The sequence below is a fragment of the Spodoptera frugiperda genome, chromosome 4 (genome assembly GCF_023101765.2).
Source record: "Spodoptera frugiperda isolate SF20-4 chromosome 4, AGI-APGP_CSIRO_Sfru_2.0, whole genome shotgun sequence".
Lineage (NCBI taxonomy): Eukaryota > Metazoa > Arthropoda > Insecta > Lepidoptera > Noctuidae > Spodoptera > Spodoptera frugiperda.
In genome coordinates this window covers 2,387,376-2,531,554 of record NC_064215.1, presented here as the reverse complement: position 1 = coordinate 2,531,554, position 144,179 = coordinate 2,387,376, and the positions used below count along the sequence as shown (strand labels likewise).

The 144,179-nt window shown below is 34.7% G+C and overlaps 1 protein-coding gene, 1 long non-coding RNA gene and 2 other non-coding genes across 7 annotated transcripts; 2 read left to right on the top strand and 2 right to left on the bottom strand.

Annotated features, from left to right (window-relative positions):
* Nucleotides 1-65,126: 65,126 nt before the first annotated feature.
* LOC118272597 (uncharacterized) lies at nucleotides 65,127-131,827 on the bottom strand. The gene is made up of 4 exons (XR_007705292.1): nucleotides 131,669-131,827; nucleotides 127,792-127,829; nucleotides 65,816-65,896; nucleotides 65,127-65,224 (listed from the first exon to the last, which is right to left on the bottom strand). It is a non-coding gene; the product is annotated as an uncharacterized LOC118272597 (long non-coding RNA).
* On the top strand, nucleotides 94,099-94,171 carry Trnav-cac (transfer RNA valine (anticodon CAC)). Its single transcript has one exon. It is a non-coding gene; the product is annotated as a tRNA-Val (tRNA).
* Nucleotides 110,180-113,559, top strand: LOC118272596 (uncharacterized). 4 transcript variants are annotated; one of them, XM_050693451.1, is made up of 2 exons: nucleotides 110,180-112,657; nucleotides 113,386-113,559. In XM_050693451.1, the coding sequence occupies exons 1-2, from the start codon at nucleotides 110,373-110,375 to the stop codon at nucleotides 113,474-113,476; spliced, it is 2,376 nt and encodes a 791-aa protein (XP_050549408.1). In that variant the 5' UTR covers nucleotides 110,180-110,372; the 3' UTR covers nucleotides 113,477-113,559. The 4 variants fall into 4 exon arrangements, with proteins under 4 accessions (XP_050549408.1, XP_035445088.2, XP_035445090.2 ...); XM_035589195.2 differs by having other exon boundaries at nucleotides 110,180-112,901; XM_035589197.2 differs by having other exon boundaries at nucleotides 110,181-112,949.
* An 8,669-nt stretch (nucleotides 131,828-140,496) lies between the features above and the next one.
* Nucleotides 140,497-140,631, bottom strand: LOC118272954 (small nucleolar RNA SNORA16B/SNORA16A family). The gene has a single exon (XR_004783396.1). It is a non-coding gene; the product is annotated as a small nucleolar RNA SNORA16B/SNORA16A family (small nucleolar RNA).
* Nucleotides 140,632-144,179: the final 3,548 nt, after the last annotated feature.

Here is a 144,179-nt window from a genome sequence, read left to right as displayed (position 1 = left end):
GTCGATGTAATTAGCGAGATAATTAGTAACAGATGTGTTCTTTGTTAGTATTTTTGTGTTCTTACGTTAATACTAGTTTGTAAACGCGACTTTGACTGCAAATTGGTTTATTTTAATTATGTTTTACATCGAGATGAATTAAGGGCTCCGGTTGGGCTCGAAATTGGTCAGGTATCCCTTTATTACCCAGGCTGATGTCGTAAGTTGAACGTCGTGAGTTTTGTAATTTAGTAATACTTATTTTGCATTTAATTTCACTCAGTTATTGTCGTAACAAACATACATACATCAACACTTTACCATTTATATAATTATCATTATCTTAAAGATTAATACTAACTAGTAAGTACTTATGTAAAGAGCATTTTAATGTAGTTAATTTATTTTAAAGAGGTTTTATTGTTTTTATTGAACATTTTTATACGTTTCGTTCTTTGATTGTTGGTTTTTAATTAATGAATAAAGTTGACGAATTATGTATTGTTTCTTTTAGAGTTTATGCAAGTTGAGATCGGCTTTTTGTGGCCGTAAAATGGAGTTACTTTTTAACGAATTACTTTTAGACAAGGACAACACTAGAGTTATACTTAATGAGTATTATAATGAGCAGTTATGATTAGAGCGAGAGACTTGATAACTATTTAATATTTAAGTATATTCTTGTGTATTATTCTAGAGCTGCGGACTGTATAGCGGGTTTACCGGGGCTCCGGCTCGAAAGGCACGAGTTGCAACGGGGTGGTTTTTAGTCATAAAGAGCCTGACACTCCCTTTGACTCGTCGAAGACGGAAAAAAAGTATATATTATTAGGTTAATTTTAATCTTTTCAGAATTTAATTTATTAACAATCAGCAATATTTCATTAATAATATCAAAATTACTTGAGTCTTATACCGGTTATAGACTAGATGTAATAAGATTATATTGTAACGCAATTTGATACACATAGTCACGCACATAATAACATAAATCCATTGACAAAAAAATACCAATTTACAACAAAACAAAGACTCAAAAATAGACTCTAAAAACAATATTTTTCCTCTCTCATTTCCTAAAATTTGACTTCATAACAAAGATTTTCGACGAAATCATAGTCATACAGTCATGGCAATCAACAAGATAGGAGTAGGTTCCCAGAAATACACTCATTTTGACTTTGACGTTCCATATCTGTGGAGAATATGACTTCCGAGATTCAAAATAACGGTACATTATGGGTTGTAGTGACATGTTTTGTAAAAATAGTGGTTAAGTAGTTTGTCTGAGTTGCGTGTGAATGAGGTAATGTTGCTAATAACTGTAACATAACAGGTACAGTACATTGTGCTTGTTATTCAGATGATAGGTAGGCAGAGAAAGAATATGATAGAACTATATTTAACTTTGCAACTTTATGGTACCAGCGAGGGCTTAATGTCATAGGCATTCTTGCTAGCCAACCTTTGATAAATACTATCTTAAAAGATAATATCAATATCACCATCATCAGCCGAGAGACGTCCATTGTTGAACAAAGGCCTCCTCCTTAGTCCTCCACATAGAATGACCAGCCGCCACCTGCATCAACTGGCTCTCCGCAATTCTGTAGACTTTGTATAAAGGAAAAAGATCGTATAAACGATAATATGCAGAAAACAAATCTATTCAAGGGATAGGTTTTATAAAGATCTCCATGCTTCGTAAGCGGGTTGCAGATTTCACTTCATAACATTCTGGTAAATCAAAGAGCTTTGCTACCTGGTATTTGTTAAATGTGCAGTTCCTTACCCATCCTTTACGACATCCACAAGAAGAGAAGGTGGACAAAAGTCTGCGGTCACCCAATGCTAAAGATTAAACGATGATAGACGGAATACCCACTTTGAAAGACGACAAACAAAAAGTAAAAGAGTTTAAACAGTAGCAACGTCGTGTGGAACAAATATTTTTATGACCAGAAGATATTTCTTCCGGCTCAGATGATGGCCAATGTGATTTGTGAGCTATGACGGCCATGACACGAGTATGCTTGTGAGGCGCCGTGTGCTATTGTCTTGTCTTTTTGCTTTCTCTGTGTATAATGATTGTCATTTGTTTTAGCGTACCTACTATAACATTGCTAACAGGCTGATAATTTAGGTCTAGATCGGCCTGTTTTCATTCTCTGCTGGAAATAGGCCTCTCGAATAGCACGTCACTGTGTGTTTTTTTTTTTGAGGTGGGAAATCTGCTGCGATCCAATGGCTTCTCCCGCCTTGGGCGAGGTGAGAGGAATAGTCAGATTCTTACTGACTAAAAACCAACCTGTTCCTACCTTTGCTTTTCGACCCGGAGCCCCGGTAAACCCGATATGTAGTCCGCAGTTCTGGATCAGGCATCAGCCCTGATGGCACGGACGGAAGGACGCTCTACATATGTAAGTAATAATGTAGGTAATAGCTTCATATTTATGACAATAGATAGGTAAATGGGACTCGCCGTTAAACAATAAATTGCACCGAAACCAGTAAAAAATTGTTTTAACAACACAAACTAACAAACACACATGACAGTCAACAGACAATATAAAACACAAAGCAATTTTACGACGAACAAAAATAATTCTAAATTTAATTATAATTAGTATAACAGTGACGTTGGAAGGTCGAGCCAATTGCGCAGGCGCCGGGCGGTTGATGTCACTTGGTAATTATGCCACCGAGTTCGACGGATTAATTGTAAGGGCTGGCGCACACTTGCGGCGAAGACTGACAGGTTAATGGAGAAATTACGGAGTCAGCGAGACCTGGTGACATCTAAATTAGTTCTTGAAGTTGAGTCAGCTGATGATTGCAATTAATAATTATGTAGTTATTTGCTGCTAATTTTTGTTAGGTTAGTACGTAACTAATTTAAGTAATTTGAAAATTTTAAAGGATAGTTACAGGTTTCAAATAATTTTTACTTTACAATTAGGCTATTAGGATTAGGCCGCCGAAATGAAAAAGGCGTGTGATCTATGTACCTACACATGAATGCAATAAATGATTTGAATTTGAGTTTGAATAAAAAAATGGTACGGTATGTTTTAATAAACCAAAGTAAATTTTCATTCATTCATTTGGCGATATGCTTATTTATTTAATTTTTCTTGTTATTTTTTGCGTACTTATGCTATTTGACGCAAAAAATTATGACGTCATAATTTGCACATACAATTCATAGAAAAGTAACGTTTTTGACATTTGGATCAAAGTATTGAATTTGACTAGTATTAAATCGTTGTCTAGACTAAATAAATGATCATAGACATGTAAGCTATCTTCAACAATGATGGATTATTTATTCCCTACTGCATTGTCAGTTCACTGAACGTCAGCCCTCAGTTTCTCTGAAGTGAATTGTACTAATCCATTACAGTGTTGATGACCTCGTACAAATTGCACCGAGCCAAATGAGCAGTTGTTACTCAAATACAAACTTATATGTACCATTCTTCAACTCCTATCACACACCAAAATCACCCTTACCACTCAAAATTTAGAGCACACCTCTTCAAATTTTAACCTTACCTAGCTGCATATGCATCCTGGTCTTGTTTTACGCGGGGCATGGTGTCAGTACCACCAAATAGGTTTATGTTGATGTGATGTCAAATGACAGAAGCTGATACACAAATGGAAGACTTGGTAATGAGGATGGAAATTATGGTACCATCCTGTTTAGATTAAGAGAAAGAGTTCTTTATGTTGTAATGTAGTGTAGTGTCCCTTTGATTATATTATTGCTGTGTAAATAAAGTGTGTACAAACTTTAATGGTGGTTAAAGGATAATGAAGTGTATTTGGAGATTCAGTGGCCATAAAATCTTTCACTGGTTCGACGAAGAGGTCTTGTTTATTAACAATATGAATGACTTATAGTCAAACATTAAAATGTCACTCAATTTAAAGACGTCTTAGAAATAGTTCTGTGACTAGATTATTTTATAAAGACAGAGATAGAATCATATTTCAGCACAACTTAAAATTGAGTAGCGTTTCAGTATTCGGCGTTAGAATTGCTATATTTGTTGGCACCTGATTTGTGGAGTGAATTTACCAAACTAAATTACTACTTCTATTACCATATGTGTTTCACTAAACGCAAACTCAACATCGAGAAGTCAAGATTATCACCAAACTTTATCATAAACAGTTCATCATGTTCTATCGTTCAAATCGTCGCATGATTCACATATTATACTACATTTGTTACTCCATCTTCCAGTCCTCGTGGCTTACTAGTTTCAACAGCAATTATCAGGGTCACATCCACTTTATTGCCCATTGCCAGTTCCAAATATAGCCATATAAACCGAGAAGATGGTCTTAGTGATTTTTTTAATGATACGGGCTCTCTTGGTGAACAGTTAGGGCCAATTTCTGGCCCCTATAATAAAGTTTGACCCGTCGTCGCTGTTCCTAATCGCCGTAATGGCGTACGTCCACTTGACCCCGACTTAAATCCATTTAGGGCGTAGATAAGTGGCATAGAAAGGTACTAAGTGCCGGGCGGTCAAAAGAGGCAAAGTTTGTTTGTGACCTGTAGGGAGATAAGTTTGCGGAGATGGATTTGGTTATGGTGTGGAGAAAGTGTGGCTTGGTTGGCTGGTTGGGTGGTCATTTTACCTGGAGGAATAGTTTAAGTGTACCTTTTAAAGTAGTTTATAGGACAGCTATCATTTACCGAATACAACATACATGGTTTTGTCATTCATGTTCCCGAGACGCGCCACACTTCAATGTTCCGGTGTTTTCATGGTTATATCTACTGTAGATCCTGGCTTACAGGAGTTGCAGCGGCATGGGAGGTTGTGGCGGGCTTGTAACATAAAAAAAAATTGGTTTGGGTTTTATAATATAACTCAGATTCGGTTGAAAATCTAACCGGGATCAAAATTCAAATCAATTTTGGCTTTAAACAAACGTAATTCTAGTTCTTCAATTCCAATTTACGTACAAAATCGTAATTGTTTTGTAACAAACAAACCTTATAATGCCCTTGTACCGTTTTTAGATTAAAACAATTGTAGGAAGTACGTACAGTTGTGTTGATAAGCTGTCTCAATTGAGATTGATTAGCACTATTTTTGATGGCAACGAATTTATTCTGCTGTTTTCTGTTACGTCAATTGAACTAATTGTCCGTTGGGAAATGGTACTGTTATGTGGAGTTTGTTTTGTAATAGTTGGGAATAGCGGATCGGCTTGTTCTACAATATTAAAGAATATATATGGTTAATGTGGTATTTAAAAACTGTATCGATTTTAATAAAACTTTGAACAGCCTCACGCACAACTACGGAAATATCGGTTTTAGTGAAATCCCTAGGTATTATTATACTTTCATGGAACGTGACTTTAGACTATCTCATTAGTGAAGTACTGGTTAGTATGACTAAACTTCTAGATTTTAGTCTCAATCCCTCATCTTACAATTTCAAAATTGACAGAAAGCAAAGATGTAAAATTGTTCCCAGTGCTTATCTCATTGATATCTCATTTCTGAACAAAAATAACTAACTATTAACTATCGAATACTGGGTATCGCATATCATTTATGTTTCAGCCCCCTTCAAGGAATTAATGCCCTAATGCTATGTTACATGTGAAGTCTTAAGTTTTATTTTCCTATTTACAAGTCTACTGCGCAGTGCAGCCACAGATTATAGCTTATTATTTGTCTCTGCTCCGGGCTATTTTCGTCGGCAACACAGGATTGACAATGTTGCTAGATTAAATAATTATGTTTGAAATGAACGTTCTAAGTGGGTAGTTGACTAGAATTATGATCGTGATAATAAGTTGGTTTATTTCGTCTGTTTGTTTTGGCAATGGTTGGGTTTCTTTTGTCATCGAGTGCTGTTTTGGTGGTGATAAATTTAGTGTGGGCTAGAGATGCAGTTGGGAAATTGAAAGTTGTGCGTAGCTAGTGGCTTCAGATTTCAATTTGCTTTATAAGATTTTGGTGAAAATTATTTTTTGTGCGAAAATGTGTTCTTCACACCACCACACATTGTAATATCGGTACAAAAAAAATATCTATCGCGGAAAAAGTCTGCATTTTAGAAGTGAAAAAATACCTTTGAACACTCTTCTAAGTAGTTTTAACGTTAAGGCACGTTAAGGTGTTTCTTATTTTCATCAGTCTAAACGAACTTAAACTGCGATCTCTAAGCCAGGCAAGCGTTGACATTATAGCGAACTCTCTTATAGGAGGAGGATCCTGATTTCTCTAGTGGACTGTCATGGCCTATAGATAAAGTCAAACAGTGGATGAATATAGACGATGGTGAATATGGTGATACATTTACAATAATATATCTTATCACACTTCCAATCACACCCACTTCTGGCATAGATCACAAAGAAATCAAGCATGCCAAAATATTGTAATATGATGCATCGGGATCTTCAAAACCAGTATACCTTGACCTATCAAACATACACCTAAACGACCTAATCACATCAGATTTAGAGGTGATTTTCCCTTGTTTCATGGTGTATAATTAATATGGTTGTTTAAGTAACAAAGTGCTGTTCAATTTAGCAGGAGAAGTAAGGATACATTTGTCTTGTCTTTCAAATAAATCGAGTGTCAGATTGGGTACAAGCAGTGTTGATGGTTGTTGTTCGTTTGTTTCTTACTATACTGGTCCCGTTAGCTGTTCTGTTAATCTTGGATTAAGTGGATGTAAATAGATTTAGTTGACGGGGCTTAGATTAGTGTAGATTGCGAGGTCCTGTTCCATTGCAATACTAAAAAACTTTGAATTGAGAGCCTCTTCCAATTTGTGAAGTCGGTTAAAATAGTAAGAAATCCCAAAATTTTAAGGAACTACATTTAAAAAAACATCCAAACTCAATAGTTCAACCGTTTATAAAAAGTAATGTGCTCAAAAAGCTGACGGATAACAGTAAAGTGGCACCAAAAGAAGAAGACACCAAGTAAATGCGAATACCAAAGACCGGTCACAAAATCAAAGTCAAAGCATTTATTTCAATAATCCTAAATTAGGCGCTTTTGAAACGTCAAATTGAATTGTCCATCAGTCTAAGTCAAAGTGTAGCTTCGAATGGAGAAGAACGAGCTAGAAACTTCATAATACGACTAATACTAATCTATATGACTTCATAATCAAAATTTTCAGGATCACTTAAAGTTCAAAGTCCCTTTTAATCATTTTAATTTAGTTTGTATACGGAACTAATAATAAAGCAGTTTAAAAACAGTGCCAAGCTATTTTAAACTCTTTCACCTATGAAAGTTCACGTAGCGTTTATTAATCTCATATCATAATAAGGCGTAAAACAACGTTTGATGATGATAAACACTTCTCGATACTTTTTATCCCTTTATAATTAACTTAATCACATACCCATTGAAACTGCTATTTGCAACAATGTTGCAGGATACGCCCGGCAAATCAAACGAACAAACCAGAATCACTTGAGATTAAACCCTGTTCCTTAAACCATAAAGTTGCATTTTCATTTTTAATTAGTTAGAGTGATTCATTACCATTATCCGTAACACAGTCCGAGCTACCAAACCGAAAATAAACTCAATGTTTTTGAAAATAAAACACATTATTCTTAGTTCTATATTTGACGGATGAAAAAAATTAAAATAAAACAGTGTTGCCAATCAAAAAATATTGTCACGGTAGTTGAGATTCTTCTGTTCAGCCAGTAATTACTTATCGCGTTCTTTTTTCAAATCATATCAGTTGTCGTGTAGGAATTTTTATCATATGGTTCAATCAATCGAGTGTGTCAAAACATTAAGAGAAGCTTTTTTTATGGTATAAGTCGGTAAACGAACAGACATATCGCCTGATGGTACGCAGTCGTCGCCGCCCATGGACACCCGGAATATTAGAGGCGTTATAATTACGTGCGTTGCCGGCCTTTTGGGGGTTAGGAATTCAAGGGTTGTTGTGTAATCAGGGATTGGTACGATCACTACTACACGAAACACGACGCAAGCGTTGTTTCACGTCCATTTTTTGTGAAGCCGTGGTATCACTCCGGTCGATCCGACCCATTCGTGTCGAAGCATGGCTCTCCCACACTAATACTCTCCTTTGCTTTGGGCAAAGGGCTGAACTGACCTGATTGGAACTCAGGATCTTTAGTTCAGTAAGATCTAACAAGGGATAGATAAAAATTTCACACAATTTTGTCCCTTACTCATCAGTTAATAAGAAACAAATAAACATATTGCCTAACAGTTCAGACTCAGTAGTGATCTTTCATAACTGTGTCTGTATGTATGTATATAAATATTTATGTATGTGTGTATGTAATAACTTCTAGTGCTTTGAGGTATTTGTGCGAATAATTATTCGTTTAGGCTTTCGATTCCATAAATCTTTAGTCTATTTTGAGGTACGGTTGGCAAAAAAATCGCTATGAAAATTACTGCATTCATGAAGACTATAGCAAATCTCCTTATGTAGTGGAGACCCATAGTCTAGTAGAGGATAATAACGGACCGTTAATGAGTGAAGAAAAAAAGTTGGCAATAGAAAGCTTTTCACAAAGGAGTCGAACAAAGATACAAAAGTCCCTAGTTTACAGTATACAATCAAGGTTTTTCTATGGAATAAGCCGGTAAACGAGGATCATCTGATGGTAAGCAATCACTGCCACCCATGGCCACTTAAAACACTAAAGGCGTTAAAAGTGCATTGCCGGCCTTTTTAGGAATTTAAGGGTTGCTGGGGAATAAAAACCACACTATAATCCAATTTTTTCAGAATAAATCTAATTCTATAACCATTTTTACTCTAAAATAACGTATCAAAAATCTCATAATATATCGTATATAAGTCAGGAAGTGAAAATTAACATTATTTGAGTACCTATAAATGTACATATGTGGTTGTTGTCTTAATATATAAGCAAGTCTATGAGAGAGGTGTGTGCAAACAAGGATCGAAAGATGTCACCTGATCATCAAATTGGTTGAGCAAACAGATGGGCACCTGTGGTATTTAGAATGCTACTGTAATTGCCAATTAAAGAGTTAGTATGCAGTTAGTGGGATTAGTATTGATATGGGATAAGCCATATCAATAAATAATCACCACTAACAAACAGTAAAGGAAAACATCGTGAGTAAACCTGGGCTTGTAATTTCTAATTAAAAGTTTGAAATCACAATGAGTAATAGCATGGTGAATAATGCTCAAAGCTTCTCCGTAGGAATTTGGACAGCAGTGGCCAATTTATATTTGATAAGCCGTGCGATGATGTAAGAGGACATTTGGCACTACTCTTCCCGCGGGTGTTCTAGGTGCTGACTGAGGAACTACACATTTTGACAGAGACCAGACAGTAAAGCTCTCTGTATTCTGTAACCCTGATTTTTAAACAGCAGTCTTCTGCCTACGATGAGTGGAAATTATGGCAAACTCTCTTCTGTAGAGATGGCCCATAGTCCAACATTACTCTCCGGTTTTTTTATCACTTGCATTACTAAAAAACTCCCGACATATGTATGTATGAATTAAAAACGCCCTCAACCCATTTCAACAAAGTCATCAAAAGAACTATAATAACTTATTTATTGGCAACACCAGAGAAAGGTGGTAATTTCCTTACAATAGGGAGCAATTTTAAAGCAAAAACAATCAGCTTTATATCTCACACTTTCATATCAGGGCTTGTATTATTTATTAGCAATTATATGCCAGGTATAGATAGCGATATATACCCGAAAGGATCGGATAAACTGTTGAGTAGACACGGCTGATCAAGGTATACAAAACCAGTTTATCTTGGTCTCGCTTTTGTATGATCTTTCCTCATGTTCACCGGTCAATTAATACTAGTTTCTATAGCTTCACATGTGTGTCTAAAATGTAATGTGTTGGTAAAAAAGCCGCCATTTTTGGTCCGACATTGCTGACGTTACATTCTCGTAATTTAGCTGTCTTAGGCCGGAGTGATGAATGGCCATCGAGTTAACTTTGTCTATTGTGCCTAACTGATTATTCGCAATAGACATTGGCTATTAAATGAATTATCTAGTTTTTACTATGACTTATTGCAGCATACTTATAGATTGATTGCTGACTTTTCTTCTGTGTAGTGGTAGAAGGAATTGATTGAGAAATAAATTATTTACTTTAAACGTTCGCTTGATTTATATTGCCAATTTTGTGTTTAGGTTTTTGATGGAGTACTTACGAGTATGTCGTGGTGGCCCGGAGGTTTAAGCCTTCTTATGCATGAAAGTGTGGGTTCAAAACCTACCAACATCTGGCTGTAGATTGATGCAGATTTCTACTAGTACCTAGTTCTTTACAAAGATCGTGAAAACTCTCTTCTTTGGGTTAAGCTTTATACACATCTGTTGTTTCATGTAAGTTATTTATGTATTTCATCTCTTCTTTGTTGGCGATAATAATACTCATTCCTTTATCTATTTCATTTTTATCACTATTCTGATCTCAACCGTTCTATAGACCTAAATATTTCGTACTAAAGTCGCAACTTCATTATAGCAACGTCACGCCTCTTATTCCCGAAGGGGCAGGCAGAGGGGAGTTGCGAACAACGTAAAAGGTTACTGGGGCTCCAGCTCAAAGCAGAAGAAGGAACGCAGTGATTTTTAGTCAGTAAGAGTCTGACACTCCCTCTCGCCTCACCCAAGGCGGGAGAAGTAATTGGACGATTTTCCCCCCTAAAAAAATAGAAGTTGCACATTACGACAACATTCCTTCATTACATAATTGGACAAATTAGTTGCTTAACGTACAATAGATCACTGCATACGAAGATAATAAAATGTTTGCACCATGTGAATACTTTTATGTTTTTTTTTATCATATTAATTTTTATTTTTATTGTTTTTTTTTTGTAATTGGTGCAAATAAACTGTTTTTCTTTCTTCTTTCTTTCACTAGTGGCACTGTACTGCCAAGTTTGATAACCAAACTTTTTAAAGAATTTAAAGCGACGTGAACAGCCCATACGTAACCACTAGACCTAAGTTATAGTTAAACGAATTGATTATCATCTCGGTTACTTGGTTATTAAGTGAAGATTCAGTGACCAGCTGTCATACGCCGTAATAAACGCTTGCGCAATGAATGGATTCTGCGCACACGCACCGTTGATGTATGATAGACCCATGACTAGTGGATACGGTATTTGTGTTCGTGGATAGGTAGATATTATGTTCATATAATGTATTGTTCTTATTAGAGCTTGGGTTTGGACAGAACCTAGACTTTTAACAACAATTTTTTGAGCTATTTTATTATTTGTACCGACGAGTATGTATGAAGAGACGAAGAAGAAAGAAGTATGTAAGATTCGTTAAAATTGGCGTTCTATAGTCTCTGCCTACCCCCGAATGTATATATGTATTTTATCTCTATTTCCTTCTTTTTGATTTATCAGATCTTTAATTGTACTATTATCTGGTGAAATTACATACTATTTGCCGTACTATTTTTCAATTGTCATCAGTGTAGAGTTTTACGCGAAATTCTTCTTTGAGAAATAACGAACTTACATCTATTATCTACGTTTAACGGTTCAGACAACTAATTATAAAACCCCTCCCCATCAACATTAAAGTGTAACTCATGGTTTAACCCTTCACACACAAAACAGGCATGACACAACGAAACCCGTGTAATTCCAATACCACATCCAAATTGTAACAGCTGGACGTCGAACCTGGGAGCGCCGTGCATCTATTCATTACACCACTGTAACCGTACAATCACCAATTCTATGGGCCAGTAATGATGGACCACCGTCGTCAATTATCTACACATTACCAAGACCCGAATCGAACCCGCGATCCATTATGAAATCGAAGCCTGAGGGCTTATATGAAACTTTAAAAAAAAATGCTAACAACAAATTGAAATGATAATTAGATTGTGAAATAAGTTTTTGATCGAGGTGGAGTGGAGTGAAATTATTTTGCCTTAAGCTAAAGTTTTGTTTTATCACCGACATACAATCTTAATGAGTATGTATTAGTATTAATATGTTTGTAAGGGTTTCACTTAAAATCACTTAAGGCTTTTATGATGCATCGATTGGGATCTTGGTTTTGAATAATGCCTTTTAGGGAGAAAATCGATTTTTGAAAAGGTTCGAAGATATCACGGTATGTTTTGTATTTTGTTTAAAGAGGTTGACGATCAGATTGTAAAAGTGGTCTTTGACCAGGGAAGGGTTGGGAACCTCTGGATTACATCAACTTTATATGTTATGGATTACTTTAGAAAAGTTTAATGTGGATAAAAAGTGTGTGTAAAAAGTTAAAAACGTAATATGGAGGTGAAACCGGGTAGCAATTAGCAAAACGAATTTATTAATTAAAAACAAAAGATTTTCATTAATTCATATAATAGTCCATATATTATAATCATTTATTGTGTAGGTAAAACATCTAGTTGATTTATTTACAGTTAAAAAACATAGAAATTGATTCTTTAATTGGTAGAAATCTTAGATTGATATCTCATAGCTCGAAGATATGAGTATGTTTATTTTGTAATACCACGCACGGCCTCACTGAGAACTGAATTCTTTTAAGGGAAAAATAATTATATGACTTTTCCTGCTTTGGGCAAGGGGAGAGGGAGTGTCAGACTCTTACTGAGTAAAAACCACCCCGTTGTTACTCCTGCTTTAAGCCGGAGTCCAGGTCAACCTGCTAGGTACTCCGCAGCTCCGGGTGAAGCAAGGCTAGCATTGTGTTTTGCAGTGTGAGTGAGGCTACCGTTGGCTTGTTCCCCAAAAAGTCAGCTACGCATTCGTAAATTTTACGGTATTGCGAATGTTTATGGTGTGCGTCAATTGCTTACCATCAGGTGATCCATCTCGTTTGCAGATTTTTTTGCAATTAACATTTTCCAAAGTAGCAGAATCACTACCAACCACAATTTTTATCTATGGTTGTTTCAATAACACATCAATTTTATCTATTGTTATTAAACAATCTTATTTTACATGAAACTTTTTAAGTTTGTATGTTTGTTACTCAATCACGTCAAAATGGCTGAAGAGATTGGAATGATATATTGAGACAGTGTTACATATAGTCTGAAATAACACATAGGCTACTCTTTATCCTACGGGAACGCTAGTCTTTTTATGCGCAATTCAACTGACATTAACTTCAATAACACATCAATTTAAAACAATACCGACTAACGAGTTGGTGTAGGATAGTGTTAGTAGCATTCACTGTGACCTTTGTATCATATAACTCATCGCGGTCTTTGTAATGAGCTTTCATGCGATCGCGATTAGATAACCGAGGAAGGCTTGGCTTGGGGTCGGAATACAGTAGAAGATATGCTTTAATATTTGTGGAAATTGACTGCATGGTTGACGCAGTGACAGGCCAACATATTGCCGTACAATGGGTAGCGGGTCGATTGCCGCACGGAGCAACTGTGCTGAGTGTAGTCTACAAATTGTTGTTTTTGGTCTGCGTGTCATGTACATGTGAACTTGTATGTTTGTAAATGTACCCACGATACAAGAAAAAATCCTAGTGTGGGTCAAAGATTATTTTAAACGTAAAAGAAGGTACAAACTAGGTGTGGAAAGATTGAATACGTTGAACTACACTCCTGTCTCTTCTTGTGGGTCTCCAAGAGTCGATTTAAATGTCTACACATTTTGGAAGGCACAGGGTACACAAGGGTCTTTTGTAAACCAAACCCTTTTGAATGGTGATCTTAAACTCTCAAACAATCGATATTTTTTATCCTATTCGAAGGTTGATATGTTGAAAAAATGTTGAATATTTCAGCTTTTTCACCAAATTTTCCTATCCTATAGTACAACACACACCTAAAACGAGGTACTCTTGTGCAATTAATCATAAAGCCCCGCCCAGACGTGACGACAGCGTCGCGTGACCACACCGAGCCCACTACGCAATCACCCGGACACTTAGATATCAGACACTTTAGCTTCACCATCTGCTGTCACACCACCAAACTATAATCACACTTACAACCACCCCTTACGACTCACTTTCCCTTGAAACAACTAATTAATGCTGTGTCAAGTGTATTTAATAAATAATTGTTTAGCAAATCTCCTAGGAATGTAGCTTCCGTGAATATCTAGGCATTGGGAAGGCATAAATCAGGTGTATTTCTAGATTCTAGACAGGTTGTTAGACCAATGGTTGCCTGCGGTGATGAAGTAACAAATAGGTGTAATTTTGTGTTTGAGGAAGCTACTGCTAATTGCTTAGTTTTAACGCAACTTGAAGAAGTTAGTCTGAAGTGGGTTTTATGTAATTGCTGTACTTGTGAATAAGAGAGCTACGTATGTGCTAATACTAGCATAGGATTGTATATGGCAATTACTTTTTACTTATAATTGAGTTGAAACGCATCCTTAGTACCGTTATTATACTTAGGGAATGGTTATTAGTTTCTATTTTACTTCAAATTTTTTAGCCATGAAAGTCTTTCTTGTAGGTTTATATTTGGGTCAAAACTATTAGGGTGCTTTCCCATTAGAGATGTGCACTCGATTATGCGATGTATCGATAGTAGTGAAGCCAGCCAGGATCCATAGCATCTTTAGCACGCAACCATAGCTCGCATCTTTCCATATAAAAATATAGATTAGTAGAGTCCGTTTCCACTAGTGCTAAGCAAAGCAGTGGAAGCCAAACGCATCCACAGTAATGTAGCATAGCACATCTCTGGTGGAAAAACACCCTCATTGACTTTATTTAATTTGAAATTATTTTTAGAACTGCTAACTGGACTAGGTAAAACTGAACTATTGATTAGTTGGTCATTGGTTACTAGTACTAAGCTGTTAAACAATGGTTTTCGGGTTTGATTCCTGGGTCAGGTAAAGCGTAGCTGGAGTTTTTTTTCAGTTTTTAAAATATTTCTGATATTCCTAACATAAACTGATGACAATGGGTGTCACATTGTACACAAATACCATGGGTTCTTTGGGCTTTAAAAATATCACAGTAGTGATTTTACCCCATAAAAGAAAGCAAGAGTAATGTTAACGTGTTAGGGTGGCGACAAAAAGCCAAGACATTTATGTCGCGTCGTTAATGCGCATCTGCTCTAATTGTATTTGAATTTAGACCTTATTAAATTTAATGAGGCAGGTGTGATTTTTGATGTATTTTTATTATCCATTAAGGTTTATTTTCTTTTGTCTTTGTTTCATTGATTGATATATTTTCATAATTTTATTGATTTTTGGTAAAATAAATTCAATGCAGCTGCCTTTTTCTTTGTTTTGGTTCATACTTAAATATTATTAGATAACTTACGTACAATATTATGTACCTACCTACATTTCATTTTCCAAATTGAATATGAATAAGTAAAACATTGTTTATTTTAACCGAGTTAAAGAAAGAGGTTTTCAGTTTTACCTGTATGTATGTATGTATGTATGTGTTTGTGTGCGATGATCTCGCGTTTTGCTGAACTGATTTTGATGCGGATTGCGGCGTAGTATTTTTCAGACTTGGAGATGGTTTAAGGTATATTACCCGACTTAAAAAATTGAGGTTCGCACTTTAACGCGTGTGTTGAAATCGGTTTTCTCAAACGTAGTTTTACATATATCTAAGATTAACATTTAATTTTCGAGATTGAGCTACATCACAGTCCCTGTAGTAAGCTCGAAATAAGTTGAGTAAACTCGTCAAAAAGTTACGCTAATAAACCTAATTGAAATAAAACACTTAAAAAATAATCGCATCACAATTATTGTGGCAACTCTAAACTAATTCATCTAAGTACCGGTAAACTATGGCAACTTTACCGGACCCTTGGCAACTTTACCATACTATAGGTATTCAGTATAAACTCATTTATCTAAAAATCTACCCACTAGAATTCTGTTTTGTAATAGTAGTATTTTTTAGACATTAAAAGGAAATATTTACTATATTTTGCGTAGACGCAAGACTGCTATTATGCCAGTAATGGCCGTCACAATGTATGTGTTACAGCCAAAGTAATAAATCTTGATATTATATATACTGTCTAGCAATTATATATATAGTCTACTCAATTTAGATAAAGTGATAAATGACACAAAATTAATCACATTAACTAGCAATTTTATATACTATCTTCGAAGACTTGGATAATGTAATAAAACGAGCAGCATGTAAACAAATATGCAGCATGCAGCAGGCAGGGTTTCTGTCATGGCTCCGGCGCTGCGGGCCTCCGGCGGCCCCACGCGTACTAATCGTCGCAGACGGCTTTCGCTCACCACCGCAGCTTCGGCTTGTTGGCCGGCTTCGCCGGCCAGCCTCAGCCGCGGTGGCTCGCTAGCAGCCTCCTGCTCCTCAGCCCACGGGCCGCTTCGCTCCTACGCGCCTACCCGATTTTAAATTACACTCTAGGGGTAGGACAAACAAGACTATGTGGAGTCGGTTTTGTAGCAGGTTCTGCACTAACTTTGTTGCATAGCATATACAATTTTTAACCAACATTATTATTTAATTGTTACAGAAACTGTAGCAAATTAGTTTGATCGGAATTATGTATAGGGCACTACAAGTTCTCTACCACCATTTCCTACATAAGTTATTAGGTCTACTAACGTTATGCGAATCAAATTTATGCCAAAACAAATTAGACTTTGATCTTAAAGTTTGTTTTTTATTCTTAGAAGTTATTATTACAAGTAAAAGTCTTGTGACATTTTGAGTTACACATGTATTATTACTTTAACTAACTTGGACTCCCTATTATGAATAATATCCAGATAAAGTGATTAATTTATTACATTGTCTAGTGAATTTGGCATTTTTATACGATTATTCATAATAACCAGTCATTATGAATAATTGCTATTTAATCACTCTGACTGTAACATATACGTGAAAATGTGCTAAAAGTTAGTAGTTCCTAAATTGTGCTCACAGAGCCTTAATTATATGTCACAGGTGAGTGAAATTTTGATCTTGAATGTATAATATAGTTGGGATTACTGTTGTAATGTCAGCAATTGCTTTTTCTTTAATTTATTGATAAATAATCGCTTCGGTAATGTTGACACAGGTTAGGTAAAGTTGCCACGGCCTGCTTTGTGGCAACTTTACCTACAGTTAGGGTTGGCAATAAATGTTTTTTTCTTGTTTGTGTGTATGTAACCATTTTCGAATACCTAAATTTCCCAGCATAATAGTGAATATCCTGGATGATAAGTTATAATGTATTTAATAATACCTTTTGTTTTAGAGCCAAAATGGCTCACATGAAACAAAACCGCAGATAACTCGGAGTTAGACAATATAAAAAGTATACGAAAGTAATGTTAAAATTAGCTATGGAGATAGTGAAGTCATAAAATTAAAAAGTCAAAAGATTAAACATTATTTTGTAGCCTTTTTTCATTTCTTCTTTAATTTTAAACATAAATACTTAAAATTTTAGAACTTAATTTAGTTTAAAAGGGAACAATATTTATGTCAGAAATTTATGCTTTTTTTTACTTTAGGTTTAAGGTTTATAATTTTTTTTTTAAATATACATGTCATAAAAATAATTCTCATTTTTTGACAACCCCGAGCGTAACAAATTATTTGTATGTAAATTACGATGGAACCCGTGGCAACTTTCCCGACTGTCTGTGTAGCCGTTATCTTTATAGATTTCCTCATATTGTTTGCATTATAATACGAAGAGGTCCTAGATGAAGCCCTCTGTACCTCAACAACTCTTTAATATGCAATACACGATGAATACGGCGCGTAGGTAAAGTTGCCAAAAATTTGGTATCTTTACCCATGTTGTTTTTTCTTTACTACGGCTAAAATAAGCGTTTGTATATAATGACGATTACGGTAAAGTGAGCCAGATAGACTACAATTCTAAATATATAGTTTTGGTTTCTATGCGTCTTATGGTTAAAAATATATTTCGATTTTTGTTCCAAAATATGGTAAAGTTGCCATGTTTTACGGTACCCTTTTACTTAAACACACACAAACAAAAACAATTCCATAAACAATACATTTAGACATTTGGATACGTCACGTGATACAACTCTACAAATTAGAAAACAAAATTAACTCGAAATGTACCACTATATTTTGCACCCCAAAACTGGCAATAACACTCTTATTACTAAACTTATAGGGTCTAAAATACCACTGTTTAGACGCAAAGTTAAGGTTGTAAATTGAATGCATTAAAGTAATTGCAAATGGCCACCGGTGGTTATTAAAAAAACATTAGATGCTACTATGGAACCGTGTCATATTAATTACTTTATAAGAAACGGTTAAATTCGAAATTCGAATTTTGAAGTGGGTTTTGGAAAATAATTGTTTTGTTTTACATATGAAATGTAATTACGCGGTAAAAGTATTGTTTGTGTGTTAATATTGTTTTAATTGTTTGTTTTGTTTCTTCTGTGATATTATGATTGTTGTAATAGAGCAAGGTTTGAAAAAGTAATACGTATAGGGTGTGGTAATTGAGTGCACGGTTGGCGCGATGGCTGTGCAATTGGCTGATGTGTAATGTGTAGCGGGTTCGATTACCATACGGAGCAATTCTTTGTGTGATCTGTTGTTGTTTCGGATCTGGGTGTCATGTGCATATAAAATTGTATGTTTGTTAATGCACCCACGACACAGCGGAAAATCTTAGTATGGGGACAAGGAAAATCTTAGTACAATAACATTAATATCTTTAAGTACCTCATTGGTTGAGTGATTGCCACAACGATTACTGATCAAGGGATATTAGGGTCGACTCCCTAGTCGAGCAAAGCATGACGGAGATTAATATAGTTTTTCTCAAATATCTCATTAATAGGCTATTACATAACATACAATTAAATAGCAATAAGTCCAATACATCTATAACTCATTTGCTGAAAAGTAGGTGTAACATAATAATCCCCTTATAATTAACCAACTTGGAAAGACAAACCCTTGAAATACTAAATGGTTAAATATAACACTTAGAAGTAAATAAATGAGTCAAGTGTGGGTATTCTTGACACTTATGTTCAGTATGAGAATAGAAGAGTTCAAATGATTAATCAAACAGATGCGACATAAAGTATTAGTTAAGTATTGTGCCTATTTAAATCTACATAAAAGGTAATTTAAAGAATAAATGCTAAAAGAAACAATTTATGCTGATTATTGGAGTGTCTGTTTGTTATTTGAACTAAACACTCATCACTTACATGCACCAAATTAATATATTTTTAAAATTTTTGTCTGTCTGTCTGTTTGTTCTCGCTAATCTCTGAAATGACTGGACGGGACTTTTATTGGCAAGTAGCTGATCTACCAAAGTTTAGCATAGTTGATATACTATAAAGTAACTTAGGCTTACTTTTATTTGTCACAAAGTTCGCAATCCACGCAACCGAAGCCGCAAATACATTCAACTCTAGATAGGCAAAAACTTACCATCCCAAACATAGTATCCCATCTACACTAACATACTCTATGCACCCACCACTAATTGTTGTTTGATTAATGACTATGAAATTCAGCTTTTTAATTAAAACGGACGCGTGTCAGACGAACACGAAACAAACACGTCGTTTTGTGTGAACATACCTTTATTTTTGATACATTTATTTCGAGATCAATGTAATATGAGTAGGATGTTCTTCTTGTGTACCTTTACAGTTTATGTTTTTAGTGGTTTTGGATACAAGTTGAGTATTGTAGTTGCGACAGTGAGTTTTGAGTTTGTAGCGTGGAGTTTGATGTTGTAAAATTTGTGTTTTAGGGTGCTCTTACACCAGAACCGCCACTAGCATGTAATAGCTAAAGCGTGTGTGACCTTTTCGATAGTATATCAATAGCACGCTTCTTTCACAGAAAAAAAACGTAGCTCAGCTAAGTCCGTTTCCATCTAAAACGTGCTGATCTATGTGTACCAATTGTGTGTGTCACGGAATGCTGCTCACGAATATGAGCCTCTAGCATGGCTTGAAACTAGTCAAGTTACTCGTGAAATAATGATGTAAACTGAAAAACATAATAATTAAATGATTTATAATTATATTCCTACTCAGCAGCTATGAAAGGCCTATCCTTTATATAAGATAAAATTCGATTGAAGACGAACCAATGGAAGTCAGCCTCAACAAACACTTTGCCTTTTATATCCCAAGCTAGAAGCACAACAGGAAACACAACTTTCGTCCCAACAATAAAATATGAAAATCTCATAAGCAAATGACCACAAATACGTGGTGGTCGCGAAATGGCACTTTTCCTACCATAAACACATTTATTGTCAAAACTACCACTGTAACTTGAACTCTCTCATAGTTTCAGAGTGAAGTTTAGGAAGTCAAAATTAGGTAGTCGTAATAAAACTATCGTGGTCGTGATATTTGGGTGGTTGTATGGTAATGATGGAAGAGTAGAATAAATTGGTTTCCACTACTCCTACCCTTTTTGTGGGTGTGGTAGATTTACCAAGGGGCTATACGTTACAGAACAGAAGCACTTTGCTATTTGAACCTTTTAAAAACACGATTTCCAACCCACCTTTCAAGAGTGAAGAGTATGGCATGCTGTTCTATGTAGAGGAGACCCGTAACCCAGCAATGAAATGTTTTTGGATGATGCTGATAAAGTTTTAAAGAAGTTATACTATACTAGAGGCCCATATCCCATAATAGGAGTGCACTGAATTGCAGGCGGCTGGTGATGAAATTAAAAAGAAGATGGAAATTGCAATTTATTGACGTGTCACGCCCCCGAAGGGTAAGGCAGAGGTGCAAAATGTACAACCACTATTAACAATTTGCGTTATAAATCCCATGTAATAGGGGGTGAGTCTATATATACTCGGCACAATTCCAGACTCCGTGCTAATACTGGGCTTTTTTCGGTATTTTCGGTAATTTCTCAAATTCTCAAACCGAAAAAAGCCCAGTAATACTTTGCCAGATCCGGGAATCGAACCCAAGACTCCTTGTCCGGCAGTAGCACTTGCGACCACTTGACCAACGCAGCAATCATTACTATTGACTTATTCAAGTGTGATAAATATATTTTCTCCACACCAAAACATCCCTAAACCATTTACAAACACGAAAAAAAAAAATGAACAACGGTTCTTCAAAGCTGTAAACTTGTGTAGTAAATTGTTAATAGTGGTGTAAACGCCTCGGCTACGGTGGCCACCATTGTGCCACCATTGCGGTTCGCAGCCGAGTACAGTTAATGACGTATTCAAAGAGTGCCAGTATATTTATGTAAGTGACTGTACCACTAGCGTAATGTAAGGGGAACCTGGTGTTGTTAGGCAAGAGTGAAAATGGGATTCTGTTAGTAAATACTGATTCAAAATTTGAAATGCTCCTGAGTTTTTTTTTGAGAGGGATATCATCCAATGACCTTTCCCGCCATAGGTGTGGTGAGAGGAGGTGTCAGGTTCTTACTGACTAAAAACCACTCTGTTCCTACTCCTGCTCTTCGAGCCGGAGTCCCGGTAACCAGCTAGGTTCACAGCTCCTGGAAAATCCCTGGGCTGAACTGTAAAGAAAACTAACTGCAGAAAGAACTGACTTTAAACGGTAGAGAAGAATACACGCGTCACTTTGTCTAAAGGGTGCCTGAAGAGGAGACTAAGCAACTAAATGTTCTATAGAAACCGGGTAGTACTGCTCTCTTATAAAGCTGAACATTTTAAAGTACGATCTTCAACCCATCTGTCAAGCGTATTAATAGCTGCTGACCAGCTCAGTACAATAGCAATTATAGTAACGTATGTCAGCTCCTTGGGGAAATAACCGTACAACATAATAATGTCATATGGGGCTACACATGGCCACGTCTCCCATAACAATGAATTTTCAAAACCAGTATGCAAGGCACCTCCTACGATGACTTTCACATGGTGCAAACGATCCAATTTGCCAGCGACTTGATAATCAACGAGCCGTCACGATAAAGACATTTTGGTCAATGAACAATTGAATTCAAAGCCGGTAGGCGTTAGATTGACAGCACACCGGTAGCTGCAGGGTTGGCTGCTGGGAGATATGTGGATGGAAGCTTTTTTTATAAAGCATATTGGGTAGTTTAGATTTTGTCTTATCCATTGGTTATGCTCATACAACCTTTTTACTTCTTACTTTAATATGATAAATGCAAAAGATTGTGTGTTTGTGTTTATCTTTGTTACTCAATCACGTCTAATCAGCTGAAAGGGTCAGGATGAAATCTATAACAGGGGTAGATTAAGGTCTAGAATAACACATAGGCTACGGATTATACCATGGGAACGCAGGTGAAGTCTTGGGTAGAAGCTAGTGTTTTCTATAATGAGCTAGATAATAAACCCTTTACCTGTTTTTGAGCCTGCACAATCCCGAAATTCACAGTTACTTGAAGCACTACTGCGACTAACCACTATCGTCATGACTTCGACCTCGTCGAACATTTAACTATAAAACCTAATTAATCTGGTAGAGATAATTACAGCACCCACTACCTCAAAATGCAGTTGAAGCTAGAACGTCGTAACAGTAGCAAGCGAGACCACACAGCATCTCAATCCACAAGAAATACTAGTAAAACATTGTCAAAAGATTCCCATAGCATAGATTTTTTTCCCCACTTCCACTAAACGAGTGGAGAGTGGCAACCATGGTGCCGCGGGCCGACACGACTTACCATTGTATGGTAATACGACTGTGATACGAATGCACACGCATGCGCACACGCATCTAGGATTTTTTAAGACGTACCTTCTTGGAATTTTGGGACGTGCACATTCGTGATGTTTATAGGCAATCCCGCGTGAGATGATTAGTTTCTAGAAGTGTAGAGTTGAGGAGTTCTGTTCATTAAATTGTTTTTTCACTATAACCGCCATACTCAGAGTCATGTAATGGTTACTTAGCCCAGTCCTTAGTAATTGCTTTTGGAACAAAATTGTTGCTAAACAGTAGTTTAAGTAACCATTAAATATCTCTGAATACGGCAGTAAGAGTGTTTTTCCACCAGAGATTTTCATTTTTTAATAGTTAAACTGTGAAACTATCCAACCGTTTCCACTGACACTAAGTAGTTGTACGAGCAAGATGTGTTTTGAAAATGTGCTGTTGCAAAGTAGCTGCTGTAGGTACATTGCTCTGCAGTCTATAGCACGCATCTTTCCATGTAATAACACATCTTTGTTGAATTGATAGAAATTGAAAATGTTATTGCGACAATACCGCTCTGCGCATGCTGTTCATGATGAAAAGTCCCTCTATGACTCGAAACTAATAGACCTTTTCTCCATACTTTCTGTACGTGTGTAAACCGTGATTATTTAGTTAATTTAGAAGTGTAATCTTATTTGTTACAATCTCCACGTCTTGGCAGATGCTGTACCTCATCCTTATATGCCTGCGCTCGATCTGAGGAACTACATGTGACAGAGATCGGAAAGCGATGCTCTTTGGTAGACCCGAACCTTTTAAACTGTACCTTACACTTTTCTGTGGAGGAGGCTCATAGTCCAGTAGTGGACTGTCACGGGCTTTTAATAATATTTTATGGTGTAAGTACATACACAAGAAGAGAAAGAGAGTTTATATTATGAGCTAGTACTTATTTGTGTAGTGTTTTTGTGAAATAGGATAAGATTAATTTTGGATAAGGAGACTTAGTTATAATTAGAGCAGTAATCTGAAAATTTAGTATTTGACTTCACATAACTCAAATGTTGAGTTTGTATCCACTAAATGACCAAACCAACAGCACTTGTCTTAAATCTTAATCTTCTTTCCACTCAAATTAATGCACATCCTTCAAACAAAAACCATCTCTAATCCTCTATTTTAAAATACAAATTTGCTCACAAACTATAAAATAGAAATTATTACTTAAAACGAAATCTCATACATTTATTTAGTGTCCCTTGCCATAATAATCTTTGACATAGATAAGATATTTCATCCACCATAGAAAAGTAGACAGCAAGTCAACATACACCATTTATCCTTCAGGCAATTCCCGACTTTATCACAAAGACTTAAACTACAAAATTCTTTGAAGAAACTTAAAAAATTGCAGCAACTTGATTTGCTAGTTCATGTACTATAATGACAACTAAGTGATAACAACTTAACTGCAAAACTATAGCCAAACGTTCATTGCAAAATCATATTTAGTTTTTTGGTTTTAAGAGTGCTTTTTAAATAGTATGGTGGTTATGTATTTGCGGTTGGTTTTGTTTCATATTCAATTAGTAAGAATGTACTTAGGATAGTAACAAATTGTAAATGGGGTTGACATTGTAGAGATTATGAAGGAATGTTAGGAACACAAGTCTTGGTTCAGTGGATATAGGATCGGCTGTAGCACAAGGGGAATACAGCTTTGGTTTTCAGCTGTATTTGATATTACTATATGGGTATTGGGTAGTATGTGAGAAGTTTATATTTATAAGAAACCACAAAACAAAAAAACGCATGGATCATGGTTAGACCATGTGCGATTATACCGAAATTCTTTGCTGGACAGCGTCAGACAATTAATAGAAATTACCTTAAACGTACCCTGTTCTTTAAATAGGGTATCATTTAATATCATAGCACTAATGGAAACGGATTGATCTAAGATATGTTTTTTATATGGCTTCCCTATTATCGATACATCACATACTCGAGCTGCGCATCTTCCTCGCACAGCTACTTTGCGGTGGCGCATCTTCATAGCAAATCTTACTCCCATTACTACATAGTCTAGTATAAGTGAAAACGGTCACATAATTTCACAGCTTAGCTATTATATCCTCGCAGCAAAGTTACATAGCACATCTCTGGTAGAAAAGCATTCTAAGACAGGTTTTTAAATTTACACCACATTAGACATTTAAATTTTTGTCTTGTTATCATATTTTAGTACCTTTTTAACTATGATCACTTATTGAAGGCACGCTTACTTAGCCATTCATTTTAAAAAGTTTTGAAACCCCATACTCAAGTAGAGTTGAAATCCAATCATCATAACAAAATACTATCAATAGAATTACTTGTAACTAGTTTCACATAAGTAAGGCAAGAAATACAAGAAGCTAAAACACTACTAAAACGGCACTCATTCAAATCTATTAACTTAAATGTAAGGAACGTTTTCTTCGATACAAATATCTTTCAACCAAGTTACAGAGTATACGGAAAAGGTTCACTTTAAACAATTTTGATTAGGATTATCGACACAGTAAGGATGATAGACCGGGGCTCCGGCTCGAAAAGCAGGAGTGGTTTTTTAGTCAGTAAGATTCTGACACTCCAGCGATGAGAATATCGCTGGAGGAGAGAGGGAGTGTGTTGCATAGAAATGCAGCTATACTACAAAGATGCAATAGCTAAGCTGTGATACTATGTGACCGTTGCCACTGATACTAGGCTTTGTAGTTGAGCGGATAAGATGCTCAGCTCAAGAATGCAATGTATCGATATTAAGGAAGCCATCATTAGCACAAATCCATAGCACGCATTTATATAAAAAAAATAGCTGAGCTGAGAGGCCATTTCCACCAGTGCTAAGTTATGTATACCAATGAATATGATTGATGGAAGCCAAACGCATCCAGCAACGTAGTATAGCATATCTCTAGTAAAAAAGCACCCTTTTTCATCCAATGACTTCTCCCGCCCTACTTGAGGCGAGAGGGAGTGTCAGACTCTTACTGACTAAAAACCACCCCGTTCCTATTCCTGCTTTTCAAGCCGGTAAACCCGCTAGGTAGTCCGCAGCTCCGGGGAAAAGTACCCTAACATATATCATGTTTTCGTACATTCACAAAATCTGTTTTGATATACCTATTACCTAAGCACTTTCGTGCGCATGAGTTTCCATCTAAGCTTGCAACAGTAGTCCTTCTGATTAATCTTCCTTACGAGTTACGTGTAAGTGCGCGTCGGCCGCTAGTCGGCAACGTTTTAAATTCACTCATTATCATAATATGACGATCAATATTCGATGTTTGCTCCGGCGAGTGAGAGCCACATCTACATGCTGATTGCATCCCGTCCGTCCGATGTGTTACACTCTTCATTAGGGTAACCATCGGTTTTTGTGTCAGTTTGTAACTGAGTAGGTGGGGCGTGGGTTCTGTTACTTGGATTAAAGACGTAGTATAGGTGAAAGATTGACTTGTTTGTTAGAATTGACTGCGCCCCTGCTTGGTTAGTGCAGTTGCTGAGCGATCGGCTACTGCGTTTCGTATGCAATGGAATAGTTAGCGTCCAGTAGTTGATCTAAGTTTATGTAAATGATGTGTTTGTAAACGCACTCACTATTTTAGGGCATCACGATATCATTAAAACATGTAAAATAATCAAAATCAAGTTTGGGATCTCTGTTGTTGGGCAATTTTCAAGAAATACTCGTATCTACAGAATTCTCCAGTTTCTCGTAATAGCCGTGAATCTGAAAAAAGAAGAAACAGATTTATATTATAACACAAATGCTGAAAATAAATTAAAATGATTATAAAAATGTGCTTTATAAATATAGATACATTTTAACACGTAATTCCAATTATTTTCGATACAAACTTGATGCTTCATACAGAACTCTAAAACTGTGATCAACAGCACCTCCATAGCTAAACTATTTTTAATAAGCAACTCCTCTTTAGCATAATATAATTGAAAGCGACAATGTATGTGGGTAAGTTACCTACGAAAGGAGCGTAAAATCCTTTATATAATGGATAACACAGAGTAAGATAATTCATTAGTCAATAATTTAAGAAAATGCTAATGGTATGAGAATAACTTTTCCTTGAAACAATTAAATATTGATAGTTTAATGTGAAAGATAAACTTGTGAAGCTATGTTTAATAATTTATATTTTAGTTGCGAGTTTGTTGCTCAAGTTGCAAGTGAATTTGTGGTTCGAGTTGCAAGAGAGTTTTTTGTTGCTCAATTTTCAATCGGTTTCGAGCAATTCGAGGTGCATGCGTGTTCGTTGCTCGAGTATCAAACAAGTTTGTGGCTCGAGTTGTAAGACAATTTGTTGCTTTAGTTTCAAGCAAGTTTGTTGCTCGAGTTGCAATCGAGTTTGCTGCTTGAGTTTCAAGTGAGTTCATTGCTCGAGTTACAAGTGAGTTTGATTATTGTAAACGTTTAGGTTCTTCTGGCAGTTCAAGTAAAGTATCAGTAACTGTAGTCAACTAGATTGTGTTATTTTTTTGCCAATAGATTCTCTTGTGAGACAAGAGTTTACCATAATTTCGTCACTTGGCTGGCAGATTGAACATCACAATGTTTGCACGTACATTTAACTGTACAGTTTGACTTTGATTTGAAGGTGTGCAGCTTGCATTTACTATTACATCATGGTTACCCTAACATCATGGTTACTTTGTGATCATGGTTTACCAAGTTACGTTGTATTTTATTCTACTTTGAATATAATTTGATATTATTCTACTTATTCATACATAATGTATACAGTAATTTAACTTGATCGTCTAGTGTTCATAAAGATCATAAATTATGAAGTAACAGATTAAGACTTAGATTTTTTTTTAAATATATGTTAATCTCCCAATATATATTAAAATAGTCACATAAGGTTTAGGATTTTACCTAGAGCTAAAGTGTTGGGATTCTACAGGTATTTTGAGGATTCTAAAAATGTTTGATACTATGTCAGGGAATTGAATTGAAGCCTCTACATTTGGCTGCATTATACATAATAAATTGTAAATACTACTCCTCAAAGCAGGAGTAAGAACGGGGTGGTTTTTAGTCGGCATGAGACTGACGCTACCTCTCACCTAACCCAAGGTGGGAGAAGTCATTGAATAATTTCCCCCCCTCAACAAAAAACAAAAAGTTTGATAGTACATTTCCTAGTCTCCAGCCCAGAAAAAATTATGGTAACTCTAGTCTTACTAAAAATAACTATGTATATGACCTATGTCTATGACGTCATCGCCTACTTTTGAGCTCTAGCCCCCTAATTATCAAACTAGCCCTGATTAACGAGGCTAGTTTATAAACACACTTTGTTATTTGTGATTATTTATTAAAATAAGTAGCCATTACCATGTTAGGCAAGCTAAATTAAGACATAACACGCATCGAAGAGTTTTTTGAAAAATTCGAGGCTTTTATTACCAGTATAAACTGACCGTGGATTGTGAGGAAAGATTGTAGGAAGTGAGACCATAGTAATCTGGTTTTGTGTAGGTTGATGTGTATTCGTGAGGCTACATTAACCAATATAATTTGATCTTCGAATGTGCTATAAGGTCATACGAAGCGAGTCCATGGTAATCTGGTTTTGTGTAGGTTGATGTGTATTCGTGAGGCTACATTAACCAATATAATTTGATCTTCGAATGTGCTATAAGGTCATACGAAGCGAGTCCATGGTAATCTGGTTTTATGTATGCATGCTAATTTGGTCATGTAAGCAATTTATCATTGAGACGAATTAGGTGATGTTTTTAAATTAGGTTTCGTGTAATTATGGTGTCTAAATATTGTTTTATTATACTTTTTTTGGTAGTTCTATTAATCTTTGTGTTAATGTTATGGACAATTTGTTGTGTTTTCACATCCGCTGATTTTGATGGAACTTTGATAAAAATAAATATTATAAAAAGTATAAAACCAAATTAAGTAAACTATTTTAACAATATTTTAAGAGCTTTTTCAGTTTCAAAATTTTGGCTTTTTTTCTTATATTCAAAGTCACAGCATTAATTTCGATGAATCCTTACAGTCTGCCTGTAAGTGAAACTAGCTGCTCCTTGAATGGAGAAGAACAAGCAAGAAATTCCATACTTACTTTTTTATGTTTTTTTTACATTGTTACTAACAAGAGAGTGTACTTTCAATGCCTCTGTCAGTCATATACCTATATATATACCAAACAAAATATTGACCAACCGCATACAAAGATACGCATGAAATATCGATATTCTAACAATAATACTTATCTATGTAATTAAATATGGCGTCCCTGCGTAGGAGTTGACGGCGTTACCGTAAAACCATACTTTATTATTAATTTAGAGGTCTCAATGTGATTTTAAATGATCATTTTATTATATTCTAAGAGTATTACCTAGAGCTCTTATTTATATCTTGGCTATTTATATCTTATTTATATATTATCTTAGCTTTGTTTGTCTTTGAGTATATTAGTTTTGAAGTAAATAATTGAATATGTTGTATTTCATAGTGTATTGTATTCTTTGGATTTGGATGGTGACCAAACTTACCGAGATTACTGTTGTTGAGATATTGCTTATAATTATGGGGTCTAGCCATGGCTTGAAATCAGTCGAGAATCCAATTTAGTAACTACGTAGCTTCAAAGATAATTTCCAGTTTGGAAATTATCTTTGATGTGATATCTCAAATTAGTAGAAGGTCTTACAAGACAATTGATAAAAAATTTAACAGTTCCTAGGTACTTAAATTAGATCCTACCTCTTTAACAACAATCACGCACAATATTCAATTAGATCTCACATTAATTGAAAAAACTAAGCAATAAAAATGAATTGATGACTGAACTTCATAAAAACATGATAAAAATCATACATGATACTATCTACAAAATACTGTTTTATATTTAAAATGAAATTAAAGTAATAATAGATAACGGAGAGTGGTCCAATGCACCAATTTACATTATTATTATAGCAAAAGTGTCACATAAAATACACATAATATGACAGTTTTGTAAGTAGCTGTTTAAAATTACATACAATAAATAAAATTTATGTTTCCGGAACTTTCCTCATTTAAATGCTATTATACAATCTTAGGTGTGTAAGTAGGTAGTAAATAGGTTCATATAATGTTCATATTTTATATGTGATAATTATAATTAATTCTAATAAAAAACGAATAAAGCACTGCAGTACAAAGATAATGTTTCCAAAATAAATAAAAGGTCAGTCATTAATGAATAATGTCTAACACTATTAATAGATAATGAATCTAATAGTAGGCCTTGAACAATTAAATTTATTACTCAGACTTAATGGCCTACAATTAGGTAGGTATATTTGTTATTCTTTTCAATGTCGCCTCGCTCCCTGCACGCGAGTATTTTTTTCTAATTTGGGACAAGCCCGCCATAACCTCCCAAAACCACTGCAACTCCTTTTATCCGGGACATACAGAAGATACAACCATGAAAACACCGGAACACTGACCTCCGGCGCGTCCTAGGTACATGAAAGCCTGTCTTGGATCCCACAACGAAATAAATCAGAAGATATTAATAGAGAAGAAGAAAAAGAAAACGATAGTTTTCACACGAGTAAATATATACACACACACACACAACGTCACGCCTTTTATCCCTGAAGGGGTAGGCAGAGAGATGCACGTGCACATTACGGCACGTAATGTTGCTATCCAATATACACCCAGTTTTGACCATTTGTGTCATAAGACTCCACAAACTAACCGTTATGGACAAGCTAATTATATTTCAGTCTAGTTTAGTTCTACCTATACATAATATACCTAGTTCTGATCTAATTGTACTACATAATTTTGTAAGACTTTCATACACCAGAGATTGACTCCAGAACTAAATTCAAAGCAACACAAGTCAAGCTCACTTTACTTTGAAGGCCAAGGGATGTACTCATTGTAGACATGATGTATTGAATTGTCCAGTTTCATAATGTTTGCCGAGAATATTTGCAGACGGAGCCGGAAGGGGCGACGACCTAGTGTGTCAACAGGCAAACCGTCAACGCTCCGGACAAACAGACAAAGTGTGTGGTACAGGTAATAAGCGGTTGGCGTTAAGTAGCTACATTCATTATTGTATGATTGAACTTGAGCATAATGAGCATGTTACTTCTGGGTTTTGAGGTTTGTATTAAGTTATAACTGGGTTCTGTTGAATGGAACACTTGAAACTGAGTAACTGGAATAACGATTGTCATAAATGGTCTTATGATAACCTGGACTCGGACTCATTCCTTAACCAAAGCGAATGAAATATTCTTTTATAATTTCTAATTAGATAAACTTTTATCAATAATTGGCTATGAAAGTTATTTTCTAATAGCGCAGTTTCTCATTAGAAATATCTTATTAGACAGAAAAAGGAGTTAGAAAAAAGTTGTTCATAAAATTCTAACATTCTCATTTGTTCTTATTGGAAATGTAAAAAGACATAGTAAGTACAGACAGGTATGTTCCACCTACTTAAATATAAACAATTAATGTCCTAGACATTCTCATAAATTAAATATCTTTTCCTAAAATTGTTACAAACATGATTAAAACATTTCCTCATTCAAAAAGAATATTAATTATAATTCCTACCTTTTTTGTATTCTACTCTAAATCGCTTCAGCTCATCCCTCACACCAGCACAGACAGCGTCTTGTGGACAGTGCCAACACAGTGTGTACATGGCTCTGAGACAACACTAGCTGTTCTCACGATGTTCCGGCCCGGGACCTTACAAATTAGGGACCGTCCTAAACGTGCTCGCACGTGGAAAACAAGTGAAATCTTGACTTTTTGGTGTAACGTGAGCTGTGAGTTTTGTGCTGTGTTCCAGGTAATATTTAATAGAGCACTCTCTGATAAACCTGACCATTTTAAACATCGATCTTCAACCTGGACAAATATGAAAATAATGGAGGAAGAGGCCCATAGTCCAGGAACGGAGTGAATTTTAGACAGTAAAAGTCTGACACTACCTCTCACCCAAGGGGGGAAAAGTCATTGGCGAATTTACCCTCCTAGAAAAAGCAGTGAATTCTTACAGGCTGCTAATGTTATTGATAATGAAGATCTACACTGCACCATCTATGGCAGTGAATGAACCACCCAATCAGAACGTCGATTACGTTAACGTAAAGAAAATTCGTACTAAGGGTAAAGTAAGGCTATTCTGTAATGTAACTTTTAATTCGAAGGATCGAAAGGCGATCGGCGGTCTGCCATATCATTGGTTGTGAGAATAATCTCGACCAATCACGGGCGAGAATGCAATCTAGCTCACTTGGTTCGATTTGCCATTTACATGGCCTAGTTGATGGGCTATGTATGTATAAACATAAATCTTTTCCACACCCTTTTTATTTGTTATTAATACCCTTAAAAGGCTAAGAGCAATCAACATGAGATAGATGAAGACAGACTGACAGGTGAATTACTTTTCTTAAGATACATTTTAAAAACCTGGTTTTAGGGTTCTCAAAGGTACAAGAATTTTCTTTCTTTAAATCTAGCTAAACACTTTTGAACACCAGATTTAGATCGTGTGTGGTTGTAAGTTTAGCAATTGAATTCGAACAATTTTCTTTCAAAAATGAATCAAATGGTGAATGCTAACCATTCTAAATTCTTAAGCAACTCATTCAGAATCACTAATCAAATTTCATATAGGTAACACTGCAAGTTTCTTGTAAGAGTTTGTGTAATTATTCGTTCGTGTTATTATTTGACTGTATGGTTGACGCCGTGGCTAGGCAACTGACTGCCGTGCACCTTGTAGCGGGTTTGAATCCCGTACGGAGCAACTCTTTGTGTGATCCACAAATTGTTGTTTCGGGTCTGGGTGGCATGTTCATGTGAACTTGTATGTTTGTAAAAGCACCCACGTTACAGAAAATCCTAGAGCAGGGCAACGTTTTTTAAAGGAAAAGAAATATAAATGGAAACTAAATCTAACCTATTGTCAATCATAAACATAGCAGACTTCTAGTAAATAGATACGCGCTATAAAATTAAAACCCTTATGAACCCAGCGTCATCCATAACACCAGAACCATTAAACTATCGAACAAATAGTCCACATCGACCAAAGACCTATAAATCTTAGATAGGAATCCTATAAAGAACCATTCTCACACACATCATCGGCAGCCATCTTTTTTCTAGATCTCGAGATGAAGCGACTTAAAGTGAAACTATGCTAAGAGGTCCAATCAAAATAGCTATATCTGAGGCGATAATTGCACCCAGCAGGATGAGTATAAGTGCCGATCGTTGCCTGCTAAAATGGTATGAGAGAGTATCTTTTTTTTTAGGTTTAATCTTCGATCTTGGTCTAGAAAAATACGAGTAAAAATAAATGTTGAGTCAGATGATAAAAGTTGTTGTTGTCTTTTTTTTGAGTTGATTGAAATGTACTTCTGTTGAGTTATTTATTTAATGTAATGCCTTACTTACTATTTCAATTCAATTGTTATTCTAATTCGACAATAATATTGAAAAAATTGAGTGTGGGTTCGAAACCTACCATCGGCATGTAGCAATGTGACTTTTCCGTGTCATATGTATTTTTTTAGATTATTCAGATACCACTGACAAACGGTGAAGGAAAACATCGTGAGGAAACCTGAACTTATAATAATTATAAGTTTGAAATCGCTAACCTGCATTGAGCAAGCGTGGTGATTAATACTCAAACCTTGTCCGTGCGAGAAGAGGCTTTTGGCCATTAGTGGCCACTTATAGGTTGTTGATGATTGAACTACAATAAGTAAATAATCAAAGTCCTGGGGCCTGCACTCATCAGATTCAAGATCACATCAAAAATCGGTTCGCAGAGTTCACTGTTATACTATATTAGGTTTCCTTACATAAGAGGCACTTGCCATAATCGCTTGGGCGGTTTGAAGATTACAGTTAAAGATTGAACGGCTTCAAAATTAGAGAAGTGATTCGATAAAATCAAGCATAATTCCCAATTAGACTCATTTACGAACTAGATAAGAATCCACTTACTTGCAACTAAATCAAATAGGAATGTTAAAAGTCAATAATTTCTAATAAGATTCTAGTTTACAATTAATTTCATTCGCTAATAATGATCATGAAAGTTAAACGTTCGACAGATACTTAGGTACTTTGAACATGAGTAATGAATAGATGGAGTGATAATGAGAAAGATTTTTTAGTCGAACGTATTAAGGTATCAAAATAGGTTGGCGGGAATGGGATGCCGTCTCCTCCTTCTGCGAAGCAGTCATGCTAGCTAAGGAGGTGGCGGGGCGCGTGAGAGAACAATCCTCCTAACGCCCCAGCCGTCGCGAGAGACACTCCGGGCGTCGCGTCGGGGATCGCGGGACGATCTCCGGCCACCGTAAGTGCGGGCCTGCGGACGGCGAGCAAGGGTAGCTCACCGCCCGAACAGAACCAGACCCGTGCGTGCGGCGCGTCGCGTTCCGCGCGCGCCTCAAAGAGCCATCAGACCACCACAGATGGGGCCCAGTAGGGCTGATGCCTGATCCGGAGCTGCGGACTACCTAGCGGGTTTACCGGGGCTCCGGTTCGAAAAGCAGGAGTAGGAACGGGGTGGTTTTTAGTCAGTAAGAGTCTGACACTCCCTCTCGCCTCGCCCAAGGCGAGAAAAGTCATTGGATGATTTTCCCCCTTAAAAAAAAAAAAAGTCACATTTTTTTTAATTTGATAGTGGAGTCACTGTATTATTGAGATTTTTTTTTTCAAAGTTTGATGACGTCGAAGTCTAGAAATAAAATCACCTCCTATTATACCGTGTGTACTATTATTTTTATTTTATCAATTATTTATGTTTATTATTTTTGTAATCGGTGTAAATAAACTGTTTTTCTTTCTTTCTTTTTTTCTATTGCTTATATGGTTACTCAAAAAAGTAATTTGTCACTGTCAAAAAAATTAGTATTTTCCTAAAACATTATTAATTATCGTGCGTAACATCATGTGTGTATGTATTGTATAAAAGAAAGAAAATATAGTAGAAATATTTGCACAAAATCATAGTCGTGACAGTTGTTGTATGTATGACGGAAATGTATGAGACGGCGACGTCTACGCCGGCGATTGTTCATGGATATGTTATGTGTTTCCTTCCTCAAATGATAATGATATGTGACTAATAAAGTTTGTTGCCAAGTCATTTTGTAAGGGATTTTTTAATATACGGTGTACCTACTGTGGATTTTAGCGTTCAGTTGTGATTTATAGAAGTCAGTGCCTTGCATTGCTACATTCAAAATAATCAACTTTACAATAGGGATGATGACGGGTCATGAAGATTAAATATCTATTCAGTTCGTCAGTTAGGTAATAAAAAAATATTAGATACGTATTTTTTTAATTTGTCATATTTATAAGATGACAATACTTAGATGAAACAACTCAAAGTTTAGGAGTTAACTAGAAGCGACGTCACGCCGTATTTAAAATCAATAATATATCTACGAAAATATTTGTTTCCGAAAGAAAACATAAAATACGTGTCTAATATTTTAAGATTATCTACAGGACGGACATTAAAATAAAAAAATGTCATCTACCCTATTGGCTACGTTGCTGTTTAGTTATAAATATTTTTGTAGCTATAATGCTTAAAGCACTGAACCTAATTAAAATTTAGAGTTATTCACGTGACAAAAAGATTAAGTACGATCTTTCGCTCACGCCTCAAAAGTAAAGAGAACTGCGTGTTAATAAACGTAGTGCATCTGAATTAGGAACGCGATGGTTTTAAGTCAGTTAAAGTCTTACACTCCCTCTCGTCTCGCCCAAGGCGGGAGAAGTCATTGGTCGATTTTCCTCACTCGAAAAAATCCAACTAAATTCTTATCTTACTTTTATCTACCCTTATTTTGCACAATCTTAAAATAAGTACTCCATTCCAAAATTATCCGTGCAAAAATAAGATGGGTTATTAAAGTGTACGTTATCTAGCGTATAAATACAAAGTGAATCAGATAAGATCAGAGCTTTGGACTAAACTGTCCTAAACTACACTCAATATGAGTGCAACATTGTTGTCTAACTAGTATCTTCTGTGTTTATTACACAGTTATCTATTAACAGTAATAAAGTTAAAGATACTGAGATTTAGAAGATGGTTTTGAAAGCTATTTATTGCACTGTAACTACTAAAACAAGAATCAATTCAGACTAATATTATCAATGCAATTTTAAGTAATGGGCCGGCTTGACCGGTCTCACAGAAAACCGACGTAAAACAACGCTTGCGTTGTGTAAGTGAGCTTACCCGAGGCCTAATTACCCCCCTTCCCAATCCCCGATTCCCCAAAAACCCTTGAAATCGAACCCCAAAATGTCGGCAACACACTTGTAACACCTCTGGTGTTTCGGGTGTCCAACCCGTGTGCTCGTTTACCCGCTTATATCATAAAAAAAAAAAATACAAAAGTGTGTTTATTTGATTTATTTCTCCGTCTTCCACGGCAAAACAGTTTAATTAAACTCAATGGTTTCGCAACCACGAGCTTATTCAAAAATATGTGTCTTTTTCTGAAATTACCTATATGTAGCATACAATACAATTAAATGTATGTGTTAAATGGATGAAGGAATACTTTCTACGTGGCCTAACCAAAAGCGGGTAACGAAACCATAGCGCGATTCAGCCAGACTACAGAATTGTTCAACGCCATCTATCGAGCATGGATACAACTTGCGGACCTTTTGAGCGACCAGTTGACGTGATTTTTTAAGTGGTAAGTAAGTTTAGTAAGTGGCTAAATGGATAAAGAATGGCATAGGCTATAAAACGTCACGCCTTTTATCCCAGAAGGGGTAGGCAGAGGTGCTCATTACGATACGTAATGCCGCTATACAATACACCCACTTTTCACCATTTGTGTTATAAGTTCCATGTAATAGGAGGTGAAATTGCAATATACTGGACACAATATTCCAGACTCCGTGCTACCACTGAGAAATTTTCGAAAAAACAGCGCGGAAGTAGCTAGTGGATTTATTTATAAACAGGATTGGTAATTTTATGCTTTTGAAAATGAATCTGCCTCTATCTTGAAGATTTATAGAAATATCGGGTTTAACAGACAATAATTGAATGCTAATGCTATCACTGAATATTACAATATTCTTTGGAGTGTGATGTGTTTGTGAAATAAGTTTTTATCGAGTTTGACCTATGGCATGGAGTTTTTTGCTCGTTCTTCTCCATTCGAAGTTACACTTTGAAACGAACACCTAGCTTCACTGACAGACAGATTGACGGACAATTCAATTTGACGTTTTTAAAACGCCTAATTAAGGATTAATTGAAATAAATGCTTTGGTTTTAACTTTCACACGTACTAAGAAAAGAAAATATAGAACAATTCACAGACTATAAATAGAAGTTGACTTGACAAAGAGACATTTTTATAGTTTTTCATAAAAAAATCTTTTGTTAACATTGTTAAACATAGAACTTTAAATACTTGTATATGGTTGATATTCCACCAATCCGCACGAAGCGTTTTCTCCGAGTTTTCTTGTGCGAACCGCCAAGGATCGGAACTCCTTACCGAAGTCTGTGTTTCCTACAAAATACAATTTGGGTGTCTTCAAGTCCTGAGTGAACAGGTTGCTCATAGGTAGGCGTGCTCTATCGTCGGCCACATCATCGCTTACCACCAGGCGAGATGGTGGCCAAACGCCATCCTATTAAGAATATAAAAAAAGTATATTATTATCATACCTATTAACAACCATTAATCAAAATCGAAAACACCTCGTATTTGTACCAATTTGGTATAAATTATTTGCCAAATGACTTTGATACGTAATACGTAATGCTTTGTGATTGTAATCGGCCGATCTTTTCGCCCACTATATCTCAGCAACATTTGAGATTAATGAGCTGGTAGGGTAAAATACCCTGTTACTGGCATCAGAATTGATTTTTTTTTATTTATAAAAAAATATATATATATGACTGTATAGTTGCATTTGCAACCGGCTGAGTCGCAACGTGGAACGGGTTTGATTCCCGCACGAAGCAATTCTTTGTTTGATCCTCAAATTGTTGTTTCGGGTCTGGGTGTCATGTATATGTGAACTTATATATTTGTTAATGCACCGACAACTCAGAAGGTAAGTCTAGTGCGGTGTGTATATAATGTCTTATTAAAAAATATTTAATGTTTAGTTACAGTATTTTTAATGCCAACATTTTATGAATTTAATTACACAATTATAATAAATTACAATTGGAAATATTTTACAACGATGGTCACATTTGTTTTTATTCCTGAGGTGTTTACTTGTTTAGATATAATCTCACCGTCTGATAAACGAGTATGGAACTTATAACGTAAGAACACAGAACTTCTATTTCCCTGTTCCTATATTATGTCGAAGTATACTTTGATATCACTCTTCGACATTTCTTTTTGTTTTACCAATCTTAACTATTTTTAGTATAAAAATATGTATGATAATAATCATTATTGTAAATGTATGCAATTTTTATAGTATATTACACTAACTTATAATGGCATTTACTTCTTCTCACTTTTTATGGTGTTATTAAACTCAGTGGTTTCGCAACCACGAGTTTATTCAAAAAATGTAATAAGTAGGTAATATACAATAATTTAAAAGCTTTCTACGTTACCCTAACCAAAAGCGGATAACGAAACCATAGCGCGATTCAGCCAGACTACAGAATTGTACAACGCCATCTATCGAGCGCGCGAACATCTTGCGAATTTTATTTCTAATGTTTTTTTTTTATATTAATGTAATTAATGGAATGTTTGTCTATTAATAATGATTACTAGTCAGAATTTGGACATTTATTGCATGTTTTTGGAGAATGTCAATACATAAAGAACGGATACAAGTCCATTACAGTTACCTTACTATATTTTGTGGCTGCCGACTGTTTGCTACTTAAATATTGCATACGAATTCATGTCTTTGAATGATATCACATCAATAATCCATATCAGTCCACTGTAGGACTAACCTAAGAAATGTTGCTAATCTCCACGTTTGATAGGACCGAATAAATTAATGATAGATACCTAATAAAGTACATAAATTAGAGATTAGAGAAATTTATAAAATATGTTTTTTGACAGTGGAGTAACATATTTTTTTGCCTTTTTGAAAAAGAACACGAAAAATGCAATTAATTTTTAAATAAATTTAATAATAATAAAATAACTTTATTTCAATAAAAATAATCAAACTGTTACTAAAATAAAGCATTAAAATGTACATAATTACATATAACTAAAATCAAATTAAAACCTATGTTCACTACAGTAGTATTTACCCTACTAGCCATACCAAATACGGACACATACCTGAGTGATATCTTGTGGGTGTCAGCAGTTTACTACTTGAATGTTGTGTATACATTTATGTCTGACACTAAGACATACCGACACTGAACTCATTAGCGGACACTTAATATAACAGTGTTTCAATTGTGTCATTTTAGATATTGCAATCACATATCAAATCAACAGCCTATAAGTGGCCACTACTGACCGAAGGCCTCTGTACGAGAGAGGGTTTGGTTCCCGCGTTACACATTGTGTAGTGTTAAATAGTATGTCTCGAGTATTATTATTTAGTTTATATACCCATATCTGGTAAATTTACTCACACAATGAAACACAACGCAAGCGTTGTTTCACGTCGGTTTTCGGTGAGGCCAAGATATTACTCTGGTCGAGCCGGCAAACCTAAATTACATAATTTTGGTTTATTTTCTTATTTATTATGTTTATAAATTTAATTTATATTATGTAATGCTCAAATGAACGTAGATCAACATATTTGTTGGTGCCTATTACAAAGAAAAACTGTTTACCACATAAGTTAAAGCTATCATTACGAAAATGCTATTTTTGGTAACAAAACCATATATCATTTTCCAAAATGGCTCGTATTCTACACGACACAACGTAGGCGTGAAGAAAATTGATAAATTAGTGTTGTACCTCGTTAATTTTAAATTATTATTAATGTAATTTATTTAAATTATGATTTATTTAAATTGGTGCGTGATTAACTCTGTTACTTATGTTTAAAATTTTAAAACGGTCGGTCTCATCTCTGCCTATATAGGGTTGCGTAGGTAGAGCGACAGATATGTAAAATATTTTAATTTTATGCAAAACTTCGAAATAAAATAACTTTGCCAGTTTGAACTATCAACCAGTTAAGATAATCTTAGGAATGTGATTGGATTATCAGTGGAGTTTTTTTATGGTTTCCGGTCGAATAAAATATGTAAGTATGGATCCGTATAATGCTGCACCATTCATCTAATTTATTACTGGTTTGAATTTTATTGTTATGACGCAATAAAATATATTGCATCTGGTGGATGTCGAAACTGCGACTGCCTAGTTGACATGTTGATTTTAAAATACTCCTTCCTTCAGTGAATAATCTTTCAATGTTTATCAATCCTAATAATTTAATTTTGTGACTATATATATATTTAGGACTTCGAGTAGTTGCTTACTTTGTGCTTTCTATCCTTGGGTTTGGAGATCACAGTTTAAAAAAATCAGTTTATTCAGACAGTGCTACCGACTACTTCGTTGGTCGAGTGGGCAAAGGGTCTGGGGTTCATTCGCGGGCCAGGTAAAGTATTACTGTCCCGGTTTTTCGAATTCTCAGTAGTAGCACGGAGTCTGGAATAGTGCCCTATATGGCAATAGGTTCCCTATTACATGAGACGTTATCCGGCATTTTGGGTGCCGTAATGTGTAATTACAATGATGATACGATGCTATCACCTGGTCTCTATCATGTGTAGTTCTTTAGTCAGCTCTTTCAATACCCACGGGAGGAGAGGGGTTGACAAACATTGACCTTTGTCCTCCAGTAACTCCACTCACACAATGAAACACCATTCAAGCGTTGTTTCACGTCGGTTTTCTGTGAAACCGTGGTATCACTCCGGTCGTGCCGGCCCATTCGTGCCGAAGCATGACTCTCCCATTTATTCATACAACCAAACCTATGTAACTTTGTGCAAAACGATACAATGAAATCTTGATTTCGTTTTGATAGACAATTCAATGTAGTCTGCCTGTCCTACGATCTAAAGTCACTAACATCACGCATATGAACGAATGGTCTGTCTGTTTGTTTGTTTATGGTAATGTTAGCTTCAAGTACTGTTTCAACATAAATTACTTAGCTTAGCTAAAGGATTGACGTACTGAATGCGAGTTTGGAAGTTTAAGATTCGTTGATGATAAAGCGGTTTTGGTTTTTGAATGCTATGGTTATTTGCGTAGGTTTGATTATTTAAAGAAGAAAATCATTTGATAACTTCTCTCGCCTTGGGCGATTGGAAACCACCCTGTTCCTACTCCTGAACCCGAGTTCTGGTAAACCCGCTCGTTAGTCCTAGCTCCGAGTCGGGCATCAGCCTTACTTGGCCCCATCTGTGGTGATCTGATGAGTCTTTGAAGCGCGCCTGGTATGCGACATGTGGATTCATTTGCGGACCCACAACAACGTTGCATAGCACATTTGTAAAGAAACCTAAAGTGGCGATTAAGATAACAATTTTAAAATTCTTCAGAAATGATAAAACATGACAATCATACGCCAAAACTCTCTCCCGTCGTATTCTATTGTTATACTATAGACCTATGTGTGTCTACTGTCTATGTACCTTAGGTAAATTATTTAGCTGAAGCTGACCACTGTCTTCAATCCAAATCAATCTAAAAAAACTAGTCCATTTACAATCTCAAAGACTCTGTAAAAAAACTCTTTGCAAAGACCACATTCGTCCATCTACATCCACAATTTATTTCGTAATCAGCAATCGAGGAAACGTTCCTACAAATAAGACTGTTATCTTACGTCTGTGGGCCGGTCACATTACACTCGGCTTGTCTAAAATCTCAGTGAATGCCACCGGTGCCATAAATTCCTCTATCTAAATGGCCATACAACCATTGTGGTTCAGCCACATTATTGTCGATGGCATTTTTTTTGTATGATTGTGAAACTCTTGCGTGGTTTGTTTACAAGAATTGTGTAGTTCCTATGTTTGTACTTTTACTTATATTATAAAAGAGGGAAGTCCTTAGAAGGCTGGTAATGCTCTGGTGATTCCTCTGGTATAGTGGGTGCTCATGTGCTTTACGAATCGTTTACAATCCGTATAGTATTTTGTTATCAAATCTATAAACAAAATCTTAATGCTTAGGGCTCCGGCTCGAAGAACAGGAGTAGGAACGGGGTGGTATTTTAGTCAGTAACAGTCTGACACTCCTTCTTGACTCACTCAAGGCGAGAGAAGTCATTGGATGATTTTTCGGCTTTAAAAAAGATAAATATCTCAAATTAAAAAACGATGGTTTTACTTGATTATCTAGTGATGAGATCGTGGTTTTAATACTAGATTTGGACAAAAAAAAATTTGAAAATATAGTAATTTTTTCGAACATATCGCAAGTAATCTTGAGAGGGTATTATTAAAGAATTTATTTAATCAACCTTTACATGCATACCTCTATCTTGTAAGCCCATACATTAGAATAATGTGCAATTATATTACAAAATATGGATGTTAGAAATATCAGTATATGTTAATATTAGATAATAAATAAGAAAACACACATACTAAGATAAACCAAAAGCCGTATATCGGTTATATATTGCTGTTAAATATCTAGGTTAATACGACAGCTTTATTATCGTAACTAATACAGCAATATATAACCTTATAAGTTAAATTTAACTATAAATATAATATACTGAATATGTGCAGGCATAAATTATTACAATGCGCTTTGTAGATGTCGATTTTAAATTATGGTGTGTATCAATTCTGATCGGTAATCCAAAATTGTGCAATGGAAGAGTTAACTCTTATGCTCATTGGTCCCAAGAGAGTGTAAAGCGTCTAATTTGTAGTAAAGTAAAGCCAAGTAAAGAAAGATCTAGGGTGCTTTTCCACCAAAGATGTGCTATGTAGCTAAGCTAAGCTGTGAAACTATGTGATAATTGCCACTGATACTAAGCTATGTAACTGTCCGACGAAGATGCGCAGCTCGAGTATATGGTGAATTGATAGTAGGGAAGTCATCCATAGCACGCATCTTTCCCTATAAAAACAGAGCTTAGCTGAGTTTATTTCAACTAGTGCTAAGCTATGTGTAACAAGGAATATGATTGGTGATAACCAAACGCTTCCACAGCAACGTAGCATTGCACATCTTTGGTGAAAAAGCACCTTTAGGGTTTGTTTCATAATAATCTGATTATTTTGTTTCTGCTTGTATCTAATCAGTGATTTTGAAAATCAGTCCGTTATTCCAGATGTTCTTGAGTTATAAATTATGCAACTAACACGACATTGTATTCTATATAAAAATTTATTATCATGTAAACAAGCATTAATATGGTTGTACCTCTTTTTCAAAGTATACCTACGCATAAATGTTAAGCTTTTATTTATTGAACAAATTCAAATGATGTTCGTGTATTAGGCAACCAATGGGGAAATGGTGAATGGGTCATAGTATGCCTACGCGCATGTAAGTACAATCGACGAATTTGAATCATGACTGAGTTTTGACGATGAATCGTTGATTTGTCAAAATAACAGATATCAAAATTGTTAACAAGGTTATTTGTGGAGGTCAACGTAATTATTATGTTAACGGCCTACTCACGTAACCGTTTGACGAGGAACTCGACTAGTTTCAAGCCATGCTAACGGCTCATATTCATAAGCATCATTCCGCGACACACGACGCGGCGCCTATCGTGCTCCTGCTTTAGAGTATTTAGAATATATAGTATGTGTCAAGAAAGTTATAATAAAATTAAATTGTACAAAAAAATAAGTTTAAGTTGGGTCACAATGTAATTTTGTCGACTGTACATCAGTATTGTGCGTCTATTTATGAGATTACTTTTCTCTGCAACTTGTACTATTTAGAATTTGTTTTCTTTTGTATGTGAACACCTACTTGCGTCATTTAAAATATTTCTTTTATTGTCATCTATACATATAATAAAATCGTAGAAAAGTGCTGTCTGTACATTGAAAATAAAAATAAAAAAAATAGCAGGGGTTATTGTTATGTCGATGTCGAACCCAAAAATGTAATTAACTTTTTTTTTGTCTGTTTGTCTGTTTGTCTGTTTGTCTGTTTGTCTGTTTGTCTGTTTGTCTGTTCGTCTGTGCGCGCTAATCTCAGAAACGGCTGATCCGAGTTGGATGCGGTTTTCACGAATATATTGTGGGATGCTTAAATTAACATTTAGTGTTTGTTTCATTTCAATCGGTTCATAAATAAAAAAGTTATGTCAAATTAAAGAATCACGTCGAACATTCTATGCTTATACCATTAATCTCCGCAACTATTTGACGGATTTGGTTGAAATTTGGTACAGATATAGTTTAGAACCTTAGAAAGGACATAGATATATTTTTATTTCAAAAATCAAAAAATAAAATAAAAATAAAATAAAAATAAAATAAAATAAAATAAAATAAAATAAAATAAAATAAAATAAAATAAAATAAAATAAAATAAAATAAAATAAAATAAAATAAAATAAAATAAAATAAAATAAAATAAAATAAAATAAAATAAAATAAAATAAAATAAAATAAAATAAAATAAAATAAAATAAAATAAAATAAAATAAAATAAAATAAAATAAAATAAAATAAAATAAAATAAAATAAAATAAAATAAAATAAAATAAAATAAAATAAAATAAAATAAAATAAAATAAAATAAAAGAAAATAAAATAAAATAAAATAAAATAAAATAAAATAAAATAAAATAAAATAAAATAAAATAAAATAAAATAAAATAAAATAAAATAAAATAAAATAAAATAAAATAAAATAAAATAAAATAAAATAAAATAAAATAAAATAAAATAAAATAAAATAAAATAAAATAAAATAAAATAAAATAAAATAAAATAAAATAAAATAAAATAAAATAAAATAAAATAAAATAAAATAAAATAAAATAAAATAAAATAAAATAAAATAAAATAAAATAAAATAAAAATAAAATAAAAATAAAAATAAAATAAAAATAAAATAAAAATAAAATAAAAATAAAATAAAAATAAAATAAAAATAAAATGAAAATAAAATAAAAATAAAATAAAAATAAAATAAAAATAAAATAAAAATAAAATAAAAATAAAATAAAAATAAAAATAAAAAAAATAAAATAAAAAATAAATTTATTCCGGACATACAGCGCCATCTATTGTAATGTCGGGCTGTTCCTATACTCCGTAGATAGATGGCGTTGATCGCGCAATGGTGTAATTACAATTGTTCAGTTCATGTTATTGTTTTAATTTATTGGAAATTTGTTTTTACAAAATAGTAAAAAGCAATGAAAAATATAACATAATACAACTTTTAGTACAAAGAAAACGCTCTAACGGAGTATAGATAATTCTATGTCGATCGTTACACGACTTCGGTTCATGTTATTGTTTTAATTCATCGAAAAAAGTTAACAAATAGTAAAAAGGTATGAAAAAAATTATATCAATATAATTAAACTTTTAGTACAAAGAAAATGCCCGAACGGAGTATAAATAAATAATCCAAGTTGTCTTTATCCTCGATAGATGGCGTTGGGATCGAAATAGATTGCGCTATGGTTTTGTTACAATTATTTGGTTGGGTATCGGCCGAGCGCTTCGGTACTATTGTAGAAAATGTGTATTATCAGTCGTATGATTATTTGTCTGTAGTGGTCCTGCTGTTTCGTATATTCTAAATTGGTTTCGTTGTATTTGTCAATTAATAAGTTTATTTGTTGGGTTTTCCTGGTTTTCTGGTTTAACTTTTAACGTAGGTTTAGTTTGATATCGATTATTAGTAGTTACTGTAGTTAGTTTTTTTAATAAAATTGTAAGTCTAATTTATAAATTAATTAGATTAGATTTAAGTCGTTTCTTTTAAATTATTTAGTTTAAGCTTGGTTATTATAGCATAAAGGATAGGTTCTAATATAATTTCTTTTTTAATTGTTATAAATTCGTAATTCGTAGCTTTCTTTAGTTTTAAGTTAGTTTAAGTCCGTTTTTAAACTATTTTTTCAATGCCCTAAGTGAGTATACATCTATTAAAATCAAACGCAGAGCTCATTATGTTGATTTTTGAAGAGTTCCTGGAATATCTTCCACATCTCATTTTTGAAGAGATCCCGCGAGATCGGGAACTCATCATCATCATCATCATCATCAGCCTATAGCTATGGGAACTATGTGGTTAAAACCAAAAATTTGCCGGAAGTCACTATTCCACGCGAACGAAGTCGCGGGCAAAAGCTAGTGTAAAATATGTATTGTTAAAAAAACACCTTTTTTTCCATAGTAGATTCATTGCAACATACACAAAACTTAAAAAAATACAAATTAATGTATTCACTTCTCAATAAAACCGTTCACCACTATCTGCGCAAACGCTTAAGTCAAAGAAACGTCATCTGTCAATCAAATGGTGATTGGTGATACCACGATAATACGAGACCACCCTAATTGCAACTAAACTACCACTGTTTGACAGTTAAGTAATTGATTGACGACAGTTTTTACGTCACCACTAGCGATTGATCAATCAAAAAAAAAGTTAATCGCAAGATTTATTGATTGATAAATTTTATTTTATAATAAAATATTTCTCCTTTAAATTTCAACGTCGGATATAATTTAGTGTAAATTATAAGTTGTAAAGTATAAATAAAATAAATATTTTGTAATTTTTGTCTGTTTGTGTGTTCAACGGTCTGCAATGGTTGACAGATACAAATTGTAGTATTATGATAATTTTAGAATTGTTAGAGATTTGCCGTTAGTTTAAGCTTCTGATTTAATATCTAGTGGTTATATCTGTGATTTAAGATTTAGTTCTGTTATACGATTTGTGAAGTGGGATTTAGGTAATGTTATAAACCGTTGGTTGCTTTCTTAGTTGAATATGACTCTGAGTTCAACCTCAAGTTTTGTTTGGCGAAAGTTTTAGTGAGGAACCAAAATATATGGTTTCTCACCGTTTAATTTTTTTATTTATTTATATGTAACATATTAATACAGTTTTACATATTTTTGTACCATTAAACCAGATCTTGTTTGTATTGGCACTCCAAGTGATATGAAACCCAGAATTGAGCTCTGTGCCTCGCACAGCAAAACTGTGGGATAAGCTATCGTCGGTGGTATTTCCAAAAACTGATACGACCTTTAAACCTTCAAGAAAATAGCGTATTCCTTTTTAGAAGGCCGGCAATGCACCAGTGTCTGTTCTGGTGTTGCGGGTATCCATAGACGGCGCTGATCACTTACCATCAGGTGACCCGCCTGCTTGTTTGCCCCTTAAAAATGATATTGAAGTGGCCTATGTTCAACAGTAAACGTAAGTATTGATGTTACTCTTATAAGCAATTAAAACTGAAAAACATCAATGAATTCTATCCAATTAAAAACTTAGTGTTTATTTTTCTTTATCAAAAGCGACGGTGTACCAGAAACCTTTTAATATTCAAAATACAATTTTAAATAATAGTATAGTCGGGAGATTTTTAAGTAATCTCTTGTGGGTCGGGCCCACAGGTGTAGGGGTCACATAAATCGCGCAGGTAGAAATACCAACCCTTCCTATGCAGGCAGGGGTGCTCAATCTTTGGGTACCTTTTTGGGATCTTAGTATCGATAGAAAAGTTTTATCTACTAAATAGAACCACGAAATAAATAAATTACTTACGTAAGTTAAGCTTAATCCGCGTTTAAGTTACGTATGTCATGGCATACCTGTTGTGGTGGCCCAGGTTCGAATTCTACCAACAGCAAAGTATCAATGTGACATTTTCCGAAATATGTATACTTTCTTAGCATATTTAGACACCACTGACTAACGGTGAAGGAAAACATCATTAGGAAACCTGGACTTATAAATGTAATTTCTAATTATGTATGTAAAATTAATCACATAGACATATATCATTCTACTTACTACTCTACCTTCTATCTTATACCAAACCAAAAATATCACCACCACAACTAAAAAGGTTTAAAACCTCTGGATTTTAACTAAACAACCGTTTTTTTTTCTAGCCTTAAATAACAAAAACGGTTTAAAGATGGAGTCGTTGGCCACGTCACACATATTTTGTAAACATGTTACATCATGTGTGTGCCCGGTGTTAGGGAGTAGGCTCGCCCCCCTATTACATGGGATTAAAAGCCTAATGTTACTGGCAAAACGCCTTATTTCACGGGATTTATAATATAGATGGTGTAACATAAGTTTAGTATTTATTATGGTTGTATTGAGCAGTGGTAGTCCAAAAGTTTTATATGTTACACAGAAATATCGACAACGTCATGCCTTTATTCCCAAAAAGGTAGAAAGAGGTACAATGAACACTCACTGTTCACCATTTGTGTTTTAAATTCCATGTACTAGGGGTAAATCTATTGCCATATTTTTTTATTTTTTTTAATAAATCGTTTATTTGCCAAACAAGTTATGGTGGTAACAAAATGCGATTGGATATACTGGGCACAATTCCAGACTCCGAGCTTCTACTGAGAAATTTTATATAAACGCCCATAATGCTTTGCCCGACCGGGGAATAAAACCCAAGACGGTAGTCGCACTTGCGAACACTTGACCAATTTATATACTTTGCGCAGGTTACTTTCAACCGGCCTAGAATCCGGTCTGGAAGTCATTGGTGTGTGATCAGCAGTACACATTTTGTAGTTGAAATGATTATTAGGTACTGTTTTTATATTTTAAGACCTTATTTCCACTCCTTCGCTCCAAAGTGAGTTCTATTTCTCCAAAAATCTTGCTGTCACCAAAACCTACACAAGATTACGTAACCAAATTCCCACTTGTGTAACAGGTCAAGTAACTTTTAACCGGATAACGGTTACAGGTTAAAGTAACATTATCGAGTATCCATTTAACCGTGGTTTTAACGTTTATACAGCATTGTCTATAAACATTTTGTTGGATAGTCTCAAATGCCATTAAAGTACACCATTAGAATGCATCGATGTTTCGATTTATAACGTTTGTTGGTGTAGGGCTCTTAAGTCAGTGGGTTTCGGATTGGAGGCTTCATAGTTCTTCATTTGATATTTCTGATGCTTTCTTTTGCTTCTTCTGCTTCTAGGCCCAAACTAAGTTTTGGTCCTGTGTCGTTGGCGCATTTATAAACCATTTTTTAAATGGTGTATCATCCAAGCAATTTAAGATATTTACACGACTGCTGATTTATTGCCGATTTCAATATTTAATGTTAAGGGTGCTTTTCCACAAGAGATGTCCCTTAGCTATATTACGCAAATGTAATAGCTATGCTGTACAACTATGTAACCGTTTCCACTGATACTAAGTTGCGTAGCTGTGCGAGGAAGATGCGCAGTAGTCGATAGTAAAGAAGAATCAATAGCACGCATCCATAGCATGCATCTTTCCAAATAAAAACAGCTTAGCTGAGTCAGTTTGCACTAGCGCTAAGCTCTGTGTACCAATTAATACGATTGGTGGAAGCTAAACGTATCCCCAGTAACGTAGTATAGCACATCTGATGATGTCTGATCTCACATCTAAGTCTTACACGTGGAAAGCAAAAAGGAATTGAGTATTGAGTACACAAAAGGCCTAGTACTCGTTTTGCTTCGAATAAAACTAAGTTCTAAATCTCCAATCTTGCAGCCACACTCACAGACTAATGTCGTAACAATGAAATTTCACATTTTCTATAGATTGGAAAATTTATAACATCATTAGCACCATGTTACAAGACTGTTATGTTAATATTAAAATGTTTGTGGGCATTTTAATATCCCTGTTTTACAATCTCATGTGTTCGAGAGAAATTCCTGTCTATTGTATAGTTTTGTCTTAGATGAAGAATGGGAAGTCTTACCACATTTCTGTCGTGTCATAGAATTAAACTAACTGATTAGGGTTTTATTTTTTTTCTGTTTTTTTTTTTTTTAACTTGGCCCCACACTAGGGTTTTCTCCCGTGCCTGTGTTTACAAACATAAGTTCTTAAACTCCCAAAAAAATTTTTCACTTAAGAATTTTATGTAAGACCACACCACACTTATCAAGGACATAGACTAAAATCTCAATACATATTAATCTTTAACCTCGTTAACTTTAAGTCCATAATACAATTTACCTTTCACGGTCCCGTAACGGTTGGACATTAAACCAAATCAGTCAACGCTTCATTTCCTACAAATCCCATCATAAATTAAAAAAAAAACTCTTTAAGAACAAAGTGTACGATGGGAACACTAATTAATTAGAACAATTTTAACTGAACACTACATCTTGAGGCGCCATTAGTAAAAACAAAAGGTGAATGACCGCATTACGTCATCCACACTGAATCTAGTTGTTGTTGCTAAGCCGTCGTTTTTTTAACAACCTTGGAGTCAACGCATGTGTTAGGGATGTGCTTACTTAGAAGATTACTTTACTACTAGTAACTTTAATATGTTTTAGAGTTAAGACTCTCGAAACTATTCCCAAAAGATTAAGTACTGCACTGTTGACGCGGTGGCTGGACAACTAGCGCGCTTGGAGCAAGTCTTTGTGTGATCCATATATTGTTGTTTCGAGTCTGAGTGTTATGACGAAGGTCATCTGGTCTGACCTTCGTCACCATGATTCGTTATGAGTTTCAAGCAATAGGAAGTGAGTCATTGCCATTCATCACATATTTCCAAACTCTGTCCTATTACAGAAAAAATAATGGAATCATAATTGTATCAATTTTCCAATATTTCGAACTTCATGAACTTATCATCATTATCATCAGCCGAGAGACGTCCACTGCTGAACAAAGGCCTCCCCCTTAGTCCTCCACGTAGAACGACAAGTCGCCACTCATAAACTTAATCAAATAAACTCATAAAATATCTCCATATAAGGCACACAGAGTCAACCCTGTTATTTTGGTCACACTTCTAGTATGTGCCTACTCCGTGGCTTTTTGTGAACATTTGATATGTATATGTTACATTTTTTCTAGTAAAACGTGGAGCCAAATGTCCGTTGTAACAAATATTGAGTCACTACGGCTATACGTTTAAAAATACTATGTTTTAATGTTATGCCTCGTTGGCGTTTAACTTAAATAATTTTAAACTTATTTTTTTTAAAGAGTTAAGTTTGAAGTTTTTAGGAGTGGCTTTAAATATAACTTTAGCATTGTCTGTGTTTGGATTGGTTGAGTCCTTTAAGGGGTTAAAATCATCCAATGACTTCTTCCGCCTTGGGCGAGGCGAGAGGGAGTGTCAGACTCTTACTGACTAAAAACCACCCTGTTCCTAATCCTGCTTTTCGAGCCAGAGCCCCGGTAAACCGGCTAAGTAATCCGCAGCTTGGATTAGTGTTAATTGCTAAGTATTTCGGTAGGAAAATGAGAAGGCTAAAATTCATTCTTAGATCTGCTACGTTATTCTGTATTTAACAATTAGAAACATGGGCGAGAATACGATCGTACTCACTTCGAATTCTTTCGAATTGACAATTACAGCTAAGATAAATAGTCAGGCTGATTTCTACCTCTGCTACTTTTTCACTATTCTTCAAAATACGAAAAAAAACCTTAGTATAGTGACTGACACGAGCCGTTCAAAATTACCTCCATTTTTAAAGTCGATAAAATATCTGAAGACAGTGATTGTCAAAAGAAGATTTTTTTTTTTACATTTAATGGGTCGATTTTTTTTTATTTTTGTACATATATCATCATCATCATCTTCATATCAGCCATAAGACGTCCACTGCTGAACATAGGCCTCCCCCAATAACTTCCAAATAGGCCGGTTGGAAGCGACCTGCATCCAGCGGCTCCCTGCGACTTTAATCAGGTCGTTTGTTCATCTTGATTGTGGACGTCCTACGCAATATATTGCTATATAAATATTATACTACTATTTTCCTGTATAGCAAAAAAAAAAAACTGACAAATCATTATGTCTGCGATGAATGACAGTATCTACCTCTATAGGTATTCAACAATGCTGATTATGATGACAGCTCACGAGATTACAACGAAGATATTCTTCTCAAAATGGATATGAGAAATCCTACAATGTAACGTCACGCCTTTTATCCTTGATGGGGTAGGCAGAGGTGCATATTACGGCACTTACAATGTATAGGTACCCATTTTTCACCATTTGTGTTATAAGTCCCATGTAATAGGGGGTGAGCCTATTGCCATATACCGGGCACAATTCCAGATTCCGTGCTACTACTGAAAATTTTTCGAAAAACCGAAAAAAGCCCAGTAATACTTTGCCTGACCCGGGAATCGAACCCGAGACCCCTTGTCCGGCACTCGACCAACGAGTAATCCTACGACAGCAGAAAACAACATATACAAAACTATACATAGGTACATTATTTCATCAATAAAGGTCGTTGAACCCCACATAGAAATTGACATACTAATAAATAAATTCACACTTATTCGCGTCAAAGCTATGAATATACGAAATATATTATTTGTGAATATATTTTTTATGTATTTATTGTGGTGTCGGGCTGTCTGTTAGTACTATTGACACATTTGATTTGTGATCAGGTGTTTGTGTAGCAACATAATGGTATTCTAATGGACTGTTGGGTTCAATAAAATTAATACCGTTAGTGTATAAATAATGCATTTTTTGCTACATTGTCAATTTTTAGAAAAAAAATAGACGTTGTTTATAATGTCTGGTCATTGTATCTAAAATAGAAACTAATAATATACTATTTTGGATGGTAATAATTTAATTTCTAAACAAGAACTACTTGCATGTTGTGCTACTAATAAATTTGTTTCGTCTTGAGTTAAACTACAACACTTACTACTTCTAATTTTTTTTGAGAGGGAAAATATTCCATTTTTTCTCCCACCTTGGGTGAGGCGAGAGGGAGTGTCAAACCATCCCGTTTCTACTTCTCCTCTTCGAGCCGGCGCACCAGTAACCCGCCAGGCAATCTACATATTATTGGATCTTAGTATATAGAAAATTGACAGACAAGAAAACGAATACAATGATTCCTGAAATAACAAGGGTTATAACCTTGTTTCCTTATGGTAATTCTTTGGACACAAATCCTAGTTAACACAAAAACGATTTTAAATTCATAGTCCGTAAGTTTAAAATTCCATCTACATTATATTTTCATCGATAGGTAAGTACTACTAAAATTATTATAAAACTATTTCTTCGTCCCATAACTAGGCATCTAATAATAAATACCGTTACTCTGACCAGTATAAGAAAACATTTGTCAATAGTACATTATCGAAATCGTAAAGAAATCATGAGTTGTCTTGTCTAACATTTTAGCGCGGCTATAAAATTTTCTATAGGCTAATAATTAACATTAAAACTATCGATAATTCGAAATACCTACTTAGATTTTGTTTTGACCAATCATGATCATGAGTTTGCAAATACGAATACGATGATCAAAACAAACGGATACACGTGCCATTACCAAGCAGGTTTAACTGGTCAAAGTTTACTGCGTACTTTTTTTTTAAGGGGGAAATTCATCCAATGTCTTCTCCCGCCTCGTGTGAGGCGAGAGGAAGTGTCTTACTCTTACTAACTAAAGACACCCCGTTCCTACTCCCGCTTTTCGAGCCGGAGCCCCGGCAAATCCGCTAGTGCGCAGGATCTGATCCGGAGCAGAAGCGGGAAAAGTCATTGGATGATTATCCCCCTCAAAAAAAAAGGTAGTGCGCAGGATAAGACGATAACTAAAAGATTTTGTTCATAATCAAACCCAGGAACTCGTCCTGTGTGTTACCGTTAACTACCTATAGGACAAGAGAAAAAGTCTACAACAAGTTTAACTCATAGAAACTTTGGACTTGTAGATTATGTAGATGTAAGAATCATAAGCAACCATTTAGGGTCACCACAGCCATTTCTCAAACGCACAGAACTTGCTATCAAACATGTTTTGCCATCAATCACTTCCAAGATAAGATGCCTACTTTGCAAGCAAGGCAGCACTCAGCTGCATCTAATATGGCCCAGCCCTAAAAGTTTTATTGCTATTCCAGCTAAACTATAAACACTAAGAAGGTGGGTTAGTTAGCATTATTTCAACATAAACTAGCCATATCGGCTAATGGCCTATTAGTATCTAGGAAAGACCACACCACGATGCTTTGCCTCGAAAAAACATACAGAATCATTCAATGAATTTCGTATGTCCCACGTAATTGGCGATTGTTGACAAAAAGTGGTTGCATCTATAAGGAGATGTGCACAGCCGCCAAACCGGGTCATAAACACGCGACAAAAAAGTCTTGGGCGACAGACATGTGTTCGCGTCGCACGACAAAAACATGTACTGCAAGTAAACCACCGCGTCCGTTGTTCTCGACTTGCGACTGGAGTTTGCGACTTTATGCTGTTTATTGTGGCTTATTGTAATGGCTGTTTTAGGTGGTCATGTTACGTGTAGCAAAGCCTTTAAGGATTATTATCAATTGTTTTTACGCTTAATAAGGTTAGGAAATAAATTCTCTTGATTGATTAACACGTTAATTGCCACGTAGGTAACTGTTGACTGGAGTTAGTTGAGAATTTGCTTCCAACAGTTTTCTGATGGTAGTCAAGGGCTTAATAGAGAGGCGAAACTCCTTAGTGATCAAACTGATTCTAGTTGTTACAAGATCTATCTGATTTTCTCACATAAAAGGTCAAAATCTTGAACAGAGCAACAACTAAAGTTAGCCAGTAACTTAACCATGGCTACAAACTTTACCTTCCAACATTAATTTCTATGCAAAACCCTAATCAATTCACTCCAAGACACACAGCCACCCATAAACAAAATCCCACATTAAAATTCTGCCTTCAATACCCCATATATCATTTCTACAAGTTGAAAACTAAAGTTAGATTTTCCATAAGGTGCATAAATACCACGATCTTTGCCCTCCCTATAAAACTTAACGTGACAACTCACAGTGCTGCTAGTCCCATGAATTATGTGTTAACCGTTATGTTATATGGAAAGTCCTGGAGTACTTGAATTGATTTATCATTGGCTAGTCAATGCTAATTGAAGGTGTTATAATATAACTTCTTTTGAAAGGGGTTTTGTAAGAGGGAAGAGTAAATTTGAGTTCTAATTGGTTTATTAAAATAATGTTTTATAGTATGATGTTATAATATTGTTACCATCTAAAGTCCACAGCTGGTCTATGAGTTTTCTTACATAATAACGAAGGTTTATAATACTCTTAAGAAAGAGGTAAGAAAGAATCGTAGCTTTTGGCGTTCCATTGTCTCTGCCTTCTCCCATGGGAGACAGGCGTTAGGTTATGTGTATAAAATAATATTCTCCTTTAACAGACTAGCTGGTGATCGTAGTTCAAAAGATGGTTCATCAGGGCGCGAGAGCGCTGTTGCTCGGTCTTTTCAATAAATGTTTAGTTCTTTAGTCGATTCCCGACTCCCGCGCTAAGAGTAAAGATGGTAATATTTTTATTATTTAATGCATATGAATCTGCTATCAATTTGCTTAATAGGACTGCCATCACACCACAGTGAGGCAACTGGGAGACAACGTTTCCCTAGGGATGTGCCGTAACAGGCGTTGCACCATAGGGACTCCGGAGCAGGTCTAATTAGGGTACTCGGTTGCCCTAATCGCTACTGATGGTGGCCACCGGGGTTGTTTTAGTGAGCTAAAATCCCACACTCCCTAGTCTTTCTCCTAATAAAACTAAGCGCCTTTTGAAGATATCACCCAGTCATCATAAAAAAAAACAGGACTGCTTTCACACATGTATTTTAATATGGAGCTTCATGTCCAAATTCCCTCGAATAACTAATTTTAAATTCTAACACAACAAAGCAACACAAAGCGAACGATTAAACAATGATAAACGCAGTAACTTTATACATACCGTACCTATGTAAGGCTCATTAATTGTAATTAATCTTACGTAAGAATCTATTACTAATACGGATTACACGTTTAACCTGTAGTCTATTGCTGACTACACGAATATGGGGTTACATTGGAACCAAATACTATGTTTCTATGTCCAGGAAATTCTCATTGTCTTATAAGTTTACATGGTTTTACACGACATTAGTTATCCCATATGACTCGTTGATTAGGCGCAAGCACGACTGTGGAGAGGTTTTGATTCGCGCATCATAAATGGATATTGGGACACATTAAATTTAGTGATTTCAAGAATGGTAGCTTATGAGAACATCAATATTTAAGTGTGGGAGAGCCATGCCTTGGCACGAATGGGCCAGTTGAACCAGATTTATACCAGCCTCACAGAAAACCGACGTGAAACAACGCTTGCGTAGTGCTCCGTTATGTGAGCGAGGTTACCGGAGGTCCAATTACCCTCCTTCCTAATCTTCCCAATCCTCTATTCCCCAACAACCCGTAAATACCTAACCCCCAAAAGGTCTGCAACGAACTTGTAACACCTCTGGTGTTTCGGGTGTCCATGGGCGGCGGCGGTTGCTTACCATCAGGTGATTCGTTAGCTCACACAATCACAATGATATTCAGTAGTTGCGTCTACTACTTGGCTTCAACCGAAGTGCAGGTACAATGTCCTAGTCTTGTTCCATGTAGGCAGCAGCTTAGTTAAAAACCCTACTTACCTTAACCACCTTAATTTGTCAAAATCCTCATGAATTCAACATGAACCTGCAATATGGATTACTATTATATAAGATTGCTCTCAATCGTACGCCTACAGCCTTTATTTATCTACAATGCACTAAACTTCACGCTTTAATATAGTTATTGTGTAGGCAGAAAAGCAGCTTATAGGCATTGATCTCCATTGTCCAACTAAGCTGTGAAATTATTAGGTAAAAGGTTTATATCCTACACTAACTTCTGCCAGTGCTTTGCTTGCGTTTCCGTGGGATAAAAAGAATTTTATCATCTAAGTCAGCTGATTTTTAATAGGTTTTTAATTTGCATACCCCGTCACCATTCATATTAAAAATCAGGGGGCCTACTCCGGTTCTCGAATCCGAAGTTTCGTTTAATTTTCGGCCGTAGGTTTTATTGATTTACTAAATTCGTTCATTTTAGTTCACGAAAATTCGCAATAAATAGAATTGTAGTATGCAATCTGCGAAGTTTCGGGCAAAACTTAGTTTTTCGTTGAATTAAAGTAGGCCCCCATGTTATTTTACACTATCTTAGATGTAATCGAACATTTTAGTATACCAGTCACACTTTCGATCTCCTTTAATATCATAACAAAATAGGTGAATTACGTTTTTTTATCCCTTCTCTCCCGAACCGTTGATAATCGATTTCATAATAGTAAATTAATCAGCGCATCTCACATCGAGAGCCCTCACAATCACAATCGATTATAATAAAATCGATTTCTCAAATCGATTACGACTGCCAACAAGAAACGGCTCGGCTCGCCGTCCAAACGAATTAATAAATACGTCATCTAGTCGGCCATCTTCACGGTTCCAAATTTAAATTACGAAAATCGAACCGAAAAAACGTCGTTTTAACGGACTTTTTTGTGAAAAAACAGTCAAGGTGCATACATGGCTTACACCTGCTTGTACCATTGTATAGTTACTCACAAATTTATCGAAACAGGTGTATTTAAAAATTGAATTTATTCTATGCTATACCTATTGACCCTAATTAAATAGAAGATAAAGTTCAGTTTTTTATCAATTAACGCGCGAACGAAGTCTGAGTTATGATTTTTCGAAAGTCATAAATAGTTTTCAACGAATTTCTTCAATGGATATTTTAAGGTTTTTTTTTAACATCGTATTTTGTTAACATAACTGTTATTAATGGTCGCTAGTTAATGTCAAATGTCGTGGTTAAAACCCTTACGGTTGACATTCATATTTTTTTACAATGTTTTTTTTTTATCGTTTGAAGCTAATTTCTTTGCGGTTATTACATACTTAAACACATACATAAACTCGCAGCTTTTTGTGTGTAAAGTGGGATAGGTTAGAAAGTATAAAATGTCATGTATTAATAGTTTTTAAAGTTATTCATATTCTTTTCTATTAGCTATAAAAAGTTAAGCTTTAAACCAAGTGCTTTGTTATGTTTTTTATGGAGGTCTAGTTTATAATTAAATTGTTAATTCTTTATATTTTTTAATATCGTATGGAAAAAACGCATATGACTTAATTTAAGCCACATCTTTTCAATATCTTGGCTGACAATATAAGAAAAATGAGCGAAATAGGCCCAGTACTTAAGCCAAAAGTGCATTGTTCTCTTTAAGCAAATTTGAGCACCCTTTACAAATGGCGCATTGCAATAGGTGCCGCATGTCCATAACATTTCTAGACAACCTACAACATTACAGCTCTTTTGTGGTCAAGGTACATGGAGCTGTTCACATAGAATTTATTATTTCGAAGATTTTTCAATTTTCAACTTTCTATTTACGTTTTAATATTTAATTGTATTGTGTCAGACACCTATAATAACAACTACAAATACATAAGAACTACAAATTACGCTCACATCATTGAATTGTAAGTGATAAAATTTGAATTGTGTAAACTATTATACGGTTTTGTTCATAGTTAAATGATAAACTAGACAAATTGATGACGTCCCAGCACTTAGGCAACGAATAAAAGGGTTTTTATTGGTTGCACACAAATTAATGCCTAAGTAATAAAATTTTAAGGCTTACAACGGTGTATGAAGCGGCTATAAAAGTTTAACACCACTTTAACATGATGTGAGAAAATGCCATTTTCAGGTAACTAAGTAAATTAGTATTTTAATTAACTATCTGTCTGTCTGTGTAGGGTTTGGTAGATGTCAGCGGTTTACATTACACATTTTCTTTTTTTTTTGTTTGAAAATGACGTGTGTGTGTATCTCGAAAACTGCTGGACTGTTTTTCATAATTCTTAATTTGTTTGCGTTTGTAGGTGTTTTGCCATACCTATTATTGGAAGTAAGTATAACAGTTCACACATAAGACCCACCCCATAAAAACGGTTATGGCGGGCTTGTTCCATAAAAAACTCTTTGACTTTTTCTATTACCTAGTTTCGTAATATTTTATTCGAATGAAATTAACGGAAGCACTTCAAGAATTAAGAGTAATATATATATTTTTAAGTGTAATTAATAACAAAAAAAAAAACAAATTACGAACTGTCAATAGCCAAAATAATATAATTAATTAAATTTTTATACTATGAGAAACTAAAAAAAAACAGTAGGTAACTAACCAATTTGATAGACGGAGGAAGAGCGTAGGTATAATACTTCATACTTGTTATTTTTTGTTTTTTTTTATCTGTCAGTAGCCGAAAGTTTCTAATAAGTAGAGATGCAATTACATAGTAATTTTAATTAATATACGAAGTGACAGTGATACATCTACACCTCAACAGACATAGTTATTGATTGATTAATACTTTAGTTTTATTTAATTTTGAGCGTAGATTCAATTATTTTAATGGACGATTGATTGGTTGATGCTTTTGGTATAGTTTGATTCTGGTTAAGATGTCTCGGATGGAAAAGTTAGTATTTATTACCTGACTTTGGGGGTGTTACAATTTAGTGTATTTTAAACTGGCTTCAAAAAAGGAGATTTTCGCGTTTGGCTGAACTGATTTTGATGCAGATTTCAGCATAGTATTATTCAGACTTGGGTAAGGATTTAGGGATATAACCTGGCTTAAAAAAATTGAGGGGTTTACTTTTTTTCCGCACTCACAGTGTCACATATTATGTGATATTATGTGCATAATTATGTACTACACTGGCAACATTTTAAATGCGTCATACATAACAAATATGGCGTCTTCATCGTAAATGAGGCGTATATGTAAACAGTTTATTACTTGGCATAATAAGCCTTTTAACACAACCATTTTAAGACAGAATCAATAAAACGATTAGCTTGATTTCGTAGTAGGCATTTTATTATGTAACTTAACGATGGTGAGGTTTTAGGGTTAACCTTTAGAGTTTAACCCTGGTTTGATGAAGATGCAAGATTTAGTGTTAAAAGTTATATATTGATTTGTGAGAGTGAGATATTTAATTGATTTAGTTAGGTACTTGTGCGAACTGGTAAGGAGTGGAATTCTTTGCCGGAGTCTGTGTTTCCTTAAGGGGTATAACCTGGGTGTCTGCAAGGCCCGAGTGAATAGGTTGCTCATGGGTAGACGCACTCTATCGTAGGCCGCATCATCACTGAAAGCGAGATATTAAAATTAGATGGCGGCTAAACGTCGACAATAAAAAGGTATATCTCACGCGCGTTGATGTTCGGCAAAAATACTCAACCAGTTTCAGCCACGCCAGGGCCCTTGAGCATGAACAAATGGCGATAACTAATGCGGCGACCATTGCGCACTCAATTCATTTTAAGTTTAGTTTCTGTCTTCATGGCATTGGAACAGATATATGGCATACAGCTTACTCTATTAATTGGATCTCATAACATGCCTAACTAGCGAAAAGTACCAAACTATTACACAAAAGGACTTTAACCAACCCAATGTCCGAACTTAAGGGTCCAAAAAGAAAAAAACAAAAACCAAAAAAATTTAACACATGCTTATTTCAAACTACACAGTAGACACACACACACACGTCAACAAGTATGTCCATCAAAACAGGTGCTTTCAAAGCCTCAGGCGAATTTAACACTACCCATCGTGCGCATGGGCATATTTAGCCAGATGCAATAGATTACACTTGACAATTAGACAGACAATAGATAAAATTGAGTTTGAAAGGTAATTAAGCGTTCGAGCCATCCCTAAATGCATCATTGACGAGACTTTTGAAAGAAGAATGGCTTTTGAAAGAAGAATGCCTTTTATATTGTTTGTTTTAAGTTTTTTTTTTTTTTTGGGGAATAAATTAATCTTATTACATTAAACTTACAAAGTTACTAATGAGTAAACTAGTTCTTATTTGAAATACTCTTTCATAACATAGTTTAACAGCTTAGCTATTACATCTTTGTAACATAGCTACATAGCACATCTCTGGTTGAAAAACACCATAACACATTCTGCAGCAGTTGGTCGAAGTTATCAAAACACCAAAGGCCCTCAACATGATTAACCCTTCAAGAAATTACCTATTGTCACATTCATGTATGTTACACACGCCAAATTCTTTGCCTAAGGCAAAATATAAATTAAGTTCCCTTCAAACCAAACTGAAAATATCATTAAGTAAGACAAACGATACTTAAGAATGTTTTCATAATAATTAATGGTGTGTTACTTACATAAATTAACTACAAGCCATAAAGAATTTATGGCTATTGGCAAATATAATTTGGTGGTTATAAATGAATAAGGTATGGTGTTTGGTACAAGCGTTAAGCGATAAAATACTTTAACAAAATTGTTTGGCAGAAAACCGCTCTAGACTGTTTACAGTGCTCCACCATGTGAGAAAACAAAGAAAAGAGTAAAGAGAAAAGAGAAAAAAGTAAAGAGAAAGAGAAAGAGAAAGAGAAAGAGAAAGAGAAAGAGAAAGAGAAAGAGAAAGAGAAAGAGAAAGAGAAAGAGAAAGAGAAAGAGAAAGAGAAAGAGAAAGAGAAAGAGAAAGAGAAAGAGAAAGAGAAAGAGAAAGAGAAAGAGAAAGAGAAAGAGAAAGAGAAAATATGAACAATAGATGCATAATAAATATTTAGGTATACTACTACCTGTAGTTTGTAACTTGGACCTCAAAAAGGATTAAGAAAAGCCAAGATACAATATATTCGCCAAGCAAGCAACTCTGTCTTGTATTTGGGAGTCAAGTATTAATGTGCTTTCTTAATTACTTTACATTATGTACAGTCAGCAAAGCTATGTACTATGGTGCTAAGAAAATAAAGATTGACTTAGTATAGTGACAGCGCCCAACCCAGAACTGCGGACTACCTAGCGGGTTTACCGCGGCTCCATCTCGAAAAGCACAAGTAGGCATGTAGTGGTTCTTAGTCAGTAAGACCCTGACACTCCCTCAAACCTATTTTTATGGGACAAGTCCGACACAACCTCTCATACCGCTGCAACTCCTGTAAGCCAGGATCTATAGTAGATACAACCATGAAAACACCGGAACACTGAAGTCCGGCGCGTCTGAGACATGAATGACTGTCTTAGATCCCACAACGAAATTAATTAGAAGATATTATTAGAGGAGAAGAAAAAGAATACGATAGTTTCAACACCACTCAAACCTAGATTATAATAATATAGTTTTTAACCAAGCAACATCTTCTGTTAACCATTCACTCATTCAGGTCGGTTCAGTAGCCAACCAATGGTTACTATTTCTGTACTGAATCAATTTTTGCCTAATTGAACCGCATAGTAACCCCTACAGTTAAATTCATTACTTAACTTCTAAAAATAATCAAAACAAGACCGTTTATAAATACTTTTTTCCATCCTAATTTGCGGAGATGAAGCCCTAGAAACAATATTTACAACTTTTTTTATTATTTCACTTCGTACGCGGTTCTTAGAAACATACAAAAATAGATTTGACAAGACCATTTCATTTTGATCACAATATGGCAGCTACAAGCCCAAATAGTTTCGGACTTCGATTAAGACCAATGTAGTAGATTTCTACTATATTTAATCTAATTTATCTACTGACTTTTTAAGTTCGAAAGTATTTTCAAAAAGAACATTTTTTTGTAATAAACACACATTACCTGTCTTTAGACATTAAATACCCTTCCCCACAACACCACTTAAGAATGCAGGCCTAACCTAATGAAACATCAGTTTATTTGCAAAAATTCATTCAGTAAACTTGCGTAATGACATGAAAATGATGATATTCTCCCAAAATATGGACAAACCACTTGGAATTAGTAGCACATAGCTTTGGGCCGCTCCCTCCATCTTTACATACGCCCACGGTGCAGCATAACCGTAAACTAAGTGTAAAATTTCATGTGAGCATGTTAAACTCAGGTACAGTCAGACACACAAACATTCATGCTTAAGGTGTGTAATAATATTTTTCTAAAAAAATAGTGCATTTTATCTAATGTTTGGTTAAAGAAATGAAGGACTTTTTTTCACATAGTTAACCATTTCTAGAAAAAGTTTAGGAACCGCATTTACTGGCGAGATGGTGGCCAAACGCCATCCTATTAATTACAAAAATCGAGGTCTATGGAACCTTCGAAATCATTGCACTTTCTTTATTAACTAAATTGGTTATAGATTGTTTCTTTTACTAATTCTTTTAGTATAAGAACATATGTATATAGTTTAGCATTTCAAAATTCGTACAACATTTTCGATACCTATCACAAAATTTTAACCAATATTTTTAGCATCAGCCCTGCTTCATATTTTTGACGGTTACTGTACTCTCCACAATAGTCACTTGATGATTTCAAACACGAGTGTTTAGAGAGCAAACAGTTGAATAAAACGTCTTGATCAAATAGCCCAGCTATCGTGACTTGGAAGATATACATGTAATTACATACTTAATATGGTAAACTTTATTTATTCGGAACGAAATTACCTTCTAGTTTTAGTCAATTACATTTTTGGGAATTTCTAAAAAACTGTGTTTGAAAAAGGTATGAATGAGTTCTGGGGTTGTGAAGAAGATCCACGTATATGATAATATTATGTATGATATGATAATGTTTATTTTTCGTGTGTAAATGCTATGTCAGTGTATGATAATATCAACGAATGTAACTATCGTAAAGTCATTGTCATCAAGACATCAGAATATAATGGATTGTATGTTTAAAAGCCTAAAAAGTAGCTCAATTATTTACAGTCTCCTAGCACAAGCAATAGGTATGATGACAGTGTATGTAAAAATGTAAAATTAAAAATCTATTTAGTCTGTCAGTTAGGTAATGAAAAAATATTGGACACATATTTTTTCAATCGTTACCCTATTCCTTGCATCAAAGGTTTGCTCGAATAATTTGTAAGAAATGCCTATTATACCTAATTGAAATAAAGTTTTTTATAGTATAGTATTTTGTTACCATCGCAGTACATTTTCTGGAAAAGTTGAGAAATACATTTTCGCTATCCGGACCCTGCTGTTGCTGGACAAAGGCCTCTCCCTCACTACGTCAGAAACAATACCTCTAAACAAAAGTTTGCATAATACATACCTACTTAAAATTTTAATGCATTTGCAAGTCTTTGAAACATTAAATTTAAACGATCACTTATGTTTTGTTCAATACTGTTTACCTTTAACTTTTCACCCACGTTTCTATTTGAAACCAAGGTTTATTAGGTATTTTATGTAGGAAGAGTCCACGTTGAAGATATATTGGTATTCCCACTATCTTGGTACCAGCTGTCATAAAACATTACGTGTATGTGTTGCGGGTCGTGTGTTAAAATTGGTAAAATGTTGGTCTTTCTAGGAGAATAATAAGACGTTTCTATTTTATGTCTGTCTAAAAGGATCTACAGTTGAGTGCACTCGGTTGTATTTTTGATTTTGAAATGTAATGAAACTTATGCATATTTTTTAACTTTCTAGATGTGGTTGAGACACTATCAAAGCTTGTTCTTATATCTGTCAAAGTTGCAGAAATCAAAATAATATTATCCAAGCCATTTCTTCTGTTAGGTGATGACCTAATTAAAATAATTCATAGTCCTGATTATTTGTAGACTAACCTATTACATACATAAACTTACATTAGGTACATTTAAAAAAAAACTTAGAAAGACCGTCACATACCATAATTCGCAGTTTAACTGCAACACATACACCATGGTGCATGGCGTCGTGTGAAAACAATTTCCCTTGCTCCATTGAACGGTGTTTTCTATGGCTGCCGTGACGTCGACTGCAGTATTCAATAACCTATATTGTCGAGCTAAAGTAACTGCGTATGCGCCGCAAGGCGAAACGTGCACTGCGTAAATAAAAAAATATATATAATTGAATATTGTATGGCAATAGTATCGTTTCTAATTGACATGGGACTTTTAACACAACTAGTTAATAACTGCCGTACTCAGAGACATTTTATGATTACATAAACTATTCCTTAGCAACGATTTTGTTCTGAAAAATTGCTAATAACTGGGCTAAGTAACCATTTAATGACTCTGTGTACGGCGGTAAGTATGGTACTTCGATTACATAAGAAAATCTTAGCTAAAAAACATGTTTTTTAATCATTAGGCTACTTAACTCTATCAGTCACTGGAACCATGTTAATGAAGGTTTGACTATAATTATAACCCTATAACTTGGTTAAATGTTCACCTTAGTATAAATAGATTAAAAAAAACATACCCAATATTATTTCGTACAACAGCCATCAATATAATAACTAAAATCATTTCTTTTTTTCCAGATTCCAGATTGAACATCGCACCACTGTACGTCGCGGCCATAAAGGAAGCTGCGCTTGCGTCGATTAATACACGTAGCTGTCGCTGCAACAAATTGTGAACGAAATGAATACCGATTGAAACTGCCGACTAATGGATTACTCACATTTTACTAAGCAAAGGATGTAACGTTAATGTCTTGTAATTTACTTGTATAAAGAATAAAATGAACTAAAGGTAATTTTAGCTTTAATGTAAGTGAGTAAGTGGGGCTTTAGGAATAAACGCATAATTATTTTTCGCATTTAATTTCAAATTAGCTTCTCTAGATAGTTCTTTAGAAATGAATAGATATATAGATAGATTTAACTGTGGGAGATGCTTCAGTACGAATGGGCCGGCTAGACCAGAGTGATAACCACGGCCTCACAGTAAACCGACGTGAAACAACGCTCGCGTTCTTCCCAATCTTCCTAATTCCCGATTTAACTACAACCCATAAATTTCTAACCCCCAAAAGGCTGGTAACGCACTTGTAACGCCTCTGGTCTTTCGGGTGTCCATGGGCGGCGGCGAATGCTTACCATCAGGTGATCCGTCTGCTCGTTTACCGGCTTATACCATAAAAAACTAAGCATATTTATTTCTGCCATATTCTAAGTATTATAGAAGGAAATAAACAATTTGTTTACGTACCTAAGTCGGTGGTATTAGTTGAATTATTAGTGATTTCTTCCTGTATGGGATGTTTATGTCTGTTTCTTCCTTCCTTCCTTCCTGCAAATACAGTACATTTTATGAGTATGTGTGGTAGAACAATAATTTATGTACATAGTTCATTAGTTATTATGCTGCCTGTAATTGGAATAAATACCTATGGGAAGAAATCTTTGCTCAATGTTTGTTAGAAATTAATCGACTTAGGGGATGTCTATTGTTCCTATCATATTTATAAGTAGATGTGATTTCCTCATACAAGATGTTAAAAATATAGTCGGACCTCCTGAATACTGCCTCGTATCGCAAAACTGTGGAACGAACTGTCGTCAGCTGTATTTCCGAACCGATATGACCTAAAATTTCAAAGAAAAGAGCGTATTCCATTTTAAAAAGCCGGCAATGCACCTGCGACACCTCTGGTGTTGCGGGTGCCGGTGCCGATGGGCGGTGCTGATCGTTTACCATCAGATGATTCGTCTGCACGTTTGCCACCTATCCCATAAAAAGTGGTATTTCTTGTAATTTACTTATACATGTCACCAAACTGTTTGGAAATTAACTCCTAATATAAAAAAACTGTGATCATCTACCTATGAACTCACAGATCATTGTCGATTTTAAAAATCATCTTTACAATCACCACTTAAGTAGGTAGGTAGGTAGCTAGTAAATGTTATCAAAATACAAACACAACATTTAACACACACCGCCAACGTAACAATTCGCAACACCCCATACACTTTGACAGTTCCAAAAACAAAACAAAACAATAAGTTGTTAACTACACACATATTGTGAACTGTGATTGCGGCCCTACATTCTGCAAAACTGACCTTGGCAAGTTTTTGACCTTGAGCAAACGTTCACAGTGACCCGACCTGACCTCAGTCCCGATTCTATTGTTCTACACTGGCCAAGCACATCAACCTACACCAGTCTGCCAATTGTTATTTCCAACTTTAGAACAAAGCTTTAAGGTTGAAAATGTAATAAAGGGGTTTGTCAGAAATGGGTAGCTTGACTTGCTGGTGACTAAACAGTAGCAGTTTCGGATTTAGTTTTAGTTGTCAAACAAGTTCGGTAGATGAGTCAGTTAGGGTTAACTATTTCGGTTCAGAATTTCGGTTGGTGCTTGCTAAATTATTGTTATAGTTAGGTTTATAGAAATTTTGTTGTTTGTGTAGTAGTTAAGTAAGTATCTTGTTAGGAGATGTGAGCTTGTTTGTGTTCTGTTAGCTGCATATAGTTGTGTCTATCTTTTAGATATTTATGTGTATGGGATGTTAAAATTTTGTAATATTTGATTAGTTTGATCGCGTGGCAGAACATATTTGAATTCACTTCGGAACCTATTAGATCGCGAATATTTAATTAATACTTAAATATACAATTATAAGTCTATCCCTTTAACTAAACCATGCGTACAAAGAGCAAAGGGCCCAGTAGGACTGATGCCGACCCGGAGCTGCGGACTGTTTAGCGGGTTAACAGGGCTCTAGGTCGAAAAGCAAGAGGAGTGGTTTTTGCTCTGTAAGAGTCTGACACTCCCTCTCGCCTCGGCTAAGGCGGGAGAAGCCATTGATGATTTAACTCCCACAAAACATTCCTTTAACTTAAAGAATCTTCCACATCTTCCAGAACGTACAATAAAAACGAAGATTTTATCTCATCACCTGTCGCCATCAAACATAGCCATCACAAAATCCTACTCCATCATCTAAACAAGAAAAACAACGTAACGCCTCAAGTTCAAAGACTCCACAAAGCACATTAACATTAGTATTCAGAGAACAAAACAAAAATCTTCTGCCCAAAGCTTTAGAGCCAATAATTGAATTAATATTCATGTCACTATCACGCCAAGCGTCCAGTGGGTAGGCAGGCAGTATAAAATTAGTTTTAACAGCAGACCTGACTCTGGTAAGCATACGAATTGCTTGTTAAAATCTGTCCCATTCTATAAAACTGTTAGTGACTAGTTATTCTACGACTAGCTTCTGCACGCAACTTTGGATGTGTAGGATCGTGACTTTATGCTGATTGTTTTTTTTATGGTAGTGGCGCCATCGGTGCTGCTCATGGACGCTTATAACACTAGCGGAGTTAAAAGTGCGTTACTATTGTCTTTTGAAGTTAGGGATTTGAGAATTGGGGATTCTTTTTATTCTAATTATCAGATCAGGAATAGCGAAGCTTCCAGGGAATGCAGGTGGCGGCTTGTCGTTCTACGTTGAGGACTAAGGGGGAAGCCTTTGTTCAAATTTTTTTTTTGATGATATTAAATTTAGTCTTTAAATTTAGTCCAAGATGATTGACTGTAATAAGATCATTAAATCCATTATATCAGTGAGTGCAAACATACCAAGAGGATTTTTTCGTTACTGTTCTCTATTGCTGTTTCCTTACCTATATTTGTTATATTGAACTAATATTTTCAACGTACAGACACACATATTTTACTGTTTTATTGTATGTATAGATTCTGAGTCTCTGATGTTTTGACTCTGACGCACGGCTCACTAAAATAGGCAACCGACTTTGACATAAAAATAAATTGACTATCTCATTTACATTTAGTGATGATAAGTTTGGAATGTGATCTTATATAGGCTTGGAAATAATGTGTAGTATTTTGGGTGAAATGGATCGGTAGTTTAAGAATGATTTATCAAAAATTTTATTGATACATACAAATGTTACAAATTACGTATATTTTGGACATTTTTTACGAGAGAAACGGACAAACGAGCAGAGATATTACCTGAAGGTAGGTGATTAGAGCTGGCTTACAGGATTATATTTAATACTTATTTACCTTTACCTAAATATTAGCTCATCTGAACTGGTGTCTCATTTCTCTAGCGTTAGTGAAATGAAAATATATGTATTAAAAGGAAAAAAGTTTTACCTTAATAAATGTCCGGAGCTGCGGACTACCTAGCGGGTTTACCGGGGCTCCGGCTCGAAAAGCAGGAGTAGGAATGGGGTGGTTTTTAGTTAATAAGAGTCTGACACTCTCTCTCGCCTCGCATAAGGCGGGAATGATTTTCCCCCTCAAAAAAAAGCTTAATAAATGTCGTAGAATACGGCTTTAGTGGAGATCGAATCTTTCGGGGAGAAGTCTTTCCGAAAGATTTTATCTTTATCTGTGACCATTACAATAATTATGAACTTAATTTAAAAATTATCGTCCAGACTACTCGCTATCCATCCTACACATTCGTGTGTCCTACAAAAAGTTCAAAGAAGCGTGTTACTATAATAAACAGGATGATTTGATACCGTAGAGCGGTGCCGCGTTTATAGTACACACTTTAGACTCCGTGATCATTACAAATACTCCTTTTATGATAACACTTGAAGATATTCAATTATATTCCAGTTTCGTAGGAAATATATATGTAGCGATGATACTATGTGTGTGTGGAGAGGTCATTCACACTTTACTCTTGAGTTCATTTACTAGTTTTAATGTGCCTTTGCTCTTATTATTTTTCTTCTTCTCTAATAATATCTTCTGATTTATTTCGTTGCGGGGATTCAAGACAGTCATTCATTTCTCTGGTTTTCAGTGTTCCGGTGTTTTCATGGTTGTATCTACTGTAGATCCTGGTTTATAGGAGTTGCAGCGGTTTGGGAGGGTGTGGCGGGATTGTCTCATTAAATATAAGCTTTAGTTACGTCGTGGTAAGAGTAGAAGGGATTTGTGACCTCCTCTACTCATCACGTGGGTGTCGTTATAGCTGACTAACTGCAGCAACAGCTGACTAATAATTAAAAAAAAATGGCAGTGTTCTCTTGCCAGCTTGCTACTGATGTTGCAAGTGTACTTCGGAGCTGCGGACTAGCTAGCGGGTGTACCGGGGCTCGAAAAGCAGGAGTAGGAACGGGGTGGTTTTTACTCAGTAAAAGTCTCTGACATGAGAAGTCATTGGATGATATCCCCACCCAAAAAAAAAACTCATTAGTATTTACCGTCATAGACATTTAACCGTCATCCTCTTCCATTTCAAAAAAAAAAACAAATTAAAGTTTCTAAACAAACTAATAAAACAAAAATGTTACGCCAATTAAAACGAGCCTGTTTTTAAACTTATTTGGCAGTTTAAATTCAACATGGTGATCAAATTAAAGACCAAAAAAGGCCTAAAGTTGTAAACAGGTTCTGATAACTGTTACATCCAGTTTAAGACTAATTTGTGATGACAAAACTCGAAAAGCGATTAAGCATGTTACCAGAACCGCTTAATAAAACGATTAAGGTAAAAAAGACTTTATTTCTAAGACGTTAGGAACTTTAATAAAGATAGTTAATGTGTACTAACTTGTAAGCAGTAGGGGAAAGGTTACGGCTAAGAGAATGCTCAGTAATTTTGACCAGGATTTTTTAATTTTTCATATTATTTATGACATTAAATGGTTAGATAAATCACGTCAATATTATGTGAACCTACTTTGGTCATTGGAACTACTTGAAGGGGATTAGTAACCGAATAACCCCAGTATAAGGACACTGCAAGATGAGAGAAATCACAAGCATATACTGAAGGCCCAATTACCCGCTTCCCAATCCCTGATTCCCAACATCCCTTAAAGTCCTAAGCCCCAAAACGCAGGCAACGCACTCTGGTGTTTCGGGTGTCCATTAGCGGCGGCGATTCGTCACATGATCCGTCTTCTCGTTTACCGGCTTATACCATAAAAAGTAATATCGCTGATCCTTTAAAAAAAACCTCAGGATTTTCTTAAAAAACACAATCAAATGTCTCAATAACATAACAAAACATCTGTTTAAAATGCCTTCGGGTCGATACAACCCAGTATCGCCACTACACGTTACTACTACAGGGTTAAATTCCGAATTGTCCAAGTTCAAGTGCTTGAACGCACTTACGATGCGTGTGCGCATGTTAAAGCTATCAGTTCACTACACACTGACCCGTCCCGTTAGACATTCGATCCCAACTTTATTGTAGACCCGTTGTAATCTTAGATTGAATCCTATCCTAATAATATTGTAATGGATGTTTGGATGTTTTCGATGTTTGGATGTTTGGGTGTTTGGATGTTTGGATGTTTGGATGTTTGGATGTTTGGATGTTTGGATGTAGAGATGTATGGATGTATGGATGTATGTACATACAAGCACAGCTAAACATCCATACATATGTATGATGCTTGGATGTACGGATGTTTGGATTTTTGATGTATGGATGTATGTATTTTTGTTACTCTTCCACGGAAATTCTACGGAATGGATTCAGATGAAATTAGATACAGAGATAGATTATTATATTCTGATATAATTTGGGGTATTTCTTTTCTATTAAATGCAAGCGAAGTCGCCGGCAGAAGCTAGTTTATAAAATAATGCAGATAGATCTAGGTATCCTAGATAACCTAGGCTGTGGAGATAAGGCTTCATCTTTAGGTATAAACTTCGTATGAAGATTATTACACTCATTTTATTGGTTACTGTGAATGTAGGTTAGGTATGTAGGATTACAGTTACAAGTATTAGGAATTTTGAACTGAAGATGGTTTGGTGGAGTAGCATCTACAGGTTATAAAGATATGAGAAGATATTTTGTTTAGCTTATATGAAGAGAAAATTAAGAAAATCTCGCAAAGAAAAACATTTCGACGAAATGTTAACTTGTTTTTTTTTAACTTTGCCCCACACTAAGATTTTCTTCTGTGTTGTGTGTGCGTTTACAAACATACAAGTTGAGTTTAGACAAGAAACAACAATTTGTGGATCACACAAAGAGTTGCTCTGTGCAGAAACCGAACCCGCTACACGTTCTACGGCAGCCAGTTTGCTCAGCCACCGCGCCAACCGTGCAGTCAAACTCGTTAAACAGTAATAATTAAAATTAAGTAATTCCTAAGTAAAGCCTCTTAATTTATACCCGTATAAATACTCACAATACACATTTTCAGACACAATTTTTTTTTATTTAATAAAACAACTGAGGCACCAACTATTTTTCAAGTTTATGTCCCATTCATCAAAATTGTGAAACTTTACACTCTACATTACAAACTCCAAATCATTAAAGTACCAATTCAATTTTACAACCATAAATCTAAACATAATTTTAATTAGCACTTGTAGGAACAATCAAACCCCTCCTTAGTAACCTAACGGTCAACCATTGTGTCCCTTATAAGAGTCAATAGTCCACCATCATCCCGAATGATCTGCCAAAAGAAGTCAGCAGCAAGCATTGCAACTATGTCATTATGGTATATTCAAATTATTCCAATACGTATTCAAATTCATTTTGAATTTTATGTAGGTATTGAAATTCGCGTCATCAGGCCTTAGACTATTTATGGGACAGTAGGTATGATATGGTTCTTGGTAAATTTTGGGATAACAAATTTTAAGTGTGGGAGAGCGATGCTTTGGCACAAATGGGCTAGCTCAACCGGAGTGATAGCTCAACCGGAGGCTTCACAGAAAACAGTGTTCATGGGCGGCGACGATTGTATACCATTAGGTGATCCATCTGCTCGTTTACCGGCTTATGTGAGAAAGCGTTGCTTCGCGTTGGTTTTCTGTGAAGCCGTGGTATCACTCCGGTCGAACCGGGCCCTTCATGCCGAAGTATGGCTCTGCGAGATTTAAATCCGAATTATTAAAAAAAAAACTTGTGGTCACTCCACAAGAGTGAAGAGGAAAGCATACAAAGTAACTTTGGTGTTAGAATATCAAATGATTGTAATAGATTATCTTTTTTTTTTCAATATTTATAGGCTATTGTAGTCTCAAAGGATGGCCTATTATTTCGGCCACTACCTACGCGCAAAGAATTTTAAATCATCATCTTAAGGGTCATTGAACTTACGTTTGTACTTCACCAACTTACATTTGCCACTCCATCTTCAAATTACAGCTTTATTGTCAAGAGCATTGGGTTTAAAATCGTATGGCTTGGAGTTTGTAGTCTGTTCATTTATGTTGGCTGGTACAAGCTTGACCAAGACGAAATCTGTGATCGGAATTGACTGAGCTTGTACAGATTAAGTATTGGATTTGGTGACGAAAATTAAATTGAAAATGATTGTCGTATCTACTGCATATTTTGACCAACTTGTGAGTACCTACAGCAGGACTAATTGTTTCATAAGTATCTTTTGCTATTAAATGAAAATAGACTAGCTAAATAGTGAACATCTTTCGATAAAACTTCAACCATAATGATACTATATTAAAACCCAATATATGAGAAGTCTTTATTCGACCCTGGAATTTTATCTTTTTTTTAAACGTTGCCCCACACTAGGATTTAGTCATACAAGTTCACATACAAATGACACTCATACCTGCAACAACAATTTGTGTATCACACAAAGAGTTGCTCTGTGTGGGAATCGAACCCGCACCGTGCAGTTATCATATTCCACCACTAACCGTTATCAATATGGATAAAATTATTTATAAACTTAATACATACAATAAAAACTTATAACCTATTAAAATATCAACATATTATGTTAAAATTACAATTTATAGAAATAAAATATTGAAATAATTACTGAACATATTATTTAAATTGAACATATTTGACAAAACTTTAATTTCTTGAAATTAATACCAGTATTTACGACTTTGTCACATTAATTATGAGTCATAAAATACAATCATAGCTATTTATTAAGATTTTTTAAATTACATTTATATCATAAATTCAAGTGTGGGAGAGCCATGTTTCGGCACGAATGGGCCGGCTCGACCGGTGTACTACCAAGGGCTCACAGAAAACCGACGTGAAACAACGCTTGCGTTGTGTTTCGTTGTATGAGTAAGGTTACCGGAGGCCCAATTATCCCCCTTCCCAATCTTCCCAATCCCCAATTCCCCAATAACCCTTAAATTCCTAACCATCCGGCCAGCAACGTTGCCGCCTTTGGAGTTACTCCAAAAGGCCGGCAACGCACTCATCAGACTTGTAATGCTTCTGGTATTTCGGGTGTCAAAAGACGGCAGCGATCGCTTACCATCAGATGATTCGTCAGCTCGTTTACCGGCTTATTCCATAAAAAACCATTCAGCTCAAACCACAGAAACAAAAGCAATAAAACAAACGATGAATCAAAGCACCGGAAAAATAAGTTCCGAATGAGTAACCACTAGCAACATAAACAAAAATGTTTTGAATCAACTAAAAATTAACTTAACAATAAAAAGTCAATTAAAAAGGCCAACAGAATTGTAGAGGAAAAGGGCTGTGACGAAACCTCGGTAATAAGTGGGTAGGCAGAAATGGAAGTGGTACACAATAATTTGGTTAATAACATTATCCAAGACAATAGATGTTTTATGGAACTGTGCGGTGACTGTGAATTTGGTGATGGACTGTCCTTTGCATACCTCGTCTGTTTAGTGTGGAATAAGAGGGTTTATACATAGTTGAATTCAAGGCTTAACTATTATTTTTTTTTGGGAATTGACTATATCCGTAGTACAAATTTGTTTTTGGTTGAACGAAAGCGCGTTCGGCGCTCTGATTGGTTGGTTAATTCGTGCTAGCCAATCAGAGCGCCAAACGTGGCGTCAATCATTATGTCACGCTTATATCAAACGAGCAATTAAATCAGTTTAAATGATTAGTCGTATTCAAACATAACATCATGACTTTTATACCCGAAATGCGTACGTAAAGGTGGTTTTATACCAGAAATTAAAGTTAAGAACACCAGCTCCTAAGTTAAGGATATCAGCTCCATATAATAAATACTAAATCAGAGCAATTTACGAGCACATTACCTTATATGGAACTAATCAACTTTTTCCTACTATCTCAAAACCAATAAAGAAAACACAGTCACTCTACAAAAAGCAAAGCTTTTTGTATGACAATGCGCACTGACCGCCCACGACACATCCGGTATTTTGTTACCGTTTCACTTCCCGGGATCCGAACTCGGTTTAGAACTATAACTCAGAATACTAGGAACACTCTCTTTGCTAGTGCCGTGGGTATGAATAAAATCAGTATTTATTATTATGGAGAATCGAAGGCAATGAAATAAGTTCGTGGTATGACAATTATTAATAATGAAATTGTACCCAAAGATGGGGACTGTATTCCATAAGTGGTGGAACCTGTGTCTTATACAGCAGCAGACGATTAGCTTCTTCGAGGTTAATTTCTACTCTCTAAATGATCGTAGAATTTTGTTCGATATGTCGACACCAAGTATTCCAAAGCTAATTAAGCTAGTAAGAGGTAAGGGCCGACCCGGAGCTGCAGACTACTAGCGGGTTACCAGGGCTCCGGCTCGGAAAGCAGAAGTAGGAATAGGGTGGTTTTAAGTCAGTAAGAGATACTCCCTCTCGTCTTGCCCGAGATGGGAAGGGATGACGTTCCTCCCTCAAAAAGTTAGATTTAAGGACAGTGTGAGATACGACGAGTATACTAAGGGACAAAAATTTTGATAAAGATTGGCCAGCAGGGATTTCTGAATTCTGATATACCTTTTAAACTGTGATCTCCAATCGACCTCAATCTGGAAAATCCTCATAGAGATCCAACGCATGGGGTTAATGAAATCGGGTTTTTAAACTTTGCTGTAAAATCAAATTGACCATTTTAAGATACAAAACAAATCTGTCGATCTGAAAGAAGAAGAAATTATGAAAACATGACTCCTAGAAGTTGTTTCGAAAGACATAAAAGTAAAATGGTCCATAATTACATGTGTGTAAGTACGATGATCGAAATCACACAAAGAATGATTATGCACTTACGTGGGTAGTTGTTAGGAGATAGAAATCTTTGCTTCTGTGCGTTTATTTAATTATAGCTCGTATGGTCACATTGATAGCGGGCTCAGTATGCGTAGAATGTCTATCCGTACCTATATTCATCTGGTAGGTATTATATTTTTGGTGGTATAATGTGGTGGCCCGGAGGTTTGAGACGCGCGCCCGCTCTGACTCGCTTTGGTGCGGGCTCGAAACCTACCAACGGCAAAGTACCAATGTGACTTTTTCGGATTTATATGTAGAATAAGTTTGCCTTTATGGCTATAGCTAAATATCAGCGCCATGGACTCTAACCTTGACTTGTCCGGTCCACAGAATTACGCTTAACACTAGCCTTTTGCGCTGCAACGCACTATAAACCTTTCAATCATCGAACCACATGACAATCGGCGAAGCGCCACCGCTTCATTGTAAATATCCCACCAACTTGCACGAAGCGCTTTGTTTCACACTTGCTTTTGCGAACTGCTAAGGAGTGGAATTCTTTATTATTATACTATATTTTGAGTTTTACATCACAATAAACGATATTTCCTTCTTTCTTTCTGAGTAAGTCTAAAATCGCCTCCGCTCATAGCACCCGCTGTCACTAGTGCCTCAATGCGTGCTCAAACCCACCTTGTTACAATAACTTTATCTTGTGCTCCGTCAACGGTAACCGGCCAATTTCGTAACACAAAACCGTTACATACACTCATTTACATTTTCTAGTTTAGTTCATCTAATTATGTTTACATAATTGCGGGATTAATTATTTAACGTTTTTTTTTTTATCACGGCTATGTTTTATATTAACGCGTTTGTATGCGTTATTGTTAAAATTTCACTTGGGTTGGCTTAATTTGGTAAGTTGTTTTGGTTTCGTGATGGGGTCCTGTTAGGTCTTTGATGTGTGTGATTATATTTTGTTTAGTTCATAGATTCTTATTTAGATAAGTTTATTTTATGTAAGCGATCAGCGCAGTCCACAGACACCCGCAACACCAGAAGCGATACCGGTGCGTTGTCGGCCTTTTAAAAAAGAATCAGTGAGATCAGTGATCTGAAATGAGTATGTTAAGTAGGTACGAGATATTCGTAGGTAGGAAAACAGCGGTAGACAAGAAAATAAATAATTGCAGTTTTACTTCACGTATATTATATTAGTTTGAACTAAAGAGTTAAAACTTCTGATTAAAAGAATCGTTCTCGCACAATCTGACACTTGTCTTACGTCGTTCTTTCTATCTCTGCCTAACACACTTACAACCCTTTCATACATCTTACGTTCCAACTCCATCATTGTGTTTAATACTTATTTCATCATAATCATTATCTGACAGCCCATCATCAAATTACGTCTACTGCTGTACATTGGCTTCCCAGTAGTTTGCAGAAAGATATTATTACAATTTTTGCTCCTTCACGGAAATATACCTATCTTTCCAACATACTACACAAATAAGCGAAAAGTTTACCCAAAAAAATACATCTCTACCTACTTCATCACGGAAAATACAACCACGATCAACAAAAAAAGATATTTCAATCATTAAATTAATCACAATTTGGTACTTCCCCATTATTTCATTCGCTTAGAAGTTTCCGTTCACAGCTTATCGAGCGATTATCACTTTTTTATGCGCAAACGCATCAATTTAGTTTCTTGCTGTAAGTGGATCATGTGTTAAAATCGGAATCGGGTCGTTAAGTTGGCAAATTATGGCCTTAGATAAGTTCGCTGTTTGATTTATTATTTTCCTTTTATCTTCGGCTTAATTACGACCTTTGAAATTAGTTTTTTTTTTTGGAATTAGTGTTTCTTTGACCGCTTCGTTGGAGTGAAAACAATTGCTATTGGTATGATTTGTGTTGGAAGAGTAATAGTTATAGTAGGTGTGATGCTAATGCTAACTATAATTTAATTTGAAATTGTTTGTGTTTGAAAATTACTCGTAGAAAATTTTTTCTTAGTTACAAAAGGTTTTTCATGAGTGACTGTGCTCAAGAAGTATTTTTGTCTCATAAAACTATATACTTAACTTTCAAAAAGTGGACACTACTGCTACCGGTCATATCACTACAAGGGTAGGTATAACCCAAAGGTAAAGGTAAAACCCCAATAATACTTTGCCCGACCCGAGAATCAACCAAAACCTCTTTCTCAGCAGTCGCACATACAAATTCGAACGAAGAAGATGTACCTAAAACGAAACAGTAAAAAAATGCTTCCAATTATATGTACCGTTACATAATTAATTGCTCACACTAAGAGACTTACAAAACCGTATTTTGTATTAAAACACATTAACGTCAAACTGTTCACTGGCAAAAGGATAATTATTAATTAGATTACTGCCGTGTGAAAAGAATTTAGGTATTTAACCAAGATAGTAGACCTACAATTGGATTAATACGCGGATGTTCTTCTCTTACCGCGGGTATACCAGACCCATCGTCTATTTGACAGTCATAATTATGGAGTTTCTATGGAGAAATTTAAGCGAGGGAGAGCCATGCTTCGGCACGATGAGTGATACCACAGCCTCACAGAAAACCGAGGTAAAACCCTGTTTCTTTCTGTTTCTTTATGTGATTGAGGTTACCGGGGACCCTAAACCCCCCTTCCTTATCTTCCCAATCCTTGATATCCCCAACAACCCTTAAATTTCTAACCATGGGCGGCGGCAATTACTTACCATCACGTGATCCGTCTGTTTGTTTACCGGCTTATACTATACAAAAATACAAACTCAACCAACATCGGACTACAAACAGTATCATTTGAAAAAATACTTCCCACTTAAATGAGTTTTTGTTTCCTTGGCTTTCTAATTCAATGTGAGGGTCCTAGGCCCTAATGAACACAAACAAAGAAACAAACAATAGGACCACGCATCATGACGCTTTAACAATAACCTACCAATTTTGGACAGTTATAGTACTTTATTAACTAGATAATTATGTTATTTTGTATGGGTTTTCACATCCTATAGATCAGTAAAGGATCTATATTAGAAAGTTATCGAGTGTGATTCCTGAAGTGTAAAAACATCACGTATTTAATTGCCTTCAAACGTAAAAGCTGTGCAATTTGGTTTAATAGAATATCTCAAAATCATACATTCATTCAGTATAGTAATTTGATGATATATTTTTGAAAAATAAGTATGGTATTTAATGCAAAAATTTGATGACACCGATATCGTAATAGGTCCAGGATTTGCACTAGTTACAATTTTTTCCTCTCAAACTATGTATATAAAACATGCACCTACCACTGGTTTGTCTCTGCATCACCCAAAGGTTTGGCTGGTAGAAAATGCCTACGGCATTAACCTCACCTTGTGTACACATTTATGTACATGAAGAGCTAAATAAATAAATAAAAACATATAACACAAACGCTTATTCCATTCACAGGCCTTAAAATTGAAACCAATGGGCATTACCATCAACTTATAAACTTTTTAACCGACTCACGTATGTAAGTATAATTTCACATAATGTTTATAATATGTTACCACCATGACAGTAGCAACACGTTTGTCACGGCTACAGGCTGGAATTATACGGAATTAGGCATCGCCTCTACCGGCCACATCCTCGTTTACTCTGTTGCTATCATAAAGTATATCATCGTGTTTCAGATAAAAAATGTAGGCACGTATAGAAATGTGTATTATTTTTATGCTTACTGCACAGCTTATGTATTATTTATTATTGGTACATATGGGTCAGCTCGACCGAAGTGATACCACGGCCTCACGGAAAACCAACGTGAAACAACGCTTGCGTTGTGTGAGCGAAGTTACCGAAGGCCCAATTACCCCACTTCAGAATCTTCCTCAACAACCCATAAATTCCTAACCCCTAAAAGGCCGGCAAAGAATCAGCGTGTCCCTGGGATTTCGGTGCGACGGCGTTTACTTATCATCTGGTGATCCGTCCGCTCGTTTACCGACTTATACCACAAATAAAAGTATAGCGACTGAACTAAATATGCCAATCCGCACGACTGCAATAAAATATATCAATCTACACACCTGTACTATAATCTAAGCTCCTCCAAGCAGATGATTTGCAAATAAAACGAAAGTCGGTGCCTTTTAACCGACGAGAGGAAGTCATATTCTATTCTAGCTCAGATTACACAGATTACATTAGCTAATGAAGGATCCTATAAATATGGCCACTACTAGATATTTAACTGAGGTATTTTATACTGGTTTCTTATTACTTCGGTTCAGTTATGTCTCTTACGAGTAGTTAAGGCGACACATCATCTAGCTAGGTGGGTTCTGTAATTTTAGATTTGTAATGAAGAAATTTACTTGATCATTAGATCTTAAATCGATCACTATTAAAGACAAAACCTTAAAAAAAGGAGAACAATTCAATTTTCGTTATTCTCTTCATTCTCCTAAGTCTAAAAAATACTATGCGGAAAACCGCATCACAATCGGTTCCGTCAAACGCGAAACAATAATACATACATGTCAAACTAACAAACAGAACAACAGTTTTTTTGAAGTCGGTTAAAAATACGAGTTTATCTCTCTTTGAATCATACCTACTTACGATATAATCCTGTATTTAATAGAAAACATTTTATATCATCAGCAACAACCAGCACCAGACTGTTGGACTGTAGTAAACCTCCTCTACATAAGAGGGATTGCCATAATCTCCACACACGGCAGATGTGTTGGAGATCACAATTTTAAAAGATCATATTTATCATAGAGCGCAGCTAATCTTTGTCGGCTCTTACAACACCGTTATTTACAAACAAACAAACAATTTCGAAACTAAAAACGACGAGACCTTGCGACTAGCGACGAAATCTTAATAAAATCTACCCACTTTGGACGTTCCCACATACATTGGTATAGTAAAAATGGTATAAAAATAATATTATTGCCTGCGAACACATTAATTTTATGTACCTGGCCAATAAACATGTCAGAACTTTCGATATACCGGCCGTGGCACATTGTGTTGCGACATCAGAATCAGGAAATGACTCTATCGCGGGTCGCTGCCTCTACTAAAACTCTGGCGTATAGATGCTAGATGTGACTTTGTATATTTTTAGGTATTTTTTAAGTATCCAATTAATTGTGTGCAACTTTGTATGTGAATTAATGAATTTTGTGCAAAAATAATATTTTTTTTGTGTTTGTTACTATTGCATTGTGTTTCTCTTTAAAAAACAGAAAATCTTGAACCTTCAAGAAAAAAGCGTATTCACTTTTAAAAGGCCGGTAAGACGGCCATTTCTGGCTGTCCATGGGCGGCGCTGACAGCTTACCATCAGGTGACTGATCTGCTCATTAGCTCCTATTCCATAAAAATAAGCATGAATGTTAATAGTTTCAAAAATAACTGCAAGTACGTTGTCCCCAAATTAAAATATTACATCAATTGCACACCATTTGCAAGTATGAATGAAACAAATACTAAACTAATCTAATACAATATAATAAAATCCCAAAATCATTTTTATCATCATCATGTCAGACAGAAGTCTGTATGGACGTCTAAGCATTATATAATATCTTTATCTTTAAAGTTAAAAAACAATATTTCAACAACTACGCTCAAGCCACATCCAGCAAATCTAAATCAACAGAAACCATAGAAGCATTACACGCAGCGCCGAGCATAGTGATCCCCGAATGTTTACACATTAGCATCCATCATGCACTGAGCACATCACTATTAAATTAGATTACCTTTAGAATATAACACACAACATACAAACTACTATGAGTAGTAACTAAGTATGACGAAATCGGTGATTTTTGTAGATCAATCAGCTTGATAAGTGAGGTTGATGAACTGTTATTTAGAGGGGATATGTTATGCGGTTGTTTTTTTGTAAGGTTTTTGAGGTGTGTAGAAATGTTATCGGTAGGTGGTGACGCTGTTGCATTGGTCAGCTACTCTACACTTCCCGCAGTTGTCATATTCATAGCTTAGTACTGGTGAAAACGGATTGAACTAAGATATGTTTTTTTATGTGGAAGGATGTGTGCTGTATGGTCAATGCTAGATAGATGGAGAGGTGCAGCTATGTGCAGAGGAGAGTACTTACATCAACTACTTTGCAGTGACACATCTTCGTCGAAGCGCTATATAGCGTAGTATCAGTGGAAAGGGTCACATAGTTTCATAGCTTAGCTACATCCTTGCGGCATAGTTACATAGCTCATGGTAAAAAAGCACCCTTGGCGAGAGAAGACATTGAACGAACCTCAAAAAAAAAACTCACATAATACATACATATAATTTTCTTTAACGTCTTATTTAATACAAACCGTTTAACTATTGTATTAAAATCTCATACTCGTATAAAACTATTTTTACCGTACAAAAGGGCAAAGTTATAAACTACAGTTAATCTTTAGTATTTAATCTTAGAATAAATAAAGTAAACCTTGTTTCCACGCATGAAGTTAAACTCAGTCCACAGTTTAACTGAAGTTATGTTAGTTAAGTTAGTATAATTAGCTTGAGAAAATCTCTGGTTATAAATTAAGTTATCAAAGGTATAAATTACAGGGCAATTATAGATTGAAATGACTCTTTGATTTAATGATCACAAATGCGGTTGCTGAATATGAGAATCTAGGTTCGATTGTTGGAGCTCTGGAGTGCCTAACGGGTTACCGGGCTCCAAAAGCAGTAGGAACGGGGTGATTTTTAGTCAGTAAGAGTTTGACACTCCATCTCGCCTCATCCGGGTGGAAAAAGTCATTGGATGATTTTTCCTTCTCGAAAAAAAGCCATATAGCCTTCTTATTTCCATACTTAACATAACATAATTTTGAAAACCATAAAAAGGTCAAATATGCTTGGTGTGATCCGAAAATCGAAGTCAAAACGTCTTGCTCATATGTCTACTTAATACAAAAATAAATGGGATATATTTTTGAATAAATATGGTCATAAAATCTGAAAAAAAAAATTTGGCTCAGTAGTAAATCAAGAAACACTTTACATTTTACAATAAACTCCGTGTGAATAACGAGCTTCTGTGTGAAAACTATAAAAATATTTTAAATAGGTAAATGTCTGCCTACCTAGTATAATAATATTTAGTTTTATAGTCCACCTCGACCTTACAAAACGGTTAGCAAATAAAAATGACATTCTAAGTTATATTGTAACGTAAATTATCTATAGGAGTTTTTATTTTTATAGTTTTCTCACTAAATTAACTGGTGATTGAGAAATTATGTTTTAATTCTTTAAAAAGCTAAAGAATATCTTTAAAGTGTATATTATGAAATTCACGAAGGCTATGTACTGTTGCATTTACAATTTTTTTACGCTTATTTATAAATGATAAATGATATTTATTTGCAAATAGGTTATAAAATAACACTTTTACACGTCAATATTTAATTACACGTATAATAGTTTATTTCCACAAAGTGACTGAATTCGAAGCCAATCATGCGCAAGGTATTCAAGCGCCGATTTCGACAGAGACACTATGGTTTGTCCAAGCGAAATGTTGGGTACGACTAGCAAATCTTCGTGCTCAAAGTGTAGATAGTGATGTATGGGCAACAGCAACCACCGTCTTCACTGTGTACTTACGACAGATAGGAATAAGTACATTAAATTTGTCTCCATATCATCTCTTCCCTCTGATGTCTTCGCAGCCATCATTAGCCATCGAAGATTTGAATTATCGACAGTCATGTATTGCATTTTTGACGGAAATCATTGAACATGAACTGTTTAAACTGTAACTTCCAACAAGCCGACCAATCATGGGGATTATTTAAAACCTACTTATGTAGAAGATAACTAAACTTCAGTACCTAGTCAACTGCCCTTGACTTCAGCGTGTTTTAAGTGATCACCAGAAAAATACATAACCTTCTCTGACTATTAAGCGCGACATTTGTTAGGAAATCCATAACCTAAGGACATAGGTCACTCTATACTGGTCGTATAATAGACATATCAAGTAGCATGTCACAATTGTATTAATTATTACCCACAGCCAATTATAGGTGGCCTATAACAGAACCAATCTAAGTCAAAAGGTCAAAATACTTCGTGTCTTACATATCATTAGAATACCTACGGTAATTTATCAAAACGTTCACAGTGAAACATTAGTACACCCAACAAATAATACCGCAATAACAATGGGTAATATGCAAGCAATTATCTCCCCTATATGCCATGCAACAATATTAATAGTTGTGTGCACGATTTTGACAGTTATGGTCAGTGATCGTTGGGCTCGCAGTAGGGTTGGGTTTGAAAAGATTTTTGAAGATTGTTGTGAGTAATAATTTTAATAGTCATTGAGAGAGATTGACATAGATTGGCTGGATACTATTTATTCATTTGTCACGTATTGACTGCAGAAGAAAATGCATTTGTTTCCACCGCAATACTCTTATAAGGAATTACATGTTTAATAGTACTCTTTTATACATAAACCGTATGGTTTTAATTATGGTAAACCCCCTTATCTAATGGACTCCAATAGTCTGGCATTGAGCTGCTAAAAGCGTTAGACACTATTGATGATGACAATAATTATCATCTTGATGATCCATTATTCAGTCGATCAAAAATCAAAATGTCACGGATTTATAAGTCCCAAGTTCATTTTTAATAACAATAAAAAGTTTGGTCAGCCCTAATACACGCGTACTTACAATCGTAACGCCCGAAACGGGTGCGCACGACCCGGTCTGTGGCGGCGCAGGCGTAATGACACGAGCCGTCACGAGCGCGTCCGATTGCTCCCGAACCCGACGTGCCTGTACGCAATACTGTTATCAAGCTGTCATAGTGTACGCTGAGGTTTGGGTTGAAATGAAAGTAAAGTTTTGTTGTGTACTGGTTACAAGTTCTATTGTTAAGGATAGGGTTCTTTATGGGTGCTATTTTCTATTTGCTTTTCATATTGATTTAGATGTACCTCCTGTATGATATTTTGTTATAATATAAGACAGTATTTCAGATTATCTGTCATCATTTAAAGATTGCTGTTTATTTTTCTTTTAACATAACCACTATCCACCGGTCATTCAGGATCAGTGTAATGTGTCTACGTTTTTGAAAAGAAATATCTTTTTAAGGGGGGGGGGGGCAATTATCCAATAACTTCTCCCGTATTGGGTGAAAGGGAGTGTCAGAATCTTACTGACTAAAAACCACTCCGTTCCTACAGCCTGATTTTCAAGCGGTAGCCCTGGTTAAAAATGGAGACAAACAAAAATCATTTTAAATTAGAAGACGTAGACTGTCATCTCGTATATGTAAAATTTTGATCCCATAACATGGACTCATCACCAGCTAAACTGATTCAACGTATGACTATGTACCCAAGTTATTTCGATAAAATGTAACATATACCGTACATACAAAGTAAACTCATATATGCAATATAAAGCCAGTAAATAAACCTTAAAATCCACCCACAGAAAGGTGGAAGGAGTCTAAAATACGAGAACAACACTCACAAACAAACAAATAAACACATCGAACAAAGTACTATAAAGTCTTACAAATAATGCCGCTTTTTGCAACAAAAGGAAAATAATATTACGGTCAAGTCAACACTAAAGGTAGATCGAATCATGGAGTATAAAGATATGGAGTACACATGTACTGGTTTTACCGACTTCAAAAAAGGAGGAAGTACTATGTTTATATCTACTCTCGAGAGGGTCCCATTTTCCCCTAGGGAAACCAAAAGGAACTTTCGAAAATTATAGAGCCGAGTAATGCGTTTTTTTAATGTTTTAAGTAGATGGCGCCGCAGTCATAAATGGGCGAATTCGAAAAGTCGAACTGAATGCATTGTGATCCTTTTGACCAACTTCTTACTTTGACAATTTTAAAAACAATATTCATATAGTTTTAAAATAAAAAAGCAAATTACGATAATTAATTACCGTACTTAATTTAGTTATGTATGTATACAGAAAAATCCTTTTTCTACAGAAGCGCCAACAAGTAAGACATTTGACTGGTTATCTTAGGTATCTACTTTTCTATCTCATCTCATTTCATCTTTTCCTTTCTCGAAATCCCTTTCACTACCTGTATCTACTACCTTTCCTATCCTATCTCTTTCATATATAATTTTTACACAATCGACTCATACTACTATTTCAGTTTGTTTCCCTACAAGAAGATACTCCTTTACCTTCCACTTCGAATAAAGACATGCGCCAAAGTAATGCGATAGCTCGAGGCACCTGTCAAACGAATTGCTTCGGAAATTATCCGAGTACTCGATACCCCAGGCACATCCACGATTTACGATACCGAATTCCATAATCGAATGCATCAGTTGATAAAAATCGAATGGAAATCGTCCCGTTTAGGTAAGCTTCGATTTACGATACAAATTCGAAAGTTTGAAATCGAATTTAGTGTTTATTTGAAGTAAATGGAATCGCTGTTTTTGCCATATATCTTGCAATCAAGTCTTCTTTATCTTAGGAATTATATGTAGATACTTACAATATCAAAAACTACTGCACCGATATTCGTCATACTCATACTTCATGGTGTTTGCCATTTGTGGCTTTAAATCGACTTTTACAGCAGCAACAAAGATTTTTCTAAGCGTAATTTAATTCCACATCAATTCAACTAACATAAAATGGAACTTAGAAATCCATAAAATACACAAACACGTTTAAAACGGAGTTACCACACTGTAAAACGTATGCGTTGCATTCACATGCTGCCATTTAGTACACAATAAACTTTATTACACACAAGCACTTCACTTTCACCTACTTACTATAACCAAATACGTTCCATCGCCCTGTTAGGGACTACACGGTCGTTAAACAGTCCTACAGTCTATTTTCTATTTAAATCTTTTACTACCACTATACAGCTCTTAAAACTTGGACAATCATGAGCATGACCAAAATAAGTTAACCTCCCAAATCTTTCATAGCTGTAACTAATCTCTTATTGCCGTACCCAGAGACGTTTAATGATTACTTAAACTGTTGCTTAGTAACGATTTTATTCCGAAAACAATTGCTAAGGGCTGGTTTAAGTACAAGGGTAGCTCATCGCCCGACCAGAACCAGACCCGTGCGTACTTAAAGAGCCATCAGACCACCATAGATGGGTCCAGTAGGGCTGACATCTGATCTGAACCGGAGCTGCCGACTACCCAGCGGATTTACCGGAGCTCCGGCTCGAAAGGTAGAAGTAGGAACGGGGTGGTTTTTAGTCAGAAGGAGACTCACTCCTTCTCGCCTCGCCCAAGGCGGAACAAGACATTGGATGATTTTCCCCGTTAAAAAAAGGACCAGTTTAAGTAACCATTAAATGACTCTAGGTATGGCGGTAAATAAAAATGACTTCAGATCTGGAAGGGTCAATGTAAATTGGCTGATTAGGTATTTATAGAGAAAACTTCATGTTTCAAAACGTTTGCTTGGGTTTTATAAATAAAATAGTGTCTTGATTCTTGATAGTCATTTTATGACTTGTTTATTGAGATCTTTTAGCAAGTATTTTTATTCGTTATCAGATTTAGATTACGTTTATGGGTTCCGTGATTTATTTAGTATAAAAAAAATGTTTTTTCTAAGCTCTTTGATAGTGAGAAATAGCTTTATTACCGCTCGTAGTAAAGCCAGGAATAATATTGTGGTCGTGAGAGGTTTTAGAAACAGTTTTTGTGGCGTGAATGTAAGAAAATAGGATAGGAGAGGATTTCCATGACAGTTTTATGCTTTAAAGCAAACTATCTCTATCACAAACATTATGACTAAGCTTTACGAATTAGCTGTTGTGCTAGTGCAAAAGAATTTATTGAAACTGTAACACATGCCATTATGAGGCCCTGAGGTTTTAAGACGCCTCGCCGTCCTCATGCATGAAGGTGTGTTTTCGAAACTTACCAATGGCAAGTACCAATGTGATTTTTTCCGAGTTATATTATTTAGACATCACTCACAAATAGTAAAGGAAAACATCGTGAGGAAACCTGGGATAATATAATTTCTAATTGAGCAAGCGTGGTGATCAATGCTCAAACCCTAAATAGAGCAAGCTGGTGATTAATACTTAAACCCCAACCAATATCTAGAAACAGCACTTAACCCATGGTGTGCCAGAACGCAGATCTACGCGAGACACAATGTATTCGTTTCCTATTGCGTCTTATACATATACTGGTAGGCAATTATACAACCAAGAACACACACACATTTCTATATTTCCGTTTGAGTCAATGAGCATCTATATAAAAGTCACCATAAAAACTATTTTTCATTCAAAACACAGCAGAGTTGAGCAGAGCCTACGTAAAACGAAACTCAGTTTAATACAACCAGTGTCAAATAAATTAATAGAAATATACGACTTTGAACTCGAAAAGTCGAAAATAACCAAAAACATATTATTATTGTAACTATGATAACACACATCCGTGTATTAATGGGGCATCGTAAACGTCTACATTAATTTTATAGTTTTTACTGAATGTTCGCCATTGTCAACGTTTTAATGACTTTGTAATTTTCAATTTTCGAATGATTTATCGTTTGTTGGTTTGTAGTGATGCGCCAGCTGGCTGTAAGCTGTAAAATATTAGGGTACTCCATCAATGATTTTTATAGGTAACTGTGCAGTTTTTCAGTGTTTTCAACTTGATTTTTCTTTCAACGAGTCTTTTGTCAAATCAACAATAATATTAAGGTCCTTTTGAATTATCTAAGCTTGTTGTTCTTTGTTACTGTACCTAACATTCCTTAAATTGGTATGTACAGAAGACCCCTATCTGCTATCGGGATTCAACGCCATGTTTTTGGAAGGTGTATTTCATCTAATGACTTTTCACCTTGGATGAGGCGACAGGGAGTGTAAGAGTCTTACCTACTGACTAAAAACCACCACATTAGTAGCAGCTCCGGAGGATTCAATCCCTGAATTTTAAATTGTATAAGATTGTATACACATACAATCAAAGTAAGGAAAATCCTGACGAGTCTTAGATTTTTGGGGATATTCAAAGAGTTGTTTGAAGAAGAAGAATTGCCCAATTCTACGCACAGGTTCAGACGTGATGGTATTTATGGTAATTAGCCAGTCACCTGTACTACTCTAAAACCACGCCTTCTGATAGTATGATCTCTCCCACGGCGGCTACCAGCGTGAGCTGCCAAAGGTCATGTTTGTAAAATGTCACAGCAAACCTTTAGGTAGGAACAGATAATAATATGAAAATAATTGGCGTACATTTCGTCATATCAGTATTATTTATAATGTCATTAGAACGTTATTAGGAAATAATATATTAAAATACTTAAGGATAGATATATGAATGGCAGGGTATACAGAAGTATTTGTTTGAAACGTCTAGTTTTCGTCATTTATTAGTATTATACCATATATTTAATAAAAATCCTCTAAAATTACATTTTTGTATGAAACGGCTAGTTTTCGTCATTTATTACCTGCCTTCTGCATCAGACCCTTGATCTATTCGCCCAACGACAGCCTCCTAGCCTCACACAGTTCAATATATATTATTACCTAATATGTTTGATTGCCTCTTGCTTTCCATCCATCCATGTAGGTGGTGCTTAGTGTAAGTTTAAATCGACTCTTATGACACCCGTGGAAAGAGTAAGTTTGGTAACAAATATACTTTATACTGTCTTGTATGTCTTTGCTGCTGTTAAACACTCGCATTACTGGCCGATTTTTTATAATTTTGGATGAGTAACTTGTTGTTGCATAGTTGGGACCACCTACCTAAGCTGACAAACTACATTTTCCTCAATCTTAAACCCAAAAACGTCTAGTCCAATAAATCTATACTGTTTAAACTTTTACTGCTTTTTACACTAATTTATATTCTTCAAACACCATAGAGACATTGATTAAAAACCTTAATAAATGGCTTTGCTAGTTTTATGGGCTACTGACCAATGGAGATTTGAGTAAATAAAAGTTACTAAAAAAGATTTATTTTAAATTAATTCGGAGCGTGAGACCCATAAACTATGATTCGATACAATGTTACGATTTAGTGTTATGTGATCAAAATATCAATCATATTAATGTATACCTAACCGAGTTTCATTTTAGCCAGATCTTCAAAGTACAACAGTATGTGCACAAACTCTGGTGCAGTCTCTATTCCCTTGCTCTCTTGGCACGATAAGACATCGATCCCACAATAGACTTATATCGAAAGCCGTCAAAGCAAGAGAGGATCTTCCGTGGTCGGATACTAGGTATCAATTATGGCGAAGTATGAAATTACGTCTACGACCTCATAATATTACAATTTCATCAATACTTTTGTACTGTTAGTTTTACCGTTAAGGAAAAAGACTAAAAAAATCCAGACGTCAATACAAATGATAATTTCTCTTAGAAAAACCCCCGAAACCGTAGATCCGTTTACTAGTCACTAGCCAAAACACATCACACCTCACACAATTTACTACTTAGACAAAAAAAGTTAGTAAAAATAACACCACACACACAAAATCTAATACTAACAAATTCATAGCACGTACATAGGTGTTGAGTATTTCTACGCTCCAAACGTCTTCTAACACATAAAACCGTTGGTATTTCAAACTATCAAGATTTGAGTCAGGTATGGTCAGTCAAGTAAGTTATTCGGTATCAATTTCAACAGCCTGTAACAGCCCATTGCTAGACTTTAGGCCTTTACATAAGAGGAGTTTGATATAATCTCCATGTTTATTTTTTAAAGAGGGATAACAAGCTAATGACTATTCTCGTCTTTGGTAAGGTAAAAGCGAGTGTCAGATGCTGGCAAAAAATCACCCCGTTCCTACTCCTGCTCTTCGAGCTGGAGCCTCGGTAATCCGCTAGGTAGTCCGCGGTTTCGGGTCAACTTCCATGCCTACCTCCAGAAATGAGTGTTGCTGCCCAGTTTCTGTTAAATTTGTGTATGCCTTAGTTGGTTCTAAAGGACACCTGCAAAATTACGTAGTGTTTGTATGAGTGAGGTTACCGGAGGCACTATTATCTCCCTTCTCGTTCCCCAACAACCCTTCCAAAAGGTTAGCATCGCACTGGTGGCGCCTCTGGTGTTTTGGGTGTCCATAGGCGGCGGCGATCGCTTACCATCAGGTGATCCGTCTGCTCGTTTGCCGGCTTATACCATAAAAAAGAAATACATACTTATTTTCTAACCTGCACACTAAATAACATGGCTGACTGTACAAATAACATTGGAGTCAGGTATGTAACTCCTATTTTACATTTATCTTCGCTCGTTTCACCTTACATGTCGGTGCAATGGTATCAAAAACCACTCAATTGTGCTGTAAATAATAGTTTAAATTCATATCACACTTACTTAGGCGCCAACGATGGCGAAGAAAGCGTCAAAAGCCATAAAGTTGACGACGTAAAGATCTTTCTGATTGGTGGACCTGTTATAGGGAACGATGGTTAGAAAATTGATCTCGACATGTTATATGAGTTGTGTAATGTCTTCAAATGCTTTAGTAAGATATCAAATGATGTTTGAAAAAAAAAACTAAGTCAGTCGTTGCATCATTAGTTCTAAATCCCACTTTGGTGGTGTTATGGGATCTGTTTTACTATGTATCGTCATATCTTTTATCCCCGAAGGGGTAAACAGAGGTGCACATTATGGCACGTAATGCCAATGTACAATGTAGGTACATCCACTTTTCACCAGTTCTTTTATAAGTCCCATGTTAATGAGGGTGAGCCTATTGCCATATACTGGACACTATTCCGGACTCCATAAAATCGGAAAAAAGCTTAGCAAACCCTTTGCCCGGCTCAGGAGTCGAACATGAAACCCCTTGCCCAGCAGTCGACCACTCGACCAACAAGGCAATCTGTCTACTATATTCTGTCAAAACGAGCCTATTGTAGAACTAATATTAGGTCTAGTTTTCAGGTCTATGTGGCTCAAAATCCTATTAAAATCTATACAATTTTGCATGATTGACTAACAATACAATATCACAACTTATAAAAACCTAACCTTCGCAAAATATTACTAGATAATAGCCACAATTTCCCCCCAAACCACCCAACACGTTCCAATCATTCAATCATTCACTCATTCAAGTGAACTTTTTTATTTGTAATCGCATAGTGTATGACAGTTCAGCCCGTTCTGTCAATCATAGACAAGGGAACGTGGGATACGTCAATCATGGCGGGAACTAACATTTTGATTGACATTCAATTAGCTATGGCTACGTATTTTGCGTATACCAGCTCACACATGAAACTATACATCTCCAGTATATCATGGTCTCGGATTGTACGACCGTTTTGCAGATTCAAGGGTCAGCTTATACTGGTTGTGTAGTTAGGTTTGTAATGTGTTGTTACTGCTACAATTATTTTGTTTCTTAATTGTTTTGTGTAATTATAGGATTTCGGATCGATGTTTGAAAGTTTGTAGGTGTTTAATTATATTGTTTCGTAAATCATTGATTTAAAAATGTTAAATTAATTAGATACTTAGATAGTATTTTTGTTTAGCTGTCTGGTTAATCAACTGACTGTCTGACTTGCAAATTGGGTAGAGATACAAGTTGTTTCAGGATTAATAAGTACATCATATCAAGAGCGTATTCGTGGCCACTGCTGACCAAAGGCCTTTTCTGACTCGGAGAAGAATTAAGCTTTAATCACCACGCTTGCTCAATGCGGGTTGGCGATTTCAAACTAATAATTAGAAATGGTAAGCTCAGGCTTCCTCCCGATGTTATTCTTCACCGTTACTCAGTGGTGGTGTGTCAGAAAGAAACCCAAGGGTCAGATTGAAAGATTTATGAATTTGACCATCATCTTTAGTACCGTTCAGATTGAAAGATATGTGAATTTTGAATGAAATTGACTATCATCTTCAGTACCATCAGAATCGAATCTAATTGAACCTGTCATGATCAAAATCGATGGACAACGCATTAACTGTAATTAGCTAACTATACTAATTAACGAAGTGAGCTAGAATTTCATTCATTCATTCATTAGTTCGTTCGTTCGTTCATCGACCCAAATCCGAATAATTAGTAAGCATTCAAACTATAGTAGTTAAAGAAACAAGTTTGAAACGTTGACTGACATTGTTACGATCGCTTTTTGAAGGGAATAATAAATTATGACTAATTAACATACTTATTAATGAGATCGAATCAATATGATAAGGATTGGAAAGGTTTTTTGTGAACACCCGTCCACTTTTAGAGATTTCAATACCTTTTTGATATTAGTTTTTGGTAAATTTTGGTTTCTTTAGGGTTACCAAAAAATTTTGAGTAAAAGCACGGAGTCTGAAATTTTAAACGGTAAGTATGTGGCAAGAAGATTAGCCCTACTGTTACTATGAAATTCATAACATAGGTGAAAATTGCTTACCGGGGTCCGCGGACGACGAGCTCGGGTAGAACCGAACCGCCTCAAAGAGCCATCAGACAACCACAGATGGGGCCGAGAAACGCCGATGCCGACCCGGAGCTGCGCACTACCTAGCGGGTTACCGGAGATCTGCCTCAAAGCAGGAGTAGGAAAGGCCACCCCGTGTTTAGTTAGTAAGAGTCTGACAATACCTCTCGCCTGGGGAGAAGACAATGGATGATTTTCCAACTCAAAAAAGGTGAAAATTGCGTATTACATTATAAATGTAGATGTCTATACATTTGAGTGGGTAAAAACGTGTCTTCATGTAAAGATACTAATTATACCCATTATTTAGGGATTCATAAGTCAAGATTTTCCTGTTTTAACTCAACATTTCGTTGCAACACACAAGTCAATCTAAATATAACCAATCAAAACAACAAAATAAGTACATAACACGCAATAATTGCTCCCATTCTCTAATATTAAATTATATAATAACTCATGTATAATTGTTTCTCGGTACTTAAGAAATCGAGTTATAAATAGCTCGACATTTTATGATAGTACTCCGATGCCCCCTATTGCGTTTCTGATATGATATCTAAGTAGGTGTAGTAATATTGTGAAGAGGATAGATTTGGTTGTTTGTTTGTTGTTTTTTTTTTTTATATGCCTTTAACCGATGAGCATGCATGAAAAGACTAAGGACTGTTGATGAAGCGGAATAAGTTAGTATATAAGATTCGTAGCAATTGGCGTTCCATAGTCTCTGCTGACATCCATGGTAGACAGGTGTGAGGTTATGTATGTATTTATAGCTGAAATTTAGTAACAAATTCGGTTACCATTGGAAAGTTTAGTTTTCTCTTTGCGTTTAAGAAGTTAGTTGTTTATACTATCAAAGAGCAATTTTGATTGAAGAAGATATTACCTTAAATTCCACACGGGCGAAGCACTAAGTGCAAGTTAGTTAACAATATTAGTTATTTATTATTAACGACCCACTTGTAAAAGATTTATAACCCTTTTATCATAGTGATAGTATATCGGCGTAAGTTATCTAAACCAATACAACTGTAATTTCGACGCTTGAAAATAAGTTTCCGTAGTGTAGCGGTTATCACGTGTGCTTCACACGCACAAGGCCCCCGGTTCGATCCCGGGCGGAAACAGTGTCTTTTTGCTAATTTAATAATTTATCTTTTACATTTTTTTGCTTTTATTTTTAATTGTTTGCAAATATTTTTTGTTATTTTTTCAGTAATTTTATGGTTATAATTATTTTTCTAACTCTTAAGAAGTACGTCTTAACTAACTAACTGAGAACCTATTTAAATCTTCTCTAAACAAATTGAAGATATTTTTTTTTAGTTTTGAGACTAATTATTATTGATATTGACCTATGGTAATATTCCCATGCTGCGATTTTGCTATCTTAGGTGAAGTAACCCTTAGATAATAATGCCTTATATAGCAAAAACGCAGGGCTGCGACGTAAAAATCAAAGTTTCAAAAAATCTGCTGTCAAAGCAATAAAATTATCACGCAGGAATTCCAAATTCAAAATTCGAACATACGACAAACTGCCATTTAAAAAAAAGTCACGACTCCTAAAGCCGAGTACACACGTGCATCGCCCGCATGAATAAAAATTATAAAACAAAAAAAAAGTAAAATAATAATTCGGTACAAAATTGATTTGCATAAAAGACTCCTTTTTTATGAACTACGGGGCGCCCGAACAATTACTCCATTGTTCTTAGTTATTCAGAAAATAATTAAAACAATAGGCTCACAGTGTGCCCTACGCTTTAGAGCCGTTTATTGATGCGGGTTCTTTTAACCGACTTTAACGAAAGGGGTGAAACTGGATCTAGTTTTTCGACAAAGATTTTTTTTTTAATATATTCGTCTTTAGAAGATTTGAATTAATTTTATTTCGACCAATTTTGAGAAATGCTTAATATGTATATGTAGATATGCTAATTCTAGACAATCCGGTAGTTTTTAAATAGTCAAATTCAATACTTTTTTCGTTATGTCGAAAACGCAAATCTTACTATGAATATTGTAGGACATTGCAACTTTTGAAGTCATAAAATTTTAGCATACTTATTTCTCAAAAATTAAGTAAGAAAATTAAAAAAATAATTAAGTATATTGTCAAATAATTAATGAAAACACGATCATTTTGGAATATTTTGATGTATTGTAATATTTTTTTGACCTCGAAAACTACTCAATTAGGTATAAATTATCAAACTGACTAAGTAATTAGTCCAAATTAGTAGTAGATGATTTTTTAAAGCTATACCTTAGACATGTTTAAGATGGATGACTGTATAATAATATATACTAACTTGTATACCTATGTACTCATATATCTCGTTCCAAAACTAGAAACATGATTATATAATTTATATATTCCCGAAAATATATTTAAAAAACAATTAAACATACATAAAACTGGACACAGAGCAAACCGCAGCTATTAATTAACAAATTAAGTCTAAAATTGCCATAAATCCTGGATTTTATTATGAAATATTTACGAATCTGACGTTTATATACTAATTAACATATTACATAGAACTATATATTTTTTCTAAGGGGGCTGTGGGTGGGTTTTTAGTGCATAGGTAAGCTATCAAAATATTTAATTTAGTAGTTGCTGCATTATTAATGGACAAAATTAAATTTGATTTACTTAGAAAGAAGAAAGAAATGATATTTTATTTACCACCCACAAGTAGGTAATAAATAAACGTATATAACTTACTATAACTTAAAACTAAAATAAATTAAATCAAAATAAAATAAAAAGTTGAATCAGGTAGGTATATAAGTATAGATATATAACTTTTGTGTTTCGATAAATTCAGTATTAGCTCGATGAACATTAAAAAAAATTAAGTAGTATCTATTTTTTTATATGTACTTAGTTATAGAATGGCGTTTGGCCACCATGTCGCCTGGTGGTAAGCGATGATGTGGCCGACGATGAAGCACGCCTACCTATGAGCAACCTGTTCACTTGGAACTTGAAGACACCCAGGTTGTATTTTTCAGGAAACACAGATTCCGGTAAAGATTTCCATTCCTTAGCTGTTCTCACGAAGAAACTCGAAGTAAAACGCTTCGTGCGGATTGATGGAATATCAACCATAAACAGGTGACGCCTTGCCGTTTGTCTGGTAGTATGATCTATTTATTCATTACTTGATACCAATAAGGTCGCAAAAACCGTATTCCAATTGGAAAAATCAAATCTTTTCTAATCAGGGTTTTTACATACCTACTTAGCAGAGACAATGTAAAGCGAATTGCTACGAATCTTACATACCTCTTTCGCTTCATCAACTGTCATCAGTCTTTTCATGCATGCTCGTCGATCGAGGAATTTTAATTTAGCTCTTCTTTAATTAACTCTTATCTTAACAGCGTATATAACACTTTGTCTCCAATTCAGTCTATATATGCCCGTCTAAGGTGCTCATTCTCGACATTCCATTTATGTCTGCTCTGTATACTTCTTTCGTAAAATTTCTTTCATCCATGGCTTTTTTACCCGACTGCGCCAGAAGGAGGGTTATGTTTTTCGAGAGTATGTATGTATGTATGTATGTATGTATGTATAATTGTTTGGCACGCTCTGCAGCCTAAACGGCTTGATGGATTTTGACTTGAGAGGTGTCGTTAGATTCGTATTTACTGTGAGAGTGACACTGGATATATCAAAATGTTTAAAAAACAAAATGGCGGATTTTTGGCGCCAAATTCGAATATTGCTCACTCTCTAGCCTAAACGACTCGATGGATTTTGGCTTGAGAGGTGTCGTTTGATTCGTATTTACTGTGAGAGTGACACTAGATATATAAAGATAATAAAAAAATCAAAATGGCGGATTTTTGGCGCCAAATTCGAATATTGCCCACTCTCTAGCCTGAACGACTCGATGGATTTCAGCTTGATAGGGGTCGTTTGATTCGTATTTACTGTGAGAGTGACACTAGATATATCAAAATATAATAAAATATAAAACTAAAAAAATATAAAATAAAAATAGGTAATTTAAAAAACTAAAAAACCCGACTGCGTTTTTTATAACATAAAAATGAAAAAACCCTTTCTAGAATGGGTTCCGACTGCTTAAATTTTTCTTATCTTCTTGTTTTAGGGTTTTTTCATTTTTATGTTATAAAAAACGCAGTCGGGTTTTTTATTTTAATGATTAATTATTATTTATTATTTTTTTGATGATGATGGTCTTAATGACAATTTGGCATTCTCTAACAGTCAACCTTAGTGTGATGCAGAGAGACAACAGTAGGTGTAAAAGTTTGAGATATTTTTGAAATATTTTAACATTTGTATTGACATCTTAATTAACACAATAGATACAAAATATATTACTGTATATTATATTATATCTTATCACTATCATGCAATCTAATAACACGTTGCTGAAATGTAAAACCAAGTCACACCTGATGAAATCTAAAGAAGAATTTTAAGAAGAAATATGTTAAGAAATATTATATAGAAAAAGAAAAACAGATCGACATAAATATTGTCAAACCACCTAATGTTTTATAAAATATTCTCTCAATACTAATAGATTTGTCCGTTGTAGATACCTATATACATAGCTATTTATAAAAATAATATATTTAAATCCAGTAAATAAAAAAAAGGAATTAAAATGTATATATGAATGAGTTATGATCATGAATGACAGGTTTGGTATTTTTATTCTCCTGCCTGGACAACGTAGAAATTTGAATTAATTATAGTGTTATAAAAATCAGTAAATGATTATTCATATTTATAAATAAGTAGCAAGATATTTAAAGTATCTTGTATACCTTGAAATCTCAATTTAAATCATGTTTTTTTATAAGTAACGATTATATTTCAATACTTTTGACCGGTTATCAGATTATGAAGCCGAGAACGAAACTAACGAGTTTGAAGCCTAATTAGAAAATTTTATCGAACATTTTTATTTTAAACTAGCTGGCCCGGCAAACTTGAAATTACCTCTAATTTTTGTTTTCTTATCTTAAAACCTTCTAATACAAACTACGCCCTTCTCTATTTTTCAACATACAGACCCAAACAAGTATTTACAAGTTCCCAACAAACTCCTTATTCTATAAAAAATATATAAAAAGGATAGAATTGACGGTACAAAACAATGTACCTACGAATTCTAAAGTATGTGCCTATAATACTAGTCACTTACTTATCACACCTCTACAAACAAAGACACATAATAATATCATAACAAAAGCACATGACATAAAGAACAATAGTGATTCAAAATAACCCATCAAAGAATACCAACCGATGGTGAGTGATAGTAACTCTCCCTTAAACAATCTAAATGCAGATCTTCATATTGCAATAACACACGAACACGACAGTACAGTAATGGTACAGTGCCATTAAGATAGTACTACACCAGGTGTGTCCAAAGCTATTAGAGTCATATCCCCATTTTCACCAACCTCACCTAAATTTTATGGCATGCTTTAGCGAAAATAACTGACATTTAATGTCGTTGTCACACCAACCCACAAGCAACACCTAACATATAACCAAGGGGTTAGTTAAGGTGCAATGTTACGTCAAGTGATTCTTAGTTAACCACTCTAACGTCCGGCCCGCGCGACCGTTTATCTCTCTAACGTCCAGCCGCGCACGGCATCCGAACCGCGCGCGACTCGCAAGTTCGTCGTAACAAAAAACCTATATAGCTACTGATCCGTAATGCCTAGAATAAAGAAAAGAATACCAAAAAAAAGATAGAAAAATACTCTACAATCTTAACGATTTTTTTAAATCTTTAGTTAATCTTTAAAATACAATAAAACGGGTTAAACATGAAACACAGAAAAAAAAACAGAATTATTTCTACCTTTTTAGAATATACGGCACAACTATTGCATATTTTATCAATAAAATATTTTTACAACAAACTAGACTCATTACCCTTTCTTTTGATGTATATATGATTATATTCGGTTAACTCTAAGTATTGTAATTAAATCGAAAGAAAACACTACTCGTAATTTTACACATCAAAAAACCTGAGGAACACATTGACATTATTATGGAATCTTCAATGAATTTAGTATATTTCTCTTTGAAAAATGTATTATTTTGCTTATTACGAAATGTATTTTGATATTTTATATACTATTGTAATGCAAAGTATGTAAAATATGTATAAACAAAACTAAAAGTGGCCAACACCATACGACCGGCCATTTTTTTCGAAACAATCGTTTGAAGTTAAAATTAGATTTATCAGCTAAAACTGTAATATTTATACATCATCGTAAAGCACAAATCTTCTAGTTTATTTTGATGTGTAACACTTGCAAGATAAATTAAACAAAACTGTAGTATTTACGACATAATTGTTGGAACTCACAAAAACACTTCAAAAACGAGTCAATTAACTTTAAAAAATTATATTTTGTTTGTCAAAGCATATTACAACGCCATGTCTTATTTTTTCGTCGAACAATTTATTCAGCTGTATATAGATAATCAGTCAAAACTCACCAAACAAGACCGTATTTTAAACTAGAGGAGTTAAACAGAACTAGTCGCTTTGGATACTATAGTATCCATGGACGTATGACGCTCCTTTTTTTGGATACCGTGCTATCCATGGACGTTAGAGTGGTTAAGGAACAGTCTAGTGGTGATAGGTGGAAACGGTCATGACGATCATATGAAAATAGAAGACATTTTATGGACTTTTCTTTGGTCAAAATATTAGTACTATTTTTATGTCATTTTATGTGTATATAGGAACATAATTTATCACAGTTGTTGTAAGTAATATAGACATTGTAAAATCTCCGTTAAATTTAAGATTGCTGGTTTATGTAGTAAAATTAATGGCATAGATAGGAAGAAGAAGAAAGATGTCTCTGATCTCTGGGCATCAGGCGATGGAACAAATGCTGGAGTTAATTGGTACTTCAGTAATTACTGAGTCAAGAGAAGACCAAATATGTACTTTTGTCTTTGTGTATATCAGCAACATTAAATTTGAATACTACTACTGTCATTTACTTTCTACTGCGTGTTACTACACGCAGAGATGATACACCTACTTACACGTATTACAGTTTAAATCTATTAGTTATGAAAAAAAAACCCATAGAAATTGAACCACTAATGCAATCAATTTCCACTACGATAGGAATTTCTTACATACTAGGTTTCCGATGACTTGTATTACAAAGAATTTCAACCAAACCCTCTTGAGTTGAGAAATTTACCGTAAAATATTTTCCTTATATCGCAATTCGTAACCAATGGAGATCCGTGAACAGTTATTAGAAATAATTTATAGTTACGATGACGGTGAATCACTTAGAATGATGAAATGTTGCTAGAAGAATCGTCATTGGACTGTTAAGGCAATAATGAAAGGTAATCATGAGTCAGATGCAAAGGTTCTTATGTTAAAGGCAGTAAAGATGATTTTTCTAATTAGTGACTTAGGTGTAGATGATGAAACTAATGAGTGAGTTCGTAATGTTATTAGAAAAATCTATAATTTGATAAATGTTAAAACGTTTTTGAGTAAACTAGTATTTGTACTCAAAGAATGACTGACTCAACTTAGCGGGAACACTGCCGTGCCTCCTGATAAGGAAACATATTAAGGTTATAATGCTTGTCATTACAGGAATCATTATGTTCGTTTTCTTGTCCGTCGATTTCCTATGTACTATCATACTATGTCTGTTGTCCAATAAGACTACAATTAATTTTCTTATTAGATTTTAAATCTGACCAAGTGCGTAAATTGGCATACCTTATATATGTATTTTCTTACTTCTCCATTTTCTTCTTGTAGTTCTCGTAGGTTTTGAAAACATGTAGTTCATTGAAAGAAGATTTTTTATTTACACCTACTTAACCGAATTCATCTAGCAAATGCTCATTCACACTACCACCACCAGTGTGTATCCCTTATTCCAATTCTCAAACCACATCAGCCTCAACAGCTCCTGGTACATCAAGATTAAATCCATAAAAAACAACATTTTCTCCCATTATTAGAAAAAAGTCGTTGACAATATAAGTGCCATCTTTGATGTCTCCCCTCTCCACAGACGAATGCGTGCATTATTATCCACTGATCTTTGATCATTGCTGTCCCATAATGGAAGTGTGAGGACTGTGTATAGATATATGGATTCTTTACACTGTCTGTGTGTTTATGAGCTGGCTTATAAAAGATTAGAAAGAGAATTCGTATTCCCAAACTGGCTTAGGTATTGAAATGAGTAGAATATCAAAATCAGTAGAAGATTTTACTTGATACATTATTCTTGATAATGCCGATCAGTACGAAAAATATAGTTGCTGCTTGAAATGGTGCTCTTGAATATAAGCCTCTAGTATGGCTTATGACTAGTCAAGTTCCTCGTCCAATAATGACAGGAGTAAGCCGAAAAATATGATATAATTTAGTATGCCTCACGTATGTTTTAATAGAAATCGAAATACATATTTTCTATAGGTTTTAAGCACTATGAAGCAAAAACCATTTTAATTAGTAAAGAACCATATAATGCAACTACTATTATTACGTCGTTGGAACGAGTACATTTTTTATCTAAAAATGCAAAAAATCTATTGCGCATACCGCATCCATTTGGACCCCAAAGTTTTATTTTAACCCTTCTAACGCAGTTGTTTTTAATACCATATTTCGTGCACGAATTCTCCGGACCTTATTTGCATACGCGTTTGTTAATATGACCCGACGATTTTTTCCAAATACTTTCAACGTGTAAGAAAAAAACAGCACCAGCGTAGGGTTAATTTTTTTCTCTTAAAACAGAAAAAAATATAATTGTCATTCTAAAAAAAAAAATGTTTTAAAAGAAAAGGAGTGTTGCCTAATTTTTTGTTTCTTTTTTTTTGTAGTTCCGAATGCATCTGCTCTTTTTTTCTTGATTTTTATTAGTATGTCATTATATTTAGAGTGTGTATTGTATTGCAATATTCCAATTTGCATATAAGCAACTCCACATTGTTATATTGTTTAATTTTAATACATCTGCAACGGTATAAATGTTCGCGACCGTTGGAATAATTACTTAGAGGTTATTTAAAAAAAATATATATATATGATGAGTAGTTTATAATTCAATATGCGACTAATTTATTACAAGTAAGGCGTAAATTAATATGCTACTGATACTTGTCTTTATTTTTTTTTACATCTTTTGCAAGATGAGTACGTGTTATTTAAAAAGTTAAAAACAATTATTTGTTCACGCCTCAACATAATTTACAACGAATGAATGAATTTTTTAAAATATTATATTTGCAAAATTTATGCTCAACTACCTAATGGACATTTGTAAAAATGAATTTAATATTAATCGAGAACCGGGTGATAAATTCTACAACTAATTTTATTATTTATCGATAAATCATTGAATCCATTTAGAAATACAAGCTTATTATTTTTCTAATAAAAAAACTTTAGTGTAACGAACACATGTACCCATAAAATTATGTAAATATAAAATTACTTGACCAATAACAAGCGTTTTAGTAAAATTGTAACAAGCTTCATTAAATCCCAGTAAAAACGCTAAGACAGGCCTGATTACCATCTATTACTCTGCCTTATAAAAGTATAAGCTATTACAATACCGAATAACCGGTTCGGACCGGTTCTCACTAGTTTCTCTGGCCATCAACTTTTTCAAATTTAGTGAACATTGAGATTAAAATTATTGGTCGTTCGGACCTGTCTAGCTGCGAACGGGTTAACTACATATATAGCGAGTTTAAACGAACTGTTAAATACTGAATATAGTGCCTGTTAATGTTTTCCATGGTATCCATAAAAAGTAATGAATAAGAGCGTGTATTTTAAATGAGAAATATGAATAAGAACGAAGCGGTTCCAACTATTTAATTTTAATTGAAAATCAAGAATTTCCTGTCTTTCCTAAACCCAAATTATATAGGAAATGCATTGATTGCGTTTAACTTTTTAGAATCAATTTTCTTACGAGTCTGATACAATTTAAATCAATATATTAAAGCTGAAGAAAGATTATGTTTGGTTGGTTGCGCTAATCTCCGTAGGGCGTGGTAGCAAGATATTTCTGCATAGCCCAAGTTTTGACGAATACCTATTATCATGGGCTAATTTCCCCTATATCTCATTATGGGACTTAAGACATGGGATATAAGGAAGGTTTTTCTATAATCGCTTTCAATATTACCTGTCCTAAGGTTATGTAATAAGATTTACTATAAACTATCACACGTGTATGCGCCTGATGTTTAAAACATTTAATTTGTTTAAACGAGCCGCCATTATGTTTTTTAGAAACAATTTATTGTTATTGGTTACCGTTGCTTGTAGGGCTTGTTTGAAACTTTTTTTTTGGTTAGAAATATCGATTGATTGATTTTTTAATTTTTTCGGTTGACTTCGTCCAAAGTGTTATGAAACATGGCGATCGACCTCAAAAATTAACAATCCAAGCAACTTTTTAAAACATTGACGTATCAGCTTAATCGGTCTAGACATAGTAGATATTCTATTTATATTAACTAGGTTTCTTTTTTTACATTTTGGAGTAAAATTTTAAACTTTTTAAAGTATTTCATTCATTTCAGACGTGCATGAATGTCTCATAAATAATATCCTTAGTTAAGCCACTCTATCGATTTCAAAAATCAAAACAACTTTGAATAGATAGAAAAAAAAAAACAAAACCGAGGTGGAATGTGTTGATGACCTAGGCTAAAACATTCCAAATATTATCCAATTAGAGTTAGCCAATAATTATTGTCAGTTATAACGGTACAATCTATAACCAACCGCAAACTTGTAAGACAACTAGAATTAAGAGTTTTTTCACCAATGACTAGGGCAATGCCTTTTGGAATGGCCTAAAATGATTTATTAATTATTGTAGAGGTAGTAAAAATACCGCATTCATTTTAACACGGCTATAAATAATAAAATTTTGTTAAACAAAACGTTTGTGTGGGTTTTAAAATGTTACAAAATGATTTGTATAAGCTGAGCTCTGGAATTTTTTGATTGAATTTCTTGTATGAGTAGGTTGTCGGTTTTGATTTTGTATTTAATTTTATATTGTGTTAGTTACTGACCACCTCTTGTATGCTGGTTTATATGAGACACAATACAAAACTCATTGTGTCTTGAAATCTGATCTTCGGGTTATTTCTGGGCTGCATTTATTGGTGTTTGAGTCGTTATTCAGAACACTTTAGGTACGCTTAAATGCACCGACTAATAAAATCATATTACAAGCATGTTGTGTATGTCTCAAGAAAACATTCAACAGCTTCATCATCATCATCAAACTATCTTCGTCCACTGCTGGACATAGGCTTCTCCAATGGCACGCCACTGAGCTCGATCTTCAGCTCTACGCATCCAACCACCACCAGCCACCTTGCGGATATCTTTACTCCACCTAGCTGAAGGGCGCCCTACACTACGGTTGCCTAATCGCAGTCTCCACTCTAAAACACGTTTACCCCAACGATCATAGGTTCTGCGACAAATGTGACCGACACACTGCCACTTCAGCTTGCAAATCCTTCAACAGCTTCTCAGTAGCAAAATATCAACAAAAGATATTCAAATCAGCAATGATATCAAGGACCTACCCTTACCGTACATTAAATAAATTATTAAATTTGAATATTCTTCACACAGTCGACATACGTCAGGCCAGCACCACAGCCGTGAGAATTGTAACACAATACAGAAATCGAACGTCAATTGATTACTCGTATGTTTATGCAAATTTCCAAGTACCCACATTTTGAAATTTGAATTTTAAATTTTATTTTTCATTCTTGGAATGTCGCAGAGCTTTCTACTTATTTTAAAGAAGGGTTATGCAAATTTTTGGGTTTAGATAAAATTTTGAATTCAGGTAGCGTTTATTACAATAAATCTAATTGTGTTTGTGTGTTTGGTATTTTTTAAGATGGTTGAACTGAAAATATTTAAATTTTCGAAGCTCGCCACTATATTTGGGTCCCATGAGAATGTAAGGAGTTCTTACTGGGCGGATTATACTAAATTGTAATTTAGATTAAGTTGGTCCCGAAAAGTCTTCTTCAGAGAGAGAGAGTATTATTTCTATCTGGAGCAATATTATTTGTGAAGAATATGTTGAGTATTTTTTAATAAAGTAAAATGTTTAAATGTCTATCATATTTTAAACTTGACTACAACTTGAAATTTTAAACCATATAGTATTAAAAAGTTTCAATTTATAATAAAAATTTTAAACTTTAAATTTAAAAACACATATTATGCTTTTAATTAATAAAAAGCCGTCATTAACACCAAACAGCACTTTCCAATCGATAAAATTTAACACCAACAGGTGTGTAATGTGTATAGAAAATATCCAAATCCCATAGAAAGTTTACTTTATACTATTTTATGGTCAAATAAGGTTTTATGGTGTAACGGTAGCGTCATGGGCCTAAGAACCCAATGGCGTTTGTCAAGAACTTTATTTTATTGCCATGAAATCATTACTTACATTAATCGTTAAAAATTTAACGACTCAACGACTCGGTTTCAATTCATCGGCTGTTTTAGGGTTAAAATTACTTTTTTTTTCTTTTATTTTCTATTTTACTTTTGATTTAAATTTGTATTATGTGTACATTTATACAATTTTATTACAATACAATAATTTCAATATTGGATACAAAATCTAAAATTCAAAATTCAACTTTAAAATTAATAGGTCCTATATGGTAAAGCAGGTACATTTTTATCTTTTCATAAAAACATATTTTTGAGAATTTGATATTCAAGGTTAAATTATCTATTTCCAAAATCATGGTGAACCAGATCATAAAATGATTTTAAATTGTTACTAATCGATTATTTTTAAATGTTTTAAAAATATTTAAAATAATATTTGTAAAAGATGCCTATTTAATATTAAATTCGTAACGAATACATCTCATAGCATTTTTTATATGATACCTAAGTGTTATTTTATGCAACAGAAGTTGAAATATTTTTCAAAAAATATGTCTATTAGGTACCAAATTATTAATATTTTGGTTTTAAATAATTCGCATGTTATGATAATTATAATATTCCGAAATTCCATGATATTATTATTATAATTTAAAATACTAACATACACGTGCACAACACAAAAAGTTTAAAACTCATTTAAAACAAAAATTCGAAAAAATATTTGCACAAACATTTTTTTGCGTACTGGTATCAAACAATCAAACAAGTTAACATGCAATAAAAATGTTTACCTACACAACTTTCGGTCCCACCCACATGTGGTGAGCAACATCACTGTGCACCCCCACGACTGGGAAGCTCTGCCAAATCGCCCTTTGCCAATCAATCCCAACATCGACTCACGATTGGTTACCCCACATATCCCATCCCCAAAAACCACCCTACTTACAACCCTAAATCACGCATACCGCTTAGGGCGCCAGAGGTCAACGTAAAATGGATACACACGTATGATGCAATAAAATTTTTATTTTCCATGATTTCCCCCGTTTCGGGGATCCTCGGCTATACCCGTGGGGATTCGACCAATCAAATTAAATTCGCGATTGACGTTCCATTCGCTTTTTGAAATTCGGAATCAGCATCTAAACGTCATCGTTGGGGTATTTTTTTGTATAGGTACGTTTTTTTTTATTATTATAATATATACATTATTGCTAGAAAAGTTTTGAAATGCGTATTTTTCAAATACCCTTTGTCTTTTAGTTACTTATTTGTAAACTTAGGTACTACTAGGTAGACTGACGACATCGTTAGAGTCACGGGGAGGCAGTGGATGCAGGTGGCGGCTTGTCGTTCTACGTGGAGGACTAAGAGGAAGGCGTTTGTTCAACAGTGGACGTCTTTCGGCTGATGATGATGATGATTATAAACTTAATAAATACATCTAATTTCATTACTAATTACATCAATCACAGTGGAAAAACACAAGAAAGAGCTAATTTTAAACTATTCCCATTAAAATTTAAAGTTTTCTTTCTACACCATTTTGAAAGTTGATTTATTTAGTTTTTTTTTTTCTAAATGGCTGTTCATGGTTATATTTGGCATCGATGAGGTTATTATGACAGCTTTACATGGGAGGTGTGTCCTTACTAATAGCCTATGAATATATTAAACGTCTTACAAATTATAACACGGCCATATTAATATTAGGTGTTATTATTATATAATGTTTCCTATGATGTCAACAACATTTTAATGTTATAAAACGAATTAAGATGTTTTTTCGAAGACTACTAGAGTTAGCCATTATAAAATGTTTTTCTATTTTTAAATATATTTCAAACTTTATACAAATGCTTTTTTCTATTTTTAAGTTTTTTTTTTAACTTTATACAATAAAATAATTTTCTTCTCGATTGTGGGTGTGATGCAAATATATATTTTAGACTAATAAATAAAATTGGAGTGTCTCTTTGTAATATTGAAATAAATTACTAAACATTTTACTATTTGCATTTGAATATACCATACCGTAATATTTTGTATATTTTTTGTCTGTATGTTTATTTTCGATAATCTCGAAAATGGCTGGACCGATTTTGACGGGACTTTTACAGGCTTGTAGCTGATGTACTAAAGAGTAATTTAAGCTACTTTAATTAGTCCCAAAATCTATATATACCTAATCCACAAGAGTGAAACCGCAGTAACTCTTATTCCAACACACATAGAGTTCTAATTACAAAATCTTCTCATAAGTTAAAAGGGCCAAACACATATTAGGCAGTACAACGCATGTTCTTTGCGTGGGAGCTCAAAAGACACAAACAATTTTTTTCTATACAGTCTATGGTAACCATGTTTTGTTTATGGTATTGATACTTTTTCTCAGTAACACAAAATGTGTTTTGAAAAATATTTGTTTTAAAAAGTTAACTCTTAACATATGTATGTATGTATCTTGTTTTTTAAGTTAAAATGCGTTGGGAAGGGTTAGTTATGATGTTGTAACTAGTAGTGGGTTATGCTTTGAATATTTTGAAACAAACTGATGACTCAGAGACATTTAATGATTACTCGTACTTAAACTATTCCTTAGTAACGATTTTGTTCCAAAAACAATTGCTAAGGACTGTGTTAAGTATTCATTAAATGACTCTAAGTGCGGCGGTTAGTCTACATAGAATACACCGTTTTAGGTGAACTGATTTTGATGCGGTTTTGAGTATAGTATATTTTATTTTATAGGTTTTAGGGATATATCTGGACAAAATAAATGGAGGTGGTAAAAAAACCCTTTTAAGAAAATCGTTATTATATTATGAATGCCAAAGTTAGTATAAAACTTTACCTACATATTACATTTACCTATACATATTATCTACATAATTATGTGAACAGAAAATATAGAAAACAGATATGCTGCAAAACTTTAAAATCATTATCTCCAACAACATGCTTAATTGGCTCGGATTCGTTAATTAAGTATCTAATGACTAAATTACTTTATCCTAGTAGATACATGGTTTTACCTTATTATATGATTTTAGGTACCTACTAACCTAACCTAACGCGGTATAGAGGGGGCAAAACTTTAAAAAAATATAAAAGGAAATAGCCAAATTTAGTTATCTTGGACCCAATTCAATTAGTAAAATTTACCAATTTGTATAACTCTATTTGATAAAATTAATTTATAATATTTCAATACAATCTATGTATGTTGAGCAGGAAACCTACAGCAATATTATTTCACAAGTAATTGTTTTTCATCTCATACAGTCCCAAAGTCTCAAGTACAGCGCCAAACTAGATTATTAATTTAGTCGTTAATAGAGAAAATAAAAGTTGATACATAGTGCAACTTCTTTGTGCAATCGTTGTGTGACGATTGTTATTACATCCATCTACTTCCTAAAATAGTATGATAACTATCTACAGATATAAAGTAAATGTACTCTATTGAATACTAAATTGTAGACTAAAAACTCTTACTTTCCTATTCCTAAAACAATAGTTAAAACACACTTACTACCAAACATTAAAAGCACAATTTAAGCAACCCATCTCACAATTTCATCCGTAATAAAAAGGGCCTCAACGACGCATCAAGCGGACAATTTTATTCAAATTTAATCCCCGCGACCGGTTGCAGTCGCCATTAAACAATAGAGGCAGCAGTTGCTAGATCACCTATGATTACGCAGGGCCGCACCCCAGTTTAAGTTAACCCTTTCGATTCATTACGGGTACCTACGACCCGGCCGTGCTTCGGCATTCAAACCGACTTGATTTTTTTATTTCTATTCCTTTATTTTATAGTGTGACGTCACTTATAGTCCGATTGTGTAATCTTGGTCGTTAGGTAAGACGGGAATTGTGAGAAACGTGTTGTTTTGAAGAATGTTGTGTTTAAAGAATGGGTGGTTGTCAATGGATTATGGGATTTGTTTTATAATGGTCTATGGATTTCTGAATCAAAATATTTAGTGAAAGGAGAAAAATATTATATAAACAGAGGAAATGGTTTTAAAATACAGGTGCAAAATGAAATGAAAACATTTATTTTTAAGAAAATGTCGAGATTTTTCTTTGCCGTAGGATTTTTCTTTAATTTCCTGCGAAGAAATCTAAAAAAACAATTCACATCATTTGATAGTTCATAGTAACGTCTAGGGTACATAACGAAAACGAAATAATTTATTCAACCAAGTATCAAGACTACACCGTCAATGTTTACAAAAGTTCGTTTCATTCGTGCAACGTAACTATGAACTATGACGTATCACCTCCTTTAATACGCCATTTAATACCGTACAACATTCAACTCTTTGTTTTAACCCCAATGTACCGGTCTTTTATTTCTATACTGGACAAAAAATACCGTTTTAATAGAAACAATGTTAGAATTTTTTCTGTTCATTCGTGGGTTAAATGTTGCTGTGATTAAATCTGTTTGAGTATGAAGAAGAACAGTTTTGGGGTTTAAATCGATCTTACATAAATGTTGTGCAGGTTAAGTTTTCTTAAGTAGATTCAGCTATGATATTAAACCTCTTTTACTACAAAACTTTAGTTGTCTCACAAACCAATGAGTTCATACTACCATTATGACAGAACATCACAGAAAAACAAAAATGACAACTTCAAAATAAAATTACAACATTGCCAAAATTTTGCTATTTTTTACAAAAAAGAAAAATTATAAAAAAAATCATGTACCAATATCATACAATACAATTATGTATTAATAGTCGTAGATAGTAGTTCGAAATGACAGTGGCAGCAGTAATAAAGAAACAAATACAAAATGTACAACCTACCCGGCGATTTTCTGATGACCTACGATTCTGATTTGTCTGAACACTCGGACAGCTCAGATTTCGATGGAAGTAATTCTACAATTAACCAAAGGAAGAAACAAAAGACTTACTGGAAAAACTTTCGCCCGAAATCAAAGAAAGACACCAACACACCAACATGTAGCTCATCGTACACTGTTACCCAAAACAGCTCCAGAGAAATATGGGAAACACAAACCTTTAGCCAAAATGGAGGAACAGTAGGAGTGAAAGTACGTAAAACATACAAAAATAAAACATGCAAGACATTAGACGGCGGAGATCAAGTCGAAACAATAAAATCGAAACGTGCGTCCACACGACGCAAAGTGATACCCTGCCTATCATGCATGTTCGGGCGGTCAAGTAATAATGTTAAACAAATGTCAATTATAAGGGAAAACCCAACTGAAAACGTAAACATTGATACCGGTTGTCAAGCTACTAACGTCAACGGTGAACACAAAATAAGGAAATTTAATAGAAGTCAGCAGCTCTATGCCGTCCAACCTGTTTATGCCGTTGAAGGGAACGCTCATGCCGAGTCAAGTCCGTTTCAACAAACAAAAATTGTTAACAAACCGTTAGCGAGCCGCAAAACTGTTAGAAACGAGAAATCCAACGCGTGGTGTTTCACATCATCTTCGGAAGATAATGAATATAGATTTGTACAACGCGAAACATATAAAAATCAAGTGGAAAAACCGAGTAAAAATAGACAGAAAATAAACACAGATGTAAAACAAGAGTACAATAGAGAAACAGAAGGACCTAAGCGACAAAAAAATGCTGAACAACAATATTCCACCAAAGTCAATCGCAATTATGAAGTATATACTTATCCTTGTCTGAATCGATCGAACACGGGCAGTGCGTACGCGGGCACTAACACTACTTGTCCAAAAAATGAGCTGCCAATCACGTGTTCTGGTTTTTGGGAGTACTTCTTTACCAAATTAAACTCACAACAAAGTCAAAATCAATCTAATACTGCGTCAAGACCATGCAAGTGTCGTACTGAAAGTTCATCTAATGTTTGTAAGCCGTGTGATAAAAGTTTGTGTACCGGTGATTTATCTCAGAGTTCACAAACTGGAGCAAATAAAAAAGGAGCGTGCGATTGCAGTACGGCATTTTCAAGATCCGCGTCAATGCAAGCTCCCCCCAACGAAATTCCTTGCAAATCTGAACCTAAAAATACCCAAGATCCTCCTCGTCCCAAAATAAAACCCGGCGAAAAAGTGTATTGCAAATGCTACCCAGAGAAAAAGAAACCACAACCAGCAAGTACTAAAGACAGTGCTCCTAGAGAATGTAAGGCATATACTAATGCAGATTCTGGTGAAGCTAACGAAGGAACTCGTCCGTGCCAACTTTCTCACACAGACATCACAGAGTCTTTAAGTCAAAAGTACAATGGGGAAATATTATGTATCCATAACCCTCCTTGTGTTTTAATAAACGGTTGCCTTAATCTACCGCCTGCCAAAGAAGAAGTGACCATGGATACGTGGCCGACAAATACTCCCCAAACGTACAAGTTCTGCACCTCACCTCGCAGTACATATTTCCAGAAGCAACCAAGTACTCAGTTTCGTGTTCAAACTAGTCAGCGGAATCCATATTATCTGAATAATGATAGTAGCTGTCAATACTCCTCGCCTATTATAGGAATACAGTCAACTAACAAGTGGAAGTCGAATGAAGGGTTCCAATACCAAAACTCTTCTATTGTAAAACCAGTTTCAGTCACCGATGGCAGTTGCCAATATAGACCGTCATTTTATGAACTGCAAAATCATAAAACCTCTGTAAATGGAATCATTGATGAAAATTCTCGAAAGTACCGAATATCATCCGATGAAATTCAAAAGTTGAAAGTGGTTAACGAGAGCTGCCAGTACTGGTTATCTCCTACAGAAATGGAGAAAGGTCAGAATGATAATGTGGAGAGCTGCTTCTACTGTAGAGAATCACCCACGGACATTAATAAACTGATTACGCATAGCAAAGATAAACTGAGAGCTAGTGGAATCGAGTTCAGAGTACCAAAAATTAGAAAAGAGAAGATTATACAAAGTATCTGTAACCATAATCCTCCGTGTGAAGTCGTGCGGACTTGTTGTACAGCAACATATGATCCAAAGATACATACCTCTTGTGTGCACGTGCCCATGTGTGAGAAAGTGCCGCTATGTGTGCTGGAGCTGAAGAACCAGAACGAAGCGTTCCAGGCGTGTCAACATAGACCTAAGTGTGTTGAGGTTCCGATATGTACAAGAAACTATATAGTGCTGACGGCTAGAGAAGAAGTAGCTACACAGAGCCAGTCAAAATGCAAGATGGTTTGCAGGCATGAGCCTCCATGCGTAATGATCCAGCGGTGTCTGGCTCGAGTGTGCGACAGTTGCATACCGTGCGACGCCATTCCTGCCTGTGTACACCTACCAATGTGCGAGATGATCCCCGCGTGCTGCAGGAAGTCAGCCAAAGAAATGGTTTCTGTTCATACGCAATACCCGAATCAATGTTCTTTAGTATAGGAGGCAAGGTTCAATTTCAGCTGTACATTCGAGTGATTATTTTAACTTGTAGCGTGTTGGTGCTAACTCAGCTAAATTGCTAGGCAAATATAGTGTTTTACTGATTACATACAACGTTGTAGTGTACACGTTACGTTGTGCCGAAGTTTGAATTTTTTATGTTGTTATAAATGGCTGTAGCCTCTAGGCTGTGTTCGATTAGTGGCATTTGGGGTCCATCTGGGTTCCTTTAGTGCTTTAATAATGAATTCAATTCAATCAAAAGTTTACATTATGATAACAATTAAATCTTTTGTCGTCATTTACATTTGACTAACAAGCTCATTCTTTATGTCTGTCTGCACAATGCGTTGACGCCAACACGTTGCCTACGCGCATCTCGCTTGCATTACGAGTGCGAGTGGGAAGCACGTATTAATTGAATGTTCTCTTCATGCAGAGCTCTTCGTCGGCGACGGCGACGTCGGTGGACGGCGAGGTTATGCAAAATGCTTCGGAAGTGGATGTACTCTATTAGGAGAAAATTATGAGGAGACTGAACATGGAACACAAACAGTCTGGTGTGGAGTAGTTGGCAGTGAAGTAGTTTTAATAAAAACGTTTAATTACTTTATTATTGTTTTATTTAGTAGATAGAGACCACCTCGTTGGTCGAGTGGTCGCAAGTGTTCGACGTGTGTGTCTCGGGTTCGACTGCCGGACAAGGTCTCGGTGCTTCGATTCCTGGGTCGGACAAATCAGAGCCCCGAACGCGCTCTACGGATTAAAGGTGTGACGTTGCGTCATGTAGTAGGTAGTTAGAGACAGTTCTTAGTCATTTCAAAACTGTTTAGTTACATGAAAAAATTGCAAAACTTATACTGTTAACATTACATTATTCAATCAGTAACCGAACCCGCACCAGTGTGTAGATAATGCATTCAGATGGTTAGTGGAATGCATTAGTGAAGTCATTTCCTTAATTGATGTATGAAGATATATCAATATCGTCAATATTCCCAGGGAAGTAAGAAGAGATGAAAATATAATAGTAGATTCACTTTAGTCTTTCTTAATAGAGGGTGAGTTTGAGTAACACTGTCTCATACATACAGTCTATAAGGCCTTTAATTAGTACGAGTTTGCTTTTTTTGCGCACGTTCGGTGCTTTGATTGGTTAGTTTATATTCGAGCCGGCCAATCAGAATGTCAAATGCGCGCTCGTTTCGTTTACTTTAAATATAAATTCCTTTACTTTAAATATAAATTAGATTATAGTTTTCCTTTTCTGTCAAATGTTAGTCCCTTACTCGGACTCTCACCGCACGATATCCTCGGGTAGAGCATTCTCTTTCCATTGGTAATTCACAAATCAAATTCCACACTGCTGTGAGCATACTACTCAACACTCTTGCTTAACCCAATACTATCACATACAGCCAATAAACTCCTAAACTGTCACGTATTCCCAAAATAACTCAATTTGATATTCAAAGCGAAGAATTTGTCAGTTACCCCGTGAGTCATCGGTTATCGCAAAACGTTTCTCTAAGCACAATAATTAACAAACAAAGGCTATCGTAAATTGCCAAACTCAATTGTTGGCTACAGAATATTTAATTCAAAATCAATTCAATGCAAATCGTAACGTACGAATCGTATCCACGCATTCTTTCACGGACCAACAACGATTTTAGAATACATAATATTTTAAACATTCATATGGAATTAAGTAAAAAAACCTGCTTCGAAACCAAACCTATAAACAAGCGACTTATAGTTGAGAATTTTCTAATCTATGGGTGCTTGAAAGAGGAATTTTATCATTTCAAGCGTCCAAAACCAGAAAACCTGTTGTGTGGCGTATCATAAAAAATCTCACATGAGTGTCTCATACGAAAATAGCTCTTACTACTTTGATTCTCGATTGCTTTTTGTGAGAAGTTGTTGTGGTAGATATGACGTTAAGTTGTTTATGAGGGTATGATCAAAAACTAATGAGTAGAGTCTGTTGAACTTGGCCAGTTTGGTCACCATGTATGTTTTGGGTTCCGTAGACGTGATACTAAAACTACACAATGGTTTTACGCTTATCCAAAGACATTTACTATGGTGGTAGTCATTTGATTAGGTTTTTTTATATCTTTTGAACCTTATAAGAAGGTATTTTATTGCTTTTAAATGTATGTGTTAAAGAATTTTCGAATCTTTCTGTGGATTTTAGAATATTTCTGGTAGTAAACGTTCAAGTAAAGAATGAAAGCTAAAGATTTGAAGTCCAATTTTTTCTTTACGTTGCCCAACTTTATTATATAGGTGTACACATTTTGAAACGTTAAACATATCACTCACACCAAATAACAATGTCTAATATAGATGTGAAATCTCTATATTTTCTTTTAAATTTTACCATTTGAACATAACTCCACATTTCCTAAATAAGATTGCCAATCAAAAATAATCCATTTTAGTCGCAAACCCACAAAATTAGCCGTCTGTTAATACTTACGTCAAAAAAATAATCGTCCGAGCACCACGAAAATTGTGGGCGTGCAATGGAACATTTACTTAATTTCTCTTAAAAAAAAAACAAACGATTAATGAAACATAGCCTGACCAATCGTCGTTCACACAACATAATTGTACGCATTCCTACCTTCCTACAAATACATTTCGTGATGAAAACCAATAACTAACAACTATGTTATAGGAAAAAATTGTAAAAATCCACCTTTTTTTACCTTTCATTGTAAACATAAATGAAATGCGATTGTTTGTAAAAGTGAATTCTTTTTAAAGATAACTTTGAGAACTTACCTCCTTAGTCTTGTCTTTGGTAATGGATTTTAAAAATGGAATTGTAGCTTAATGGCGGTTGGAAAGCGCGCGTAAATTGGAGTTGCCTTCAATGAAGCGTTTAATTTTGATTAATTAATACGACTATACATAGTGCTTCGTTGACCCAGAGAGCACATTCGGTCTAGGTTTTGGCGGTTGTCATATCTCTATCATGTATGTTCATACATTATTGGTGTGACTAGTCAAAAGTCCAAAGAGTCTAGGCTAACCAAGTAAGTGATACAATCCTTGGAGGGTTACATCCAGATAAAATACTATGTAAGTATGTAAGGTTGGGGATAGAAAATATAATGGTCATATTAGTGTGTCTTATTATTTTAAAGCATTAACTGGTAAAAGAAAAAAAAAACTATTGAAGACAACTCTTCCGCTAAGCGTCGGTCACCAGTGTCCGACGTGGCGGTTAATGTGTTAATTCTATTTTTAGAACATTTTTGAAGATTTTATAGATGTTCTTAAAGTAAAGATCACCACAAGTCATATATTACAAAACTAATAATAATAGTTACACATCCCAAACTTACCTTAAGCCTTACTACTTACCTTAACTCCCAAAAACAAAAAAAAAAACATAGATCTCGTGATCACTTTTCCCACGTCAACAAATTTCATCAAACATGGCGGAAAGAAGAGCAGTAATTTATTTAAAATTAATGATTATGTCATTGATTCAAATCGTTTTGTTGAAAGATCTCACTTAACGAAGCGGTCGAGTCCTGTAGAGGCCATTGACTTATAGTTAAAACGACCAGTTTTATATAAAAATAGGTTTAGTGATATCCGAGGCTTAGAGAACGTCTGCGGTTTTTTTTTCTATTTTACGAGTATGCAAAGAGGATTGAGAAAATAGTTTTATAGCTATGTCTAGACACAAAGTGTTGCCGCTGACAAATATCACAAAAATGTAGTTCCGAATTCGATATGTCAAGTTTTATTTTATTCGAGTCTAGATTTTTTTTATTCTGCGACGTAGATTTAAATTGATGGTAATTTAGGTGCATTAGGTCATTAAATAGAGCAGTTTATGTATATTATAAATAAACATGGGGTGTCGTATTTTGGTGCCTACACGAGGAAGAATTTAATTAAAATTTTATGTGAAAAACAAAAAAAACGTACGTTGTTTGTAACAAATATTTCTTTATTCTATTTTATTTTTTTATATCGTCACGCATTTAATCCCCGAAGGGGTAGGCAGAGGTGCGCATTATAGCACATAATGCCACTACACACCCACATTTTACATCTTATTTTGTAAGTCCCATGTAATAGGTGGTGAGCCTATTGCCATATACCGGACACATTTCCAGACTCCGTGCTACCACTGAGAAATTTTCGAAAAACCGAAAAATCCCAGTAATACTTCGCCCGACCCGGGAATCGAACCCGAGACCCCTTGCCCGGCAGTCGCACTTGCAACCACTCGGCCAACGAGACAGACAAATATATCTTTACTATTAAATAACTTGCTACACACCGAATACGATAATGAATGGTAATCATAGTAAACTTGTCCTGCTAGATAAAAAAAACTACATGAGTAAAACTAGATATATGTAATTGTAACTAGATTTATCCGGATTGGTCCGGTACACCTGTGCTAAGAACTAAATGGTATGCGCACTAGCTTTATCGAGTAAATAAAAAAGTCAATATTTAGGATTGACACTATCTTACGATAAGTTACATCAAAGCTTACCTACCTCAAACCCATTGATTTTCGAAAAGTAGAAGTAAGAACAGGGTGGTTTTTAGTCAGTAGGTAAGAGCCTGACACTCCCTCTCGCCTCACCCAAGGCGGGAGAAGTCATTGGACGATTTTCCCTCCATAACAAAACAAAATTGATGCAGTCTTCTGCATGATTTATTTTCTATTATTTCAAAAAAAAACAAGATGGGAAAGGATTGCTTCCCTACTATCAGTAGATCGCATACTCAAGCTGCACATCTTCCTCACACAGCTACATAGCTTAGTATCGTTGGACATTCACATAGTTTCACCAGCTTACCTATTAAATTTTCGTAGCATAGCTACATAATACATCTCTGGTGGAAACGCACACTTACTCTACATTTTGTAAACTCCTATAGTGTTGCGGGTGTCCATAGTCGGCACTGACTAGTTACCATACAGCTACAGCTATATTTTATAAGAAAAATAACAAGCAAAATAAACCGAGAGATACGAAATTACTTTAATTGCAAAATTAGTGTCAACATTATATTGTAAATAACAAATTAATAACATACTCGTGTACAGACGCCGAATGTATGTATAATTACTCGTTTACGACTATAACACACATTAAATATATAAGATAAGTAAACAGTTCTCAGATAGCAATGTAGTCTTCGTACCTAAATAACTAAAATAATTTATATAATTTGATAAAGTAAACTGAACTCTAATTCAAATGTCAGAAGAATTATTTCTACATTCTTCTCGTTACCTTATACAACAGAATATAATGAGTAAGGCCTAGTGTCCACGTGGCGTCAATAGACGAATGCATGCATTCGTCTAAAACGATGCGCGGTTTTAACGTTGTCGCATTGTGGATAGTTTTCATTGTTTCTAAGCAAGATGCAAGCATTTGTCAAATGTAGGCCGCCTATTATTTGTGAAGGATGAATGCATTCATCAAGTGACGCAACGTAGTTTCGTTATTCCTAATTAATAGTTCCACTTCTCCTGAAGATGTCATAATAGTAAACTAAGAGACAAACTTATAGATTACCTAATCGTTACTAAATAATAGTTTAAGTAGGTTACATAACCCAGTCCTTAGCAATTATTTAAGATCTAAAGACTGGGTTAAGTAACCATTATATGACTGAGTACAGATTAGGCCTAATGACTCCTCCCGCCTTAGGTGGGGCGAGATCCAGTTACTGACTAAAAACCACCCCGTTCCGACTCCGACTCCTCGGTCATTCATTTCCATAGTCAGAGACTACACACATTTAACAGAGATCGGTGTATTGTAAACTACGATCTACAACCCGCCTCCTAAACGTAGAGATTATGGCAAACCCCTTTTTGTAGAAAAACCTCATAACATAGGTGTCTTCAAGTCTGGAGTGAATAGGTTGCTTATAAGTAGGCGTACTTCATCGTCGGTCACATCATCGCTTACCACCAGGCGAGATGGTGGCCAAACGCCATCCTATTAAGTATATAAAATAAAGCCCATAGTCCAGAAAACCACTTTGCATAATGGCGATGATTGTCACAAAGAGTATTTTCAAATTCTCTTCTCTCTCCATTATAGCTTTGCTCATACTGTCTTAGCGTGATAAGCTGCTAAAGAGAGTCAGTTTCGAATCTGACTAATCTTTTTCTCATTTTCAAGTAAATAAATAGGTGTGACCCCAAACATTCAATTCAACAATACTTTTATTTAAGTGTAGTAATTTACGGCATTTTACAAACACAAAATAGTTTCTCACTGTTTCACACCATTATCACCTACTTGCTTAATACCTAACTAGGCTGTCTTTTTTGTTCTTTTCTATATTTTTGTGACTCACGTGAATCGCTTGTGAATGTTTGGGCTATATAATTTAACTTTTTAGGAATTTTACTAAATAAATAAATAAATAAATTATAATGACCGAATACTGAAAGTTGTATCTGTCTTTCATAAAGAAAGAATTATTCTGAGAGCGTCTTAAAATTAAGTGACGTTTGAGTATTTGACCATAAGTAAAACAACGCGTGCGTTGTGTTTCGTAGTGTGAGTGTGGTTCCAATCTTCCTAATCTTCGATTACCCAAAAACCCTTAAATTCCTAACCAGCAACGCACTTGTAACGCCTCAGATATTTCGGGTGTCCATAGGCGGCAGCGATTCCTTACCATCAGGTGATCCGTCTCTTCGTTTACCGGTTTATACCAGTAAAAAAAAGTGACGTGGCTTCATAAGGCATAATAAGCCTACGTGCTCCAATCCTGGTATACACACAATTTTAGTAACATTTAACCTTAATTAAAGTTTTCCTCGAACAAAATGTCTATATTCGGCCATATTATATTCAAGGAAATCAAACTATATGTACACAAATAGTGTTGTGACACAAACAAGCAACCAATATTGTTATTAATATTACAGGAAATTTATTATTTTTCAGAATGATGTACACGGAGTCACGTATTTAGTTGGAATAGGGTGACTTGGGAATCGAATGATGTATTTTAAACTAATAGTTGGGTGGGATAAAAAAGTACCTATTACGGTAAGCGTCCACAGGCAGTCCGCATCGTACGCATAGCACGGATTTTCTGCAAAATATGAGTAGTTCAAAATGTTACTTAAAACTTGTCATCCATATTTTTTTTAACTTAATATGGCGATGGCGTTTGACCATCTCGCCTGGTGGTGAGCGATGATGTGGTCGACGATAGAGCAGCAGTTTTTTGGTGATATTTTGTCAGCACACTGACTCTTTCATGATGCTTTCTTCAATACCTTACCTAATATTGCAAAATTCGTAGATATGAGATACCTATATCTATAAAATTTGTATGTAAGTCCTAGAGTACTTAGAAGTCTTTTTATGATTTTTCTGTTTCATGACTTAAGAAATACCAAACTAAAAACATGACGCAAAAAAAGATTTTGATCATAGCAACTCTATCGTATTTTTATTAGTTAAATAAATCTATTTAATATCAATTAATTTTGTTACACCTTAATAACTACGCAGATATTGATGACCCGAGATACATAAGTTTACAAATAGAAAAGGCAGTATTTACGACAGTAAATCTTAGAGGAGTAAATAAGAAAGAGAAAAAAGAAAACAAATCTATGTTGAACACTGTGTTTAGCTAGATGCTAGCAGGATGCAGGATATAACTAAGGAAATTACTTCTAACTAGTTACTAGTAAACGAACCTTTAATTACTGAGGAAGTACAATTACCTACTGCTTGCAAAGGTACTCCTAGATGGTTAAAATAAATGAATTACCGGTTAAGGGTACTTTTCCAACCAGAGATGGGCTATGTAGCTACGAAGATGTGAAGTCAAGCTGTGAAACTGTGTGACCGTTTCCACTGATACTAAGCTAAATAGCTGTGCGAGGAAGATGGGCAGCTTGAGTATGCCAAGTATCGATAGTAGGGAAGCATGCTATGGTCAGCACGCATCATTCCATATAAAAACATAGCTTAGCTGAGTCCGTTTCCACCAATGCTAAATCCAGAAAGAAACAGAAGTGTTGGTAAATGCAGAAAAAAAATTGTTTGACAAGTGGTCTAGGCTTATTACATTAAACTTATTAATAACACAATCATGTTTAACATTGAAGTTTCAGCAATACCGAATATATTAAGTTAGTACTTAGTTTACATTATCGTTATATAATAGTGCATGAATAACTTTACACAAATACAATCTTTACAAAAAACTAATTCTAAGAACTTCTTCTTTATTGCTTCATATACTTCTGTCTTCTTGCAAATGTGGAACATTGGCGTACCCAAGAGCACGGTATGAAGTTCCTACAGTGGTAGAATACGTAGGAACTCTATACCTCGCTAGTGGCAATCACCATTTGGATGGCTTCTACAATCTTCTTGTGTCTTCTTCTTTCTTCTTCGTTTGAATTCCTGACGTAGCAGCAGTAGAAGGTACATTATACATATACAGTACAGAATATAGGTGATATTATACAACGAAATGTTACAAAATAAAATAAATTAAATACTAAGTCAATCGACAAGTATGCTCGTCGACATGAGACCGCCGTATGATCAGTGTTCCCTGCGTAACCCACCTGATTCGGTAGCCATTTTGAATTTGCATTCGAATAACAATAACAATACCAAAAAAAAACAGCAGCTGTCAAATCTCGCATAATTACTCAAGGTATTTTGCGATTAGCATAAATTTTCGAAGCAAAGTTCTTAGCGAAGCAACCCTTTGGGTATGCAAATTTTTAGGCCCGTGGGAAGTCGGTCGTTTGCATAAGAAATTCATCTTATTCGAAGGTCGGCTATAAGTTTTTTATTATTGATACAAACCGGGAAGTTCTCCATGAGAACTTGTTTGTCCAGTTTCGGGGTAAAGGAGGATGTGTAAAATTGTAATAATGGATAATTTGCAAGTGAATAGCGTGGCTGATGATGTAACAAGACTTTTTTGTGTAATGTAAATTTTTTGTTCGAATAATATCTGCTCGTAAGGTCAGAACGAATGGAACGAAGGGTTGTTTCGATGAGAAAAACCTTCACACATTAGCTGATGAAGGTGCTTCTGAAATAGAAGTAAAAGCTAAAACTGTACACGGTAAAGAAACTTAGGTAGCTTAAAATAGAAAATAATTGCCATTAGCGATAGAAAACACTAATAAATTCTTGTACAAAACACATTAAACCGTTGAATGGCAACACAAGGTGGTTTCTCAGTTCATAAAGGGCCAGGCCTAGCCCCTAAGGCGACATACACATGTACTTTAAAGTTCAATTTTAATGAGCTATAACACAAAACTGTCTGCACCCTACCTTATAATTAGTAGAACAAAGGGTGGGTTCGCATCCAGCGTTACTTGGTATTTTATTGCTAAGTTTTTTTATAGAGTTAACGGGTCTTGTTATGCTGGTGGGAGTTTTTGAGATAGTATCTTTTGTCTTATTTATTGTGATTAAGTTACAATGCCCACAGCTACTGATGTTTTCTTTTTGATCGACATATGTTCGTGTTTGTGTGTTACTTTTGCGTGTACAAGATTATCATCGATTTTTAAATTATAGAGAGATTATAGCATTATTTTTTTACTGTGAAGTATTTATTTTTAATAAAGATTACGCGTAAAAGAATAGTGGTTGCTTTTTGTCTTGAATCTAAAAGATTATGAAGCCTGATACTCAAGTCCTATCCTTATATAAAATAGAAAAAGAAAATTAACTTTAACAAATGAAAGAAATAAATGTAGAAAGTCATAAGTTCAGTTGTTATTCTCTACATTCATTAAAAAAATATTCTATTCTACAACAAATAATTTTACAGCCAGCAAAAATATTCCGTTACTGAGAACAGCTAAGCACATTAGGTAACAAAAAGACTGCCATTTAAAAAGACAAAAACACGAATTGTCTAAAATAAAAATATTGATAAAACAAACTATTAGAAAGACAGACAGACTAATATTTGTATATTAGTGCAAATTGTTTGGTTACTTTAGTTTCTTAGAATTTTAGTTATTTCAACTTCTCTATGTGGAAATAGTTATTGTTAAGGAATACAACGGTTTTTTTATAACTAGTTATAACGTTTTTGGCTTAATAACGGTTGAAAAATTAGCAGAGTTTTAGTAGAATAATAAATGTAAAAGATTATAAATTTATTACTTTTCCTTTTTTGTATTAATGTGATAATTATGTATCTAATACATGTGTTGGAAAGAAAAACTACTTACACATTTTTTTTTAGTTTAAAAAATTTGTTTAACATACATTCGACATGTTTTTTTACTCGATTTTTTTGTTGTGCTATATGGTTTTCTTTCACATGACTAATAAATATCATATCGATGGTTGAAAGACTAATTGATCTAAGCGATTAAAAAAAATGTAGCATTTTTTTTCATTTTAAATTATATATATTCTTAATCACCATTTTTTTCCATCGAATGATGAGTAGAAAACTCAATAATGGAAAAAAATACTCTTAGATCAATTAGCTTCTCAACCGATATACTATTTTTCACCAAAATTATAAAATTTTTCCACCACAAATTCTCACAACCCTACATCGAACAAGAACACGCAATTTTCTAAACAATAAAAACGAAAACAATAAGCCGAGGTACACCGAGAGCTATTTATCCATAAGACTCATCTACATTTGTTCGGGGGGCGCCTAAGCCTGAGATTTGCGAACTAATTTCAACTGTAAATCCTTAAAATGAGAGGGATTTGTATGTAGCCACCTTTTATGGATATTTCCGTAATGTTATCACGGTTTGTATACACGGCTCTTCATGTATTTTGGTATAATTTTCTATGTAAATACATACCTAGTTGACTTATGCGTGGCGTAGTGTTGAAAAATTATGCTTACGCATTTATGCTCGGTGTGTCAAAAACTTTTTAATCACTGGCCACTAATACACGAATTAATTTTAAAAATAGAATTGATTTTTTTTCTTTTATTTAACGGGCAATCTAGTTTAAAATGAGAAATAGTTTGAAATGAAATACTTTAGTTATATAAGTATGTACTAAGTATTTCAGTTCTATAATTTTAAACTTCTTATCGCACACAGGAAATATTATCTCTGCGATAAGTGAGAGAGATTGCATATTTATATAGATACGCAAATGTACCTAAGATATAATGCTACAATATTATCTAGGTATGTATTGTTCTAAAGACATAATATTATAAAATATTTCAAGTATTTACTAGAGTAGAAAACTCAAATATTTTTTCGATAGTCTCGTTTCTTATTTTTTCTAATCTACAAAACAATTTTTCAAAGCAATTCACGACAATTCAGATAAAATTAATTACGAAAAAAGAATGTGCAAATAAAAAAAAAATAATGACGAAACAATGTCGAGCTCACCGATTAGGCACAATCCACGAGTTCAAGCACAAAACACACTCGCCGCGTTATGTTTACGTAAAATGTACGTGAAAGTTACGTTTTATCGCCATTTAATCCGATTCGACGAAATTAATGCCGACTAAATATGTATGAACGGCTCAATTGTGACTCCACGCGACGCACATAAGTGCCTCTACACACGGCAACACAGTATAACTCAAGTAGTGAACGGAATCCGGCGAAACTTGATACAAAGTATTAATGCTCGCGTGTCACTTGGCAGTTTAACTCCGTATCTTCTTCGCCTGACGCAGCGCTACGAATGTCCAATAAATACGCGTTTGACGCTCGTTGCGTACACAATAACCAGCCTACGGCGACCCCTCCGCGCGGATAACGGAATACTACGTCTAACTCACATCACTAATGCGGACGACTGTGAATGGCTCTCGCCAATCTGGCCGGCGCGCGGAACGGCAGTGCTACCAACACAGACGTACCAACGAGCAGGCCTTTTGTCGCATCTGAATTGATATTAACGCAAATAAATAATTCAAAACGTGTAACGCAAGAAACCAGACATAATGAATAGATAGATAGTGTAGTGACTCTGTGAAAATAATTGCCCGAATAAGGTTTATTGCCTTGAATGGGCCCTCATTGTGCCCGGGAATGGTTTAGTAAAAACTAGTTCCTTGCCAAAAGACGATGCATGCATGCGTGCGTTTATGGCGGCGACATTTCCCGCGCGTTCCATATTTAAATTTTATAGACAATTAAAATGAGTATTTTTTTTTTTGTAATATAACCTTTTTGGTACTCATTTTATTAGTTCCTAAATTAAAAGGTCTAATTGCCAGTACATGTTTTTTTAGTGTAAAGCCTGTAACACACAGAACGAAATAAAATATAATGGACTCCAAAGCATTCTCTTTGCAGTAATTTTATTTGCAGTTAACAAGTTGGTATTTTCATTTGGATGCTCCACCGCATACGATGCTAACCCTAAAACAGTTTACAAGGACATCGTACATTAGTGTAATTACTTGTGAACGGACGCGCACTTTAGTGTTTTGTGTGTCTGCCTTCTATTTGTGCTTTAATAAACTTTCCAAATGGGTTGACTCGTTTAATTTTATTGTAACACTGTGGATACTTTAATAGTTACACTCTACTATAAATGTTAAATAGTATGCACATATTATAAGTATTAATTTATCTCAAAACATTGAAATGATAAACAAACAACATGTCACATTTTATCTGTATTTCTGTCAAAACGGCCATATGAAATGCATTCAGCCGGGCCGCTAAAATGCATACACTCGTTTTCGGGCTATTTCAGGGAGGCGTTTAATGGGTGCATTTAAACGAGCATTTTGTAAGTTATATGTTACTTTTATGGCAGCCAATAAAAACGTAAAAATGTTACGGAATGATATTTTAGTACAATGTGCTGTTGAACTGTGAAGTCATAATCTTTATTACCGGTTATAAAAAGTAAACAGCGTGATTATACAATAAGCGAAACTATAATATGTTCATTTTGCTCTTTTTACGCTCAAACGAACGAATGAGTTTAAAGAAAAAAAGCGAAAAAAGTTCCAACCTTTCATTCCAACTACCGAATAAATTTGTTTAAAGTGCGTGCAATGCAAAATTTCACATTACGAGAGCTGTGGGGCAGGCAGGAAATACGCCATTATCATACCCTCCTCCACACATAAACACACATCACTACATAGGGTGTCTACCCCTCGGGGGTAATTTTTACCCCATCAACGAACGTCGCCACCCACTCTACTCATCATTCGTTATTTGAATTACTAGTGAGCAATTTCGTTAAATATTTTCGGCTATTCCATTCCATATTCGAATTCTACGATTATTCGAATATAAAGTTGGGATACACTGAGATACGGGTATCTGTGATGAATATTTTTTTTGTCAATAATTACATTTTAATAAAATCACTAAAAACTGATCAGCCATCTTGTAAAACAATACCGCTATCTGATCATGTTCGCTAACGTGAAATTTATTCGAATCGAGCGGCAAATTATCGCGGCTAACGTAATTATTATCAGACATTTACAATTTCAAACGTTTATCGATGTAATTGCACCCGATAACGATTATTACGTGTTTTATTCGATTATTCGATAAATTATTTGATATACGAAATGCGTTAGTCGATTTTTTTAGGGGTGCGTGACGCGATGATTTGTGGTGGAAGTTTCATTAAGTTGAAGATTTGGAGCAATTTATATAACTGTTCTTGTGGGAATTATAACAAATGTGCTGGTCGAACGAATCGTTTTCTTTTTTTTACTATTATTTTGGACGTGATACGTGAAATTATGTGTTGTTTTGTTCATGATCGGCCGTAACGTTTTTGGTAGTGTTTAAGTATTTAATTCTAGGAATTGAAGAGGGATTATTTTGTTATAAATTGAATAGGGCTTTGTTGATTTCGACTTTTTGTAACACTGACTATTAAATTGTAACAGAATGTGGTTCCAACTGTTTTTATTGTATTGTATAACAGATGACACTAAAATTCACAACTTCTAAAACTCCTCATTCATAGCCCACGCATCGATAAACGCCGAAAGGGGAAAACTGGTGATAAATTGTATTCAATATTCATAATATTTCGTCCTTTTCTCACCTACGTGATAGGAGTGAGATAAAAATAGTGCCAGTCCTACATACACAAGTATACCGCTAATTTGTTTTGACATATCTGAACGAACGACCACTTTTCCCGCCTACAAGTTGCCTGCCGCAAAGGGGATAAATTTTGAAGAATCGATTTTTTTAAATGGCCCACCGTATTTCGGTGAAATAGGGGTGCAAATCGTTTGACCGAGAAACGAAGTTAGATCATTGGATTTTATTGTTAGAAGCGAATGCGATTGAGTTTTCGCATATCTATTATACTGGACGGACCCCTTGTCGAGTTTTTTTGCTCTCCACTGCATTAGGGTGCACCCCTAAACGCGTGCCGTGTGAGATATTGCGTTACGTATCATAGAAAAACTTATTTCGCGGTCGATCTAAGGATTGGAAATTTAGAAAGTAGGCGCATGAGTAATTATCATTTGTGAGTCAAATAGAAGTCGACTAATTATTACAAAATACGTAACATCAGGGTCCCCGGGGCACAATGCACAAAGACATCTATTGTGTAACCCAACAATGGCGTGACTCACTCATGACGGACAGAAAGACAATGCGACGGCCGACACTCTTCTAGGGCCCGTATAAGGCCGATATGCATAACGGATATCGGGGGCGTCTTATAAAGTGGAATTTCTTTCTCCACATCTTCATATAAAAAGCAAAATTTTAAAATTGCCTTGTTTTTCTCACAACCATACAAGGAATCTGGCATGTGGCCAGATAATTTATGCATTTTTGTTATAAGCAAAAACCTTAAAAATAACTCACAATTTAAGAGTCGTTACACCCGCATTTTACGGACAGACCTGCAACAAAAGAATTCGAGAATAAATAACAATTGAATATAATAATAATAATTTTAAACTTCTTAAATGAGAATGCAGCGTGAATGGAAACTACCAAAAAAAAACAAAGCGAATCAATCGCGTGCCGTGAAAAGAAATCCCATCAATCAGTCGAGCCAAAATGCAATATTCAAATGTGGAATATTTTTTGTTCCAAGTTCAAAATCCCCGCGACCTTGCCACGGTCAACTTATGACTGTTTATCCTAGTCGATATTTGACGGCACGACTTTTTGCTCGCCACACTTTTTGCTCGCGTCCATTGTAGTGATCACCGCATTATTTGTATGGCTAACGATGTAAGATGCCAAATTCAATGGCTCCTAAAAGAAAGTGGCCTGACGTGACCTGCCCCTTTAGAAAGCTACGTGACTATTCGTAAACTATCGCTAAGTAATTGAAATGCGTTCTTCACCTTTTTGAAGATCAGCCGTGCATGTCAATGCCATCATTTTAAGCCAACAAATTTACATGAAGGTGCTAATTACACAATATATTTAGTTTTCAGTCGACGTTAATGGCCTCTGTGTCACATTCAATGCGCGGTCGCCGCACAAGCGAGACACGAAAAGTGACAAATGACAGCTAATCATTGTATTCCAAACGACCGACATACTTGTAAGCAGCGGACAACAAATTTCCTTTATTAGTCGTTCCGCAAAGGTATAAAAATATGAGTCACGGATACGTGTTTTTGCGCTGGCGATGATTTTGCGTTATTTTTTACAGGCGTGCAACGCCCGCTGCGACCTGCATGACCTAACTCTTTGTTAGGCCTGTCCTTTATCATTTTTTGCGCACACAGAATCGCTCAATGTGAATATCCGAACGCAGGACGATTGACGCGATAGTGTCTCAAATCGGTCCACATGTTGCTTGAATCTCGAGACTGATGGAACTAAAAAACAAACTGGTTCCAATACTGGCCGGCAAAAACGGAAAAATATTCGATATTTGAAATTTGAATATGGCGGTCGCGGGCGTGGCCGATGGCACCAAACGTCCAGTAAGAAACTGGGAACCGGTTGCGCTATTCACTGAATGACTCTTGACCAACGGAACATTTTTATAGTTGCCTAAATTAAAAATTAATTAATTATTCATTTACACCCTACGGAGGTTTGGAACTTTCCAAATAGATTTTTTATCTTAAGCATGCAGTTAATGGGACCGCGTAGAGGCATATAGATAAACAAAATGAGGGAGGCAGTTGGAAGATAATTACAGGTATATATTTATCAGCTTATACATATCTAAGTAGATAACATTACTTATGGGTATTATGGCTAGGCTTGGCCAAGGGCCGTCAAAGGTGTGACCATATTTAGAGTACTTGAAACGTTTTCGCGCGCAAAGCAGCACTGATCATAATCTGTGGCCTAAGTAATTTACACATACATGCTTACACCGCGAGTATTTTAAATTAAGAACATAAATTACAGAATCATTCAAGAACACAAACATTTATAAAAGGAATGCGTAAACAATTTTGTGCCAGTATTTCTTACAATATTGAAAAAAAAACCATTTTTTTATTAGTCATCAATTATTTTCTAAATTGTATGATAACGAAATATGTTTTTTTAAACAATTTTAAAACCACACATGTATGATCTAAACCTGGTTCTTTCAACATTATCAGTTGGTGAGTTTAAACAATTTTGTCGTCACCAAGTGGTGAAATATAAACAAGAAACTATAAACAAAACGCAGGTCTCACGGTCAGGGCATTTAAAAAAATGTTGTTTTTAAAATGAAAAAGATTATTTTTTTACTCTATGCGGCTATAACCGGTCGGGGAGCAGGTGTAGCGATGTATCTATGTTAGATAGATCAATGAAGGCGTTACACAGATACAAGATAAATATTCTACGTATGTAGATTTTTTAAAATAGAAAAAACTCATGTTGGCATAATATTGCGAAATATTTTTTGAGAAGATTTTTTTGTTATTGGTTTTTTTTTTGTTTAATTGAAAAAAAAACGTTCGGAAACTTATTTTTTAAGTAAGTAAAGTAAGACTTAATGACAAGATAACAGCAGATCAATAAAGTAACCGACTTTGTATAAAAAAAATATTAAGTTTTTTTTCTAAATCCTTTAGTAAGCTTTTTGTAGGCACGTAATGGCACATATTAATAAGAACATCTTCAGATAAATGATCTCGTTTATTAGACTGTCAAACGAATGTTTGTTTCAATTATAAAACTGCAACATTGTTGCATACTGCCTTCCACACATCACAACACAACAGGTAGAGCATTCACATGTAATTCTTTGAACTGATCCCTCACAACCTACAAACTAAAATCAACTCCTACACTTCAACAATAAGACACAAAGTCCAACAAATAAGAACCAATGAATGGATAGCAAAATAGCCCTGCTATACCAGCACTATATAATTTAAAACATATCAACAAGTCCCCTGATTGTATGTCCGTCTGTACATCAGTGACAAAAAGTAATCAAATTAACAATGATTGAGGTATATTCAAGGAAAATGCGCATTTTATTTTTGATACGAAATGTTAATGTTCATAAAATTGCACTTAACACGAACAAAAGAGGGTTGGATCAAATTTTTAAATGTAGAATGTAAATTTGAAATTCGCGCGAATCCGGGGTCTTGACCGTTTTAATGACTTTAAGGACAGGCAGAATGATTCATTTAATTGTTGTAAGATGAGCCTTAGTGTGGGGATGCCAGGCAATTTATTTTATTTATTAAACAACGTTTCTCGCTTGTAGGCACAAGAAAAAACATTTTAATCTGACATACGCGCGTAAAAACGTCTTAACAAAAGATTTATTGAAGAAAAAACTTCCAAAACAGTCATTATGAGGCACCACACACAACTGTCTTCAATAAAGAACATAAAAGTATTAATTCCGTGTAATAAATATCCAGAAAAAAACCTCTAACCCTTCACGAGCCGAGGCAAATTAACTTTTATCCTAACCCCAATTTCGAAAGTAAAATAAATAGGTTATAACTATTTCCGACGGCACTTGATTAAAAAAAAAAAACAGAAAAAAGTCCACGATACCTGCACTTAACCTCAACTCGAGTGGTCCGTTCAGATAGGAAATAAGGAATGGGACACAATGAGCCCACTCACTCACTAGACATTATATTACCAAGACGTTATAACTTATAACAGTTACTTATTAATAATTTCTAACAAACACAAATAACGTTACATTATATTTGATTAGTATTCAGAATTATTGCATGTTACAACGATTTATTAATTACTAATTAGTGTCAAAGTACCTTACGAAATATTGAACATCGACAGACAACTGTCAAAGACGTTCGATTTTAGTAGTTCCGTTAAATTTGAAATGATAATTGAAACGAATGAAATAATGTATTAAACATAATAATAATATAACAAGGTGACTTATGTTTTCCAGTTCTGTTTATATTTTATCATTTAATTAGCAGATAAAGAGATTAAATGATAGTGCAATGTGAAGTGAACCTCTGGTGATAAATTTGTATCCGTAGTATGATAAGTTCATTGATAAATTCAGATTTAACCGTTGGTAATAAACACTACATCGACCTAATGAGCATTTAAAAAATCACACTATATTTTTTCACTCATAAATACACATAATTACAATAGAAAATCTTTTCTATTTTTTTTTTTTGTAAAATATATCTCAGTGTACCACAGACTTTATTCCATTCCTATCTCGCTTTCAAAGGGTCGTATTATTGACATTTTTTCTTGGTTTTTTTCTTAAAAAAAGTGGAACAGAAAAGGATAAAGAATAATATGGAGCGCTCACCAAATGTCTCCCGTGCACACAACAGGTTGGCCGCCGCTGTGGTATTCTTTTTTTTTCTTTTTCCCCCTTTTTTCGATCTCGTGTTTCCGACACATCTGAAACGTAAGAAGTTTTTGGTTAATCGATATGATTTTGTAACGAGAATCGATTCTTCTTCTTTTTTTTATAAAGTCATGTTTTTGGTTTTTGTTTTGAAGAATATAGTTTGAAATAATAATGTACCTGTCTAGATTGTTTTTTTTTTAAGAGTAATGGTGTGAACAAATATGTATTTTTTTCTATAAACACTGAAAATAAATGTGTGTTAGGTACTAATAAGTTATTACTTATTAGATTGTTAGTCTTTTAAAATAATAACACGTTTTCTACTAATAACCAATAAATATAAAACAATAATTCAATTAAAGATCTATAATATACTTATTTATTAGCTAACCTTTCCATAACCTGTCAATCGCGTGTATTTTCAAATAAATAATAGTATTTCTTATTTGCCTTTAAATTTTTTAGTCTGTAAACAACACATTGATGCCATTAAACGTTCGTATGAATAAAAAAACCGACTATACACGTGTTCCATTTAATTAATTGCTGTTTAAATTAATATAATTAGTTTCACGTGCTCATGTCATATTAATTTTATATCAAGGTCTGAAATCCTACATTGTTTTTTAGAAAACATCAGCCGATGTTTATACCTCGTTTGTTTTAAACGACACGACACTTAAAAGGCCGAAATTCTACGTATGTTTGATCTAAAACAAATCTAACCAGTAGCTGTATAAAGTGGGTAAAATAAAGTTAATGTTTTTCTTTTTTTAACGTTTAACTTTAGAACGAAATCGGTAAGTCGTCGTCTCGGCCGTAATTTGAGTTCGTCCGCATTTTTGACCTCTCAGCGTGCTTACAAAAACTACTTTTTGTTGCACGTGAAAACACGGTAACTGACAAAGTGGCGATGCCGCCTCATGATAGGCCTTGCACGCTCCACATTTATACACTGGTTTTATCGCAGCCGTATCGTGAAAAATAGCGCGAGAAAAAATAAAACGTTTAAAACGAACCTTTGGAAAGCCGACGGTCAAGTAAGCAGGTAATCTGATTACGAGATCCAAATCTAGAATTTCTATTGGTGTAGAAAATTAATCTTTATTTTACTAGGAATTAATTGCTAGATAAGTTTCTTGCTACAGCAAACATGTAGATAACATCGACTTATTCATTCGTAGAAAGCCAATTTAATCCATTACACGCAATCAATTAATCATATTCACAGTTTCGGTGCAAGCTGACCGCGGCTATTGTTAATGAGAAATTAAGACCATTGTCTGTGAAACAATCAACTTGAAACAATCCTCGCCGATAATAATTGTGGGAAACTTGTATAACAAAAACTTTAAAAGCAACACTATAAAAGAAATTAGCATAGAAATTGAAATAATATTTAAAATTGTATTAAATAATTCATGCAAGTGATCCATCAAACCAAACAAGGCAGAATGCGCTAGCGCTCATTGCCAATGAATAAGGATTTTTTAAAAATGGTAAAGCAAGATGGCGGTCGGCGTCCATTCCATTTCGTGGCGGGGGCGATTAGTCCGATAACCACGCCTGCGCAATGACTGATCACAGGGGTAGGTATGGCCACCATATTTTAATAATTCTTAACATAATTTTACAGAGGGGTACTGCTCAATGGGCATGAAGGCTCGCGGATTATTTTTATTTCATGTTTTTATTTGTTTGGAAGTTCCGGAATTATCGTATTAAAACGAGATTATATTTATTAATAAGGAAGTTTTAGGGTTGATGGACAAAAAATACATTCACTGTTTTTAAATTAAACAAACGTTTAATACGTTTAGCTGCATACATTAGAAACATACCTACTCTTTGCCTTTTGACTGAACAATACCAAAATGGCTACCAAGAACCGTGTCTGTTATCATAAGCACCATAATTTTACGGGCTAAAATCTAAAATACTTTGTCAAGGATACGGGTTCCGTTCCTAGCTGTAGTTAATTAAGTTAATAAAGTACAATGACCTAATATTATTTATGAGCTGTCAACACCACTTGGGTACTTTGTATTACATCACGTTATAACGGTGTTGCCCTACTTACTGGCCCTTCCCCTTAAATAATAATATTAATAATTACTTTATTTCTAATACAATCTTTTGTTGTTAATAAAACGTAAAGAGTAGAATAAAATTGTGGTTTGTATTCAATAATTGCTACTTGAGGTTCTTTAGGTACAGTTTTTTTGTTGGTACGTTGTTTTGTAAGAACCATAGTTATCACACTACCACACTAATATTATAAATGTGAAAGTTTGTTTGGATGTTTGTCCGTCAATCACGCAGAAACTACTAATCGGATTCTAATGATATTTGGTACAAAGATGAGCTGACTTGGGTGATAGGATACTTTTAACCCCATAGGAATGCGTTTGAAACCGCTAACAAGTTATTTTTTAACTAAAATGTATAGATTTACTAAGTACCTACTTATATAACTACATAACAGTCTATATATGCCACTATCATTTGTTTTAACAAACATACACACAGACAAGATTACGTTTACGTTAAAAAGACAGGTAAACAACTATTGTAGATAAGAATTTACTACACTGATTATGAGTCTGTAGCTATGGAAATAATTATTTTCATGTAAAAGTGAAGCTACATTACGTACTTACAACAGTGGTTTCCAACCGGTAGTCCGCAGGAGATAAAATATGGTCCGCAAAATGGAAACAAAAATACACAAGACAACACCTCAGTCAAATAACTATCACGGAAAGTTAGAATGAAACATATATATAAGGAAAGAACTAAGATGAGTAAATAATTTCAATAATGCAAAAGTTACTATTTTTATGAGAGTAAATCTGGAGAAAATATTGATGTGGGAGTCAAAAAGTAGTAGTAATAGTGATGTCTAGACAAACAAGAATAATATAAAAGTTATACTTGACTATGAAAAGCTTGAGAAACCCTGACGTAGAAGAAACAAATTAAAAGATAGTAATCGCTTGTAAAGATTTAAAATATACGTAAACGAGTACTTACAAACCAAATTATGGTTAGTTTCTTAGTAAAAAATCCAGTATTTTACTTAAGACCTATTATTAAACCATTTTATGTCTCACATCCTACATCCGTCAGGTGTAAAGGAACAATTTTGCAAAAAGCCACATTCGTATGGAAAAAGGCATTTTGTTAAAGTGAGAAACGTACGTTTATCGCGTTCTTGCGTCCCCCTTAAGTCACTTTAATTAACGCCTATAAAATTTTATTGAGGAAGCCACCAAATTAAATGACATAATGTATGAAGTATACATAATACAACACGACATACGTTTGAGATCGCTGTCAAATAATTTCAGTACAACATAGACGTTTTATCCACAGAAAACTGGTAAACAGAATAAATATGACTCGTTTAGACCATCAATTTGGCTTATAATACAAAAAAGTAGCCCAAAAATATCAATTATGAATTAATTTTATTAAAATATTGATCGATTTCAACTATAATTAATTCGAATATAATGATAATAAACTCGTCCAATGACGTCAAAGAGTATATTGTTCGAATTTCAAATAAATAAAAACTATAAATAAGATTTATGGTACGACATTCATTTTAATTTTTAAAAGGTATAAAAAAAATGTTGGCACCGAATTAATTTGCAGTTTTATAAATTCATTGTAATTAATTAAATTTATAAAATTTGATATTGCAATTTGAAACAATTTGAAGTAAAAAAAGAAAGATGGTTTTCAGAAAGAATTTGAGACTAATTAAGATAATAATGCGCTGAACTGGCATTGCATCTACCTAAATGTTTCTTTGTATTTTAATTTTAATGTGCTGGCTTACATTTTTAACTTAGATCTTTATTCAAATCAAACAAACTGCTTTTAAAAATATACAATTAAAACACGGGCCATAAAACTTAAACTGTTTTTTTCACTCAAATACATACCTATAGAAAAAAAATTCTCACTAAGATGTTTATTTTTAAAGACTAAGCCGATTTTGTCCGCCATTAACGGGCAGTTACAAGTTAAAAATATCTTTACATGATAATTACGCAACATTTTCTGGTTAAACTACAATATTTGTATTATTTTCCTTATGGCTCAGCCAATGAACTTACATGGCAACACGGAAAGAACATAGACAATTTACTACGGCGGTTCTAAATTTAAAATTGATTACTCCGTCTATGGTACTTTAAAGTTTTAAATTGTTTTTTAACTTAGCTAAATCTTTAAGGTTCGTTTCCATGTGCGTGTACTAGTCCAAAGACTTAAGTAATGAGGACCCGTCGCCATATTATCTAGGACCACTCGTAAATTATTTATGACGGCCATAAAACTCCATGTTTCTTCACACAAGTGTTTGTTAAAGTTAACTATATGAGACTTGCGTCACATCTAATTAATAATATCTACATTTTTTAAATAATGGCCGTTTACACGATTACGTACGTTCGTTTCAACGTATTTTTTGTTTGAAATTCGAACATTTAAAAGTCAATTTAAAATGACTGACAATTAGTGTTCTTTTTTTGAGGAATTATGAATAGCTAATGTTTCTTTTTTATCTTAAATTAAATTAAAATGATTATTCTAAAATGCTTACCTATTTATAGACAAAAAATCGTGGCGAAGAATAATAATTGTCTTTTTTTTCTACAGTTGTAAGTACGAAAAAAGAATACATATTTTAATAGCTCCATTTAAAAAAAGACATACACATTTTTAATATTACTAATCCTAAACAAAAATCTAATTACGTACATTGTACTAAATTATACTAAAATCTAGGTTTTAGTACAATTTAACACCAAAAACTCAAGGTAAAGTCATCGATTTTAGTCTAGAGGTCGTTGAACGTACGTCGACTGCCTAAATAGGTACCTATTTGAACACGTGCATTTATCGTAATGTATTGAAAAAAATCTGCTTTTTTTATATATATATATCTCTTGCACGTGATTCCAGTACAGAACTACTGGTTATTTCTAGCACAGGGGATAAAACGAAATACTGTTTTGCATAAGAATAGTATAGGAACAGCTGTGCTTGGCCATATGTAAGGCGGGCTATTAACATACGTTTTGTGTATACGTGAAAGAGTTCTAAGTTTAATTTTTAAAACTCGATTCGAATGTCTATGCATGCGTTTGAATTTAGAGTTTATTATAAGTTTATTTTTTTAATGTGTTTTGAATTTCGATGTCTTTTGATTTTAGAACGGTGATACGATTTATGGTTGTTAGCGATTATTTTTTTGAATTAACCTGTAAATGGCTACGTGGGTATAATTTGCCCGTCAAGGATATTTTTATTATATTTTTGCACAAGCTTTTTTATCGTCAATTCGCATTGTAGTTTTTATAGACATTTACCATTTGTGGCTGTGCTATTTATACCCAAAAATTTTAATAAAAAAAAACATTACCACATTAAACGAAAAAAACAAAAAGACCTACACATCCGAAACTCGTGTTTTTGAAATAGCGTGCAAGAGAGATAAGTGCAAAACTGTCGTAACCACGACTCGTTGAGAGTCGAGGTAAAACAGTAATTTCGATTTTTCTTTTTAAACTCAATTATATAATTAAACACATGGAATTGAACGGTCGAGGAAGCAGCGGCAATTACCTATCGACAGGTATTTCTGGAGTGCACAAAGTCCGACGGTGTTTTATTTTATTTAAAGTAGTTTTTAATGTTATTGTAATCCTGTTTTTTCCCTTAGGCTAGGTAGCTGGTAGCGTCTACTATGTGAGAGAAACAAGCCTATACACTGGACTTGTGTATCCTATAAACTGTTCATTGAAAATATCGGAATTAAATACATAAAACAGCCTCTAATATGATTGAGACTAACAAAAAAACAAGAGTCAAAGAAAACTTAAAGTTTCAAAAAAAAGGGTTTAATATATCTACACGGATACTACACGGATTTAATATATCTACATGGGACTCATAAACAAACTGGAGAAAAGTTAATAGCTATTACATTTTCAAAAGATTACGTTGTTATTCTGAACTATAAATTCACTGTCTATGTACAGTGACTGTGACCTAGTTCACAACACCCTCATACAAGTCTCAAACGACATATGGGCGTAATTAATAATCCCCATTTAATTTATATTTGTGTTGAAACATTATGTAAATATGGCAGTACGGCGCCCCGCTGTGTTTTTAATTAAATTCAATAAATACTAGAACTTGCCTACTGTTTTTAATAGCAAATAATAATAAAACTTGTAATAGTATTCTCCTTTATTATAAGCTATAAATACTGTAATAAAACTTTCAATATTAATTAATAAAATGGCGCAAAACAATTCATGGACAAGAAAACAAACATGGCGTCTTCATTTGACAGCTGTCAAACGTGAAGTTGTTGTATTGTTCTCAGTGTTAATTGGAAAATAAGACGAAAAGTAAATAACAAACAAAATGTAAATAAATTACCGTGGCTGTGATTATGATAACCACAATATCTGATTACAGAAATTACACAAATTCACTGTTGAGGACAACAGGGACTGAGTAATTGTATATTATTATTTAAATAATTTTCCATTTCCACCATATTTTTTTAGTAGCAATGGCCGTGGGTATTGTCGAAAGTTTTCATAAGGTTTCATTTTATCTTTATTAAGAAAATTATTTAAAAAAAGAAATATGATTATATATTGCTGTCATTAAACGATACAAGACATTTCTCGATTATAAAGCTCAAGAAACCACCTACAGCAATCTAAGAATAACATATCTATTAACGGCTTATACGAAATCGTAGCTATAAAAACTGATTTTAAAAAAGTCCAAACACGCGTAGGTAGGTATTTTATGATTCTTAACATCTTAAATTTTTATAATACCACTAATAATAATTCCTTAACAAAAATATTTAAAACGGTCATCATAAATCATAAGATTCGTTCCCAAAATAGCTTTAATCCATGGAATAATGACCAATGAACCGTCTTCAATCTCATTCAAATGCTTACAACCGTGCATTAGAATACGAGTATAAATATATCACTAACATTTCTCACATAAATTCTATGCACGATGCATGGGAATATAAGAATGTAGACAATGGAAGAAATCTTAATAAATGATCGAACACGTAGGGTCGCGATTTCCCTCCAACCCTTTGAACGCGACACCTGGTCATAAAGACCCGAAGTCAAAAATTTCCTTTATCGCATTAGCATAATATTTATAATATTCACAATAGGATGCTTTATTCAAAGTAGCTTAGATTTTTAAATGCACAGTAGTTTATTGTTAGAGATAGGGATGGGACAATGGCGCACTTTGTGGTGGTTTGTAAGACGTTGTTAAAAGGGTTACGGTGAGAAGTTAACGAGGCTGTAACAATGGCGTATTCAATAATATTTTATGGCATCGTTTTGTAATTCATGTTTTCGTTGATAATATTTTAACTTTACTGAAAACAAGGTATGGTTAGAAATTACACTGTTGACTCACCTCGTGTGAATTACCGTAAGCAAATCCACAACTTAATATTTTATAAAATCAATCATTAGCACAAAGAAACGTACGTTATTTTTAACTCAGCCACAAATCTACAAAACCGGTAGACAAACCGACATTACCCACTAACCCACATGAACAATAGAATAAACAAAGACGAAAAAATATCGTTTATAATCGTTAAAAACGAAAGTAATATCCATTCATGCTGAGCAAACTATCAGTTGCATCTTCCGATCCAATTTCGAAGGCAGCAAAAAAAGTCCTTTTAACCCGACAATAGACAGTGGGCTTTTGTCTAGACACCGTCAAATGATACGCATTAGAGTTTTTTATGCGTTATGAATACATTTAAAACAGGAAGGATGTGAAAGTCGGGGTATTGAAGACACCGTATGTCGGTGAAGGGTTAGGGCGGTTTAGGACGGCTGTGACGTGCACAAAGAAATAGGGATAATGGGTGAAACAGTGTATTAACGAATTAATGTTTAGGGTCATTTTGTTGTGGTTTTGTTTAGCACGTTTCTGAGATATAGAAATTAGGTAGAAGTAAGTATAAGAAATATAACTCTTTGGATGCACCAGTCGATCAATGAACTAATACTACGACTGTATAGGTCTCATCATCTAGTATGATGTCTGATGAGAACCCGACAGAATTAAAATTTTTCATTGCAATTTCAAAATAATGTATTTCTAGTACAGTGATAAGAATATAACAGATGATGTGTTCATTGTCATGACCAAAACACTGTTATTAATATGCATTTACATTTGCATTGTCCTACCCATTGTCCAAACACAAATATACAATATAGAGTTACAAAAACCACTTTACAATAAATTCTACTACACGCAATTCGTCATTGCCAAACCGCTACTGTTTTTTGATACCTTATACAAATGACAGGGCAAAAAATAGGCAACAAAAAGTACTAGATTTCAGTCTAAAGTCATACCAATGTAACCTTACTATGTCAGAGACGGACTAAGGTGAAATTCTTACGATACTGTATCTAATCGACTTTGATAAATACGACGTAAGGACCTTGTTTTTACCTTACGATCAATCAATTTTTTATCGAAACTTTCTCCTCGAAGGTTATTTATTGATTAGGGGATAACACGTGTAACTTTGTCCGTGTAAAAAAACCGCATTCGATAGCTTAAAAACTTACACGCGTTAAACTGCATTATCAAAAAAACCTCATGGTCGCACTAAAATAGGATTTTTATGAAGGTTTTATTGGAATATCTTTGATTTTTTTCATAATTTTTGATAAAATTGTAGGCCCCTTCGGTGATACGTTGAAGATATAAGTTATCTAAAGCGCGACCGTGTCGGGAACAGTTAATATTGGCCTTGATTTGACTATCATATTTTATGTAACAAATATGTAGCTTCGATAAGGCCCAAAAACTCGTGCGCGGCTGAGGTTCGAACGCGCGACGCATCGAGTCAGCCCGCATACAACTAGCGTTCGTAGCCACTGAGCCACGCGAACATTAACTGACCATGCTAAAATTCGCTTAGGGGAACACAAAAAAAAGGTCTTTTTTTTCTGGAACTCGTGAGTGATTTGTCAAGTGGTTCATTTATTTATGATATTACCCTTGTACAACACAATATTTTGCGATATTTTTACATTTTTCAACAATCTAACAGAAATTATAGGCTCTTAAGTGTTTGTTGAGCGTTAGAGCTTTTAAGTGTTTTTGATAAGGATTTTGTTGGAGTCGTCAAAAATGACCCTAGCTTATTTTGTTGTTGTTGTTCGAAGAGTTAACATTGTATTGCATACAAAATGAGTGATTTGTCAGCTACTGAAGTCGCTAGAGCTGTGACAATGATCGACGAAGGTCACACATACCGTTCAGTGAGTCGAACGTTGGGTGTATCAGTATCTGTGATCCACCCTTGTGTCAAACGATATCTTACGTACGGAGGCGGGGACAAGGCAGAAAACGTGCAACCAATGCCGTAGATGAACGTTTCATAAGGGTGCAAACATTGAGAAACCGTCGTCAAACAGCTGTGCAGACCCGAAACCTTTTAGAAGAAGTGCGTAATGTGCGTGTTAGTGAACGAACAGTGAGAAGAAGGTTAAACGAATGTGGTTTAAAGTCGTACGTCCCAGCAAAAGCGCCTAAACTTGAGGCAAGTCACCGAGTCGCAAGATTAGCGTTCGCCCGTCAGCACCAAGATTGGTCCGATGAATGGGGTCGTGTTTTATTCTCTGACGAAAGCAGATTTTGTGTAAATTTCATCGACGGGAGGGAAAGGATGTGGAGGTATCGAGGAGAACGGTACCATCAAGCCAATTTTACCGAAACGGTGTCATATGGAGGAGGGTCCGTTATGGTGTGGGGTGGCATTACTTTAACAGCCCGCACAGCATTGGTCATCATTGAAGGCGGTTCTCTGACTGCACACAGGTACATTACCGAGATCCTGGAACCCCATGTAATGCCTTTTGCCCCATTTATAGGACCAGATTTTGTGTTTATGCAACGCACGGCCGCACACTGCTCGCGTGGTTCGCGATTACCTAAATGTTAATTACCCAAATGGACTGACCAGCACGATCCCCGGACATGAACCCGATAGAGCATGTCTAAGATTGGACGTAGTAAAATTCCACCTCCCAGGAATGTGAAAACGTTAATTGAAGAGTGGGCCAATTTGCCCCAGGAAATGATAGAGAGTGTCATTAGAAGCATGGGCAGACGTATTCAAGCCTTAATAAGAGCCCGCGGCGGCAATACGACGTATTAAATCGGTAGATTCACGAAAATTAAAATTTAAAAAAATACCCAATAAAATCTAAAAGTCTTACAGTTAATTTATTTTTGTAATCATCCATAAATAAATAATGTTTAACCCTAGTTTCTATTGTGTCATATTTATTTTGAATATCCTAGCCTAAATAAATCGAAAAAACATTCATAAAAAGCTAATAATTGAAAAATCATCGCCTTTTTTTTGTGTTCCCCTAATTTTGCCGGTGTGTGTAGGTGTGTAAGTCTTAATCATTTATTTTTATTGAAAATTTTATTTCTATTTAACATTTTATTTCTTAAAGCAATTACTGGACGCAATAGAATTGAATAATTCAACAGATTTAACGTTCGCCGCCTTACGCCCCACGTGTAAATCACCAAGGTCGAAATGACCCATAAAATACGTTTTGATTATAAAGGGTTATAAAACGTAATTTTGATGATTCCTCTGAAGGCAATAAACAGACTATAAAGTTGACTGAACGCTACTCCAACGTCCAATTACTGGCGTATATGTAAATAATCCGAAAACGACAGATGATTTATTAAAAATTTTATCGCGCGAAGGTGTCAACAAATCTTATTTGACCATCCATCTTTGTCTAACTGGAGTTATCGTGCGCTGATATCTATGTGCGGGGCCCATACATTATTTATGTTATGCGCGAATTTGCATCGACTTTTCAAGGGTTAACCCGTTGCTTTATCGCGGGCACGCAACAATTTTTAATAATAAAAATATTTTTGTTTGGAATTTCGATATTTATGTAACGATTTGTCCCTGTATTTAATGTAGACCTTCGAATTGACGTATAGAATATAAACAGGCAATATTTCTACAAAACGACTCAGCGACAGAACGGTTTGTCCGTATAAAATTATATCTGAGAATTTTATCGTGAGAAAATAAAATACGTGACATAACTATGTATTAAACAAGACATAAATATCGAATGTAAGTACCATATTAAAGTTTATAAGTATTTCATAGAACCTCTATCGAATATTAGATTTAATATTTAACAGAAACACGAACTTTAATAAAGCACGTTTTATGATTTAAAATATTAAACAACAGTTAGTTGTATGTAACGCGACGCCATTTGCCTTGAACTTCGACGCAACATTGTATCTAAAAACTTTATTAAAATATCAAGTTGCTAAAGTCGATTTCGTAGAAAGGACGACAATATGGCTACGATAAAGGCGTACCTTGTAAATTAATATTGGATGGGACGAAAAAAAAAACGAAAAGGCGATTGAATTCATATAAAGAACCTACCACCTATTAGGTGTAGTTAGTTGCAAAACAACTTTTATAAAGAAAAAAAGTATAAAAGTCAAAGTCACTTTTAAAAAAATACCATTCCATTTACAAATTCAATTAAAAAACTATCAGTTAGCGTTACAATAAAACCACAGATAGTAAAAAGTACTCCTCGACGATCGCAAGTCGAGTAGGAAGAAATTATTTTACAATAGTTTACAATATATTTGTGTTTGTAATAAAAAGGTACTTAATGTGATTGTATGGATTGTACCCCATTGTGGCACCGTGGGCTATGGGTTTCTTACCCATTGTATGCCGAAGACAGTAATGAATTGCTTGTTACTTTATGTCACACTTGTTTTGACAGCTAACAAAGTTGAATTGCTTCGAACAGCAATAGAGTTGCGCTTGTCTATGATTATGAATTATGAATAACGTTTAATTATGTGCAATTGTTATAATGTAACGGTTATTTGTGATATTTTATTATTTACTCATTAATTTGTCTTTTTATAATCACCTTTTATGTTTCTTTTAAATTGTTAAAGTTCATGTCAATTAAGACTTGTATGTGTATTTCTTTTGACTATGAATAGGTCACTGATGATTGAATTGTTTACGCAAAATAAATATTTGTTAAGTCATAAATTACAGGTACTTATCCAAGATTAAAATCTAAGAGGCTATGTAATAAAATAACAGTTCTAAAGTTCAAAAACGTAATAAAAAAATTGGACGGTGCGCATTAGAAATTGAATAGGTCAAAAAAACATTTAAAAATAATCATTTGTTAAATGTCGCCCTTGATAGCTGGCAAGGTAATAAATTTTTCAAAAGAATAGTTACCATTCATTCGTTGCACTTAAGATATTTTTCTGTCAATTTAATTGCCTGTCAGAATCGTACATTTTAACC

Bases quoted from the DNA above. Each gene is read 5' to 3' on its own strand.
- LOC118272596 (XM_035589195.2), top strand. From the start codon at position 110,373: ATGTACAACCTACCCGGCGATTTTCTGATGACCTACGATTCTGATTTG. The intron at 112,902-113,385 runs GTTTCTGTTCAT...CTCTTCATGCAG, and splicing joins GGAAGTCAGCCAAAGAAATG to AGCTCTTCGTCGGCGACGGC.